The following is a 144,179-nucleotide window of genomic DNA, read 5'->3' on the forward strand; positions in this document are numbered from 1 at the left end:
TTCAGGATAAAAAAGGAATGAAGCTAAGCACAGGCAAAATCCTGGAGGAAAACCTGGCTCAGTCTGCTTTCCACCAGACATTGGGGAGATGAATTCACCTTTCAGGACAATAACCTAAAACACAAGGCCAAATCTACACTGGAGTTCCTGAGTGGCCGAGTTACAGTTTAGACATAAATTTACTTGAAAATCTATGGCAAGACCTACAAATTTGACAAAATAGTGAAAAATAATAATGGCCTAATGTTGCACAATCCATGTGTGGAAAGCTCTTAGCGACTTATCCAGAATTATTCACAGCTGTAAAAGCTGCCAAAGGTGCTTCTACAAATTATTGACACAGGGTTGTGAATACTTATGTAAATGAGATATTTCTGTATTTCATTTTCAAAAATTTCTAAAAGCATGTTTTCACTTTGACATTATGTAGTATTGGCACAGCGGTCTAAGGTACTGCATCTCAGTGCAAGAGGCAGCACAATTGGCCTAGCGTCGTCCGGGTTTGGCTGGTGTAGGCTGTCATTGTAAATAAGAATTTGTTCTTAACTAATTTGCCTAGTTAAATAAAGGTAAAATAAAAAATTTAATTACACAGGTGCACCTTGTGCTGGGGACAATAAAAAGCCACTCTAAAATGTGCAGTTGTGTCCCACAACACAATGCCACAGATGTCTCAAGTTTTGATGGAATGTGCAATTGGCATGCTGACTGCAGGAATGTCCACCAGAGCTGTTGCCAGAGAATTGAATGTTAATTTCTCCCCCATTAACATCGTTTTAGAGAATTTGGCAGTACGTCCAACCGGCCTCACAACCACAGACCACATGATACCACGCCAGCCTAGGACCTCTACGTCCAGCTTCTTCACCTGCGGGATTATCTGAGACCAGCCACCAGGACAGCTGATCAAACTGACGAGTATTTATGTCTGTAATAAAGACCTTTTTGTGGGGAAAAACTCATTCTGATTGGCTGGACTTGGCTCCCCAGTTGGTGGGCCTATGCCCTCCCAGGTCCACCCATGGCTGTGCCCCTGCCCTCCCAGGCCCACCCATGGTTGTGCCCCTGCCCAGTCATGTGAAATCCATAGATTAGGGCCTAATGAATTTATTTAAATTGTCTGACTTCCATATATGAACTGTAACTCAGTAAAATCTTTAAATTGTTGCATGTTGTGTTTATATTTTTGCTCAGTATATTTCAACTTGAAGTAAACATGCATTGATAATAACCAATGATATGTGACAACACCAACCATTTATGAGCATTTAAAAATATATATTTATTCCCTTGGCAAGTCATTTTTAACTGTTGGGCACATTTTTTACTTGTTTGTGTGTGTGTGGTCTCCCACAGTATAAATGGTAAAAAGTCTATAAAACATGACTTCAAATGTCAAACGACATTTTCCAAGTGCTAATAGAGTACCTTCAACTGTTAAAGGGCCAATGCAGTCAAAAACGTGAATTACCTGTGTTTTAAATTTCCACACTATGAGGTTGGAATAATACTGTAAAATTATGATAATGTCCTTTACGTATAAGAGCAGTTTGAAAAGACCGTCTGAAATTTCACTCTTTATGTAGGATGGAGTTTTGGCCTTCCATGGTGACGTCACCATGTGGTAAATTAGTTAATAGACCAATAAGAAAGAGTTCCGAACCTCTCTGCCAATAACAGTTCATTTTTTGTTTTTGCCTAAAGCACTCCCAGACAGTCCTAGCAAATGTCTTGATTAAGAAATTGCTCTTTGATAAAAAAGCTATTTGTTTCCTTTTCACTATTTTAATTGAAGTACCTTACTCTGATTGTTTTCATTGTTACTCATAAATGATTTGATATTTAGATAAAAATGGCTGCATTGGTCCTTTAAATATCCTTCACAAACAGTGTCACACAGAGACATATAGGCACAAACACAGAGTGCATCAAGGCATAAACACAGACCATGTAATACTCCCCTCCTGGTGTTGTGCCATTTGGACTGTGTTGTTAGTCTCTCTGATGACAGTGGTTGAACCATTTCGTTGCCCTATACCCATGATACCCAAAAAATGCCAGTGTAGGCTTACCATGCATGGCCATAATGAATGATAGGCAATATTGATCATTATCATACACGTAAAGGTCACATAAATAAACACATCGCAGTAAGTAGCTCTCTTAGCATTTCATCAACATGAATAAAATCACTAAATCCCAGATGTCAGAATATTATTTCTCAATAAGATACACATCCTCATTTCTGCCATCTATTTCAGTCCTTGTCCTCTTTTCTTACTTCACATCGGTCTACTCACTTCCTATTTTTGACCCATATCTTCCCCACCCACTTTGGGCGTGTTCGACATTGCAGCTGACTTTAAAGGCGAGTCAAGATTGACTGATCAATAAATCACCTTGCATCGTAAATAACTTCTCAATATTATTTGTAGATCTGTCAATCAGTCTCAATTCACAGTATTCATATTCTCGAACACAGCCAGACGGTCTGTGTTGTCTTCCAGTCTGTGTGTATTACGTTCTTCCGACCACCAGATAGAGCTCTCCTTTGTCTGTGCCCCACCTGGCATGATGAGGAGATCATGGTACACCTCCTCAGGCTGGGGGCTGCTCTGTATGGCCAGGATGGAGGAGCACGGGGGATCCAACAGCTACTGCATAGAATAGAATACTACTTAATTGTGTTACAGAGAACAACATTATTATGACCCATTCTCCTCTTTAGCAGCCTCCACTGCTACACACAAAGAAACACAGTCTATTATTCATTAAAACACAACGATCATGCGTCATACTACTGACCTGTGTGAAATGTTCAGGCAGCTTGGTCTTGGGTCTGAGGAAGCAGACCACCCTGTAGCAGTACCAGAAGGCCAGGGCCAGCAGGGCCACTGCCACAGCCATCACCACAAACGTCACCAGGGCTACCACCCAAGGCCTGTCATTGCCTGAGGAGTGGTTGGGGTTGGAAAAAGGACACCAGGGAAGAAGAAATTAGTTGAGCAGGGGGGACTTGTACTTGGAGAAGCACTGAAGGCAGCAATCTAATCAAATCCTCATCATTTGTGTTTAACCGATGAAAGGAAGGAAGAGAGAGAGGCGGAAAGAGAGCGAGAGACATGGGGCTCACCCTTAGCGGTGCTCTCACACGTAACATTGCTGGGCTGGCTGTGTTTGGAGAACCTCTGGGTGTACACCCAGACCTGAACACAGTACCTGGTCCATGGCTCCAGTGCCAAGACCACTTTACGCAGTGGGGTGCCATTCATACTTTTGGCCTGAGGGGGTGATAGAGAAATCTAATTTATTTGTCACATACACATGGTTAGCAGATGTTAATGTGAGTGTAGCGAAATGCTTGTGCTTCTAGTTCCGACCATGCAGTAATAACCAACAAGTAATATAACCTAACAATATCACAACTACCCTATACACACACAAGTGTAAAGGAATGAATACAAATATGTACATAAAAATATATGAATGAGTGATGCCCGAACGGCATAGGCAAGATGCAGTAGATGGTATAGAGTACAGTATATACATATGAGATGAGTAATGTAGGGTATTATATAAAGTGGCATTGTTTAAAGTGGCTAGTGATAAATTGATTACATACATTTTCCCATTATTAAAGTGGCTTGAGTTGAGTCAGTATGTTGGCAGCAGCCACTCAATGTTAGTGATGGCTGTTTAACAGTCTGATGGCCTTGAGATAGAAGCTGTTTTCCAGTCTCTCGGTCCCCGCTTTGATGCACCTGTACTGACCTCGCCTTCTGGATGATAGCGGAGTGAACAGGCAGTGGCTCGGGTGGTTGTTGTCCTTGATGATCTTTTGGGCCTTCCTGTGACATCGGGTGGTGTAGGTGTCCTGGAGGGCAAGTAGTTTGCACCCGGTGATGCGTTGTGCAGACCTCACTACCCTCCGGCCGAGCCTTACGGTTCTGGGCGGAGCAGCTGCCGTACCAGGCGGTGATACAGCCCGACAGGATGCTCTCGATTGGGCATCTGTAAAGGTTTGTGAGTGTTTTTGGTGACAAGCCGAATTTCTTCAGCCTCCTGAGGTTGAAGAGGCGCTGCTGCGCCTTCACCACGCTGTCTGTGTGGGTGGACCATTTCAGTTTGTCCGTGATGTGTACACCGAGGAACTTAAAACTCTCCACCCTCTCCACTACTGTCCCGTCAATGTAGATAGGGGGCTGCTCCCTCTGCTGTTTCCTGAAGTCCACGATCATCTCTTTTGTTTTGTTGACATTGAGTGTGAGGTTATTTTCCTGACACCACATTCCGAGGGCCTTCACCTCCTCGTCATTGTTGGTAATCATGCCTACCACTGTAGTGTCGTCTGCAAACTTGATGATTGAGTTGGAGGGGTGCATGGCCACGCAGTCGTGGGTGAACAGGGAGTACAGGAGAGGGCTGAGAACGCACCCTTGTGGGGCCCAGTGTTGAGGATCAGGGGGTGGAGATGTTGTTACCTACTGTCGTGTCTTTGGGGTACCATTAAACTGAAGACATGTTTATCAAATAACTCCCTGTAATTATTATCACGCGATTAAACTGATTAATCGTTTAATTGTAATTAACTAGGAGATCGGGGCACCAAGGAAAATATTCAGATTACAAAGTTATAATTTTCCTAATATAATTTTCCTATATTATAATATAGGCCGATTATCTTCTGGTTTAAATGGCGTATTTTACCTCTCGTCCAGTCTCGTTCCAAACGTCGTAAATTCTTGTATCTGCACGAACCCAGTCTTTACTAAAATCATCCATACATCAATTGTCTTAAAATCATTTATTTACTACACTAAGTAATTAACAGAAAACATACAAACAGTAATTATCATCACAATGGACTGGTATAGTAATGTGCCCTAATGGCTAACAGGCATGGTTGGTCTGTTAGACAATGGGTCATAAACGGTCAGCTGAGGAGGTACACAGAGTTCATTAATATTAACAATTGAACGCTCACTCATTCGGGAACAATTGCAATCAATATAGATTTACGCTCAGTGTGTCATCGGGATCCTTGTTGGAGAGTTTTGTCTCTCTCTCTCTCTCTCTCTCTCTCTCTCTCTCTCTCTCTCTCTCTCTCTCTCTCTCTCTCTCTCTCTCTCTCTCTCTCTCTCTCTCTCTCTCTCAGAGCGACATTCATTAATGTCGTCATAGAATGGATGTTTCGTTGGTCTTCGCGTTCGATGATATAATTTACTTAGCTGCAGACTAATAATTAATATCAAAGACTTGTTCTTATTCTGTCGGTCTCGATAGTCTAAATGTTAACCACGTGGTAGGGTTCACTTTCAGTAGAGGAATTGTATGGTAAAACCTATTGGCCATGGAGTGGAGGCCTGGTCTTAAGAAATGTAGCTCAGGGTATAGTTTTATAGTGACCCTAGAACAGGCTTGTCAAATGACGCCTGGTCCTGTCTGTGTCCCTGGGGGGCGTGCCGATGGCTGAGTTAAGCTTGGTACAGAAATCCAATTCTATCACATTAACATCAGTACATAGCATCTCAATGTATTACAAATAGCTTTATCCTTATTAATACATTTTATACAACCATTATGATGCAAGTCTCATCGCTGAGGCTATTATATAAACAGTTTTATGGTAATATGGCTATATTGTCTCTTCTGAGTATCACAAAATTTTACCAAGCGGACCAGTTTGTAGCTTGATTCTTCACCAATCTTCCATATCTTCTCCAGAACACACATGTCGCTCGGTTCTCCAATTCTATGAGTTGGAAGAATTTCCTTTGTCTCTCTATGAAACATGTGGTAGGAGATTCTCCTCTTAGAGTTTTTACAACCCTTTCACACAGGGCCTGGGTTGGGGGGAAGGTAGGTTGGGGGATGGTACAAAGGGGGGGGAGGTCAACTGTCCTCCCTGTACCCAAAGAGGCCAACGTCATGACACTACCCTCACCACCTGGGGGCGGCCCGTTAGGAAGTCCAGGACCCAGTTGCACAGGGCGGGGTCGAGACCCAGGGTCTATGGTGTTAAATGCTGAGCTGTAATCGATGAACAGCATTCTTACATAGGTATTCCTCTTGTCCAGATGGGTTAGGGCAGTGTGCAGTGTGATGGCGATTGCGTCGTCTATGACCTATTGGGGCGGTAAGCAAATTGGAGTGGGTCTAGGGTGTCAGGTAGGGTGGAGGTGATATGGTCCTTGACTAGTCTCTCAAAGCACTTCATGATGACGGAAGTGAGTGCTACGGGGCGATAGTTGTTTAGCTCAGTTACCTTAGCTTTCTTGGGAACAGGAACAATGGTGGCCCTCTTGAAGCATGTGGGAACAACAGACTGGGATAAGGATTGACTGAATATGTCTGTAAACACACCAGCCAGCTGGTCTGCACATCAGGATCGACAGCGGCATCAGATTATTAGACGCATCAATTAAGTCAGGCTACAAGAGCGTAGACCCAATGATAATCCCCGACTGTCATTAAACTGTTTGGTGTTTTGTAAAAGATGTCTCTTTCCATTCATCAAATGGCGCAAGCGCACAGTAACACTGTTCGGATGCTGGAACTATTTTGGAGTGGACGAGCATGAACAAGTAGTCTACTTTTTGAATTGATTTCTCTGACAATAAGATGAAAACATCATGACTGGTTGTGTTCATAAAAAGGTAATAAAACAATTTTGAATGTTAAATGACACGTCTTTACTATTACATCCATAAACATGTCATGGTATAATTCGCAATCTGCTTAAACCTGTACCTCATACTCCTTATAGGCTCCCGTTACTATGAAGTAATGCTTGTTAACCACCAGACGTGAAAGATCCGGCGACAGTCTGTTTTCCTTCGTTTTAACATTATCAGATCCCTTGATGAAAAATGGAAAGTAAAATGGTCACCATACCTTCTCCTCCTGACCCTCTTTCCAGTAGGTGATGTTAAAGGTTGCGTGGTTGTATACATCTTTGAACTCAGAGATCCTGAGCACTGGGTCGTTGATGCTCACTTCAATGTCAGCACCACTGGAGACGAGCGTCACACCGGGAGGGCCTAGAGTGGCTGTAGAGAGAGACATTTGAAAGGAAGTGACCTAGAGGAAGTGAACACCTCTCAGATGAGGGTTAAAGAAATTACACTTGCTAGCTGATAACCATAGCCTAGTCTATTAAAGAGGCAATTCTGTGAGGCTCCAGGCTTTATTCACAGTGACACACTGTGTTTTACCCAACCTCCAGTTGAACAGTGCATGTTAATACACTTTCATACACTGAACATCTGTCAAAGCTGTTACGGAGATGGGTATAAACTCACTGTGTTCATCCATGACAAACTGCTCAGTCTTCATCCAGCGAGATGTGTCCCCCTCTCGTTCTGCCCTCACTTGGAAAATGTACACTCCAAATTTGTTTAGATGACTGGTGAAGTCACAGCTTTGGGCTGTTGTGTTCCAACATACAACCTCATAGCTGCTGACCAAGCCCCTGTATCAAAACATGGCATAATAGTTATTGCAGTTGAATATTATTACCAGCACGGTCCGATGCTCATTAGGCAAGATTAGGCGGCAGATTGACGAGGGTGACATTTTCGGAGCTAAACTGACCAAGACGCACCAACAACACATAAAACCTCACATAATTCTGCCCAAAAACAATGATAATTTCTCTCAACCAGTGGCGTATGGTCTTTTTAGATGAACGCTGATGCCGCCCTGTGATAATCAGTGCCCACATTATTAAAGGCAGGGGCGCAAATTATTTTGCTTGTCCATTCCCAGTGTGCCTCCAACAGTGTGCTGTTGGAGAGACGCATCTCTACAGCGCTCCACCGACGTTCAGTTAAAACAATTACCTAACATAAATCATGTAGCAGATATAGGATGTCATAGAAAGAGTATGTGGCCTTTTCTTTTGCCTACAGGCTGGAGATAATGTATGTAATGAGACACTCTTTTTACATCATGCATGTTACTCTGATAAAATAGCCTAACCTAAATGGTGCCCAATCAAATAAAAAATGCACTGTCATTTTCACGGCCGGATGAAAAAACGTACCTGATTTAAACTGGTTACTATTCTTGCCCAGAAACGGGAATATGCATATTATTAGTAGATTTTGATAGAAAACACTCAGAAGTTTCTAAAACTGTTTGAATGGTGTCTGTGAGTATAACAGAACTCATATGGCAGGCAAAAACCTGAGAAAATTCCAAGCAGGAAGTGGAAAGTCTGAGAATTGTAGTTCTTTTGATTCTCTATCGAAACTACAGTATCTGTGGGGTTACGTTGCACTTTCTAAGGCTTCCATTGGCTGTCTAAAGCCTTCAGAAAGCGGATTGAGCCTTCTCCTGTCTCTGGGCAGAGTATAGTAGCTCAGTTTCTGAGTGGTCTGCCTGAGGACAAAGGGATTGGATATGTGCGTTCCCGCGAGCACGCTGTTTTTCTTTTTCTCCTTGAATGAATACACTATTGTCCGGTTGGAATATTATCGCAATTTTACGATAAAAATACAATAAAAACAGATTTTAAACAGCGTTTGACATGCTTCTAAGTACGGTAATGGAACATTTTGACTTTTTGGGTCTCGAAATGCGCTCGCGCGTTACCCTTTGGATAGTGACCTGAACGCACGAACAAAACGGAGGTATTTGGACATAAATATGGATTATTTGGAACAAAAACAACATTTATTGTGGAAGTAGCAGTCCTGGGAGTGCATTCTGACGAAGATCAGCAAAGGTAATACAATATTTCTAATACTAATTCTGAGTATTTGTTGCCCCAAACTTGGTGGGTGTCAAATTAGCTAGCCATGATGGCGAGCTATGTACTCAGAATATTGAAAAATGTGCTTTCGCCGAAAAGCTATTTTAAAATCTGACACAGCGATTGCATAAAGGAGTTCTGTATCTATAATTCTTAAAATAATTATGTATTTTGTCAACGTTTTATGATGAGTATTTTTCTAAATTCACCTGAAGTTTTTGGGGGGAATACATTTTCTGAACATCACGCGCCAATGTAAAAAGCTGTTTTTGGATATAAATATGAACTTGATTGAACAAAACATACATGTATTGTATAACATAATGTCCTAGGAGTGTCATCTGATGAAGATCATCAAAGGTTAGTGCTTCATTTAGCTGTGTTTTGGGTTTTATTGACATATATGCTTGCTTGGAAAATGGCTGTGTGATTATTTGTGTCTATGTACTCTCCTAACATAATCTAATGTTTTGCTTTCGCTGTAAAGCCTTTTTGAAATCGGACAATGTGGTTACATCAAGGAGAAGTGTATCTTTAAAATGGTGTAAAATAGTCGTATGTTTGAAAAATTGAAATTATTGGATTTTTGAGGTTTTTGTATTTCGCGCCACGCTGTTTGTTCCATTGGATATTGGCTAGGCGTTCCGCAAGCGGAACGTCTGTCCACAACAGGTTTTAACAAACGACATATCCTAAAAACAGGACAGGTCAAAGTAAAATGAACGATATGGAATGGACAATCACAACTGTTGTCCAGGAGTTTCAGTCCATTGTCATGATCAGTGGTTTCAAGTTTGTATCCGTCCATTTCTGACAAGCTGATCATAGCGGGGGAAAAAATAAAAATACTTCTGCATTTCCCGCTGTGTTAAACACATTGCAAATAGGCCCACAATAACTCCTCATAAAATTGTGTAGCTGATATTCAGAGCTTAAATAGCCAAATTGGTTAGTCACAGGAATCAGGACACATAAAGGCAACAGCCTGTTTTACAAATGGTGGGCCCACCACATGGATGGATATTCATAAAATTCCATTGCCCGACACCCCAGTAAGCACGAGCAGACGTCTTTTTTTGGTCTTGTCCGGACGTCTTTTTTGGTTTTTTACAAACGGAAGGCTTACCACATAAATGGCCATTCATAAAATTATATTTCAGGCAACAGGCTACACCTCAGTCAGCACGGACCGATGCAGATGCCTTTTGGACGTCTATTTTTGGTGAAGTCCAGATCGGCCTTGATTTCCACAGACATTGGTTTTTGGTCCGGTCCAAATCTGAACCAATCATAGAAGTCTATGTTTGGTTCAGATTTTGTCAGGTCTGGACCAGCCTTGATTTGGCCCAAACATTGAGGTCTATAAATGACGTCTTTTCAACGTTCATACAATATCCAATAAATACAGTACCTAACATCCAATTTGGGCCAAACTTTTTTTCTAACAATGAGTAAGACATGAGGAATACAAAGAAATGGTCAACAGCCACCGACGGACCCTCAACCAAACCCAGCACAACAAAAAGTACACAGTTGCGGCTCTGAGTATTGTTTCTTCATCCAATGCAATGTTTTCTGAGTAAATGTATTATTATTAAATGTTTTTCTTTCAGAGAAATGTCCTATCCTACATCCTGATATTACCAGGTTCTGACCACTAGATGTTGCTGTTCCTGCTACTAGATGATTAAAAATATACACACACACCCCCCCACCCCCCTCAATGTTAATGGTATAGATCACCCAAATAAATAAAATTACATATTGGGTTCCTTACCCTGTAGGCAGTTTATGGACAAGGTATGACAGAAACCCATGCTTTGGTTTTCTTTACTTGGCTACTGTTTCAAATGCTAACCTTTTAGCATTTGTGGCACAAATCCAATGCAAGTAAATGGTACCTACAATGCCTTGAGAAAGTATTCATACCCTGGACTTATTCCATATTTTGTTGTGTTACAGTGATTTGCATTTGACATCTGATTTGCCAGTGTGAGTATTCAAAATGTATTACTTTTTTTTTTTTCTTCTCACCATCTACACACAATACCTGATAATGACAAAGAAAAAAAGGCGTATTTTTTTTGGTGCAAATGTATTGATAAATTAAATATGGACAAATCTAATTTACATAAGTATTCACACCCCTAAGTCAATACATGTTAGAATAAACTTTGGCAGCGATTACAACACATTATTATTACTTGTTTATTCTTCAAGCTCTGTCAAGTTGGTCATTGCTCGACAGCCATTTTCAAGTCTTGCCATGGACTGGAAGGGGTCTCTGACTAGGCCACTCAGGAACATCTTGGTAAGCAACTACAGTGTATATTTGGACTTATGTTTTAGGTTATTGTTCTGCTGAAATGTGAATTTGTCTCCCAGTGTCTGTTGGAAAGCAGACTGAACCAGGTTTTCCTCTAGGACAGCAGTCACCAACCTTTTCTGAGTCAAGATCACTTTCACAGTCAAAAAGCAAGCTGAGATCTACTGCTCAGATTTTTTTTTTTTTTTACATTAACCTGACACAAACAATTTTGTAGGAATGAGGTTTGGGAAGTAGGCCTAATACATTATCACAGCATATTGGCTATATGATTGGCCTGCCAATATTGTTAATCAGACCATGTTATATTTCAAAACTTGAGTTTGATAACAAAATAGAGCAGTTGGTTAAGCACTTGTGAGGCACTGTGGAGCATGAATTGAAATAATTAGCTTTTTTATTTTACTGGACTGATGGTACCTGCATCTGATGTTCAACGAGGTCAAATCACGACGTCAATTCACGACGTCAGTGATCTTCAGGTCGAAAAGTCGGAGCTCTAGAAAGTAGCCCGAGTTTCTGACTTTGATGACCGTTCGAAACGATTTTTCCCAACCGCCTCTCACGGTCCCTGCTCTCTCCTTCCTTTCCTCCGGTAAGTCTGACCAGAGAGAGGGGGGGACACAGTCTTCCACCTGATGGCAAAACTCGATTCGCAGCGCATCTGCTTCATGCACAAATTCATGTTGTTCCTATGACCAGAGAAAGTTAAATATTCCTTCATATTAAAATCGACACGACGAGCAGCTAATAATAATAAAACGCATTGCTTTCAATACTTGGCCATTCATTGCAGCTGCAGCCCGAGCGGAAGTACGGAGAAGCGCGTTTTGTAATAGTGTTGAATAAAAACAGTGACGGTGCTGAATATAAACTTAAACACGAAATCACTAAACAAAACTGCAGCTCTTTGTTGTATTCGTTGACAGTCCCTCTGTGGTCATGGTTTTAAAAGTTATTACATCTTACGTAGCCTATTAAACTTGTCTGTGGCCAGGGTCATGGAAGCTCGGTAATTTGAGCTATCCGATTGGGCAGCGCAGTAGGTGCACTCCATTTAGTCAGATTTGCCGGTCCACCGGGTAGGCGTAGTTTGTCTCATGTGAACACTTTGCTTACCCGGTGCGCAGGACTTTTGAATCAAGTGCACCTACCGGCAACACTCAACACGATTTTAAAAAAGGAGCGCAAGCCTTTATCGTTCGTTGGCTTTTCTACAGAAATATTTGGTGAATGACTAGGAATGTCTTGAAGATCGACCAGTCGATCGTGATCGACCAGTCGGCGACCACTTCTCCAGGACTTTGCCTGTGCTTATAGCTGTATCATGTTTCTTTTTATCCCCAAAATCTCCCTAGTCCTTGCAGATGACAAACATACCCATTACATGATGCAACCACCACCATGCTTGAAAATATGAAGAGTGTTACTCAGTAATGTTTTTGATTTGCCCCAAACATAACACTTTATATATATTTTTATTTATTTAACCTTTATTTAACTAGGCAAGTCAGTTAAGAACAAATTATTATTTACAATGACAGCCTGGGCCAATTGTGCGCCGTCCTATCCTATGGGACTCCCAATTGCGGCCGGATGTGATACAGCCTGGATTCAAACCAGGGACTGTAGTGATGCCTCTTGCACTGAGATGCAGTCCCTTAGACCGCTGCACCACTCGGGAGCGCCCGAGGACATAAAGCTAATTTCTTTGCCACATTTTTAGCAGTTTTACTTTAGTGCCTTTTTGCAAACAGGATACATGTTTCGGGAATATTTGTATTCTCTACAGGCTAACTTCTTTTCACTCTGTCATTTAGGTTAGTATTTTAGGGTAATTACAATATTGTTGACCCATCCTCAGTTTTCTTGGTGAAATCCCTGAGCGATTTCACTCCTCTCCGGCAACTGAGTTAGGAAGGACGCCTTTATCTTTGTAGTGACTGGGTGTATTGATTCACCGTCCAAAGTGTAATGAATAACTTTACCACGATGAAAGGGATATTAAATATCTGCTTCTTTTTTCCCCATCTACCCATCCTTCTCTGTGAGGCCATGGTAAACCACCCTGGTAGACGTGGTTGAATCTGTGTTTGAACTCCAACGCTCGACTGAGGAACCTTACAGATAATTGTATGTGTGGGGTACAGAGAACAATATTATCACACACAGAGTGAATCCATGCAACTTATTCTGTGACATGTTAAGCACATTTTTACTCCTGAACATATTTAGGCTTGCCATAACAAAGGGGTTGAATACATTTCAGCTTTTCATTTAATTTGTAAAAACCTAACAACTTCAATGACAAATTTCTCTGAACAGGGGAATAAAAAACATCACCAAATTCACCGGGATTGCATTGCATGGCATGAAGAAACAATACTCTGAGCCGCACCTCCATACTACTTGCAGACATAGAGAACTGATACCATATACTCATTGTTGGTGTGGGGGGGTCCATGGGGGGCTTTAGACAATTTCTTTGGAATCCTTATTGTTAGAAAAATGTGTTCCAAATCAGATGTTAGGTCCTATATTTATTGAATATGAATCATATCAATTAAAATAGCCAATTAGCTTAATTTCTCAGAGATTATATTATATTTCAACAAAATGATGTTGCAGAAATGCTTATCTTAGCTGTTTCTAATAGATGGTGGGGTTTTTGAGGTGTGCTTTTTGAGGTGGAAGTGAAATAGGAGTGAAATAGTTGCACCCATTTCTTAGAAATATACTGACTGTGTGTGTGTCAGTGTGAGCAATACTGTATGAGAAAAGTAGGAATGTGTGTAGGTACAAAGAGTACGCCAGAGTGTGAGCGTGCCTGTGTATGACACACAGAGTCTACTGGGTAAAGTCGACTTGTAGGTGTGTCAGTTCTACCCTTTCCCAGCACCCACAGGAGGAAGTTCCTCATATTTCAATGTGTCAGCCTCACTTTGCTCCATTGTGTTGTTTTTCATACTACCACGGTCTCCACTCACCTGTACTCTGCTCTGTAGGTTACGTTTTCTGTGTGGTTCTGAGGTGCATCCCACTCCAACACTAGTCCCATGTTGACAGAGTTAATCCTGATGTTACTGGGACTTGGAAGTTCAGCTAACACTGCTGTAAAGCACCGAGATATACATTTGAACATACTGACAATATACTGTACACCAGTGGTTCTCAACCAGGGGTAGTAGGACCCCTGACGGTATTCGGCCCATCCACAGACTCATGAGACCATAGGCCTACTAGTCAAATGTAGATGAGGGGGCACATCAAGGGTACTCCGGGCAGAGCAAAATTCAGTTGGTGGTACAGTAACCGAAAAAGGTTGGGATGCTCTGCTGTACATCATGCAGCAGGTATGGGGAAATAGTATTGTTTCAGGTCTTAGACTATTTTAAGAGGTACTAGAGAAATTAAGCCTGCTTCATAGAGATAAACACTCTTGAGCAAATCTGCCATTCAGCAATGCTGCTGGATAAAACCTTTAGCCTATGTGTATTTACATCATCAGTATGTAAATGTAACCGAGACCTTTCCTGTACGTTACAGAGAAGGAAGTAAACAACTATTTACAGCAATGACGACGACAAATGTTAAGTGTTTCCATTGGTTCCCACAATCGGCAATACAATAGATTGAGGAATGTATGAGAGTGTTAAATAAATGTATAATAGACTGTGAAATTATAAAGGAATATCTACAAAAGGATGTTTAAAACCTTCACCAACAAACATAGACAATCGCCTGACAGCACGTTGGTTGGCTATGCCTTCTATGGTAAGACCAAGAGCAAAATACTGACCTGTAATTCCATGTAAAGTTAAACATACTTTGACAAACAAGATAGTAAAAACTGTAGATTGCATGTTTCCCAAGAGATTTTCAATGTAATCCAATGTTCTGTTGGCTATATTTTTCTTGTGGCTGCTCTTGAGAGTTTGTCGAGTTAACTTTCTGAATGGTCTGAGAATTGCGAGGTAAGCGTAACCACGCTGCTCATGAATACTGAAGCTTACGTAAGGTTCAAACGAAAACCATGACACGCACTGGGCATTTCCTAGCTTCGCTATATTCAGTGTCAATAATAAAGTATTGCAATAAAAAGTATTCAATTTCCTCCTTTTATTACAGGTCTATAATAAAACCTTAACTACTTGTTGAATATGACATAGTTCAATACATTTATAGAAAAATCGACATACATTTCACATTTTGTTTTTGCTTATGCCTTTTTTTACATGTTATAATCAAATCACAAAGTAGCATTATTCACAAGAAAATAATAATATAACTTTGACATGACTCAGACAGAAATATAAACCAATGGTTTGTTATAATCTTATCACTGGATAATTGTGGGTTAAATATTTATTTGATCTCGAGGAGACCACCACCAGTCCATAGCCTTCATCATCATCTTCTTCCTCGACACGTCTCCTCCCCTGTGTATGGCCTGGGAGGGACAAAGTCATAGTGATGGGGGTCTAACCACAGGCAGGACTGAGAGCAGGTTGAAGGGGTCAGGCTGGGGATCTGTAGGCATCTAACCACCACCACAGAGAGGAACAGAGGACTGCAGGCAGAGAGCGTATAGCCAAAAAGTGTTGGGTGTTAAGCCATGGAAGAGGCAATATCAAAAACATTATAATGATGTTGATGGAATTTCCTTTCCCCCTTAGTGAATAAATAACAATAATAATAATCTGTATTGAATTAAATTGGTGTCAGGCAAAGTTTCAGTAGCAAAATGATCTGTGTTCATATCCTGGTGTAAGCAGTTGTGGTGTTGATGTGGTGTTAATTTGTGTTACTATGAACAGACTGTTAAAAAATACTGTTGTTCAAGCAGGGTGTCAAATTAACCAGTGTTACATAGTGTTGATTCTTCATTGTAACATTTCAAGTGTTGATTCAGGTGTTTAATTAACTCTGTAAGTGTTACATTAACACTCATTGGTGTAAAAGAACCCTAATCTTGGTGTTAATAACCAGTGTTAAACCAAAACCACAGCCATCATTATTATATTTCCCAGCATGCCCTATTGCATGTGTTGATTAATTCATCTTATGCTTATATAAATAACATGCATTTTTCTAAGGTAATCCAATCTGTTATATGGATTTATTGCACCTGTTACTGAAATGCAAGTTCCAGTTTAGAATCTTAAGGTAGCCGCATATCTTAGTCTTCCCAACCCTGAATGCAAAATTCCAAATGTTGGATATCCCCACTCTGGTTGGATTCCAATAGGAATTACATCACTTTGCAAGCCAGCATAATGTGACTTGCAGGCCTGATTTTGCCTGTAAACCATGACTTTAAGGCAACTGTATTAGGATAAAACTAGGCTCTCAAAATCAGGCCTTATGAAGTGCATTTGGAAAGTATTGAGATCCCTTGACTTGTTCCACATTTTGTTACGTTACAGCCTTATTCAAAAATGTATTAAATAAAATAAATCCTCAATCTACACACAATACCCCATAATGAAAAAGGGAAAACAGGTTTTAAGAAATTTTTGAAAATGTATCAAAAATAAAAAAGATTAGAAAATGATTTACATACAGTACCATTCAAAAGTTTGGACACACCTACTCATTGAAGGGTTTTTCTTTATTTTTACTATTTTCTAAATGTAGAATAACAGTGAAGACATCAAAAATATGAAACAATACATGGAATCATGTAGTAACCAAAAAAGTGTTAAACAAATCAAAATATATTTTGTATTTGAGATTCTTCAAAGGAGCCACCCTTTGCCTTGATGACAGCTTTGTGCACTCTTGGCATTCTCTCAACCAGCTTCATGAGGTAGTAACCTAAAATGCATTTCAATTAACAGGTTAATTTGTGGAATTTCTTTACTTAATGCATTTGAGACAATCAGTTGTGTTGTGACAAGGTAGGGGTGGTATACAGATAATAGCCCTATTTGGTAAAAGACCAGGTCCATATTATGGCAAGAACAGCTCAAATAAGCAAAGTGAAAAGAAAGGCCATCATTACTTTAAGACATGAAGGTCAGTCAATCTGGAAAGTGCAGTCGCAAAAACCATCAAGCGCTATGATGAAACTGAAGCAAGTCTCACAAGGACCACCACAGGAAAGGAAGACTCAGAGTTACCTCTGCTGCAGAGGACAAGTTCATTAGAGTTACCAGCCTCAGAAATTGCAGCACAAATAAATGCTTCACAGTGTTCAAGTAACAGACACATGTCACCATCAACTGTTCAGAGGAGACTGCATGAATCAGGCCTTCATGGTCAGATTGCTGCAAAGAAACCACTATTAAAAAACACCAATAAGAAGAAGAGACTTGCTTGGGCCAAGAAACATGAGGAATGGACATTTGACCATGTGGAAATCCGTGCTTTGGTCTGATGAGCCCAATTTTGAGATTTTTGGTTCCAACTGCCATGTCTTTGTAAGATACAGAGGAGGTGAATGGATGATCACTGCATGTGTGGTTCCCACCGTGAAGCATGAAGGAGGAGGTGTGCTAGTGACACTGTCAGTGATTTATTTAGAATTCAAGGCACACTTAACCAGCATGGCTACCACAGCATTCTGCAGCGATATGCCATCCCATCTGGTTTGTACTTAGTCCCACTATCATTTGTTTTTCAACAGGACAATTAACCAAACACACCTCCAGGCTGTGTAAGGGCTATTTTTACCAAGAAGGAGAGTGATGGAGTGCTGCATCAGATGACCTGGCCTCCACAATCATCCGACCTCAACCAAATTGAGATGATTTAGGATGAGTTGGACCGCAGAGTGAAGGAAAAGCATCCAACACGTGCTCAGCATACGTGAGAACTCCTTCAAGACTGTTGGAAAATGATTCCAGGTGAAGCTGGTTGAGAGAATGCCAAGAGTGTGCAAAGCTGTCATCAAGGCAAAGGGTGGCTACTTTAAAGAATCTCAAATATAAAATATATTTTGATTTGTTGAACACTTTTTTGGTTACTGCATGATTCCATATGTGTTATTTCATAGTTTTGATGTCTTCACTATTATTCTACAATGTAGAAGATAGTAAAAATAAAGAAAAAACATTGAATGAGTAGGTGTGTCCATTATTTTGACTTGTACTGTAAGTATTCAGACCCTTTGCATGAAATTGACCTCCGGTGCATCCTGTTTCAATTGTTTCAACCTGTGGTCAATTAAATTGATTGGACATGATTTGGAAAGGCACACACCTGTCTATATAATGTCCCACAGTTGACAGTGTATGTCAGAGCAAAAACTAAGCCATGAGGTCGAATGAGTTGTCCATAGAGATCCGAGACAGGATTGTGTCAAGGCACAGATCTGGGGAAGGATACCAAAACATTTCTGAAGCGTTGAAGGCCCCCAAGAACATATAAGCCTCCGTCATTCTTAAAAGGAAGAAGTTTGAACCCACCAAGCCTCTTCCTGGAGCTGGCCGCCCGGTCAAACTGAGAAATCAGGGGAGATGGAAGGGCCTTGGTCTGGGAAGTGATCAAGATCCTGATGGTCACTTTGACAGAGCTCCAGAGTTCCTCTGTGGAGATGAGAGAATCTTCCAGAAGGACAAACCTCTCTGAAGCACTCCACCAATCAAGCCTTTATGGTAGAATGGCCAGATGGATGCCAGGATCTGCAAAAAATAATGGAGAAACTTCCCAAATACAGGTGTGCCAAGCTTGTAGCGTTATACCCAAGAAGACTCGAGGCTGTAATTACTGCCAAAGTTGCTTCAAAAAAGTACTGGGGAAGGGTCTGAATACTTATGTAAATGTGAGATTTCATTTTTTAATGGTTTATACGTTTGCAAACATTTCTTAAAAACTGTTTTTGTTTTGTCATTGTGGGGTATTGTGTGTAGATATATGAGGAATTTAGAAAATGGTAAAAACAAAGAAAAACCCTGGAATGAGTAGGTGTGTCACAACGTTTGACTGGTTCTGTATGTAAATAAGGTATTTCTGTTTTTTATGTTTAATACAAAAAATGTCTACAAACCTGTTTTCCCTTTGTCATTATGGGCTATTGTGTGTAGATTGCTGAGAATTTAAAAAAATAAAAATTTGGAATAAGGCTGTAACGTAACAAAATGTGGGGAAAGTTAAGGGGTCTGAATACTGTCTGAATGCAGACAGTATTCAGGATGAAAATGGATGCAACAACAATGTCTCTGTCACTAACAAATACAGTCATGGGCCGTAACTCCACAATTCACTTGAAAATCAAGGCACTCTGGGAAATATGCAAATAAGGCTTTAAACTAAACAGTGTGTTAATTTAACACTGAAAAGTGTGGACCCATATAGACACTGAACCAGTTTTAAAGTGTTGATTTAACACTTAACAATTTGCTCTAAAGGGAAAGGTGAACACCATAACAGTATACATTTATCACTGACCTAGTGTTAACATTGAATTCTGAAGTGTTAAATACAAGATATTAGTAAACACTATAACAGTGTCACTTTAACACTAAGTTAGTGCAACATTTTAATGCCACTGGTGTTGCAAAGTATCAGTGTTAAATGGCAGAATTTTGAAATATATAAATTCAACACTTTCTGGTGGTTGTCATTTACACACTTCAAAGGTGTGAAATTGAACACACGCAGTGTTCAATTTACCAATCAAATTTCGCTGTGCAGTTGAATAAAGTGGCAATAGTACCAGTGTTTTGGGGAGAGGTTTGTGCATACAGAGCAGGCGACCACTGTAGACCACTATTCCACAGAGGAGCACCACCAGGAGGCTAATGGCACACAGTACACTCAGAACCACAGGCACTGGGGGACAGACAGACACCAAGGGTTACGGACTATAATTGCTAACAGATGTAAACACTGATGTAAAATAATGGCCGTGCCTGTTGTGTATGACTGATTTACCAGTGCTGTATTGCTATGTTGTACTACACTGTGTGGTCTCTTAGCTGTGCTGTTAGGCCCTGGTACTGTACCTGTGTTGGCAGCAGTAGGGCTGGTGAAGGCACAGTGGGGCTCAGAGGGGACAGAGTGAGGGTTAAAGCTCGTAGATGCGGTGACAGTCACGCAATACTCCGCCCCTGGCTCCAGGTAGCCAATTACAGTTTTCTCAGTGGAGGTGACCCACATGCTGAACTACAAAAAGGCAGAGACATTGTCACAATGTTTATATAATGTTTATAGACCCGTTTACCATGCTGTAATGCTTTGGATAAGTAATCCACATTGATCATTGACCATAACAGTCTAATTCATAGCCATGTGTGTAGCTATAATACCAATATCTCATTAAGATATTAGTCCTATGACTAATGATTTGTTCATTCATTGTTGTCTTGTATTAGATTCACTGTATCTGTACCAAATTGACAAATAACTGTGGGTTAGAGATAGGGAGATGAGATGACTGACAAAGAGATGAGGAGAAGAGACCCCTCCTCCTGAATCTGTGTAGGCGTACTTTTTCTCAGAGCAAGAGGCAGTTTCCTCGAACACAAACCAGACTGTGTGCTCCTGAGAGGAAGGTGTGGGCAAAAACCACACGTATCTACATCTGTAGTCATGAAAGATAAACAACCCTCAGTGAGGAAAAATGTGCATGATTAAATTCTTATATTAGACAGATACTGATCTGCTTTCTCATCAATGCCCTGATGTTATTCTCAGGTTCTATTCAAATGTAACGTGTGTGGGTTTGACCACATTCTCAGAACTTGCTTTCTTTTCTTGGTATATGTCCTTTCACATATCTTTACACTGTAAAAAAACAACAACCTCAAAATGATGTTGATAGGTGAAACCCAACGTGACAGGGAAAGGTATAGGTCTTCCCTGTGGCTCAGTTGGTAGAGCATGGTGTTTGCAACGCCAGCATGGTGAGCGCAACACCAGGGTTGTGGGTTTGATTCCCATGGGGGGCCAGTACAAAAAAAAAATGCATGAAATGTTATGAAATGTATGCGCTCGCTACTGTAAGTCGCTCTGGATAAGAGTGTCTGCTAAATGACTAAAATGTAAAAGATATCAAAATGAGTGTAAGATCAAAGCTGTAAACAGATGTCAGCTAAAGAGATATGTTAAAAAGTCCCCCCCCCCAACTTACCCCATTGGGGGTCACAATTTGAACTACCAAGTCAAGTCCTACCTGAGATCCATCCCTGGTCCGGCGCACCTTGCAGGTGAACTGCCTGTAGAGGAGCTGTGTGGGGGACAGGGAGTGCTGCAGGCCCCTGGATGTGGGGGGAGTTACCTGCAGGAGCAGGCAGTTCCCACAGCCGGACACAGACACCACTGGAGGGCCCAGCAACGCTGCAACATCAGAGGTTACAGTGAAGACTGAATGATTCTATACAGGTAAATGATGTAACGAGGACCACTAGAATGGACAATATTTTTCCATTTCCTAATATAAAAAAAGAGTAGACTAACGTTTCACTCAAATACCATTCTCAACATGCATTTTGTCTAGTGAGCCGCGGTATTCCAATGAAAAGAAAAGGGGACTGAAATGGAGGGGAAAAGGTACAGTAAAAGCATCTCACTGTCAGTCAAGGGGTTGAAGGGCATAGAGAGGGACCAGTTGGACTTCTGAGTAGTGGTGATGGCTTGAACACGGGCTTTGTAATGATAGAAGGAATCCTTGAACGTGTTAGTGAGGTCACATGACTGGCTCGTCTTCAACCTAGCACAACCCTTCACGAGCTGCCATGAGTTCTTCCTGGAGGAGGGAGAGATATAAAGCAATTAGAGAGTTTCATTTCGCCAAATTTGAAATCATAATTTAAGATTTCCAAGACCTCTCTGATGAGAAGAGGCTACCCTTCCTGTAGGGGGAGGACGCAGAGAGCTGTGGGTTGGCAGCGCACCCCATTGCGTCATTTAGCCGAGCGTTTAAGAGCCTTAGGCCAGTAATCAAAAGGTTGCTAGTTTGAATCCTCAGAGCCAACTAGGTGAAAAATCTGTCAATGTGCCCTTGAGCAAGGCACTTAACCCTAGTCGCTCTGGATAAGGGTGTCTGCTAAATGACTAAAATGTAACCAAAATGAGGGACAGTGTCTGACAAACCAACCTGCACATGTCTTCAAGTTATTTATTTACTTACTGATTTCCATTTCTAATACAACTCCACCCCCCCACCCTTGATTATTGTTGTTACTGATTGTCATGTTTGTGACAATCTTGACAATTATTCATGATGTTGTTATTGATATTATTAATGAATCATTCAATTTCCAAAGTACACTTTGCCAATATGTACATTGTTATGTCATGCCAAAAAAAAAATGAATTGAGATTGATTTGAGAGAGAAAAAGAGAGAAATAGAGGGGAGAAGCTAAGGAATTGCAACACTGATGATGATATCTACACTGCTCTACATTGCACAATTGCAGTGATTCATTATTGGCCTTGACCAACTAACCAGACGAAACGAAAGCATTGGATCATCCTGGAAGACAACCTGAAAAGAAAGTGTTTATTCAGCAGCTATGTATAAGGATGGGTTAAATGAAAGCATGGGACTGAAGTGTAAGTGTGAGCTAACCTGAGGCTCTGAACTGTGAAATGTGTGTTGTCAGGAGTCCCTGGACCTGGCAGCCAGGTCAGAGTGTGCTCCAGGTTGAAGGAGACAATGGACACGTTGGTAGGGGCTGGGAGCATGGACACCACTGGAAGATACACACACACACAGATAGGCAGACAGACAGAGTGAGACAGACATAAAAAACATCCAAAATGATAGACAGACACAGAACAGGACAGCCAGAGAGAGAGACATTTTAGCAGAGCACAATATTAGTACCAGAGACAATGCAAACGAAAACACATCAAACATTCACAGACTTTCTTTTCTTCAAATAATACAAACAATGAAGATAAGATACTGTAGATAAGGGAAGCTGGGTCAATATACAGTACATTATACAGCCCTCCTTCAAGAGTTGCAACTTGCAAGAGGAACATCCTACATTAAATACTGCAGTCCTCACCAGAAAGTAAAATGCATGACACAAACAATCAACGAAAATCAATTGAGGGGTTAAATGCGGAAGCCAAATTTCGTTGAATGCATTCAGTTGTGCAACTGACCAGATATCGCCTTCCCCTTCATTTCCCCCCAGAGACCCCCTTCAAAAAAATAGAGCCTACCCAGGGGTAGGTGCAGGAGCAGCAGGGTCCAAGGCCCCATCTTTCAGATTGGGTCAGGTCAGTCCAGTGGTAGCTGTGTAGGATGGCAGGCCTGGCCCTTTGTCTCGGGGTTAGAGTGCAATGAGCTGGGGCTAGGAGCTGCTGCTGTCATTATGTAAAGGTGTAAGTTTCATTTCCCCAGAAATCCCTCCCTGAGTTGTTCCCCCTAACTCACTCACACACCTTATAATATCCCTGTGCCGTGTTCTGTCACTCCCACACTCACTGGAATGCTGCATGCTAAAATGGGATGTACACCACTGGATTGAACAGTATTTTCAATTTTTTTGCTGTCCATTTGAATGTAATATTTGTGTTTGTGAATGTTTGAAGTGTATGCTGTATTAGTTGTGTGTTTCTTTACGAGATCAGTTTGAAGGAAGCTATACAGTATACATATTTCTGTCATGAACATAAAGCTTGCTTATAACGTTTTACTGAATAGAGTGCTGTCGTCAGTTTATTAACTGTTTATAACATAAAACTACAAAACAAATGTTAAGATGGTATATACATATATTTCATTTATTAAGTAAATAGAAATAAAAAAGGATACAAAATGTCTTCAATAGATTCATTACAAAATGTTTATATTAGTAATTTGACCCTTAACAGTTTGGCATTAACAAATATTACATTTCAATTACCAATAAACAGAATATCTCCAAACAACATTCTTTTTGCATTGATAACGTACATATAAAATAATACACACTTCAAAATTACTACTTTTTCCTGAATATGTAACAGTTTGGGTGGCAGGTAGCCTAGTGGTTAGAGCATTGGGTCAGTAATCGAAAGTTTGCTGGATTGAATCCCCGAGCCGGCAAGGTAAAAATCTGTCGTTCTGCCCTGAACAAGGCAGTTAACCCACTGTTCCCCGGTAGACCGCCATTGTAAATAAGAATTTGTTCTTAACTGACTTGCCTAGATAAAACAAAAAAATGGATTGCAAGTTTTCTATAGTATGGCAAAAAGCAAGTAAAGGCTACTATACTACATTGGCATAAACACTGAAAAGTATGTTGACCATAAACGTGTGAATATGTACAGAATACTGTATTGTATAGCTTGACCTATGATACCCTTGACGTTTGCCCATGAGGTTCCCACAAACACATATGGTACACACACTGATCCCCACTTTACAAATGTTAGGCACCAAACAGAATTTCAGGAGTTCGAGAAAGAGATATATATTTGGAAATATAGTTTAGCACATCTCATGACAACTTGGATGGTAAATTACTCAGGATGATAGCAAACGATATTGCCACTCCTATTTGCCATCTCTTCAATCTAGGCCTACAGGAAAGTGTGTACCCTCAGGCCTGGAGGAAAGCAAAAGTAATTTTGCTACCTAAGAATAGCAAAGCACCTTTTACTGGCTCAAACAGCAGACCAATCAGCCTGTTACCAACCCTCAGTAAACTTTGGGGAAAAATTGTGTTTGACCAGATACAATGCTATTTCACAGTAAACAAATTAACAACAGATTTTCAGCATGCTTATTCAACATGTCCGGCACTTACACAAATGACTCATGATTGGCTGAGAGAAATTGATATCAAAATTGTGGGAGCTATTTTGTTAGACTTCAGTGCAGCTTTTGCCATTATCAATCATAATCTGCTGCTGAAAAAAATGTATTATAGCTTTACATCCCCTGCTATATTGTGGATCGGGAGTTACCTGTCTAACAGAACACAGAGGGTGCTCTTTCATGGAAGGCTTTCCAAAATAATCCACGTAGAGTCAGGCATTCCCCAGGGCAGCTATCTAGGCACCTTACTTTTTTCAGTCGTTACTAATGACCTGCCACTGGCTCTGAATAGAGCCTGTTTGTCTATGTATGCTGATGACTCTACACTATACACGTCAGCTACCATAGCAAGTGAAATCACTGCAACACTTCACAAAGAGCTGCAGTCAGTTTCAGAATGGGTGGCAAGAAATAACTAAAAGCACTGTATTTGGGACAAATCATTCACTAAACCCTAAACCTCAACTAAATCTTCTAACGAATCATGTGGAAATGGTCATGGTCAAAACATATTGATGCAACAGGCACTAAGATGGGGAGAGGTCTGTCCATAATAAAGCACTGCTCTACTTTCTTAACATCGCTATCAACAAGGGAGGTCCTAGTTTTGTCGCACATGGACCACTGTCCAGTCGTGTGGTCAGGTGCCACAAAGAGGGACTTAGAAAAATTACGAATGGCCCAGAACAGGGCAGAAGGCTGGTCCTTAAATGTACACGGAGAGCTAACATTAATAATATGCATGTCAATCTTCCTGGCTCAAAGTAGAGGATAGATTGACTTCATCACCACTACCGATCTGTCTGTTTAAACTACTAGCACACAGCTCAGACACCCATGCATACCCCACTAACACATGCCAACATAGGTCTCTTCAAAGTCCCCAAGTCCAGGACAGACTATCGGAGGCGTACAGTACTGCATAGAGCCATGACTACTCTATTCCACACCAAGTAACTCATGCAAGCAGTAAAATAAAATTTAGAAAACAGATTTAAAAAATACACCTTAAACCGGGTGTACACTACACGACTTTCAAAATCCTAACATCGCTGAGCCTCTCACATTAAACAAACTTCTTTCCTGTAGTTATTTTGTGTTGCCAACATAGTGGTGCGCACACTAAACGATGTGGCACAGACGGGGGTCACACACTGCAAGATTCTTCACTTGGTTGTTATGATTCTCAATACCATGTGGTCTCATGAAAACAATGATGTGATTAGATTTAACATACAGTATCTACAATTAGCTGTGGCTCAAAGCAGCCTCAAATGTTTTCAGTAAGACATTCACGCTTGCCATACAGAGTTGAAATATCTTGCCAACATTTAGAATTGAATAACATTGCTTGTGAACTTCAGAGCTGTAACAATGACACTTTTGCTTTGGTTAAAGACAAGTACAAAAGCATACTAGTAGTAGCTCCTGCTTGAGTCTACACATGCTGGGAGATGCAAAACTACGTCATCATCTCACTGGCTTCTTCTCTGGCAAACTCTCATTGGCTATTGCTGATCACTGTTCTCAAAACGTGTCATTGCACATCTCACACTACAAGAGCAATGCAGATTTTGTGCTGATAAAATCAAACATGTTTGAAAATGTTAGGATGTCTGGGACTACTCAAACACAAGATCGGTAGCCCTCAGATTGCGTCTCTGACCCGCTCACATCAAACGAGCGTCAGTGATGGCAGCGCGCCCTAGTAGGCAGCGACATGGGGATTTTGTCTCCAGTCTCAAAAACTTGACTAGGATAGCTAAACAATGGCCAAAATTGTGTAGTGTACACACAACTTTATGGAACAGCAGGGACTGTGAAGAGAGAAACACACACACACACACACAACACACAAACACATGGATTGTGTGTAGATATGTGGTAGTAGGGTAGTGGCCTGAGGGCACACAATTAATGTGTTGTGAAATCTGTTGTGAAATGCAATGTAATGTTTTTAATTGTATAGAACTGCCTTAATTTTTCTGGACCTGTAGGACCTGCCTTGATATGGATCCCCATGCCAAGGCAGCAAATAATGGGATCCATAATAAACACAAATGAGTAGTGAAGCAGACCCCTTTCCTTTACCAATCAAATTTCCCTAGACATAGATGCAAGTTAGCAGGTTGTTAGCTAGGTAAAATGACTGAAAAATGTTGTTTATGAAACCAATAATTAGCGACCCGGAATTAGTTTAAAACGGTCTGCAACATGGTTTGTGAAATGATATAAAATATGCGTGAAATCACGCAGGAAGAAAAAAAGGTAGCTCCGTTAATATGGGTCATATTTTTTTAACCGTTTGAGCTAAGACAAGACATTTCCTTTGCTGTAAAACTGCAAGCATGCCTGTCACATAGCTGTGCTATATTTGTCCTCCCTGGCACTCAGAGGCTGCGTGACAACAAACTTGCAGAGCCTACTCAGACTGGCCGTTGCCTTTGGTTATACCAGGGATTAAATGATACAATGTATTTTATTATCTTTACTTGCTCTGCTCCAATGTATCAAATGCATAAATGCAAACACAGAAGACTCATCAGGGTCACTATCCCTGCTCATTACAACTAAATTATATTTAAAAAACTGATTGAGGAATAGAAACGGACTTTATAAAGAAATATATAATTGGTAGGGCTGAAAAATGTGGTAGTATCATATGAAACGGTACTACAGTATTATAAAATGTTGGTATCATAAGTATTATGACGTTTTGGTACTGTGATATTACCGTCGTACCGGTATACGGTGCAACACTACAAGAATGCATTTGTGCATTTTGCTAAAAGCTGCCCAGAATCAAGTAAAAAAAATTCAAACTATCATCCACCACTGTAACATCAACTTAAAACTAGCAATGCTCAAGGACACTTGACATAGAGTATACATTCATTCTTTGGAGATTTGAACTAGGGTGGTCTACTAAGCTAACAGAGGGACATTTTTTAGATGGTCATACTATGGATAATTTTGCTACTTCATTTAGAAATGTAGGACCCCTTTAGGTATCAAATTATTATATATATATATTTTTTAAATATAGCCACCGAAAAGTTCAAATCCTGAGAGAATTTATGCACTCTTAGATTCTAGATTCTATCAGATCCGCGATAGAAAACATCCGCATGACGGTGTCGGAGGTGGAACTGCGTTAGATCTGTTAAATCCACAAGCATCTATCGGAATAAAAAATACATCATGTTTTATTGTCATATACACCAGATGGGTCCAGTGAAATGTGTTGTATTACAGCAGGTGTCAAATTCATTCCATGGAGGGAAGAGTGTCTGCGGCTTTTCATTTCTCACTTGTACTCGATTGATGAATTAAGGTCACTAATAAGTAAGGAACTACACCTCTGACACCGCCAAAACACCAGCTATGCGGGTGTCGGCTATTGCGTGTTTACACTTGATCTGATTGAATCTAGGCCATAATCTCAAGTGTCCCTGAGCACTGCAAATTTTTCTTAAAACCACTTAAGGATACGCACCTTTTTTTCAATTTCCGCCTAAAATGACATATCCAAATCTAACTGCCTGTAGCTCAGGACCTGAAGCAAGGATATGCATATTATTGATACCATTTCAAAGGAAACACTTTGAAGTTTGTGGAAGTTTGGGAGGCAACGTCTGAAACCTATCGTCTTAACTCCTTTGAGTACCGGACTCCGGTTGCTTGTTTGGATAGTCATGATTTAGCATGTGACTGTTCTGGAATTCCACCAGGTTGTACCTAAGGGTGGTATTCTGCTGCATTACAGACTCCACTAGAGCTCTTAAAGTACTGATCTTGGACACATGAGTGTCGTACTTGCTCCTTTCGGTCTTAGACTTATCTGTCATCATTTGCAGATAGAGGTTTGGAGTACGGAGCTGGAGATTCAGTGATGAGATTTCCTCCTCTTGCTTAAAAATCAATATTTCCATCTTCATCGCCTGAGTTCTCTCATCATTCATTTGGTCAGCGACTTCAATGAGTTATGCTGATTTGTCATCCAACTTAGTCATTGTGTTCATTAACTGATTGTCTTGGTCTGCAGAATTTGGAGTAGAGCATTGTTACTTTAAGTAACGTTCAACAAAACTGCCTGCATGTTATCAAATTGTGTGCTTCTGTTTGTAGATAACTCGACAGATTTATCTAGTTTGGAGTGGACTACATCGTATTTAGTTTTGGCTAAATCGAGTTGTTCCCGGAGACAAGAGTTTGTGCTCATTCATTGTCATAAGTATTTGCAATTACTTTTAATTGCTCAAACGCAGTTCCTCGGCTAGCAGAATATTTTAATTCCCTGCTTTTGTCAATAGTTGCTCGGTTCTCTCCACCTGTCTCCTCATGTTAGCCATGTCTTGCACGTGCTTCAGCTGTGCGCTGTGGTATTGGACCGATGCCAATCGTTGATGGCGATACATAAGGGCTAAAGTGGAGAGAACCGTCACAAAGCCTATGTATGATGGTTGATTTTGGAGAGGTTTCGGCTGTTTTTTCACTAATGGCATAATTAGGGTTGGTATCGCTGCTGAGGTCAGAGATCAATCCTTTTATGGGTGGAGGTTCACTAATTAGTGGAGGAGTGGTGACTACCCCCTCTGATAGCTTGCACATTATTTGAAAAATGTAGAGGAAAAATGCAATTTTTTTTTTTTAAAGTTTGGGTTTGGAATTTGTTCGAAGCTGCAAAGACAAGTTTTATATTTTTACAGATGTTAACGAACCATCAGTACTGTACCAGTAATGTGGTAGTTGGACGTGAATGAATTTGCAAAAGCAAATTGAATTAATTAATCAATGATAATGATTAATCATACCTTGATAGGCTATCTGGGAATTAAACTTTAATTAACCTGAGAAGTTGGTTCATCTAGGTTAATATGGGAAGTTTAGAAGTGTCTCATTTGATTGGAAGAACTTTAAGGTATGTTCAACAATTTAACTTATTAAATTGAATTAGACGATGATATCCAGTCAATGGAGATTGTATAGATTATCATGTGTAAACAGCAGTTCAGATGTTAGGGTACATTCACCACTAGGTTCACTTCTCAGTAAGGCCGAAGCCACATGGGATTCCTGCTGGAGGCGGGACTTCCTTCAGTACTGGGTAGTTTGGACTGAGCTTTGCACAAGCAAATTTTACTGATGAATCAATATTAAAGATAAATCAAACCTGTATAGGCTGTTTGGGAATTAAACTTTAAATTAACCTGAAAACCTTGTTGATCTAGGTTAATGTGGAAAAAGTTTACATTGTCTCATTGTAGAAAAGTAATCAATTTGGATATTTTTTAAAAGATCCACTTGAGAAGGTAAATCTGGCAATTTTACTTCTTAGTTAAATTGAATGAGACATTGATATCTGTCTGGATATCATAAGTAACCACTTGGGTATCACCTGAATAATTATTCTTGAAGGAATGTACTCGCGATTCTTCAGAGGTCACTGATAGCACACACTGAAATCAAGCGGAAGTACAAAGGGAGGGACTTCCGTCGCGCAATTCGGAGGAATTTCAACGTGACACAGGAAAAACAAAATGTCTGTTTTCCCTTTGTTAGCTTAGCATCTCGTGCAAGCTAATCCTACTTTGTACACTTTCAGGCATAACATGGATCCCCTTCAGCAAGGGAAAGGTTTTACTTATAACTTATTATGTTCAAACCCTTTTCGGCGTTATTTTGACGATGTTTTATGTGTATAATAAACTGGGTGTGTTGTGTAATCTGCTTTTCAATTTAATATAGGCTGAATCAAAATGAAAGCGTCATCCTGTTCACACGGGGCACCATTATGTCGTGTCTTTACTATGGATTAAACTAATGCAGGAGAATATAACACATTAGATCTGGTAAAAGATAATACAAAGAAAAAAAACATTTTTGTACCGTCATCTTTGAAATGCAAGAGAAAGGCCATAATGTACCATGCCAGCCCAGGCACAATTTAGATTTTGGCCACTGGATGGCAGCAGTGTTTGTGCAATTTTTTTATAGACTGATCCAATGAACCATTGCATTTCTGTAAAAATGTCTGTATCAAGACTGCCCAAATGTGCCTAATTGGTTTATTAATACATTTTCAAGCTCATAATGGTGCTTTCTCCTCAAACAATAGCATGGTATTATTTCACTGTAATAGATACTCTAAATTCGACAGTACAGTTAGATTAACAAGAATTTAAGCTTTCTGCCAATATCAGATATGTCTATGTCCTGGGAAATGTTATTGTTACTTACAACCTCATGCTAATCACATTAGCCTACATTAGCTCAACCATCCGGTCGGGGACCCACCGATTCGGTTTGTGCCATAGGCGCATCAAAAGAAGGCTATCCTATAAGTTTAAATGCAATTGCAAGTGAGGCATGCCAAGTTAATTTGCAGGACAGGCCAAAAAGTACCCAAGCGCATTGCATTTGACAGTAAATATATAACAGAACACTAATACATACACTACCGGTCAAAAGTTTTAGAACACCTACTCATTCATTCAGTTTTTCTTTATTTTTTCATTTTTTCCCCTACATTGTAGAATAATAGTGAAGACATCAAAACTATAAAATAACACATATGGAATCATGTAGTACGCAAAAAAGTGTTAAATCAAAATATATTTTATATTTGAGATTCATCAAAAAGCCACCCTTTGCCTTGATGACAGTTTTGCACACTCTTGGCATTCTCTCAACCAGCTTCACCTGGAATGCTTTTCCATCAGTCTTGGAGGAGTTCCCACATATGCTGAGCACTTGTTGGCTGCTTTTCCTTCACTCTGCGGTCAGACTCATCCCAAAATCTCAATTTGGTTAAGGTCGGATGATTGTGGAGGCGGGTTGGATCATTATCAATTGTTTTTCAACAGGACAGTCTCACTAAGCACAAACCAGATGGATGGCGTATCGCTGCAGAATGCTGTGGTAGCCATGCTGGTTAAGTGTGCCTGTAAAATCACAGACTGTGCTTTGCTGGTGACACTACCACACCATAACACTTCCTCCTCCATGCTTTACGGTGGGAAATATACATGCGGAGATCATCCGTTCACCAAAAATCCAAAATTTGGACTCAGACCAAAGGACAAATTTCCAATGGTCTAAAGTACATTGCTCGTGTTTCTTGGTCCAAGAAAGTCTCTTCTTCTTATTGGTGTCCTTTAGTAGTGGTTTCTTTGCAGCAATTTGACCATGAAGGCCTGATTCACACAGTCTCCTCTGAACAGTTGATGGTGAGATGTGTCTGTTACTTGAACACTGTGAAGCATTTAATTGGGCTGCAATTCCTGAGGCTGGTAACTCTAATGAACTTATCCTCTGCAGCAGAGGTAACTCTGAGTCTTCCTTTCCTGTGGTGGTCCTTGTGAGACTTGCTTCAGTTTCATCATAGCGCTTGATGGTTTTTGCGACTGCACTTTCCAGATTGACTGACCTTCATGTCTTAAAGTAATGATGGCCTTTCTTTTCACTTTTCTTATTTGAGCTGTTCTTGCCATAATATGGACTTGGTCTTTTACCAAATAGGGCTATTATCTGTATACCACCCCTACCTTGTCACAACACAACTGATTGGCTCAAACGCATTAAGAAGGTAAGAAATTCCACAAATTAACTTTTAAGAAGGCACTGTTAATTAAAATGTATTCCAGGTGACTACCATGATGCTGGTTGAAACAGTGTGCAAAGCTGTCATCAAGGCAAAGGGTGGCTACTTTGAAGAATCTCCAATATAAAATATATTTTGATTTGTTTAACACTTTTTTGGTTACTACATGATTCCATGTGTTATTTCATAGTTTTGATGTCTTCACTATTACTCTACAATGTAGAAAATAGTCAACAACAAACAAAAACAAAACACTTGAATGTTGTTCTAAAGGTGTTCTAAAACTTTTGACCGGTAGTGTATATTACTGTAAAAATCTACCATATAATGACTATAAAATGTACCACTAAATTAACAGCAATGGCTAACAGTGTAGTTTCATGTTATCACATGTTGAAGCATATGTGAAATATGTGACATTTCACATCTGAAATCATGTGAAAACGTGTTTTTGGAACATATGAAGTGTTTTGAAATGTCACATGAAGTGTTCCAAAAACATGTTTTCACATTTGAAAAGCCACATCATCACGTGACTGCTCCCATCCTCCTCTTTCATCTGCTGTAATCCCTCTACGGTCCGTGTGTCTCTCTCTCTCTGAGAAAAGACTGAAGCTCAAGTCCTGTCCCAATGAACCACACTTGGCTGGCTCTGTTTTAGAGGAAGAGGAGGAGTAAGAGGAGAGGGGGTTGTTAGAGGACAGATCGGCAGCGGCCCCTCGTGTCTCGTACCCTCCTCCTCCCCCACTATTTATCTTCCCCTCCGTCTCGATCACTGCCTCACTGTCGTCCTTAATCTCTCCATCCTTTCCACTGCTTCCCGAAGGTGAAACTAAATGCACTGAGGGAAACCGTTCCTCATCGTAGGACACTGGAGGCAGGTTCTCTTGGTGTTGTATTTATCTCTGCAAAGAGTCAGACAGTGTTAATGTGTTTTAAATGAAATATGTTGATAAAAAAACCCAGTCTTAAATCAAGAGACCGTTGAGCCTCTTCTGACACCATGTGTGAGCCTGTGACTAAGGTCACCTCATACAATCCCCCATAAGGGAAAACCCCTCAACACTAAACCATTGCTGTGGTCAACGCTTCACAATGGAACAAATCAAATAGCGAGCGGATTGGAAACAACCTAGCTTTTATTAGCAGCGTGTTAGCCTAGACTCTCCCTCCTCTACTTGACACATTTATGTTAATTCAGCTATGTGGTTTAAGTCATGCCCACGCTATTAACGGTTCCTTGTACCTCGTCTTTGTGACAATGTATGTACAGTAATAACTATCATGTTTCCATGGCACATGGTTTATGAACTGACACACAAAACAACACCGTATTCAAAACTTAAGAGTTTTTCAATTGAAATGATTATATAAAATTCTTGCAACCAATAGAATGTTATGTATATGGGGGATACAAAACATCTGTTTTTCATGCATGATGGCTCACTGTTTGTTGTTGGCATATCCTGCCTAGGTTTACCCACTTTGCCAATGAAGTAATCATTAAAATAATTGGCAACATCAAATGGTTGTGATGAATAAGCCATCTGATTCGATGAAAGGTGGAGTTGAATTTATCTTTCTGTCCATAATTTAATTTAAAGTACTCCAAAGTGTTTTCCCACTCCATCAATATTTATACAGTATCATTGATCTTGGCTTCATAATAGTTTATTCTTCGTTGAGTTGAGTCACATCATTTCTCAATTTGCAGTAAATCAGATGTGCAACCAAACTTATTAGCCACTCCTTTTGGCCCATCTCTTTCAGCCACACAGCTTTTCAATTCCTCATCAATCCATGGAGCCTTAACAGTTCTAACAGTCAGTTTCTCAACAGGTGCATGTTTATCAATAATTGGAAGAAGCAATTTCATAAATGTATTAAGTGCAGTGGCTGGATGCTCCTTATTAATAACATCAGACCAACAAATAATTGTAACATCATCTACATAAGAGTCACAGCAAAATCTTTTGTATGATCTCTTCTACACTATTTTAGGCCAACTTTTGAAACTTTGCCTTTCCTGGGTATAGCCACTATATTGTGACCACTGCATCCAATGGATACAGACAAAGCTTTCAAACAAAGTGCTACAGACTTAGTAAAAATGTTATCAAAACATGTGGATTATCTTGATCCTGTAGTGCTTGTAAACACCCATGTAGGTTGATTAATAACCTGAACCAGATTACAGGCACTGGTTACAGTGAGAAGCTTCCTCTTGAGCAGACAGTTTGATGAAAGCCAGTCAATATTCAGGACCCCAAAGAAAGAAGACCTCTCGGTTTACATCACATACAGTATCAAGCATTTCAGACACATTATTTAGCTACTGACTGTTAGCACTTGGTGGCCTATAGCAACACCCCAAGATAATATGCTTTAGATGAGGCAGGTGACCCTGCAACCACAGCACTTCAATAACACTTGACATGAGATCTTCTCGAAGCATTACAGGGATATGGCCCGGAATATATACACCATAAACATTTCTGTCTCTTCTATAGATGTTATATCCTTGTACTGCTACTGCTGTATCATCCAAGGAATCATCTAAATGAGTCTCAGGAATGGCTAATATATGAATGTTATCTGATGTTAGCAAGTTATTGATTTCATGAATCTTATTTCTAAGGTTGCAAATATTAATATGGGCTATTTTCATCCCTTTCCTAGGTAGCTTCTCAGAGATAAACATAATATGGAAAATACCAAACAAAGCAAGAGAGAAAAAAAACATTAACCAGTTGGTATGTGCAACTGTGTGTGTCTGCTGCAGGATTGAAGCTACGAACCCATCCCTTCCAGGCTCAAGCGCTCTGGTAGCTTTCATGGCCGGGATGTTATTTTCTCTTGTGGCACACAGCTTCTGGATAGTCCTTGTTGAGGAAGATGTATGTTCCTTTCAAGTTCTTGGCTCTTTCGAGAACAGCTACCTTGTCCTTTAACCTCATGAACTTGACCACGATCGGCCTGGGCCTGTCACCTGGGCCGGTTTTTCAACCCTGTGGGCGCGCTCCCCCTCAATCTTCCTGTGGTCCAGCTTCAGTTTCTCAGAGATAATTTACATCACTTTGTCTTCAGACTTCATCCAGATCTCATGCGGAGATTCTGCAATTTCATCCACAACAATGTTGTTCCGCCTTGATTGTCCCTCGAGATAATCTGATTTCTCCGTCATTGTTATCATGGATTCACATACAGAACTGATGTCCTCTCTCAATGACTTACAGATTGCTGTCATCTTACGGTTTTCCTGTTTAAACTCATTGAGCTGCCCTGGGAGAACTACAAACTCTTCTTCAGGTCCTGGACCTCTTTGGTCAGGTTGTCCATTCTTTTATTAGTTGACTCCACCAGTATTTGGACACAACACTTGAAGCTATTTTCTTGTTGTTGTAACAACTGCTTGTAGAACTATTTTTGTTGGTTTAAAAGTTCCTTCACCTGTGATAGAGAGACACCCCTGTCATCAATGGTGCCCCCACCGGCGTTTGTCTTTGTCATGTAGCAATGTAGGCTTATGCTGTTATTCCTCGCAGTTCCAGACAGGGCAGGTCACAGGGAAGATGGAAACAGCAACAAACAACAAGGATCTATAAAGTCACAAGCCCGGAACCCTGCCAGCTTGATAGGTACCTAACAGTGGCAGCTAGGCTAGCTGCTACACCAAGCAGCTCAGACCCTTGATCGGCAGGATGCCTGGACAGATACTATAGCAGTGGTCCCAGCAACTGTTGCCAACTGCGTCGCAGGATCCGATCTCAAAAGGTAGCTCAGGGTTAAAGTTTGGGAAAGATAATTTTCACTGTAAAAATACACCTTTAATAATAAAAGCATTATGTGCATAGTAGCATTTGCTGTCACTTTTGATAATGGTGTTTTCCCGCTAATGGAGCATTCACGCTTAAAGCCTACTGCTGTGTGCACTTTGCTGCACTTATAATGTGAAGAAATAGCCTAATAGTTTATCAACATTTTAAGCTAAACGTTCAGATTTGTTGCATCAGGCTCAATGCAAACACAACGTTTTTTTGATGCTAGTGGTTGTATTAATTTGGGATCTATCGCATCCCACAACTGTCCCAGACTGTGTTTGGAATATTTATTTCTCGCACAGAGGTCATGCCTGTTAAGCAACTTTTTCAAATTATCATTAGAGTTGCATCGTGCAGCCTTACAATGTATTAAAAATCAAACATAGCCCAACGTTTGTAAAACAACCATAGTTACATTAATAACTCTAAATTAAGCATATTGGAGGACCTATTTCTTTGTTAACCGCTCAATACAGAATAGCCGCATGTGCACACTCCCTCAAATGGTTTGGAGAAAATATCCTTTCTATTTCATTCAGCTTTTTTAAATTGTTTTTTCATACTATAAAATAATGCCACAGAATTCTAAGCAAATCTTGTCTGCTAAATGAACTAGTGTAGCCCACAACCATAGTCAGATCAGAACCTAACATAAGGACAACTCAGAGTATGCTATTCTGTTCTTCTGAAATAGACAACATTTTCTCCATATCGTGTTTCTTTAGACCTGTCTAAAATAAACAATGGATTTATTGTGATGGTGTCGGCTATATTACATGGATTTATTAGACTTTTTAAAATGTAGATGTTACAAAGGTCTGCATCAGTGGCTTAGATGGAAGCCAGGAGATGCTAAATGTGCTTATGTTAATTAACGGTCAATTACTGTGAGACCGACAGATATTTGCTTGACAATCACCGTTTGACATAATTTTGTGACTGCAACAGCCCTTGTCATGAACAGTGCTTGTGCCCATAGAAATGCTGGAAGGGGGGCCCTGAGTGAAAAAGTTTGGGAACCCCTGCATTAGAGAGACAAAGAAGAGGGGTTTGTTTTAAAGGTGCAATATGCAGAAATCACTTTGCCATTTCTGGTTGCCAAAATTCTAATAGATCACCTAATTTCAGTTAATGTGACTGTCACGTCCTGACCAGTAATAGGGGTTATTTGTTATTGTAGTTTGGTCAGGACGTGGCAGAGGGTATTTGTTTTATGTGGTTCGGGGTGGTGGTTTGTTTAGTAGGGTATTTGATTTATGTATTCCGGGAGGTTTTTGGGCACTGTTCTATGTTAGTTGATTTCTATGTTCTGTCTAGTCTTTTGTATTTCTATGTTTTGTTAATTGGGGTTGGACTCTCAATTGGAGGCAGGTGTTTTCTAGTTGCCTCTGATTGAGAGTCCTATATATAGGTATGTGTTTGAGTACTTTGTGGGAGATTGTTCTGTGTATAGCCTTGTGCCTTACAAGCCTGCGATTAGTCGTTGTGTTTGTTTTGGTTCTCCTTCTTGTCCGTTTATAATAAAGAAGATGAGTGCACATTTCCCCGCTGCATTTTGGTCTAAATCCGACGTCAACCGTTACAGTGACAAAACAAACAGTCATTGTGTAAACCGCTGTGAAATATATTTTCCATAACATAAAAAGTTGTATTTTCAGCTGTTTGAAACTGGTGTACAAAACCAAACGTTTTTAATAATAAATAAAAAGACGCAAAAACAAAACTTAAGAACGGGAACCATAGACATATTGCACATTGAACCGATCTACTGCTTCTTAGACTTGCTTTCAATGAGAATGACAGATCTGTAACTCACATTTCTATATGAATGTTTTCAGGTCAGCCCAAAAAATTAACTATCTTTGTAGTTACAGCTTTAACCAAACAAGAGAGAGAAGCAGATGCCGGGGGCTGCAGCTGTCTGTTAAACACTCTGCCCTTTGTCTTTGTGACCACAGCACAACCACAGGTACATGTATCACAGTGGTGGCGTGTGTGTGTGACAACAGAGGGGAGGCATATGCGACACCTGCAGCTCTTTCCTGTGTTGTGTCTCCACTGTGTGAGCCTCATGTTGACATTTTACCAAGGCCTAAGCTAAGGTTTGTGATGTGACTTAATGCTATGAGTTACCCAACACTTTTCAGACTGTGTTACCTTGTCCCAAATCCCTGCTGATTGAGTAACCTGCTATCTAGGGAGTTTTGCCTAGCCACTGCGCTTCTGCATCAGCATGTCTTGCTCTTAGTGGTTTTAGGCGAGGTATCTGTAAAAGCACTTTGTGACAACTGCAGATGTAAAAAGTGCTTTATAAAATACATTTGATTGATTGATTGAAGCCAGGGCTGGAATATCTGTATCAGTCTATAGCTTACCAGTATTTCTGGAAGAGGTCGTTTCAGACAGATGAATCCAGTGTGAACCAGTAGGGCTGTACAGAGCCCAGACAGCATCACAAGAAGACACAAAACCACTGAGACCTCTGTGTCTGTGAAGAGAGAGAGAGAGAGTAAGGGCACAAAGACCACTAACATGGATTCATGTGTGTACACCCATGTGTGCGCGCACACACACGTGCCTGCGGTGTACTTAGAAGTAGTGAAGGTACAGTGTGGTTCGCTGTAGGAAGAGTTCCCGCTGCGTCTCTCTGGGCCGCCTAAGATGCTGACGGAGACACAGTACTCTCTGCTGGGGGCCAGGTCCTTCAGAGTCTTACCCTTCAGAGACACCTTGTCCACAAAGTACTGGACACAACAGATACCATCAAAACCATGCCAGGGATTTTTCTGCATAGAAAAGTATTGGGCGGGCAAAAACGTAAAATAAATACAAAAAATATATTTTGTAAATATTTTTCAGGATGGAATATATGTATATATTATATATTTGTTTTAATAACAATTACAAAAATAACAGGGACAATCTAAAATGTAAAAATTATGCATTCAGGAATATTTTTGTTATTGCATGAGGCCCCCCATTGATTTTATTATAATGTTCGATACATTCAGATACAGTAGCATAAGCCATGGCCCAATGTGTAGAATTGCAGGAAATGTGCTTTAAAAACTGCTAAATGTTCTCTTAGCCTCGTGGCAAAATATGTAGAATTGCAGAAAATTAGCTTTAAAACAGCTAAATTGTATCACTGCAACCAACAGCTATGCCCTCTAAATTTTTTAAATTAGCAATCACATTATTGGCCACGCCAACCACCTAAGTCCCATTTTGATCCAGAAAAATCCCTGCATGCATCATGCTTGAATGCACTGAAGAGACATTTAGCACTGAAAAAAATAACATTTAATGCATTAATAAGCACTTCTGATGATTTAGTGAGTGCTTTATAATGAGTTTGAATCTGTCACTCAATTTGAAATTGACCCATATGTCACAGGTTTTGGGTCTTCAAAGGTTTGGACCATCATAAAGAAGTTTAAGGAAGTGTACGTATCATGCTCTTCCTGTCCTTACTGTTGCGCCATCCCTGTTGCTTCTGATGTGGAGTTTGTAGCTGAACCTGTCGTAGACATCTCGTTGGCCATCCACGGGTGGCCTCAAGTCCACACAGAGTGCTGCCACAGGCTCAGGCCCACTATGAGGTTGGAATATTACTGTGAAATTGCCAAAATTATGATAATGCCATTTTAGTATTAAACCTGTTTGAAAAGACCACCTGAAATTTAGCCTGTTTTGGTGGGATGGAGTTTTGGCCTGACTGGTGACATCCCCAGGCTGTAAATTAGTTAATAGACCAGTAAGAAAGCGTTCCAAACCTCTCTGCCAATAACAGCTAGTTTTCCGTTTCCCCTCTCCACTCAGAACACTCCCAGACAGTCTAAAAAATTATTTTGAGAAATTGCTCTTTGCTTAGAAGCTATTTTTGTTTCTTGTTGATAATTTTAATTGAAAACAATCACTGTAAGGTACTTAATTGTTACCCAGAAATGATTTGATATCAAGATAAAAACAGCTGTATTGGACTTTTAAAGGTTGAGTAAGTAAGAATTTTGTCCACAAACGTACCGACATTTATATGATATGTAAATAGTTTATGACTAATAAACGCCATAGTGTAGTTATTTTGTTGGATACTTCTCCCTATTAGCTGAAATCATATATTTTTTAAAGCCATTTTTGCTATCACGCTAGCTGTTGGGTCCGAACAGACCCAACAGCTAGCCGGACAGACCCCCAAATCGGACAGACCCCCAAACAGACCCCCAAATCATGGTAATTTGTTGTGCTAGGCAACACTCCTGCACTTGCTGGGGCAGGCCTGCTTCCCCCGTGGATAAAGCCAGTGTGAGAAACTTGCTAACAAACATTTGTGCTATGAAACTAACTGCACACTGACCCAAAACATATTTTCTAGATTCATCATAGTGTTGTTAGACAAAGCAAGGAAAGTGAACTTCAATACGCGATGTAGCCTAGTTTTATTGGAATTTGCAACTGTTGTTTGTAAGTAATGAATATGCTAGGTTCTGACATGACTCACTGCATCTTTAAAGTCTCTCCAAGGGGACCAGATGTTTTTAAAATGGAGAACGTACCGAACACAACTCCAAAGTATTTTAACTTTAACCCAGAGGAAATGCTGATACTCATTGTCGTTGATGAGTTTAAAGCCATCTTAGTGGGTCGGGCGTGAGATTTGGTTCCCCAACACAGCGAACACCTGGCTGTAGTAGGTGGGGTTTCGGTCAGAGGAACTCTTTGGTCAGGCTACACACCAGAGGGGACTGCACATGCTCACAACCAGCCACCTCTTCCCAAGTCTGTCCGACCCTTCCCCTTCTGTACAGGAGGGACAAAACATAGGGAATAAGAGAGAGATAGAGAGGGAAATAGCAGTTGAAGACTAGCTGAGGTGTTTTGAACTTGTTACCTTTAACTAATCTGCTTACTTGTTGGCTAAATATTACAGTAGTAACTATGAGTATGTATCATTGCCCTTAAATGCAGGAAAACACTCCCAGTCCTGTTCTGACAAGTCTATCGTCACCTACATGGTGTAATTGTAGTATTGAATCTCCCAAAGAGCAAACGCCTCAAGGGAAGGCTGTTTTGATTAAGATATTTAGGGAGTGAGAGAGATACTCAAACAGATCACAGAATGACACACTCACACCCACAAGCAAACACATACCTGTCAGAGCGAAACTTCATAGTATACACCCCTGGATACCATGTCAGGATATGGACAAAATGGCTGGAGGAGAGAGCCACATTGACTGGAGCAGGCAGATCACAGTGCTGAGAGAGACATATACAATTATATTAGGATATTTCAACTCAGAAATACAGTAAGGGATACAATGAAGCAGTAGGCCTTGTGGAAAAAGTCAAGGCCTACTGAGGTGAAATATCCTAATATAATTCTGTCTCTCTCAGCACTGTGTGATCTGCCTGCTCCAGTCAATGTGACTTTTAGTCTTTTTCTAAAAGTGATAAAATGGTTTTTTCCTCAATCTACACACAATATCCAAAAATAAAAAAGCAAAAAGAGGTTTTTGGATTTTATTGCAAGGTATTAAAATAAAACAGAAATATTATATTCGCAGAAGTATTCAGACCCTTTACTCAGTACTTTGTTGAAGCACCTTTGGCAGCAATTACATCCTCAAGTCTTCTTGGGTATGACGCCACAAGCTTGGCAAGCCTGTATTTGTGGAGTTTCTCCCATTCTTCTCTGCTGATCCTCTCAAGCTCTGTCAGGTTGGATGGGGAGCGCTGCTGCACAGCTGTGTTCAGAGACTTGTCCCAAAGTCACATTTAAGAAGGAAGGATGGAGGCCACTGTGTTCTTGGGGACCTTGCAGAAATATTTTAGTACCCTTGCCCAGATCTGTGCCTCGACACAATCCTGTCTCGGAACTCTACGGACAATTCCTTTGACCTCATTGCTTGGTTTTTGCTCTGACGTGCACTGTCAGACTGTTGGACCTTATATAGACAGGTGCGTGCCTTTCCAAATCATGTCCAATCAAATTAATTTACCACAGGTGGATTCCAATCAAGGATGATCAATGGAAACAGGATGCACCTGGCCTCAATTTCGAGTCTCATAGCAAAGGGTCTAAGTAAGGTATTTCTGTTTTTAAAAATTCATACATTTGCTAAAAATACAAAAAACCTGTTCTTGCTTTGTCATTATGGGGTATGGTGTGTAGATTGATGATAATTTGTATTTATTTAATACATTTTAGAATAAGGCTGTAATTCACAACATATCATACGTTTTCCAAATTCGTAACATATTGTACGAATTGCAATTCGTAACATATCATACAAATTGTAATTCGTAACATATCATACGAAATGGATGATGGCCATCCACAAATTAATACATACCACACTGTCACGTCCTGACCCGTATAAGGGGTTATTTGTTATTGCAGTTTGGTCAGGATGTGGCAGGGGGTGTTTGTTTTATGTGGTTCGGGGTTTGTTGGGCTATGTTCCTATGTAAGAGGGGTGTTTGTTTAGAGTGTTTTGGGGTTTGTTGGGCTGTGTTCCTATGTAAGAGGGGTGTTTGTTTAGAGTGTTTCGGGGTTTGTTGGGCTATGTTCTTGTTAGTTTATTTCCATGTTAGTTCTAGTCTTTCTATTTCTATGTTTAGTTAATGGGGTTGACCTTCAATTGGAAGCAGCTGCTCCTAGTTGCTTCTAATTGAAGGTCTTATTTAAGAGGGGTGTTTTTTCTATGGGATTTGTGGGTAGTTGTTCCTTGTTTAGTGTTTGTTGCACCTGACAGGACTGTTTTGGGTTGTTCTTTTTTTTTTTTTTGTGTATACGTATTTAGTTGTTTCTCCTTCAAATAAGAAGATGAGTATACATATTCCCGCTGCATTTTGGTCCAATCCTTATGACAACCTTGACACATACGAAATGTAACATATCATACTAATAGGAGTGTCCAGGATTAACATTTATTATGTTACGTCTACCCCTGAGTCCAGGCTGACAGTGTCGTACCCTTTACTTTTTTTTTTGGTTCACCCCTGAGATTTTTGTACCTATTCAACGTTTGGAACCACAATAACCAGCATGTTGTTGAAATGTGGCCCGTCGGGCCCCTATATATGAATGGACAAAGCCATTGATCACGTGACACCATTAATTAATTCGATGTGTTTGTCCATTCATACACACTATATATACACATATGTGTGTGGACACCCCTTCAAATTAGTGGATTTGGCTATTTTAGCGAAACCCATTGCTGACAGGCGTATAAAATCGAGCACACAGCCATGCAATCTCCATAGACAAACATTGTCAGTAGAATGGCCTTACTGAAGAGCTCAGTGACTTTCAACGTGGCACCATCATAGGATGCCACCTTTCCAACAAGTCAGTTCAACAAATTTCTGCCCTGCTAGAGCTGCCCCGGTCAACTGTAAGTGCTGTTATTGTGAAGTGGAAATGTCTAAGAACAACAACGGCTCAGCCGCAAAGTGGTAGACCACACAGGTTCACTGAATGGGAACGCTAAGTGCTGAAGTGTGTAAAAATTGCCTGTCCTCGGTTGCAACACTCACTACAGAGTTCCAAACTGCCTCTGGAAGCAACAATGAAGTGGGTTTCCATGGCCGAGCAGCCGCACACAAGCCTAAGATCACCATGTACAATGCCAAGTGTTGGCTGGAGTGGTGTAAAGCTCGCTGCCATTGGACTCTGGAGTAGTGGAAGCGCCTTCTCTGGAGTAATGACTCACACTTCACCATCTGGAATTCCGACGAGTGAATCTGGGTTTGAAGGATGCCAGGAGAACCTTACCTGCCCAATACATAGTGCAAACTGTAAAGTTTAGTGGAGGATGAATAATGGTCTGTGGCTGTTTTTCATGTTTCGGGATAGGCCCCTTTGTTCCAGTGAAGGGATATCTTAACGCTATAGCATACAACGCTACGCTATAGCATACAATGACCTTCTAGACAATTTTGTGGCAACAGTTTGGTGAAGGCCCTTTCCTTTTCAGCATGACAATGCCCCCATGCACAAAACGAGGTCCATTCAGAAATCGTTTGTCGAGATCGGTGTGGATGAATTTGACTGGCCTGCACAGAGCCCCTGACCTCAACCCCATCGAACACCTTTGTTAGGAATTGGAATGCCGACTGCGAGCCAGGCCCAATCGCCCAACATCAGTGTCTGACCTCACTAAGTCCTCGCAGCAATGTTTGAATATCTAGTGGAAAGCCTTCCCAGAAGAGTGGAGGCTGTTATAGCAGCAAAGGGGGGGACCAACTCCATATTAATGCACATGATTTTGGAATGAGATGTTCGACGAGCAGGTGTCCACATACTTTTGGTCTTGTAGTGTATACAATCATTGGGGAAGAGTCAATAGCACATTGATGCCAAATTAAGTCGGCCAAATTAAGTCGGTTAAGATGGCGTCATGATTTGATCTGCGCTCTTATTCTTCTCTCATGAAATTGCACTTACATTACAATGAATAAAACCGACATACAAAAACAAGTGCATTTTATGGAAATTTTTATTTTACATACACATTCCCATTCTCAACAGAAGGCAATACTTGTGAAGGAATGTAGACCTATGTGAGACGGCATATCCAACCAAGTGGAATATCTGTGCAGTTATAGGCTAAGGAACACTATCACACACACACACACACACACACACACACACACACACACACACACACACACACACACACACACACACACACACACACACACACACACACAATAATCAATGTCCCATGTACCCTGAGAAGTCTTCCTCTTCCTCCTCCTCTTCTTCTGTCTCATTGTCAGCCTGCACAGTGCCTGTGTGCGTTACAAGGTAGCCAGAGTGTGTCTCTGTGCTGCTGTCAGCATGTCTATTTGAATATTCAGAGTATATCCATGTGCAGACTGTCTGTGGCAGTGTCAGTACTAGCCCTGCATCCTCCTGTATCTCACTCGGAGATCTCATGCTGCCCGGTCGTAAGTTCCTCTGTAAAGAGTCTATGGGAAGTTGAGGCTTCTGCTCCTGTTTTGAAAATTCTAATAGAAAGTCTGTCTCCTCTTCATACTCGCCCTCCTCATCCCTCTTTAATGCCCCCAGAGTCACAGAGAACAGATTGACATTACCAGAGGTCTCCTTCTCCTCCACCTCTCTTTCTTTCTCCTCCTCTCCACCCAACCCTCCAAGTCCCAGAGGTCTGGGTCGGTCTCCGTCAAAGCTGGAAATGACCCTCGCCTGTTCACCTTTGACCTCTCCCTGAGTCTGACATCCTAGCACCATCACACCCACAGGAGCTTCCCTTTCCTCCTCAGCAGCAGCTAACTCAGAACTCAATCCCCCAGAATACCCTGCTGTGTTAAGGAGGGCTACGTTGGCCCCTGATGCATCCTGGGACTGTGTGGTGCTGGAGCTGCTGTCAGATGAGAGCCCCGCAGCGCGGTCCATGTAGTCGTTGTTTTCCCCCTCTTCCTCTTCATCCTCCTCCTCCCCCGCTTGGTTAGAGTTCTCTCTGTTATGGTGTGTTTTTGATCTGAGGGCCTTCCCTTGTTCCTCTGTCTCAGAAGATATAGAGACCAAGTCAGGGATCGTCCTCTCTGGGATGAGGAAGTAGCCCTCCACCAGGGCAGTCTGCATGGGGGGGAGGAGAGATAGGCTGTGCTAAACACAGAGAAAGGTACAGTGACGTACCATAAGATTCCTGAATCTGTGTGTGTACACCCCTTTACGTAGACTACATGGGTGACAGAGTTTCTCTTACAGTATTTTCCTACAGGAATTGGCTTTGCATTTCTTAAGCTCCACAAATTCACATCCTTGATCCACAGATCAACATTGAAACGATGACAAAGAGTGAGATTGTGAGGTGTAGTTAGTTACAGACGTAGCCATTTCTCACCAGTCCTCTGGGTTGGTGGGTCTTCAGCTTGCACAGGAACCCCGTGTAGAACAGGCCAAACGTGAGAACCATCAGACCTACCCCACTCACAATGAGGACAACAGACACCCCAGCTACAACAGCAGGGACTGAGAGAGAGAGAATCATGATCAAATATGAGCTCTGTGCAATTGGGATGAAACATTGACTTAAACTACAGACAATATTCACCTCTGTTGGGCTCCAGAATGCTGGTGTAAGCACACTTCCACCCAGAGGACCGTGTGTTGAGGTTGGTGATGATCTTGGTGTACACCCTCACACAGTACTCCATACCCACCTCCAAGTTCTCCAGCATGTAAGCTAAATGAGTTGTTTGGGTCATTTGGGGCTGGAAATGAACATGAACGAAGAGTAATAATTCACATGAAACAGTCCCCTATATTTCAAATCATTAAAAAAAGAAGAAAAAAAAGAGTACAATTTGATATGGCAATGAAGACAAGGAAAGAATAGGCCTAGTTGTTTTTACCTTTGTCTCTCCTGCCCTCTTCCAGTAAATGTCAAAAGATAAGGATTTCCCATAGACCTTTTTAATAGTTTCTATCTCAAGCAGTGTGATGTTGATTTCCAGGCAGTTGCCACATCCATCCAAAGACAATATTGGAGCGCCAATAACAGCTATGTAAGATATAATGGTACGGTAGCATCATTTCACACACAGAGTAAACAATTTACAAAAATATTACATCAGACACGTTCACACACAAATACATGCCTAGATTGTGTAATTTAATGTCAACTTGGATAATGTAAATAATTGCCCTCATACAAACACCTGTTCAAAATCTCTAGCAAAGAAATACCTTAACATTCTTATTAGCAAGTCAAAATGGAAAGCAGACATACTCTGTGTGAAGGGGGTGAAGGTGGTCTCGACCACGGGCGACTCTGAGAGGTTGCGGGAGGCCCAAACACAGACTTTATACTCTTCTTTGGGGAACTTTAGATCCAGCCTATGACTTGTCATGTTGGTTTGATGTGGAAATTGCGGCCTGTGGTTTCTTCTGTTGAGACAGAAACAAGGAGGGTAATTTTTGTGTGGTGCCGAATATTAGCAAATAATACAAGGAGCAGGCCGAGTTGAATAACTTTATTAACAAAAGTACGTTTGGTTCAATTCCAAATTATTCAAATGTTTAATTAGTGTGGTCTTCAAATCTCAACAATATCTCATTCACAGTGTTGTGAGACAGGATTTTATACCCATATCACTCAGTTGGCTTTCCTGTTCCATAATGAGTATTTATCTGTAGTTCAAACAAAACAAAGCTGTGCTTTCAGTAAGCTCATCTGTCTGACTTGTTGCATCCTCACCAGACCCCCAGCAGAAGAGGAAGTGGTTGATTATATTGAATTTACTTGAAATTCACAGCCTTTTTAAAGTGGTAACACCTGCATAACAGAGTACTGTCTCTAGAGTCTAGAGCAGATACTATGAGGGTGGAAACAACGACCACGATGACACAAAGCTGTATCTACGGTCAAGTGAAAGCAATACTTGAGAAAAACACTTCACACTGCAGTCAAATCTTCCAGCCGCAACACACTTGGTAAGACAGGCAAATTATGCTGAATAGGCTAATGTTGGTTAAAGGTAAAGGTTATAGCTTATGTCCAAAACCAACACATTTCTCCACAAGTGAAACCCAAAATGCTCTGACTGAAGTTTGAACTTTCCAATGACTGTCACTATGAAAAGCAATGATTTACTACTGTAATTATAGTGTTATTACATCTAACCTCTGAGACAATCCACAACCCAGTCATATCAAGTGTGTCATGGGAATCCGATCAACATCATTTGTCTAAAGTCCAAAAACCTAACCACAATGCAGTAGTAGAATTATCCAACAAGATTAACACAAACAAAATCATGATGATAGGTGACACTATACTCAGTTTTAATTCAAAGTAACTGTCCAGTGTTTCCAGATTTCCACCACTGCTAAATGCATATAGGCAAAGCACTGGAAAGCATATAGGAGTACCTCAACAACAGAATGGTGTGGGAATAAACCGGTCATTAAAAATATTGTGACAACCTGCGGGTGATCTTGTACACGGTCCCAGGAGGTGTGCCTGGACCGGCGCTCCAGCGTAGAACATGGTGGAAGTTGAGGGACTCTATGGAAACATTGACTGGAGCAGGGAGGGAGCACAGGGCTAAAAGGAAGAAGATAATACAGTGAGGGCCATTACCATCAAACTCATAAAGATAACATACAGTATATGGTACCACTATACTGCCCACAGACACAGACTGTTTGTGGGTGGGTATATATGTGAGAGAAAATGTTGATCACAGTATCTTATCCGAGGCCAGGTAGGCAGCTCCAGTAAATACATAACTTGCTGCTAGTATCTGGCAGTAAAACTGGAATGCTATATTGAACCAGTTTTTTAATGATTATTTTTTACCTCTTTCTCCCCAATTTCGTGATATCTAATTGGTAGTTACAATCTTGTCCCAATGCCGCAACTCCCGTACGGACTCGGGAGATCGAAGGTCGAGAGCCATGCGTCCTCCGAAACACGACCCTGCCAAGCCGCACTGCTTCTTGACACATCGCTCGCGTAACCCGGAAGCCAGCTGCACCAATGTGTCAGAGGAAACACCGTACAACTGGCGACCGTGTCAGTGTGCATGCGCCCGGCGCACCACAGGAATCGCTGGGACAAGGACATGCCGGCCAAACCCTCCTCTAACCCGGGCGACGCTGGGCCAATTGTGCGCCACCTCATGGGTCTCCCGGTCGCGGCCAGCTGCGACACAGCCCGGGATCGAACCCGGATCTGTAGTGACGCCTCAAACACTGCAGTGCCTTACATGGAACCCAAACCGGCTGCACGCGTGCGCCATCGTGCATACATTTATTTTGTCCCCCTACACAAAACGCGATCAAGACACGCAGGTTAAAATATCAAAACAAACTCTGAACCAATGACATTAATTTGGGGACAGGTCGAAAAGCATTAGCTTGCTGTTGCGAGCTAATTTGTCCTGGGATATAAACATTGAGTTGTTATTTTACCTGAAATGCACAAGGTCCTCTACTCCGACAATTAATCCACACATAAAAATGGTCAACCGAATCATTTCTAGTCATCACTCCTCCTTCCAGGCTTTTTCATGTTTAACTTATATGGTGATTGGCATCTAAACTTTCATAGTATTACCACGACACCTGGCAACAGTTCGCCTCACAATCAGCCATGTGGGTATAACCAATGAGGAGATGGCACGTGGGTACCTGCTTCTATAAACCAATGAGGAGATGGGAGAGGCAGGACTTGCAGCGCGATCTGCGGCAGAAATAGGAATGACTTCTATTTTAGCCCTTGGCAACGCAGACGCTCGTTGACGCACACAAGCAGTGTGGGTGCACTAATTGAATAACATAGATTCCTACATTTATTTTGCAACGCTCGTGGTGTAGTCAGGGTATTAGACCACTGCGCCACAAAAATATTTTATTTTCCAGTTCAGTACAAAATCACAAAAACACCTGCCAGAAATATAAGGTAGAATATTTAAGCTATAAGGCCCGAGGGGGTGTGGTATATGGCCAATATTCCCTGGCAATATTCCCGTGGTATATTGTCCATATATCACAAACCCCTGAGGTGCCTTATTGCTATTATTACTATTACACTATTACACCAACGAGCAGTAAACATTTAAATGTTAAAATGTTTTGTCATACCCGTGGTATATGGTCTGATATGCCATGGCTGTCAGCCAATCAGCATTCAGGGCTCGAACCACCCAGATCATAATGCTTATTATAAACTGGGTGGTTTGAGTCCTGAATGTTGATTGGCTGAAAGCCGTGGTATATCAGACCATATACCATGCGTATGACAAAACATTTATTTTTACTGCTCTAATTATGTTGGCAAGCAGTTCATAATAGCAATAAGGCACCTCGGGGGTTTGTGATATATGAACAATATACCACGCCTAAGGGCTGTATCTAGGCACTCTGAGTTGCGTCGCGCTTAAGAACAGCCCTTAGCCATGGTATTTTGGCCTCCCTCATGCCTTATTGTGTAAATAACGCATACTACAACAACATATATGATAGTGACAAAAACAGTACAGTGAGATGTTGAACCTGTCCTTTAACAATGATTGGTGTTGGTAACTTACCATAGCAACACTGCAACATCAAATAAATAGTCCGAAGGAAATGTTTCATATCTTCTTATTTATTAAACATCACATAGCCTAAGTCTTCTAACTCATGGTCGGTTATTGACCTGAAGAAGAAAAAAAAGATTGAATACAGAAAATAAACTTGTCCTGCTCACACAATAGGAAAGGTTGACACTACGATTCGATCCTGTACATAACTATTGTGAGGTTTGTATCCCATCAAACATGAAGATCAGGTTGCATGTTGCAATATTGAGGCAGGAGGACAACACTTTACATCTAGGCTACTATTATTTATGTGTTTATAGAAATCTGGTGTCTATAACCCTTCTACAAGTCTTGAAATTATTAAACACAACAAACTATTTTTAGGATATAAAAAAAACATCTGTAGTAATGAAGAGCCACGGTGTTTCTATAATAAAATGATACAAAAATGATCAAGAAACACTGTTTCTTGATCTGAACTAAATGCTGACATTAATAAATAATTGTACCTGAAGACCGTGCGTTCCTAGAGGAATTCCATTCGGATGAAAGTGATGTTCACCTGTTCGTAAAAGCAGAAGCGAAAATATACATGTGAAAACATAGATATAGATAGACGGTCTGAAGGAGCCAACACTCGCAAAAAAAGAGTCAAGCAATCCGCGCTTCAGGAGCCTCCTGGCTTAAGGTCCAAAGATTTAAAAGACACACCCTGTCCCCTCAAATTAAGCGGACACTTGACAACTTACGAGTATACACCTGCAGGGCAAGGTGCGAGGGAGGAAGGAATGATTTTTAAATGGACCATCCTTAACCGGAAATTCGTCACTCGCTCATCCCGCGATGATTGTGTTTTCAGCCACCGGTAACTTGCGGGTACTTTTTATACGCTATGTCAATTATTAGTGCATGTTTGGAACGTACACTCCGGATTTATGCGTTAATACACAACACTTTACAGTATCACGTGTTTTCTGGTAGGGAAACTTAACTCTTATCCACAGAAAGAGGCGAAAGCACAGCATTTCTAAACCAAGATGCGCGCCCAGATATACTTTTGAGCTGATGAGAAACTCCATTGGCATCGTATTAACGACCATTGTGTACTTCGCCCATGTTTCGATAATGGGCAGCGCAATGCGTCCTGGCCGATTCTGGGACAAGGAGAGATGAGCTCTCCTTCAAGGAGTCAATTGAGTACCACAATATGAGTCATAATACACAAGAAACTAGCGGTAAAACCCGGACATGGTTCCAATCGTTTTTCCACCATTCATTTTTCAATGGGGGATCTTAAAACTACTTCATATAAGGTCTGTATTTTGTGTAGGTTTACCCCGGAAAGTCTCTCGGACAAGGTAACTTTGATCAATATATTTGTCTGTAATTACCCCCCCCTAAATTAAATTCTAACTAGCTGCTAATGTGGCTATCAAACAGAACTGCAGTGTTGGAAAAAGTACTCAATTGTCATACTAGAGTAAAAGTAAAGATACCTTAATGGAAAAATGACAAAAGTAAAAGTCAACCAGTAAAATACTAACGTTACTTGAGTAAAAGTCTAAAAGTATTTGGTTTTAAATATACTTAAGTATCAAAAGTATCAAAAGTATATGTAATTGCAAAAATATACTTAAGTATTAAAAGTAAAAGTATAATCATTTCAAATTCCTTATATTAAGCAAAGCAAATGGCCACATTTTCAAGTTTTTTATTTATTTACGGATAGTCAGTGGCACACCAATAAATACTCAGACATCATTACAAATTAAGCATGTGTTTAGTGAGTCTGCCAGATCAGAGACAGTAGGGATGACATCTGATGTTTTCTTGACAAGTGTGTGAATTACACCATTTTCCTGTCCTGCTAAGCATTCAAAATGTAACAAGTACTTTTGGTTTTCAGGGAAAATGTAAGGAGTAAAAAGTACATTATTTTCTTTAGGAATGTAGAATGAAGTAAAAGTTGCCAAAAATATAAATAGTAAAGTACAGATACCCCCAAAAAACTACTTTAGTACTTTTTTAGTATTTTTACTTACAGTTGAAGTCAGAATTTTACATACACCTTAGCCAAATACATTCAAACTCAGTTTCACAATTCCTGACTTTTAATCCAAGTAAAAATTCCCTGTTTTAGGTCAGTTAGGATCACCACTTTATTTTAAGAATGTGAAATGTCAGAATAATAGTAGAGAGAATTATTTATTTCAGCTTTTATATATTTCATCACATTCCCAGTGGGTCAGAAGTTTACATACACTCAATTCGTATTTGGTAGCATTGCCTTTAAATTGTTTAACTTGGGTCAAACGTTTCAGGGAGCCTTCCACAAGCTTCCCACAATAAGTTGGGTGAATTTTGTCCCATTCCTCCCAACAGAGCTGGTGTAACTGAGTCAGGTTTGTAGGCCTCCTTGCTCGCACACGCTTTTTCAGTTCTGCCCACACATTTTCTATGGGATTGAGGTCAGGGCTTTGTGATGGCCAATCCAATACCTTGACTTTGTTGTCCTTAAGCCATTTTGCCACAACTTTGGAAGTATGCTTGGGGTCATTGTCCATTTGGAAGACCCATTTGCGAGCAAGCTTTAACTTCCTGACTGATGTCTTGAAATGTTGCTTCAATATATCCACATAATTTTCCTCCCTCGTGACGCCATCTATTTTGTGAAGTGCACCAGTCCCTCCTGCAGCAAAGCACCCCCACAACATGATACTGCCACACCCGTGCTTCACGGTTGGGATGGTGTTCTTCGGCTTGCAAGCGTCCCCCTTTTCCCTCCGAACATAACAATGGTCATTATGGCCAAACAGTTCTATTTTTATTTCATCAGACCAGAGGACTTTTCTCCAAAAAGTACAATCTTTGTCCTCATGTGCAGTTGCAAACCGTAGTTTGGCTTTTTTATGGCGGTTTTGGAGCAGTGGCTTCTTCCTTGCTAAGCGGCCTTTCGGGTTATGTCGATATAGGACTCGTTTTACTGTGGATATAGATATTTTTGTTCCTGTTTCCTCCAGCATGTTCACAAGGTCCTTTGCTGTTTTTCTGGGATTAATTTGCACTTTTCACACCAAAGTACATTCATCTCTAGGACACAGAACATGTCTCCTTCCTGAGCGGTATGACGTCTGCGTGGTCCCATGGTGTTTATACTTGCGCACTATTGTTTGTACAGACGAACGTTTGTACCTTCAGGCGTTTGAAAATTGCTCCCAAGGTTGACCCAGACATGTAGAGGTCTACAAAAAAAAATTCTGAGGTCTTGGCTGATTTCTTTTGATTTTCCCATGATGTCAAGCGAAGAGGCACTGAGTTTGAAGGTAGGCCTTGAAATACATCCACAGGTACACCTCCAATTGACTCAAATGATGTCAATTAGCCTATCAGAAGCTTCTAAAGCCATGACATCATTTTCTGGAATTTTCCAAGCTGTTTAAAAGCACTGTCAACTTAGTGTATGTAAACTTCTGACCCACTGGAATTGTGATACAGTGGATTCTAAATGAAATAATCTGTCTGTAAACAATTGTTGGAATAATTACTTGTGTCATGCACAAAGTAGATGTCCTAACTGACTTGCCAAAATTATAGTTTGTTAACAAAACATTTGTAGAGTGGTTGAAAAACGAGTTTTAATGACTCCAACCTAAGTGTATGTGAACTTCCAACTTCAACTGTAAGTATACTGCTGAAAAAAATTAAGGGAACACTTAAACAACACATCCTAGATCTATATGAAAGAAATAATCTTATTAAATACTTTTTTCTTTACATATTTGAATGTGGTGACAACAAAATCACACAAAAATAATCAATGGAAATCCAATTTATCAACCCATGGAGGTCTGGATTTGGAGTCACACTCAAAATTAAAGTGGAAAACCACAGTACAGGCTGATCCAACTTTGATGTAATGTCCTTAAAACAAGTCAAAATGAGGCTCAGTAGTGTGTGTGGCCTCCACGTGTCTGTATGACCTCCCTACAACGCCTGGGCATGCTCCTGATGAGGTGGCGGATGGTCTCCTGAGGGATCTCCTCCCAGACCTGGACTAAAGCATCCGCCAACTCCTGGACAGTCTGTGGTGCAACGTGGCATTGGTGGATGGAGCGAGACATGATGTCCCAGATGTGCTCAATTGGATTCAGGTCTGGGGAACGGGCGGGCCAGTCCATAGCATCAATGCCTTCCTCTTGCAGGAACTGCTGACACACTCCAGCAACATGAGGTCTAGCATTGTCTTGCATTAGGAGGAACCCAGGGCCAACCGCACCAGCATATGGTCTCACAAGGGGTCTGAGGATCTCATCTCGGTACCTAATGGCAGTCAGGCTACCTCTGGCGAGCACATGGAGGGCTGTGCGGCCCCCCAAAGAAATGCCACCCCACACCATGACTGACCCACCGCCAAACCAGTCATGCTGGAGGATGTTGCAGGCAGCAGAACGTTCTCCACGGCGTCTCCAGACTCCGTCACGTCTGTCACGTGCTCAGTGTGAACCTGCTTTCATCTGTGAAGAGCACAGGGCGCCAGTGGCGAATTTGCCAATCTTGGTGTTCTCTGGCAAATGCCAAACGTCCTGCACGGTGTTGGGCTGTAAGCACAACCCCCACCTGTGAACGTCGGGCCCTCATACCACCCTCATGGAGTCTGTTTCTGACCGTTTGAGCAGACGCATGCACATTTGTGGCCTGCTGGAGGTCATTTTGCAGGGCTCTGGCAGTGCTTCTCCTGCTCCTCCTTGCACAAAGGCGGAGGTAGCGGTCCTGCTGCTGGGTTGTTGCCCTCCTACGGCCTCCTCCACGTCTCCTGATGTACTGGCCTGTCTCCTGGTAGCGCCTCCATGCTCTGGACACTACGCTGACAGACACAGCAAACCTTCTTGCCACAGCTCACATTGATCTGCTATCCTGGATGAGCTGCACTACCTGAGCCACTTCTGTGGTTTGTAGACTCTGTCTCATGCTACCACTAGAGTGAAAGCACCGCCAGCATTCAAAAGTGACCAAAACATCAGCCAGGAAGCATAGGAACTGAGAAGTGGTCTGTGGTCCCCACCTGCAGAACCACTCCTTTATTGGGGGTGTCTTGCTAATTGCCTATAATTTCCACCTGTTGTCTATTCCATTTGCACAACAGCATGTGAAATTTATTGTCAATCAGTGTTGCTTCCTAAGTGGACAGTTTGATTTCACAGAAGTGTGATTGACTTGGAGTTACATTGTGTTGTTTAAGTGTTCCCTTTATTTTTTTGAGCAGTGTACTTTACACCACTGCTGAATTGCACATCCTGTCACATGCTTTGACGTGATCACTGAAGGCAGTGTTGCAGGGTGGGAAAAAACTCCGTTTCTCCACACAAACGCTCAGTAACAAGGAACCTAGCAGGTGAAGTCAAATAGAATAAATACTAGATATTATTTTATGTAATATATAAATAAACATACTTTTTGTAGTTTCTCATTTAAATAACTGATATTGTGTATTTATCATGTGTATTGTGGTATAGCATCTTTCCAATTACCTACCGTAGCTTTTTTTTCTATAATTATTTGAATATCCCTGGCTTTTGTAGCTAACTAGCTAGCTAAGCTTAGGCCTCTCTGTTGATCAGAAGCAAGGATGGGTCAGTGCTATGTACTGGATTGTAACCACTACTCCAATAAGCATACGTGAATTTTATCGTTTTCCGACCTCCGTAATCGAGAGGCTAGCTGCTGACAAGCTATTTTGGTTAGGTCAAAGATCTGTGCTTAGCTAGGTGCTTATGAAAATTAGCTAGATAACCACCGACTGTAGTTATGTGTACAATGCACATTACCTTCCTTACAAGTAAAAAGAAAACCAGCATAGGCTAGCATAATGGCTGTTGTGACCTTTTTATTGACGAGTCTTTAGTGAGCTAGCCAGCTAGTTAATGTTAACTCACAGGTTGTGTAGTCATACAGTATACACACAATAGCATGTGGACACCTGTTAAAATTACCGACTTCTTTGCGCTATTGAGTCTTTGCATAGGAAAGAATGGGGTTATGTGATCGATGGAAACAGCGGCAGCCTATAAGAAGCGACACTAAAGTACCATACAATATTTAATTTATAGCTAGTAATTTTAATACTTTAAACCAGACCATCAGGTCAGTGGGTGTGAAGAATTAGCTGTATTAAGTTACAGTACATTTTCAATAACCCACTTGTAACTAGTTGACAGTAAGATTTGAAAATTAAACATGAACTTCCTGTGAACCAGCTGCCATTAAGGTCCTGGAAACTGCACAATAACTTTTTAACAGTGCAGGTCTTGATTGACACAAGTTCTTACAAAGATTGCAAAACTGACAATAGCAAAAGAGATGCTCCCGAATACATTTGCCCCACCTACACTTTAAAGTCCAAGTAATGAGTGTTCTTAATGCTGCATTCATAACCACATGGGAAGTAGGATTTCACCACATTCAACTGGGAAAAATTCCACATGAATGGCCTTCCAACTGGTAATTACTAGTGGGAAACGCGTCTATCATCCATGAGCTCCAACTTCTCCCACATGCTGACCTATGATGTCACCTTGCCAGCAGCATACCACCCTGCATCCCATTGATGGCTTGCTTCTGAAGCTAAGCAGGGTTGGTCCTGGTCAGTCCCTGGATGGGAGACCAGATTCTGCTGGAAATGGTGTTGGAGGGCCAGTAGGAGGCACTCTTTCCTTTGGTCTAAAAACTATCTTAATGCCCTGTGTAGGGTGCCGTCTTTCGGATGGGACATTAAACGGGTGTCCTGACTCTCTGAGGTCATTAAAGATCCCATGGCACTTATCGTAAAAGTAGAGGTGTTAACCCTGGTGTCCTGGCTAAATTCCCAAGCTCTCTCTCATACCACCACGGTCACCTAATCATCCCCAGCTTACAATTGGCTCATTCATCCCCCTCCTCTTCCCTGTAACTATTCCCCAGGTCATTGCTGTAAATGAGAATGTGTTCTCAGTCAACTTACCTGGTAAAATAAAAATAAAAACCTACTATTATTTATGCACTTTGAGATTATTTTTGAAAAGCGCTTTACACGTAAAAAATTATTATTATCATCACTACTACTAAGGAAATGACCTTGATAACAGCATTTTCGGCAGTCAAATGTAACAAAACATTATTTAGAAAAACCAACCTGTTAATATGGTTTTTGAACTCTATAATTTGTTTACCAACCTGATAGCCGTATTTGTCATTTATGGGTGACGCAGCTTGTTGGCCACAAGCCAATTAGTGTTTCCCAACAATTTGGATGTACAAGAATGCATCCAACTGGTATTACGACTTCACAACTAGTAAATTCCCACCTCTCACATGGTTACGAACGCAGCTTTAAATGTAATATTTTGGGTAGAAAAATGTACCATTATAATAGATTGCCCGCACATGAACCCTAAATAGATTGTCCGCACATGAACCCTCACCCTACCATGTGAGTTCCTATGTGTACCTTTGAAGGTATCTTATGTTTTCCTTTGGTCTTTTTGTACACCAGGGAACAACACTACCATAAACATACTCTTATTTTTGAGAGTGTGTGCATATACTGTATGTTCTTGGTAACAAATAACCAGCTGGTGGCACTGCTGAGACATTAATACACTCAGACCAAAAGGTTGCAAGTTCAAATCCTCAGAGTATTTATGCACACTTAGTGCTAGATTATATCAGACCCGTGCTAGTGGACACCTGTGTAACTGGTGTGAAATGGCTAGCTAGTTAGCGGCGCGCGCTAGTAGTGGTTCAATTGGTGTCGTCACTTGCTCTGAGAACTTGAAGTTATTGTTTCCCATTGCTCTAAAGGGCCATGGCTTTTGTGGAGTGATAGGTAACAATGCTTCGGGGGTGAATGTTGTCAATGTGTTCACAGGGTCTTTGGTTTGAGCCCAGGTTGGGGCGAGGAGAGGGACAGAAGCAACAGTGTTATACCCACGTAGCAGTTGTTTTTGCGGTGTCGGAAGCGGAACTGTGTTAGAGCTGTCAAATCCACAAATTATCCCAAAAATATTTATTGTCACATACACCGGATAGGTGCAGTGAAATGTGATGTTTTACAGGGTCAACCCTAGTAGTACGGCACCCCTGGAGCAAATTAGGGTGAAGTGCCTTGTTCAAGGGCACAGAGAACCTTTTGGTTACTGGCCGAATGCTCTAATTGCTATGCTACCTGTCGTCCTATACCTAGGGAACTAAACTCCACTCCATGGTAAAGGAAGTTTATGATGAACTTCACCAACAGAGTGAAGCAGAGACCAGGCTTTGTGGAATCTAGCTCTCACTACATTGATTCGCCCAAGGTCAATACTTTAAAAAAACGTAATCATTAAACGCCTACCTTATACTTATGTTTGTCCTCGGTAGTTGCGTGCCTTTCTTTGTTTGCTGATATCCATACCTTTTCCATAAAATGTTAATCAAATACAACCACCAACGTTTTATTTGTTTCTTTTTCTTGAAGTAGCCAATAACATATATGTATTTTTTTTACAGTTCTTGCCATAAGTGCTTCAAAAGAAGGCTATCCTATGAATTTAAATGAAATTGCAAGTGAGGCATGCCAAGTTGATTTGCAGGATGGGCCAAAAAGCCCCCAAGTGCATTGCGATTGACAGTAATAATATAGTGAAACTAATTTCTCAACATTGAGTGCATTGTGTGGTTTGAATGAAGTAACAGCACTGCATAAAACAATTAATACATGTCCCATGATGGTAGTGACTACCCATTACTGCTTATCACTTATTAACCATCGTTTATTCATATTACTTCACTTTAATAAAATATTTGTTGTTGTGTATATTACATTTGCTTTATTTGGTGACTTTATTTCATTCCTAGTCATCATCTCATCTCTATAGAGTAGCTGTCTATGCTGTCTGACAAAACCACAATTTTAATAGTTCTTCAATGTAAGTAAAGCATACTTTTATGACTCCAAAAAAACATTCCTTACCCCAGGATACTTCAACTGGTGACGATCTGGGAGAATGAAGAAAAAGGAGCACTTTGTTGCGACATAAATCAGATTTATTGACGGGACAAGTATGACTCGCCTTCATCAGATACTTTTATGACTGCTGAATACCAACTATCAATTTCTTATATTTTCAGGTAGAGATAACTCTCTCTCGATTGTGCATTCTTCTGTCTCTTATACATAGCAGGCATAAAAGAAACACAGACCAGACAAGTAGGTGCGCAATGGATTATGGTCATTTTAGTAAATTACCACATTTTCTGTGGTAGACTATGTAGAGTATTAGCCTGTTGGAAACTACAACTCCCTACTCCATCGCACAGTTCGGGCTTTGTCCGATTTATGAGAAACTGAGCAATATGCGCATTTAGCTCACAGAATTATAAACTAAATGGAATTCAAATAATTGAACCAACATTATCAATTAGTGGTTTAAAAAACAAAAAATAACCAAAATGTCAGCACTAGACATTTCACATGTGAAAACATGTTTTTGAAACACTTCCCATGTGATCACATTTTCAAATGTGCAATTCCATGTGTTATCGCTGTTCAGCTTAATTATGATACCATCTGGGATTTGAACTCACAACCTCTGGAATTGGAATACGCATATACTGTATTTCTGCTGCACCACAAAGTCAATAGCTTTCCCCTAAACATTCATTACCTATAATACATCTCAGTGCTTAGCAAAAGAGTGCCGAGTGCCAAGTGCAGTGCTATTTTAGTTATTCTGACTATTCTCTCATCATGGATTTCAATTACTTATTTCAGCAATTTGAGGGTTTTCTGTATAGTTGTCTAATGTTGGTGGGGCATATTATTCTGATTTAATGTTACTTATTAGTTTTTCTTGAGTGTCTTTTTAACAAAGCTGAGATTTACTTTGAAGTCCAAAGTGTAGAAATGGAGGTGAAATCAGTTACTGACACAGACATGGTGGTGTAGCAGGAAGATCATAATGCCGTGAACCAAGAGGCTGTGAGTTCAAATCCCAGGTAAGAACATGTTGAATAATAAAGACCGTATAAATAAATGTACCCTCTTAACCAGGTTTACATCCAACCTTTTTATGTGTGTAAAGTTCATGTCGGATAAAAAATGTCATGACAGACCTGCTGGTAAACTTTCCAAATATCGACAAAACAAAATACACTAGACAAGGTGGGATCTGTTTGTGTCTGTAAAATTAATTATACAAGGAATGTTGACTTGTCGGATGCAGTTTATTAGGCTACAGATGAAATAAGTTATGATGAACTTCACACGGTGGTGAAAGTGCAAGGTGATGAGCTTGATGCTCCTTTCCAATAAATATTGAGGGTATTATTCTGGTGACATGAATTTCGATGGTTGATGGACGTTATTGTCCATAATATTCTCATCATGTAGGTCAGTGGTTCCCAACCAGGGGTACTAGGATCCCTGTGGGCTCTTGGCCTATCCACAGCAGGTACATGAGAAGACTCATGAGGCCTACTGGTAAAATGCACGAGGAGGTACTTCAGGGGTACTCTGGGCAGAGCAAAATTCAGTTGGTGGTACAGCAACCGAAAAAGGTTGGGAACCACTTATGTAGGCAATAACTGCACTGTATCTGTGAGCTGTTGGCTCGAGCCCATGTGCCAATACCAGAGTGGGCACACGCTATATAATGCAAACATTTTCATGAGTTGAAAAAATGTCCTGGAAACACATTTAACTTGTATTTATTATTCGGTATATGGGAATTTAACTGCAAAATGTATTTTTATGTGCCCTGCATCATCACTTTTATCTGCAACAAGTCAATTTGATTGAAACACATCTTGTTTTCATGCGGATTTTAGAATATTCACATTAAAATGTGTTGCCAATTGGATGGAAACCTAGCTAGTGTAGTCATGTTTGTCAAATATGTACGTTGAAAACACAATGTGTATCATAACAACTTATTTTTGTTTGTAGGGCATCATCTGTGAAATCTCATTTGAAAATGTTAATCCACATTGTGGATCATGTGAAAATCCACATGTGAAATATCATCACATGTAAAACACATGGTTTCACATGTGAAAATCCACATAACGTGAAGTGTTCCAAACACACATGGCTTCACATGATTTCACATGTGCCGAACATATGGAAATGTCACATGTGAAATCATGTGATTTTCCACATGTGAAATCATGTGATTTTCCACATGTGAAATCATGTGGTTTTTCCGTAAGAGGCAGATGGTTAGAGCAAGGAGCAACACATTTTTGATGACCTAGCCTGAATGTTTAATCCACAGTTAATGGTTTTCAGAGGTGTCTACTCATACATTACCCAGATGGGAAGGACTAATGCCAGATTTCTGGCTGTACAGAGTGAGTCTGTGCTTGAGAGATTATATCGGCGATACAGATTCCAACATCAACAGTCATTAGTGAGTGCCCACGTCCCAAATGGCACCCTATTCCCTATATAGTGCACTACTTTTGACCAGGGCCCATAGGGTTACAAGATGTAGATGAGAAAAGAATATGCACGCACCTATGCATGTACAGAGCATTCGGAAAGTATTCAGACCCCTTGACTTTTTCCACATTTTGTTATGTTACAGCCTTGTTCTAAAATGGATTAAATAGTTTTTTCCCTCATCAATCTGCACACTATACCCCATAATGACATAGCAAAAAAAATATTATATAAGTATTCAGACCCTTTACCCAGTACTTTGTTGAAGCACCTTTGGCAGCGATTACAGCCTCAAGTCTTCTTGGGTATGATGCTACAAGCTTGGCACACCTGTATTTGGGGAGTTTCTTCCATTCTTCTCTGCAGTTCCTCTCAAGCTCTGTCAGGGTGGATTGGGAGCATTGCTGCACAGCTATTTCCAGGTCTCTCCAGAGATGTTAGATCGGGTTCAAGTCAGGGCTCTGGCTGGGCCACTCAAATACATTCAGAGACGTCCCGAAGCCACTCCTGCGTTGTCTTGGCTGTGTGCTTAGGGCCGGTATCCTGTTAGAAGGTGAACCTTCACCCCAGTCTGAGGTCTTAAACACTCTGGAGCAGGTTTTCATCAAGGATCTCTCTGTACTTTGCTCCGTTCGTCTTTCTCTCGATCCTGACTAGTCTCCCAGTCCCTGCCGTTGAAAAACATCCCCACAGTATGATGCTGCCACGACCATCCTTCACCGTAGGGATGGTGCCAGGTTTCCTACAGACATAACGCTTGGCATTCAGGCCAAAGAGTTCAATCTTGGTATCATCAGACCAGAAAATATTGTTTCTCATGGTCTGAGAGTCTTTGAGTGCCTTTAGGCAAACTCCCAAGTGGGCTGTCATGTACCTTTTACTGAGGAGTGGCTTCCGTCTGGCCACTCTACCATAAAGGCCTGATTGGTGTAGTGCTGCAGATATGATTGTCCTTCTGGAAGGTTCTCCCATCTCCACAGAGGAACTCTGGAGCTCTGTCAGAGTGACCATCGGGTTCTTGGTCACCTCCCTGACTGTTCAGTTTGGCCGGCGGCCAGCTCTAGGAAGAGTCTTGGTGGTTCCAAACTTCTTCCATTTAAGAATGATGGAGGCCACTGTGTTCTTGGGGACTTTCAATGCGGCAGACATTTATTGGTCCCCGTCCCCAGATCTGTGCCTCGATACAATCCTGTCTCGGTGCTCTACGGACAATTCCTTCGACCTCATGGCTTTGTTTTTGCTCTGACATGCACTGTCAACTGTGGGACCTTATATAGACAGATATTTGCCTTTCCAAATCATGTCTAATCAATTGAATTTACCACAGGTGGACTCCAATCAAGTTGTAGAAACTTCTCAAGAATGATCAATGGAAACAGTATGCACCTGTGCTCGATTTCAAGTCTCATAGCATAGGGTCTGAATACTTATGTAAATAAGGTATTTCTGTTTTTTATTGTAAAATACATTTGCAAAAAAAATGTTTTTGCTTTGTCATTATGGTTGTGTAGATTGATGAGTGAAAAAATGATTTAATACATTTTCGAATAAGGCTGTAACAATACAAAATGTTGAAAAAGTGAAAGGGTCTGAATTCTTTCCGAATGCACTGTACACATGCACACAACGCCTAGACACACACATTCATATGCACACACACACACGCTCAGATACTCTGGATGATCTATTGGCTGCAGTCTTTGTTTGTGAGAGTGGTTTTAGATTAATTTAATGTTTACGTCTCTCTCAGGATGTGAGATGGAAATAAAGACCAGATTGGTGCCATTTGTTTTCTGAGTGGAGAACTTCTTTTTGAGTTCCTAACACCTCTTTGCATGCTCCTTTTTTTTACACCATGAGTACAATTTATTAACCCTTACTAGGCTGGTCTATAGTAGGTCCCTGGTCAAGTTACTACTGTAAATATACATGGTCGTTCTAGAACAGAAGTGGGCAAACTACGGCATGCAGGAGTGGGCAAACTACATTCAATCCGGCCCGCGGGAGGTTTGAGTATTTTTTTTTTTTACAAACTTTTAGTGGAATTATTATTTCGTGAGAAACAAAAAATGTGCGGCCCTCCGTTGAATTTCGAAATCACAATGTGGCCCTCGAGCCAAAAAGTTTGCCCATCCCTGTTCTAGAACATGAGCAGAAGAACACATTGTGGAACATAGAGATGAGAACACTCCACTCCAAGGTTGTTCCAGGACAACCCTGAATTCTAGAACACCAGAAACAGAGAGACGTAACCAATCCAGCATGGGCCGGACCAATCTCCAGATCAAACCAGTCCAGAATGCTTTTAGCTTCATCTTGAATAAAACCCCAACCAAGTCCAGCTTAAGTAGGTGGATTTAGAACTTTACAGTCACGAAGCGTGAAGTCCATCGCCTGATGATCCAACAGGGTTCTAACCAGGCTGGCCCATTTATAAGGCAGCCATCGTAACCGGTTTCAAAACAACATGTTTTAATAGGCCATCTGCACGCAATAACCGAGAGAAAAGAGCATCTGGAAAATTTTACTGTCAGATAGCAGCAGGTCTACAAGCTCTGTCAGTTTATAGAGCAGTAGACGGATGCCGTCCTTGTCTTACTCTCACCTAACTGGACCTCTCCCTTTCTCTTGCAATGATATTGAAATATGACTCCATCTTCTTCTCAGAGATGGTTGTGTTTTCTTGTCCAGAGTCCTCATGAGGACAGATACGTGTTTTTTTCCCCTGCACTGTAGAAATGCACCATATAGACACACATTGAAAAGCAGCACAGCTCTCTGCACCCCAAGCCCATTCAGTAACATCTGGGTGGATGGAGCTCTTGTAGGCACCTCAGTGTCATCCACCCAGCCCAGTCTAGTTTCCACAGATCTAGCTCTGAGCCTACAGGTCTAGTATATGAAGGTGAGGAGGCAGCCCTGTTGGGGCTCCGGGGGCTGATCCAGGGAGGTGGAGGGGTGTAGGGGTAGGGGCAGGTGGGGGAAGTGTTGGAAGAGGGTGGACATGGGAGGGGCGCTCACACTGTAGGCCTTCAGGGACGACAACCCATTTAGCACTGACACATCCAGGAAGGATACATGGAGAACGGAGGAGGGGGAGGCGGGGTCAGTGGAGGAGAGGCACCCCATCCTCTCAATATCCCTACTCCTAGAGGAGATGGTAAGGACCTGCTCCAGGTGTGGAGCGCCCTGGGCAGCACTGTGGACCCTCAGCCTACGGAGGCCAAACAGGGTCAGGTACTGGGTGGGGATGGCCAGGGTGCCAGTGCCACAGAACGACAGGCGGAGGTCGAGCACCACGCTGCCGTTCAGCAGCTCTGTGAGGACCCAGGGCTCTCTGAGCCAAACAGTCAGTCCGCCCTGCTCCCTCAGGCCACCTGGGGTCAGCTTGGAGCGCTGCACAGTGTGGCAGCTGCACAGCAGGTTGGCCAGCGCCTCGTCACAGTCCTGGATGTGGGCGGAGCAGCTGCAGTTCCGCAGGCTGTTGCTGTTGTCGGTGCTGTCAAAGAGCAGGGTGCTGTTGCCGGGGCCTGTGGTCAGGGTGACAGTTGAGGGGAAGAGTAGAACCCACAGAGTCCACAGCAACAGGGCAGGGGGACGGCGCCAAGAGGAGGCCCTATTTAGAGACATCTCCAAGGCAACCAATTGGACTACATCTTCACCGAGGGGATATCCTGAAGGCTGTATGCAAATCTGTACGATAGGAGGGAAAGTTATGTAAGTACATGTTTTTAAGAAGCTTTGGGTGTATACAAGGTTGAAATCACAACGTAGACACCAATACCAATTCATAAACAAAGCTAAATCGAAAGCAAGACAAATCATACCAGTGGGGGAAAATGAGTCAGATTGCTCTCTGCCTCTTTGTCACAAAGAACACACAATTATACAGACACTCACTTGCTCATAATAGCATATGATCCATAGCTGTTCTGTCCTACAGTAACCTAGCTGCTACTGATTAACATCTCCAGTTTATTGGTTTAAGGGCTGTGAGAGACAGCCAGCTGAATTCAGCTTTTCATTTCCAGGACAGCCCAGGCTACCGCAGACGCACTTGAGACACTTATTTTTTGCTCCACTACTTTATTAGGGCGAGGTTCTTCCAGGCCCTGGGCTACTGCGGATGGCATTTGGCTGTCTATAAAAGTGCCTGCGCCGTGCTGCGCTGCGGTATAGGCCGCGGCCAGCCACATTAAAACTGTCAGGAAAAATAAAACACTGCCTCTTTCTTTCCCCATTGAGGAGCGAAGGAAAAGTGGGATGAATAAGTCATCTTGACTTCAAGAAGCAAGGACTTTCCGATGCTGTGATTGGCATCACGGTTGGACATAATGTACATAGATAGAAAAAAAGAAGGATTGATCTGGTCACAAAGAACCCTTTTTAGTTTTCTCTTATATAAACTGTATAGCGCTTCTCAGGGTTTCAGTTGCTAAAACAGTGCCATATTCAGACTATTTTCTCTCTAACTTAGGAGGATATATTTGGTTGAAAACCCAGCCTTGCAGAGGATTGGCTATGACGATCCCAATCCTCATCTTAGCATCAACAGGTTATATCCATCACACAGCACAAAATAATTCTCAGTCTTTAAACAGAATATGCCACTGGCCTTAAATCTAAACTAAAACCTCAGCAGCTGTGGCTTCATACAACACTGTGTTAACTTACTCCCATTCTGTCCTAAGTGTCTGGCTGCTTCTAACTCCCTCTGCCTGCAGCCACTGTATCCTTCAGTCACCTGACCCCTGCTAAGTACACAGAACCACAGCCCAGTCTGCATTACCGGAGCCCAAGCTCTAATCGACTACTGTTCCCTTCCTCCTCCAGACCACAGCCCTGACTCACAGGTCTGCAATACTAGAAGCCTATGCAGCGCTCCTGTTTAGTTATCTCCCTCCTTATTTCCACTCCGTTACTGTCCAAGTCCCACTCATCTCTCTCTCCCGAGTTATGTCACACCAAACTTCTTCTTCTCCCTCTGCCCTACTGTCTTCCTCTCTCTCTCCCTCTTTTCCTCCTTTCCCTCCCTTGCTGCAGGCTCCAGCTGCAGGGCCAGATGCTGAGGGAGGGAGGGAGGGAGGGGGGGGGGGCTGCTGTTCCAGACAGTTATGAGGAGAGGCACAGAGCATTCCTCTGACATCATGTTCCACATGCGGCCGCAAGCAGGCTCCCAATTCCCCCCTCTCCCCCTCTTTCCCCCCCTCTCTGCCTCTCCAAATCCTCTCTCCTTTTCCCTCGAAATCCAATCTCCTTCTCTCTCCTTTTCTATGTCTGTTACGTATACACACATGCACACACAGACATAAGGCAGGCACTTTAACAGATTCCTGTATGATAAATGACTCAAGATGTGGCTTGACTATTAAATGTATGGCTACTTACAGGGATGGCGCTGGAGGTGGTCAGGGAGGCATGTTGTCGTCTTCTCTGCTTCTCAGATGTTAGCCTTTTAGCTCTGCTCCTGACGCAGCAACTTAGCCTTCCACATCTGTTGGGAGACACGCTGGAACTCCGCACCCCTGTCTAGCAGACGCAAGGGTGAGAAACGGTCAACCCAGAGAGAGAAGCAGGGGGGGGGAGACAGAGAGCAGGGGGAGAAAGAGGAGAGGAGAAAGAAAGATAGAGAGGACTTAGGCTTACTCTCTGAACACGGGATACCACAGACAGTCTTCAGTGATGACATGACAGACACAAATTCTCTGCCCATTTTCTCCTCATGTCACTCGCTTTCACTCCCTCCCTCCCCTATTTCCTCCCTCTCTCTCTCCTCCTCTTCTACTAACTGCACGTTCCTCTCCATGTCAGTGGTGTATCTCAAGCTTCCACCTGCTGTTAGAATATGGTACTACTAAAAACATTGTTATCACGCCATTCAGACCAATCGAGACCACTTAAATTATTAAAATAGCATATCTATCCAATCATGTTATCTGACTCCCATACATTTAATCTGAAATGTTTTCAACTAATACAAGCAGCAAAAAAGGAGTCAATATAGCCAGTGTGCATTATGTTCTTGTCCTTTGAAAAGCTATGTAGACTTGGATTTTAAATAGGAGTCTGTTGGCCTGTGACAGGGTAATGGGAGTACACAGTGGTCTCTTCACGTCATACACTAGAGGGAGAAGACCCATGGACACATGGCCTGATGGTCCTCATTAATATTACTGCCTTATAAAACACATTCTTTCCCAGAGAAACACACACGCATATGTAAAAGAAAAACACCAACAACAATAAACAGGCCCACAATAAATATAATTATACTCATGTATACTGTCTCTCTATGAATCAACAGCTGATACACAGCAAAAATACCCAGTGTTAAATTAACACTGAAAGTGTGGACCTCAATAGACAGTGAATAGTGTAGATTTTTTTTTACTAGGCAAGTTATTTAAGAGCAAATTCTTATTTACAGGGGCAGAATGGCAGATTTTTACCTTGTCAGCTCGGAGTATTGATACAGCTACCTTTCGGTTACTAGCCCAACACTCTAACCACTAGGCTACCTGCCGCCCCGAATTAACACACTGCTAAGTGTAAAGCTTGATTTCCATATTTCCCAGAGTGCTTTTCCATTCAAATGAGTTGTAGAGTTACCACCCATGATTTAATTTGTTAGTGACAGAGACATGGTTGTTTCATTCATCTATTTTCAGGCCTATGGGCATCACCGAGTGAGATCCTAAGTGGATATGTCATCGTTAATATTTTATTATTTAAAGGTCCTGGACAGTCATTCTGAAAATGTGTTTTTCTCTCATGGCTAACTACCAGCAGTGTTGTAGTAAAATCAGCTCAAGCAAATTTGGTGATCCAAAAAACAACTCAAACCGCATTGAAATTGCATGTCTCTTGTGATGTGGTTCACAGCAGCACTGAAAGATATGTTGACTTGACAACTGCTTCTATGATGTTGGTTCCAAGGCAGTACTTATTTAAATTAGGTAAAATAATATCATGTTACCATTGGTGTATTAAAATGAGAGTTAAGGTGTCCCCTTAATAATGAATCCAGGTTTGACATGGGGGAGGGGACCAGTAACTTTATGATCAAACTTTATCAATGGAGAAGCAACAGTCAATTTTCCTACTTTTGTCATCATACTTTGCTCTGGTGTCATCCAAATATGATTTGGACTGTTCATCCTGACCTTTTAACAATGTTTCAGTGTCTATACAGGTCACACTTTGTGTTAATTTAACACTGGCGAATTTGCTGAGATGGAAGCAGGAAACTACTAACATTGTGAAACTGAGGTGTGAAAAGAATGCAGACATGAAAAAAAGATTTATGTCGATAACAGCAAAGGTCAAACAAACTACAATATAACTACCCACCCCTCCCGTTTGTCTTCCTAGGAATGTTGTGACAGAGGGGCTCATGGGTAAATCTCAACGTCTCACAGGCTTGTTCCACTGAACAGATACATCATTATGCAGCACCATGCATGATTTGTACTATTCAAACCCTCTCAGTCATGACTCACTCACCAAAGCACACTAATACACTGTTTACTGACTAATATATTAGCATGTTTACCTCATTGAGAGTAGGGGCACATTCATTCATGTTTGTGTTTGTGTCGCGGCATTGTTGCTAGCAACCAAGAAAACTGTCCACTGCAGGGATGACAAACAGATGGAAAGTTTGGCTTTTCCACCGAGGGCCAGGGCTTGAGTGAGATCACTTCCTGCCTGCGTGGTTCCAGTAAGTGTCTGGACGAGAGAGGAGACGAGATGCCAACGTGGTTGCCAGGACAGTGGAACACACTGCGACCCTGCCATGTAAAAAAGCCCATGGGCGGGTTGCTGGGCCTCCAAAACATACACACTCAATCCCAAGGCCTAGTGGGTGATGTGGCTGGATGCTCCAAAAAAATGGAAAATGATATTATTTTATATCCTATTTATATCCTAATCCTTGATATCCTTTGTCTGCGCTTATGGACTGTCCTCTTCAATTCAAACGATTGGTTTTAAATGGGGTTCAAGTCCGGAGACTGATATGGGCATGGCAAAATGTTGATTTTGTGGTCAATTAGGACCCAAAAGGAACCCTAGACCCCTAGATGACCCCTGGGACCCCTAGGTGTCTTCTCCAGTGTTAAATTAACACAAAGTGTGGACCTGTATAGACACTGGAACATTGTTAAAGGTCATGACGAACAGTCAAAATCATGCAACATAAAATCCTTGAAGATAACACAATTCTGGTAATTTACTGGAAAACTTAAGTTTCCAGTAATATATCCCCCTTTTGAAACCCTAGTTATGCTGAGTCATGTCAAGTCATGTATGCAGTGAGTAGAAATACTTTAAAGTACTACTTAAGTCGTTTTTTGGGGTATCTGTACTTTACTTTACTAATTATATTTTTTGGCAACTTTTACTTCACTACATTCCTAAAGAAAATAATGTACTTTTTACTCCCCACATTTTCCTTGACACCCTAAAGTACTCATTACATTTTGAATGCTTAGCAGGACAGGAAAATGGTCCAATTCACGCACTTATCAAGAGAATATGTGATAATCTCTACTGCCTCTGATCTGGCGGACTCACTAAACACAAATGCATCGTTTGTAAATTATGTCTGATTGTTGGAGTGTGCCCCTGGCTATCCATACATTTTAAAAACAAAGCACACACATCCCTCTTTTCAGTTCGCTGCAGCTAGCGACTGGAATGAGCTGCAAAAAACAATCAAACTGGACAATTTTATCTCCATCGGTTCATTAAAAAACTCAATCATGGACACTTACTAACAGTTGTGGCTACTTCGTGTGATGCATTGTTGTCTCCATCTTCTTGCCCTTTGTGCTGTTGTCTGTGCCCAGTAATGGTTGTACCATGTTTTGTGCTGCTACCATGTTGTGTAGCTACCATGTAGTTGTCATGTTGTGATGCTACCATGCTGTGTTGTCATGTGTTGCTGCCATGCTATGTTGTTGTCTTAGGTCTCTCTGTATGTAGTGTTGTGGTGTGTCTCTTCTTGTGATGTTTGTTTATTTTATTTGGAATCCTAGCCCCAGTCCAGGAGGCCTTTTGCCTTTTGGTAGGCCGTCTTTGTAAATAAGAATTAGTTCTTAACTGACTTGCCTAGTTAAATAAAGGTAAAAAAAAATACTATAAAAATTGTGCCATCTGCTTTGCTTAATATAAGGAATTTGAAATGATTTATACTTTAACTTTGTAGCTCCCTCCAGTAACCACGGTAACCATGATTTTAACTGCCGGCTTTATTCTGTAGTTTAGTCAGAATTATCACCTTCCGTGAGAACTATAAAGTAAATTAAAATACAGTTAAGCACACTCTTACAACCTTCTTATCTTACGAGTGACTTATTAGCTGGATATAACTCTGAAGTGCTTACATACATAAACAGTTTAGCTGGAGCAAAAACAGTATCAGATTAAACACATGAATAAAGGAAAAATACCTCATTGGCTGCTTATTACAGAAGGGAGGAAATCAAACTTCACACTTATTATTCCTGGCATGAATTCACACTTCATCCTTAATTATTATAACGTTACCATCCTAACATACACACTTCAACCTTTACGAACTACACCCGATGACATGAAATCTTAGCTAACACAGCGCGGGATTGCCTTCCCTCCAAAGGTGTGTTGCTACAATAATGATCCCCGCTATAACAGTTATTAGCTACGTAGTTCCGCTTGTCTTATCATTTCCCCTGCATAGCTGTCACGTCCTGACCAGCAGAGGGCGTATTGCTTAGTCTAGGTCAGGATGTGGCAGGTGGTTTGTGCTTGTTTAATGTTGGTGATTGGGACTTCCAATTGAAGGCAGGTGTGTATAGTTGCCTTTGATTGGAAGTCCTATATAGGTGTGTGTGTTTGTCCTTGGGGTTGTGGGGAATTGTTTTTGCACTTGCTTTGTGAGCCTGCAAAACGGTTTGCTGTCGTGAGTACTGTTTTTGGTTTTCCAGTGGATACTTTACTTGTTTTGTTAATTAAAAAACATGAGTGTCCACACTCCCGCTGCGCCTTGGTCCTTCTCTCTCATGTATGACCTTTTCAACGACGAGTACGACTTATTTTGTGACAGAATTCCCCACCACCAAACCAGGACCAAGCAGCGGAAGAAGGCTGGCGAGGACTGGGAGACACGACGGGTAAGGGAGACCGAGAGGCACCCCCAAGATTTTTTTAGGGGGGGCACAAGGGCTGGTTGACGGCGCCAGAGCCGACCCGCCAGTCAACAGTCGCCAGAGCCGCCCGCCAGTCAACAGTCGCCAGAGCCGCCCGCCAGTCAGGAGCCGCCAGAGCCGCCCGCCAGTCAGGAGCCGCCAGAGCCGCCCGCCAGTCAGGAGCCGCCAGAGCCGCCCGCCAGTCAGGAGCCGCCAGAGCCGCCCGCCAGTCAGGAGCCGCCCGCCAGTCAGGAGCCGCCCGCCAGTCAGGAGCCGCCCGCCAGTCAGGAGCCGCCCGCCAGTCAGGAGCCGCCCGCCAGTCAGGAGCCGCCCGCCAGTCAGGAGCCGCCCGCCAGTCAGGAGCCGCCCGCCAGTCAGGAGCCGCCCGCCAGTCAGGAGCCGCCAGAGCCGCCCGCCAGTCAGATGCCCAGAGCGGCCCGACTGCCAGGAACTGCCGGAACTGCCCCGAGCTGCCAGAGTGGCCGGAACTGCCCCGAGCTGCCAGAGTGGCCGGAACTGCCCCGAGCTGCCAGAGTGGCCGGAACTGCCCCGAGCTGCCAGAGTGGCCGGAACTGCCCCGAGCTGCCAGAGTGGCCGGAACTGCCCCGAGCTGCCAGAGTGGCCGGAACTGCCCCGAGCTGCCAGAGTGGCCGGAACTGCCCCGAGCTGCCAGAGTGGCCGGAACTGCCCCGAGCTGCCAGAGTGGCCGGAACTGCCCCGAGCTGCCAGAGTGGCCGGAACTGCCCCGAGCTGCCAGAGTGGCCGGAACTGCCCCGAGCTGCCAGAGTGGCCGGAACTGCCCCGAGCTGCCAGAGTGGCCGGAACTGCCCCGAGCTGCCAGAGTGGCCCGACTGCCCCGAGCTGCCAGAACCGGAGCCACCTCCAGATATAGGTGGGTTGGGGAGGGGGGGGGGTGTAGCACAGTGCCGTCGGTGACGGCAGCCACCCTCCCTTCCCTCCCTTTTTGTTTAGGGGTTATTGTTTGTTGGTTTTTGTTGGGGTATTGGGGATTTTCTTGTGTTTTTTTCTTTTTTAGGTGCATCCTGGAGTCTGCACCTTGAGGGGGGGGGTACTGTCACGTCCTGACCAGCAGAGGGCGTATTGCTTAGTCTAGGTCAGGATGTGGCAGGGGGTTTGTGCTTGTTTAATGTTGGTGATTGGGACTTCCAATTGAAGGCAGGTGTGTATAGTTGCCTTTGATTGGAAGTCCTATATAGGTGTGTGTGTTTGTCCTTGGGGTTGTGGGGAATTGTTTTTGCACTTGCTTTGTGAGCCTGCAAAACTGTTTGCTGTCGTGAGTACTGTTTTTGGTTTTCCAGTGGATACTTTACTTGTTTTGTTAATTAAAAAACATGAGTGTCCACACTCCCGCTGCGCCTTGGTCCTTCTCTCTCATGTATGACATTTTCAACGACGAGTACGACTTATTTTGTGACAATAGCGAACACGTAAACAATTCAAACAAAAAACAACGACATAGACTTACAGGTTAATTGTCAGTTACAAACTTTTACCTTTCATACTTAAATATATTTGATCAATTACATTTACTTTGATACTTAAGTATATTTAGAACCAACTTTTAGACTTTTACTCAAGTAGTATTTTACTGGGTAACTTTTACTTGATTTGATTTTCCTTGAGTAACTTTCTATTAACGTATCTATACTTTTACTCAGGTATGAAAATTGGGTACTTTTACTACCACTGCATGTAGGTCACCATCTTATCCAGCACTTACTGTAAAGGTCATATTCTGACTTTATGGTCACATTCATAGTGGGCACCATTCCATCTTCATACATATAAGGGTACTGCTGGGGTGGCAGGTAACCTAGTGGTTAGAGTTTTGGGACAGTACCCGAAAGGTTGCTGGATCGAATCCCCAAGCTGACGAGTTAATGTTTTTCTGCCCCTGAACAAGGTAGTTAACCCACAGTTCCCTGGTAGGCTGTCATTGTAAATAAGAATTTGTTCTTAACTGACTTGCCTCGTTAAATAAAAAAAATATCAATATAATTTAAAAAGGTCAAAATGTGTCACGCCCTGACCTGAGAGAGACGTTTTTCTCTGTTTGGTTAGGTCAGGGTGTGACATGGGGTGGGCATTCTATGTGTTGTATATCTATGTTGTCTTTTTCTTTGATTGGCCGAGTATGGTTTCCAATCAGAGGCAGCTGTCATTCGTTGTCTCTGATTGGGAATCATACTTAGGCAGCCCTTTTTCCCACAGTCAGTTGTGGGATCTTGTCTTTGTGTTGCATGTGTTTGCGCGCCTAGCTTTTCGTTCGTTGTATTGTTTTTACTGGTTCACATTGAAAAGAAAATATGATGAACCCAACCCACGCTGCGCCTTGGTCTACCATTAATGACGAACGTCACAAAATGAGTCATCATCAGAATTTTTTTTGTCAAGGGCGTGTATGTAGGGAGCTGGAACTGTAAGACTTGTTACGGATAATCAGGGGCGTAGGAGCGACTCTGACATTGTGGTACTCTGGTACAGTCCAATCAGTCTTAGGACCATGGCCATTTATACTGTACTGAATAGCAGTTTTACTGTGGATATATTCAAGTAAACAACCATTGTGTACTCTCTGCTACTGTATGATTCATTTCCTTGTATTTTTCTCACTTCCCCTATGTCAGGTTGTTACTACTGCTGCTCTACCTACTGTTTGGTTTGAAATGTGACAGAATATTTTCTACTTATAATACAGTTATTATTGTAATAATAACCAGCAACATGTCAAACTGAAATTAATCAATCTCCACAATTATCCTAAATAAAATATCATGGCTGCCTCTCTCCTGCATGAAGTTAAGGCATGCAATACACCTTCTAGATCAAGGGTGAGAGACAACCCTCCCACTCTGTCTGCCGAATTCTTTCTCTTTGCTCTTGTTTTCCTTAATAGGATGTTGGTGGGCAGAGGGTCGTCAGCGAAATGGGACACACCCGGGCCCGGGTGTAAATAGACCGTTTCCCCATAAATTTACCTTTTCCCCATTCATTAAGGAGACTCTCTCCATGCAGACACACTGTTGAATTTTAGTTGTGGCGGTTTTGGTTGTTTGCTTTGGCACCTTTCAACACCCCATGCTTCAAGAGGGCCACCATTGTTTCTGTTCCCAAGAAAGCTAAGGTAACTGAGCTAAACAACTATTGCCCCGTAGCACTCACTTCTGTCATCATGAAGTGCTTTGAGAGACTAGTCAAGGACCATATCACCTCCACCCTACCTGACACCCTAGACCCACTCCAATTTGCTTACCGACCCAATAGGTCCACAGACGACACAATCACCATCACACTGCACACTGCCCTAACCCATCTGGACAAGAGGAATACCTATGTAAGAATGCTGTTCATCGACTACAGCTCAGCATTTAACACCATAGTACCCTCCAAACTCGTCATTAAGCTTGAGACCCTGGGTCTCGACCCCGCCCTGTGCAACTGGGTCCTGGACTTCCTGACGGGCTGCTCCCAGGTGGTGAGGGTAGGTAATAACATCTCCACTTCGCTGATCCTCAACACTGGGTCCCCACAAGGTTGCGTTCTCAGCCTCTTCCTGTACTCCCTGTTCACCCACGACTGCGTGGCCATGCACGCCTCCAACTCAATCATCAAGTTTGCAGACGACACTACAGTGGTAGACTTGATTACCAACAACGATGAGACGGCCTACAGGGAGGAGGTGAGGGCCCTCGGAGTGTGGTGTCAGGAAAATAACCTTGCACTCAATGTCAACAAAACAAAAGAGATGATCGTGGACTTCAGGAAAGAGCAGAGGGAGCAGCCCCCTATCTACATTGACGGGACAGTAGTGGAGAGGGTGGAAAGTTAAGTTCCTTGGCGTACACATCACGGACAAACTGAAATGGTTCACCCACACAGACAGCGTGGTGAAGAAGGCGCAGCAGCGCCTCTTCAACCTCAGGAGGCTGAAGAAATTCAGCTTGTCACCAAAAACACTCACAAACCTTTACAGATGCACAATCGAGAGCATCCTGTCGGGCTGTATCACCGTCTGGTACGGCAGCTGCTCCGCCCAGAACTGTAAGGCTCTCCAGAGGGTAGTGAGGTCTGCAAAACGCAACACCGGGGGCAAACTACCTGCCCTCCAGGACACCTACAGCACCCGATGTCACAGGAAGTCCAAAAAGATCATCAAGGACAGCAACCACCCGAACCACTGCCTGTTCACCCCGCTATCATCCAGAAGGCGAGGTCAGTACAGGTGCATCAAAGCTGGAACCGAGAGACTGAAAAACAGCTTCCATCTCAAGGCCATCAGACTGTTAAACAGCCATCACTAACATTGAGTGGCTGCTGCCATCATATTGACCCAACTCGAGCCACTTTAATAATGGGAAAATTGATGTAATCAATTTATTACTAGCCACTTTATATTATATATTGTTTACATAACCTACATTATTCATCTCATATGTATATACTGTACTCCATACCATCTACTGCATCTTGCCATCCTGATGTAATGTATCACTAGCCACTTTAAACAGTGCCGCTTTATGTTTTCATACCCTACATTACTCATCTCATATGTATATACTGTATTCTATACCATCTACTGCATCTTGCCTATGCCGTTCAGCCATCACTCATTTATATATTTTTATGTACATATTCGTATTCATTCCTTTACACTTGTGTGTACAAGGTAGTTGTTGTGGAATTGTTAGGTTATATTACTGCATGGTCGGAACTAGAAGCACAAGCATTTCGCTACACTTGCATTAACACCTACTAACCATGTGTATATGACATATACATTTGATTTGATTATTACATCTATGCAAGCAACCAATCACTTACACTGCTGACTACTGACTACATACACCATTGTTAATTGTATATTGTTTACTTTAGTTAATAAATATATTTTAGTTATTCCTTATCTCTACGTTGTCTCCCTTTTTGTTACGGGCATCTCGCTGGTTCGTGACAGGTGTCAAACTCATTCCATGGAGGGCCTAGTGTCTGCTGGTTTTTGTTTATCCTTTCAATTAAGACCTAGACAACCAGGTGAGAGTTCCTTACTAATTAGTGACCTTAATTTATCAAGTACAAGGGAGGAACGGAAATCCGCAGACACGACCCTACGTAGAATGAGTTTGACATGTGCTCTAGACCAGTTTTTTGGGGGATATCTGTAATTTACTAATTATATTTTTGACAACTTTTACTCCACTACATTCTTAAAGAAAATGATGGACTTTTTACTCCATACATTTTCCCTGTCACCCAGAAGCACTTGTTACATTTTGAATGCTTAGCAGGACAGAAAAATGGTCCAATTCACGCACTTATGAAGAGAACATCTCTGGTCATCCTTACTGCCTTATCTGGCAGACTCACTAAACACAAATGCTTTGTTTGTAAATGATGTCTGAGTGTTAGTGTCCCGCTGGCTATACGTAATTAATATAGGGAATTTGAAATTATTTATACTTTTGATACTTAAGTGTATTTGAGGATTTACATTTACTTTTGATACTGAAGTATATTTAAAACCAAATACTTTGACTTTTATTCAAGTAATATTTTACTGGGTTACTTTCACTTTTACTTGAGTCATTTTCTATTATCTTTACTTTTACTCAAGTATGAAAATCGGGTACTTTTTCTACCACTGCTCTAGATTTAAGACGCTGTCGTTTAATCGAGGGGGGGCAGGACCGAGTTGAGGAAACCTTGATATACAGTGCCTTTAGAAAGTGTTCATAGCCCTTGACTTTTCCACATTTTGTTGTGTTACAGCCTGAACTTTAAATTGATTAAATTGAGATTGTCATTACCCTACTGATTAATAAAAAATAAATCTGAAATGTCTTGAGACAAAGTATTCAAACGCTTTATGGCAAGCCTAAATAAGTTCAGGAGTAACAATTAACTTAAGAAGTCACATAACTTGCATGGACTCCGTCTGTGTGCAATAGTGATTTTGAATGTACCCCACACATACAATTATCTGTAAGGTCCCTCAGTCTAGCAAACACAGATTCAACCACGAAGACCAGGGAGGTTTTAAATCCATCACAAAGAAGGGTGCCTATTGGTAAATATTTTTTCCCACAAAAATGATTTTACCAGTACCGTTTACCTTCAGACAAGTCCCGTGACACTTGCGGGGGTCACATTCGTTTGTAGCCCAAACGGTATGGACGCTACAAACAAAAGTTGGCACATCAACGGTACCGACTTCAGACGAGTTCCCTGGCACTGGTGGGGGTTGTAGAGCAAAACGGAGACCATGTCCGTGAGAGGCTCCCCTATCCACCGAGTGGTAATAGTTTATAGATCAAACCATTCGATGCTACAGACGTTTTCGTGAGAAGACCAATTTTTGGGATGTCATGGTCAAACACCGCTGTAGCTCTGCGGAAGTGCGACATAGGCGAATGCGGTGGATATCTCTAGTTTAAACTGACGGATATTAATGGGGATGTTTTGATTATGTTACTGAGATTTACACACTGGTTCGTCAATCCACTCTCTGGGGATAAAAACAATGTGCATTTGTGCATTTTCCCACCAGATATGTTTAAAGATGTTTACAGATGTTTAAATTGACTTGTTGCAGCTAATGCTGTGTGTGATGACATAGTGCAAATAACAATACCTTTCCCATGTACTGAATAAAAAATACAAGTTACATGTTTTTCCATCGCATTTTCAAAATTACTGATGGTTTTCTCACAAAATGTTTTGTTATATTGCGAGTTTGTCCACTCTGGTATTGGCACGTGCGTTCTAGCCAACAGATGTATCTGCACGCTGTTGGTTGGAGCGCACGTATAGCCTACACGGATGAGATTATTATTATGGACAAAAGAGCAAGATGATCATGTCACCAGAATAAAACCCTCCGAAAGGAGCGTCAAGCACATCACCGTGCACTTTCACCACCCTGTGAAGTTAATCATCATTTATTTAATCTGTAGCCTAATAAACGGCATGCTTTCACGACGAGTCGTAGTGGGAGGACCACACAACATGCCATCGAGTGACTCCAAGTTTACTTCGATATGAAGGTTATTATATTAATATTTGCTCATAAAAGCGTTTCCTCCATCATTTCTTGCAAAATACATTTTACAGACTCGAAAAGATCCCACCTTTTCTAGCATATTTTGTTTTGTCAACGTTTGGAAAGTTTACCAAAAAAGGTTCTGTGTCCATCAGACCTGTCATGTCATTTTTTTATCCGACATGTACTTTACTCACATAAAAAGGTTGGATGGAAACCTGGTTAGTGACTGCTGATGCACAACCACATTTCACAATTGCGCCTTGTGTATTCTACTTTTCTAACTCTCAACAGTAAATTGAGACCTGACTGAGTTCCTAAAAAAGGAGAAGCATTTGTTTCCACTCTGGTGGTACCTTAGAACACAGGCTTCCTTATTCTATATAGTTTCTATTTTACTTTAACATTTAGCATTTTTTCTCTCTTTTCTTGCACGTCAATGTTGGTAAATGATTGTTTTCAAGACTGCCACCTACCACACCGTTGCTCTCACATACTGACCATGACCAGAGCATTACAGAGAGCCAACAGCCCACACCCATACTCAGTCTGTTGTAGAGACACTCGTAAACCTCTGCTTAATTATTTCCTAAAGTCTACCACATTCCAGACAGTGTGTGAGGGGCTGGCAGCTCTAGCTGACACTCATCCACTTACCAGCTGCTAATTCTAAAATGGAACATTTTCCTGTTTTAATCGGGAATGTTTGGTGTATTCTATATGTTATTATTAGGGCCCTTTGTTTTGGATAATCTTGTCACATGACCTAGATTTTAACCTTTATTTAAAGCTTTTTCATCAAACTGTCCCATTTTCATTTTATGTTAGATGGTCCAGCACCATCCTCAGACAATTGCTTTCATTTAATTTTTCATGGGTGGTAACTCTACAATTCACTAGAAAGGCAAGGCACTCTGGAAATATTTGAATACAGTTTTACACTAAGCAGTGTATTCATTTAACACTGGTTCCAGTGTGTATATGGTCCTACTGTTTCGATGTTGATTTAACATTGGAGAATATGCTGTGCTTTCTTCTCTCTTCTTTATCTCTAGAAATCAATCTGTACTCTGCCTCTCTCTTTCTCCACCTCCCCTCTATCACCGACTCTCTCCCTCCTCTCTGGGTTATTTTTAGGCAGGTGGTGCGTCCCATCAGTTGTAGAAAATGAAGAGGTAGTTGTCAGGAACAAAATGTGACAGTGTGTCCTACTATGGTGGTAGGTTTTTTTTGTCCCCCCCCCCCCCCCATGATTCATTTCTAGAAATGAATCATGCCTAACTGACACACACCCACCAGACAAAAACACAAATAACACACACATCCCCACCCACTGGGCACAGACGTAAATTCAATGTCTATTCCACGTTGGTTCAACAAAATTGAATTGAAATTCTCTCTCTGCATTGTTGGGAAGGGCCCGTAACGAAGCATTTATTTCAATGTTAGTCTTAACCTGTTGTTTACAAAGCATGTGATGAATAACATTTTATTTAACTTACCTATTTGATAATGAGAAGTCTTTCAGCTTTCCATTATTTTTCTCTTTCCCTGCTGCCTTATTCTTCCTCTTTCTTTTCAACCTTTCTCTCTCTTCTTCTCTTTGTCTTTAAGTTGTCTGTATGATCTCCCTTTCACTGAGTCCACTTCTTCTATCCCTTGGGAATTCTGCTTCAAATGTGCAACGATCAGGGTTGGAATGTTCGAGTCTCTCTCACTGAGTCCAGTCCTCTCACCCACCCCTCTCCCCTCTCCCCGTTTCCAGTGTACCCATAGCAACCCCTACCAAAGCCACTGGCCAGCCTGTTTCATTATTAAACCAGCGGGACAAGGGCTCCCTTTCTGCAGACTCCCACTGAACTATTAATTAGTGTGTATGTGTGTCAAAAGTAGAAAAAGTATGGAAATGTGAAACTGGACGATCAAAACTAAGTGTATGTGTGTCTCATTCAGTACTCTTTCTAAGGACACAGGAGTGTGTGTGTGTGCTGTTGGGTTCTAAAGCAAACAGAAGACCGAGTGGGTCCGGGCCAGCCACTGGGCCTGAGTGTGGCAGAGCGGGCTATAGGCTTCAAACAGTGGAGAGAAACACAAAGACCTCCCTCTATTTGTCCCCTTCTCTCTCTCTGTTAGTCTTCCTCTCCTTCCCTTGGAATCTATGTGCTCTGGGTTCACGCTATCTGCATATCTATGTCCTCTCCCTCACAAGCCTATTGGTCCCTGTCAGAAATTGTCACGAGCGTCTAGGACCAGTGGATATATGAAATCAGGAGCAGGAGACAGAGGGCCGGAGCAACTGAGTTTTAATAGGCAATACCAGTCGCAATAGCCGTTGGGCACAGGGCGAGTGGCGAAGTCCGCCAGGAGAAAACACTTCTCTCAAAAAAAAGGAAATCAAAGAAGCGCACAAAAAAACAAACAGCGCGCGGGGCGCAGCCCGGCAATATAATGACTTCCTAAATCGGAGGTAACACAACTGTCCTTCATGAACAAACGAACAATCCCGCACGAGAACCCCAACTGAAAATACACATTAAATAACCCCCCACTAATGAAAAACACAAAACAGGTGCGGGATCGACAGACAAAACCAACAGACACAGAAACAACGATCGGTGGCAGCTAATAGGCCGGCGACGACGACCGGCGAGCGCCGCCCGACCGAGGAGGGGCGCCACCTTCGTTAGATACTGTGACAGTACCCCTCCCCTGACGCGCGGCACCAGCCGCGCGCCGACGCCGGCCTCGGGGACGGCCCGGAGGGCGAGGCGCCGGCCGATCCGGACGGCGACGGTGGAATTCTTGTAGCATCGGTGGATCTAGAATGTCCGCCGCCGGAACCCAGCACCTCTCCTCCGGACCGTACCCCTCCCAGTCCACGAGGTACTGCAGGCCCCCTACCCGACGTCGGGAGTCCAGGATGGTTCGGACTGTGTACGCCGGGGCCCCCCCGATGTCCAGGGGGGGCGGGGGGACCTCCAGCACCTCATCGTCCTGTAGTGGACCAGCTACCACCGGCCTGAGGAGAGACACATGAAACGAGGGGTTAATGCGGTAATATGTAGGGAGTTGTAACCTGTAACACACCTCGTTTATCCTCCTCAGGACTTTGAACGGCCCCACAAACCGCGGACCCAACTTCCGGCAGGGCAGGCGGAGGGGCAGATTCCGCGTCGAGAGCCAGACTCTGTCCCCCGGATTATACACGGGGGCGTCACTGCGGTGGCGGTCAGCGCTCTCCTTGTGGCGTTCAACAGCTCTCCTTAGGCACTCCTGGACACCATTCCAGGTCGCCTGAGAGTGCTCCACCCATGCCTCCACCGCAGGAGCCTCCGTCTGGCTCTGTTGCCATGGCACCAGGACCGGCTGATATCCCAAGACCACCTGGAAGGGTGACAGGTTGGTAGAGGAGTGGCGCTGAGAGTTCTGGGCCATCTCGGCCCATGGCACGAACTGCGCCCACTCCCCTGGCCGGTCCTGGCAATATGACCGCAGAAACCTGCCCACCTCCTGGTTGAGGCGTTCTACCTGCCCATTACTCTCGGGGTGGAAACCCGAGGTCAGGCTGACCGAGACCCCCAGCCTCTCCATAAACGATCTCCACACCCTGGACGTGAACTGGGGACCACGATCAGATACGATGTCCTCGGGCACCCCATAGTGCCGGAAGACATGGGTGAACAGGGCCTCCGCGGTCTGCAGGGCCGTAGGAAGACCGGGCAAAGGGAGCAGACGGCAGGACTTAGAGAACCTGTCCACAACGACCAGGATCGCCGTATTCCCCTGGGACGGCGGGAGATCCGTGAGGAAATCCACCGAGAGGTGAGACCAAGGTCGCTGCGGAACAGGGAGGGGCTGTAATTTCCCTCGAGGCAGGTGCCTAGGAGCCTTGCACTGAGCGCACACCGAACAGGAAGAGACATAACGCCGAAAATCCTCAGTCAAGGTGGGCCACCAGTACCTTCCCTTCAGGCCCCGCACTGTCCGTTCCACCCCAGGATGACCCGAGGAGGGTAGAGTGTGGGACCATCGGATCAGTCGATCGCGAACACCAAGCGGAACATATTTCAGACCCACGGGACACTGCGGTGGAGTGGGTTCTGACCGACCTGCCCGCTCGATGTCCGCATCCACCTCCCATACCACCGGCGCCACCAGACAGGAGGCGGGAAGTATGGGAGTAGGATCGATGGTCCGCTCCTCGGTGTCGTAGAGACGCGACAGTGCGTCAGCCTTCCGGTTCCGGGAACCTGGAATGTACGAGAGAGTGAAGTTAAACCTCGTAAAAAACATGGCCCACCTTGCCTGACGGGGGTTAAGCCTCCTCGCTGCCCGGATATACTCCAGGTTACGGTGGTCGGTCCAGATGAGAAAAGGGTGACGTGCCCCCTCAAGCCAATGTCTCCACACCGTCAAAGCCCTGACCACAGCTAACAGCTCCCGGTCCCCCACATCATAGTTGCGCTCCGCCGGGCTCAGCTTCTTAGAAAAGAAGGCACATGGGCGGAGCTTCGGAGGAACGCCCGAGCGCTGCGATAGCACAGCTCCTACCCCAGCCTCGGACGCGTCCACCTCCACTATGAATGGCAAAGAGGGGTCCGGGTGCGCCAGGACAGGTGCGTTGGTAAACAGAGCCTTCAGACGAAGGAAGGCTCTGTCCGCCTCTGCTGACCATCGTAGCCGCACCGGCTCCCCCTTCAACAGTGAGGTAATGGGAGCCACCACCTGACCAAAACCCCGGATAAACCTCCGATAATAATTAGCGAACCCCAAGAACCGCTGTACCTCCTTCACAGTGGCTGGGGTTGGCCAATTACGCACAGCCGTCACGCGGTCACACTCCACCTCCACCCCCGAGGTGGAAATGCGATATCCTAGAAATGAGACGGCTCTTTTGAAGAACTCACATTTCTCCGCCTTGACGTATAGGTTATGCTCCAGCAGCCGCCCAAGCACTTTACGCACCAGGGACACATGCTCGGCGCGTGTGGCGGAGCAAATCAGGATGTCATCGATGTACACCACCACACCCTGCCCGAGCATGTCCCGAAGGACCTCGTCCACAAAGGATTGGAAGACAGCGGGAGCGTTCTTTAACCCATACGGCATGACGAGGTACTCATAATGGCCCGATGTGGTACTAAATGCGGTTTTCCACTCGTCTCCATCTCGGATACGCACCAGGTTATATGCGCTCCTGAGATCTAACTTCGTGAAGAAGCGCGCCCCGTGAAATGACTCCACTGCCGTAGCAATGAGAGGTAGTGGGTAACTGAAACCCACTGTGATAGCATTTAGACCTCTATAGTCAATGCACGGGCGCAGACCTCCCTCCTTCTTCTTCACGAAAAAGAAGCTCGAGGAGACGGGGGATTTAGAGGGCCGAATGTATCCCTGTCTCAAGGACTCAGTGACGTATGTATCCATAGCCACTGTCTCCTCCTGAGACAGAGGATACACGTGACTCCTAGGAAGAACCGCGTCGGCCTGGAGGTTTATCGCACAATCCCCTCGTCGATGGGGTGGTAATAGAGTCGCCTTCGTCTTACTGAAGGCGATAGCCAAATCGGCATACTCTGAGGGAATGTGCACGGTGGAGACTTGGTCTGGACTCTCCACCGTAGTCGCACCGATGGAAACTCCTATGCACCTACCTGAGCACTCCCTCGACCACCCCGTCAGAGCCCTCTGTCTCCACAAAATCTGAGGGTTGTGCGTAGCCAGCCAGGGGATTCCCAGTACCACCGGAAACGCTGGGGAGTCAATGAGGAACAGGCTGATACGCTCCTCATGACCCCCCCACGTCTGCATCACCAGTGGCACTGTGACCTCCCCTACCTGGCCTGACCCTAGCGGTCGACTATCTAAGGCGTGCACGGGGAAGGGGTGGTCCAGCTGAACCAGGGGAATCCCTAACCTCTTAGCTAACCCAAGGTCCATAAAACTCCCAGCTGCACCTGAATCGACTAGTGCCTTATACTGGAAGTGAGGGGAAAAATCTGGAAAACAAACCGAGGTGTACATGTGGTCGACAGGGGGCTCTGGGTGTGGCTGGTGCGGACTCACCTGGGGTTTCGAAGTAGTGCTCTGCCTGCCCTCCGAACTCCCGGGGGGATCACTCCAGCACCGGTCCACAGTGTGTCCTCTGCGTCCACATCGGGTGCAGGAGAGACCCCCCCCTCCGGTCCTCCTCGACGCAGCCCCCCCTATCTCCATGGGCTGTGGAGCGGGGGAACTGGGAGGCGGAACGAACAGGCCCCGACTGGAACGTCCCCGGGAAGCCAGCAGGTTGTCCAATCTAATGGACAAGTCCACCAGTTGGTCGAGGGTGGAGGCGTTGTCCCTACAGGCCAGCTCCCGGCGGACGTCCTCGCGAAGGCTACACCTATAGTGGTCTATCAAGGCCCGCTCGTTCCACCCCGATCCAGCGGCGAGAGTCCGGAATTCTAGGGCGAAATCCTGAGCGCTCCTCGTCTCCTGTCTCAAATGGAATAACCGCTCACCCGCCGCCCTGCCCTCCGGGGGATGATCGAAAACCGCCCGGAAGCGGCGGGTGAACTCTGGGTAGTCGCCCCGAGCCGAGTCTGGGCCATCCCAGACCGCATTGGCCCATTCTAGGGCTCGACCCGTGAGACAGGAGACGAGGACGCTCACCCTCTCTTCGTCGGAGGGGGGGGGGCGGACGGTCGCCAGGTAGAGTTCCAATTGGAGCAAGAACCCCTTGCACCCAGCGGCCGTCCCATCGAACTCCCGGGGAGGAGTAATCCGGATACCACCGGCGCCCGCTTCAGGGGGTGTGTGTAGGGGCGCAGGGTGAGGGACCGGAGCTGGTCCAGCTGGGGAAGCACCTCTCTCCCAATTCTCCAACCTGGCCAACACCTGGTCCATGGCCGAGCCTAGGCGGTGGAGGAGGCTGGCGTGTTGAGACACCTGCTCAGCCATGGACGGCGCTTCTGCTCCTGCTGATTCCATTTTGGTGGTGCGGGATTCTGTCACGAGCGTCTAGGACCAGTGGATATATGAAATCAGGAGCAGGAGACAGAGGGCCGGAGCAACTGAGTTTTAATAGGCAATACCAGTCGCAATAGCCGTTGGGCACAGGGCGAGTGGCGAAGTCCGCCAGGAGAAAACACTTCTCTCAAAAAAAAGGAAATCAAAGAAGCGCACAAAAAAACAAACAGCGCGCGGGGCGCAGCCCGGCAATATAATGACTTCCTAAATCGGAGGTAACACAACTGTCCTTCATGAACAAACGAACAATCCCGCACGAGAACCCCAACTGAAAATACACATTAAATAACCCCCCACTAATGAAAAACACAAAACAGGTGCGGGATCGACAGACAAAACCAACAGACACAGAAACAACGATCGGTGGCAGCTAATAGGCCGGCGACGACGACCGGCGAGCGCTGCCCCACCGAGGAGGGGCGCCACCTTCGTTAGATACTGTGACAGAAATCCAATGGCTGAAACAGGGACCGCTGAGAATTTCTTCTACCCTTGATCGACCCCAGTTAAAATCTGACTCTCCTTTGGAGCGCCTGACTTCAGGAATTTCAACCCATCGGGGGTTTTCTTCCAATGCACATGCTTTGATAAATGTTATTTGTTTAACTTTATCTGAGAAATATGTGAACATAAAATATTAAGCAGATAGATCTGTGGACCTGGTACATTTCAAGCCCGGGCTTTTAACTTTAGTCACTGTAAACACTTTGATATGGCTGCATGCTAAGCAACTGGGCCAAACCAAGCTCTTGCAGTAAATTAGCAGCACTGGAAAGATAAGGGGTGATTAGAAGGGTTGAATACTGTACACACAGCGTCTTGAACAAAAAGCCTTTCCTCATGATTCTCTCGCTGAACAATTAGAATGTGCACTGAAGTCTGTTTCTTTAATAAGGTCTGCAAACAAACTACAATGACGGCACAATGGTGGATGGAGCTTTGGGCTAGAGATGAGTAGGCTGTAGAATAGTGACAGGCTGTACAGTAGGCTATTACAGTAGTATAGTGACAGAGGCCGTTGAAGGTGCCAGAAAGTAGAATGACAACTGAATCCAGCCTTTAACAGAGACAAAATGGCAAATAGGGACCAGTAGCATTAGTACAAATACACAACATTACTGAATAAAGACACCTAGAAAGGAGAGGGCATCCTGTGAGGAGGCTCCTAGCGGTTCCCTGGTGTCTGCCTGGAGGGGTGTGGCCATCAGCGTTCTGACTGGCTCTGTACTACAGGACCCAGGGGTCAAAGGTCAACCGGCTGTGTCACTCAGCACAGTCTGAGGCCCACTTTACCCAAAACCTGGAGCCAGAGGAGGAGGAAGAAGAGGGTAGTGTGTGTGTGGCAGCTCACACTAGGCACCTCAATACATTTACTCTTTGTAGCCAGGTTTCTTCTGACAGTTTTCTCTTGGGTTTTGGCCATGCATGACTTAAAATTATAGCCCATGCTATGTTAGATATCAGCCCTCATAAATATAAAATTGAATGTGATACATGTATTTCAGTGGATATCAGTACAAATAATTCTTCATACATTGAAGTGACAGTATCTCAGTGTATCAGAATGCCTGTTTACCTGCCTATGGCAGGTTTTGACACAAACACTTATGAACAAAATACAAATAAAACAGGCCAAAACAACAGGTTGAGGCGCAGGAGGTATCCGAGTGTGTGACATGAGTTTGTGACAGGAACTGACGTATGCTCTGGCTTATCAGATCTCACATGCCTATTTTCCGGTATAGTGGGAACAGTTTCTCAATTTCTGTATACAGCTTCAATCAGTGAAGCAGTGAATGCAACAGGCAGGTAAACAGGCATTCTGATACATTATAGTGACAGTATCTCATAAGTGTTTGAATAATTATTTTTATCGATAACCACTGAAATACATGTATCAACTTTATATTTTTGTTGTCGTCAAGGTTACAATGGAGCCCGCTTCGCCTGGAATAGCTAACAAAGGTTTCCAGCGCTGTAGAAGCTGTGTTAATTACAATCTCGTCCGGGACAATATTGACAATCGAGAGTTCTAATGTGGCAATTGCTTTCTGGCAGAGGATTACAGGAATGAGGAGGCTATCCTAAGCAAGCTAATTTCAATTCTGAGCGAACTTATGGGGAAAACGCACATTGGAACTTTCTTGTTCTTAACACCTGTGGCTGGATGCCGCTTGGGCCTGATGGATGTATCCCCGCCTTGCCATCTGTCCCTATCCGATTGGCCTGTGCTCCTGGAACTTGCCTGCCAAGGAAGTTGTCTCCATCTGCTTTTCCTACTCCATCTTGTAGAGGAGTAGACGGCGAACAGCAAGAGGATTGTTCCAATCAGTGCTGGTCCCATGTCACAAGTCGTGGAAACCGAAGGCAGCGGCATGCTGCTAAGTGGACTGGGGTGTCTGCTAGGGGTCCGGGACAGATTGACATGAGGAATAGCTTTGCTGCCTTGGTGCCTGATCTACCGCCGCCTTCATCGCTGGGACTGCCTGTGCCTGCAACGGCTGTGCTGACACCAACCATGCTGACTCCAGCAGCGGCTTCGTAGTCGAGTTCAGCTTCTTTCCCTCTCTCTGGATCTGATGGGGCACTGCCTGCTGTGGGAGGTCTGGACCTAACGCCGGGAGCTATCCTGCTTCTCGTGGGCCTGTGAAAGGTTCAACGAATTGTGTGACGGTTAGGAATTGTGTCACTGAGATCTCAGTGCCGCTTTTGATACCATCGATCACCACATTCTTTTGGAGAGATTGGAAACCCAAATTGGTCTACATGGACAAGTTCTGGCCTGGTTTAGATCTTATCTGTCGGAAAGATATCAGTTTGTCTCTGTGAATGGTTTGTCCTCTGACAAATCAATTGTACATTTCGGTGTTCCTCAAGGTTCCGTTTTAGGACCACTATTGTTTTCACTATATATTTTACCTCTTGGGGATGTCATTCGAAAACATAATGTTAAATTTCACTGCTATGCGGACGACACACAGCTGTACATTTCAATGAAACATGGTGAAGCCCCAAAATTGCCCTCGCTAGAAGCCTGTGTTTCAGACATAAGGAAGTGGATGGCTGCAAACTTTCTACTTTTAAACTCGGACAAAACAGAGATGCTTGTTCTAGGTCCCAAGAAACAAAGAGATCTTCTGTTGAATCTGACAATTAATCTTGATGGTTGTACAGTCGTCTCAAATAAAACTGTGAAGGACCTCGGCGTTACTCTGGACCCTGATCTCTCTTTTGAAGAACATATCAAGACTGTTTCAAGGACAGCTTTTTTCCATCTACGTAACATTGCAAAAATCAGAAACTTTCTGTCCAAAAATGACGCAGAAAAATTAATCCATGCTTTTGTTACTTCTAGGCTGGACTACTGCAATGCTCTACTTTCCGGCTACCCGGATAAAGCACTAAACAAACTTCAGTTAGTGCTAAATACGGCTGCTAGAATCCTGACTAGAACCAAAAAATGTGATCATATTACTCCAGTGCTAGCCTCCCTACACTGGCTTCCTGTTAAGGCAAGGGCTGATTTCAAGGTTTTACTGCTAACCTACAAAGCCTTACATGGGCTTGCTCCTACCTATCTTTCCGATTTGGTCCTGCCGTACATACCTACACGTACGCTACGGTCACAAGACGCAGGCCTCCTAATTGTCCCTAGAATTTCTAAGCAAACGGCTGGAGGTAGGGCTTTCTCCTATAGAGCTCCATTTTTATGGAATGGTCTGCCTACCCATGTGAGAGACGCAGACTCAGTCTCAACCTTTAAGTCTTTACTGAAGACTTATCTCTTCAGTAGGTCCTATGATTAAGTATAGTCTGGCCCAGGAGTGTGAAGGTGAACGGAAAGGCTGGAGCAACGAACCGCCCTTGCTGTCTCTGCCTTGCCGGTTCCCCTCTTTCCACTGGGATTCTCTGCCTCTAACCCTATTACAGGGGCTGAGTCACTGACTTACTGGTGTTCTTCCATGCCATCCATGGGAGGGGTGCGTCACTTGAGTGGGTTGAGTCACTGACGTGGTCTTCCTGTCTGGTTTGGCGCCCCCCCCCCCCCCTTGGGTTGTGCCATGGCGGAGATCTTTGTGGGCTATACTCGGCCTTGTCTTCGGACGGTAAGTTGGTGGTTGTAGTCATCCCTCTAGTGGTGTGGGGGCTGTGCTTTGGCAAAGTGGGTGGGGTTATATCCTGCCTGTTTGGCCCTGTCCGGGGGTATCATCGGATGGGGCCACAGTGTCTTCTGATCCCTCCTGTCTCAGCCTCCAGTATTTATGCTGCAGTAGTTTATGTGTTGGGGGGCTAGGGTCAGTCTGTTACATCTGGAGTATTCTCTTGTCTTATCCGGTGTCCTGTGTGAATTTAAATATGTTCTCTCTAATTCTCTCTTTCTCTCTTTCTTTCTCTCGGAGGACCTGAGCCCTAGGACCATGCCTCGGGACTACCTGGCATGATGACTCCTTGCTGTCCCCAGTCCACCTGGCCATGCTGCTGCTCCAGTTTCAACTGTTCTGCCTGCGGCTACGGAACCCTGACCTGTTCACCGGACGTGCTTGTTGCACCCTCAACAACTACTCTGATTATTATTATTTCACCATGCTGGTCATTTATGAACATTTTAACATCTTGACCATGTTCTGTTATAATATCCACCCGGCACAGCCAGAAGAGGACTGGCCACCCCTCATAGCCTGGTTCCTCTCTAGGTTTCTTCCTAGGTTTTTGGCCTTTCTAGGGAGTTTTTCCTAGGGAGTTTTTCCTAGCCACCGTGCTTCTTTCACATGCATTGCTTGCTGTTTGGGGTTTTAGGCTGGGTTTCTGTACAGCACTTTGAGATTTCAGCTGATATACGAAGGGCTATATAAATACATTTGATTTGATTTGATTTTGATTTGATTTGTCACAATCCTTCAGAAAATGTACATTATCTCAGGGGCGTTGGAAGACACAATGTAAGTAATCTAGTTTATGCCTATGAACCAGAGTTTTCCTGTTAGCAATGAGGCAGTGTGCCCTAGTAGGATGTCCACTGTGTGCAACTCATCCTAAACTAACATAAATAACATTACCATGTCTACTTCTGCTAAGCTTCCCAGTAAAGCAATGAAAACAATCAAGCATCTCAGAAAAGTGCTAAAAATAGCCCATGTTAACATACAGTGCATTCGGAAAGTATTTAGACTCCCCTTGACTTTTTCCACACTTTTTTACAATACAGCCTTGTTCTAAAATGGAGTTTGAGATGATTATAACATATGCAGATAAGACAGAAATGCCAATGGTGATGGTGTCACCGTTTACATTCAGAACCACATTCCTGTGAAGCTTGGAGAGGATCTCATGTTAAATACTGTTGAAGTAATATGGCCATAGGTTCATCTGCCTCACCTAAAGCCCATTGTTGTGGGAAGCTGCTATAGACCACCAAGTGCTAACAATAAGTATTTGGATTACACGTGTGAAATGCTTGAAAGTGTATGTGATATCAACAGAGAGGTATATTTTCTGGGTGATTAAAATCTTGACTGGCTTTCATCAAGCTGCCCCCCCAAAAAAGCTTCAAACTGTAACTAGTGCCTTCAACCTGGTACAGGTTAGCAGTCAACCTACCAGGTTAGTTACAAACAGCACAGGAATTAAACAATGTATTGTATTGATCACATTTTTATTAATGCTGCAGAAACATGTACTTTAAAGCAGTATCCAAATCCATCAGATGTAGTGATCACAATGTAGTAGCCATATCTAGGAAAACCAAAGCTCCAAAGGCTGGGCCTAAAATAAGTTTTGTAGTGATTCCTATGTTGTTAATGTAAATAATATTTGCTGGTCTGTGGTGTGAGGAGCAACCAGATGCTGCACTTGACACATTTATGAAATTGCGTATTCCAGTTACTAATAAGCACGCACCCATTAAGAAAATGACTGCAAAAATGGTTAAATCCCTGTGGATTGATGAGGAATTGAGTAAATGTATGGTTGTGAGGGATGAGGCAAAAGGAATGGCAAATAAGTCTGGCTGCACAACCGATTGGCAAACGTACAGCAAATTGAGAAATCATGTGACTAAACTGAATAAAAAGAAGAATAAACTATACTATCAAACAAAGATAAATAATATAAAGAATGAAAGTAAAAAGCTTTGGAGCACCTTAAATGACATTGTGGGCAAAAAGGCAAACTCAGCTCCATCTTTCATTGAATCAGATGGCCCATTCATCCCAAAACCCACTGATAATGCCAATTACTTTAATGATTTGTTCATTGGCAACTTTAGCAAATTTAGGCATGACATGCAAGCAGCAAATGCTGACACTACACATCCAAGTATAACTGCTAAAATTATGAAAGACAAACACTGTAATTCTGAATTCCGTAACGTGAGTGTGGAAGGTTATTGTTGTCAACAATCACAAGCCAACATGGTCTGACAACTTGGATGGAAAATTACTGAGGATAATAGCGGACAATATTGCCACTCCTATTTGCCATATCTTGAATTTAAACGTACTAGAAAGTGTGTGCCCTCAGGCCTGGGGGGAAGCAAAAGTCATTCCTCTACCCTAGATTAGTAAAGCCCCCTTTACTGGCTAAAATAGCCAACCAATCAGCCTGTTACCCAATCAGCCTGTTACCGACGCTCGTGTTTGACCAGATACAATGCTATTTTACTGTATTTTTTTTTTACAACAGACTAATACATTTACATTTACATTAGGACATTCAACATGAGCAGCACTTACACAAATGACTGATGATTGGCTGAGAGAAATGAATGATAAAAAGATTGTGTCTAGGCCTCTTACTTTTTTTCAATCTTTACTGACATGCCACTGGTCTTGAGTAAAGCCAGTGTGACTATGTATGTGGATGACTCAACACTTTACATGTCAGCTACTACAGAGAGTGAAATCACTGCAACACTTAACAAAGAGCTGCAGTTAGTTTCAGAATGGGTGGCAAGGAATAAGTTAGTCCTAAATATTTCAAAAACAAAAAGCATTGTATTTGGGACAAATCATTCACTAAACCCTAAACCTCAACTAAATCTAGTAATGAATGATGTGGAAATTGAGCAAGTGGAGTAACCCTGGATTGTAAACTGTCATGTTCATACATCGGTAACTAAAATGGGGAAAAGTCTGTCCATTAAAAAGCGCTGCTCTGCCTTTTTAACAACAACACTATTAACAAGGCAGGCCCTAGTTTGGTCGTAACTGGACTACTGTTCGGTCTGGTGCCACAAAGAGGGACCTCTAAAAAATTACAATTTGGCTCAGAACAAGGCAGCATGGCTGGCCCTTAAATGACTTGTAAATGTACAAGTCAAGAACAGACTATGGGAGGCGCACAGTACTACATAGAGCCATGGCTACATGGAACTCTATTCCACGGCAGGTAACTGATGCAAACAGTAGAAGCAGATAAAAAAACAGATAAAAATACACGTTATGGAACCGCGGGGACTGTAAAGAGACATACACACAGGCACAGACACACATACACATGATATGACATGCATTCTACGAACACGTGCATATGGATTTTGAAATGTAGATATGTGACAGTTGAGTGGTGGCCTGAGGGAACACACAATGTGTTGTGAAAGTGTTATGAAACGCAATATTGTATAACTGCCTTACTGTTACTGGATCTCTGGCAGAGAGAGACGGACAGAGAGACAGATACAGAGAGGGGGAGAGAGAGAGAGAACACACACACACACACACACACACACAATGACACACGATGACCTTCACATGGCACAAATGTTAAATACATTCAAGGCAGTTTCATAACCTGTCTGTAAATGACTGTAAACTGGTCCAACTAATCCAGATGATTGGTAACAATAGCTATTCTGCACAAGTCAGACCTAATTTAGTTTAGTTCTGAGTCACATGATGTCATTTAGGTAGCTGTCTTATTAAGCTCTTACCGTAAAGTTCATATTCTGCCTTCATGGTTACATTCATCATGGGAACAATTGACTATTTGTGATCGTCAAGGTATTAATGGTTATTGTATGGTCAAAAGGGGTCATCAGACAAATGTTTGTCAATGTTTGTGCAGGAAGATGGAGATGTAAGATCATTATGGATAATTGACTTAGACAAATACTGGAGTATTTCTGGGTTATTTCCGAATTTCTAGGAAACAAACATCTGTTATTTTTTCACACTGTTGGTACTGTACAGAAGACTTCCTTACTCGAGTTTCTAACCTACTTCTGCAATTTGATTTGATGTTTTCCTGCACGTCAATGTTGGTATGTTATTGTCTTAGAAAACGGCCATCTTCCCGTCTACCACACTGTAGCTCCAACCCACTCAAAACAACAACATTCAAAACAATTATTGGCTAAAAACGGCCTAATTTGGTCAGTTAGGATCACCACTTTATTTTAAGAATGTGAAATGTCAGAATAATAGTAGAGAGAAGGATTTATTTCAGCTTTTATTTCTTTCATCATATTCCCAGTGGATCAGAAGTTTACATACACTCAATTAGTATTTGGTAGCATTGCCTTTAAATTGTTTAACTTGGGTCAAACATTTCGGGTAGCCTTCCACAAGCTTCCCACAATAAGTTGGGTGAATTTTGTCCCATCCCTCCTGACAGAGCTGGTGTAAGTGAGTCAGGTTTGTAGGCCTCCTTGCTCGCACACACCTTTTCAGTTCTGCCCACAAATTTTCTATGGGATTGAGGTCAGGGCTTTGTGATGGCCTCTCCAATACCTTGACTTTGTTGTCCTTAAGCCACTTTGGAAGTAAGCTTGGGGTCATTGTCTATTTGGAAGACCCATTTGCAACCAAGCTTTAACTTCCTGACTGATGTCTTGAGATGTTGCTTCAATATATCCACATAATTTTCCTTCCTCATGAGGCCATCTATTTTGTGAAGTGCACCAGTCCTTCCTGCAGCAAAGCACCCCCACAACACCCCTGCTGCCACCCCCGTGCTTCACATTTGGGATGGGGTTCTTCGGCTTGCAAGCCTCCCCCTTTTTTCTCCAAACGTAACGATGGTCGTTATAGCAAAATAATAATATTTTTGTTTCATCAGACCAGAGGACATTTCTCCAAAAGGTACGATCTTTGTCCCCACGTGCAGTTGCAAACCGCAGTCTGACTTTTTTATGGTGGTTTTGGAGCAGTGGCTTTTTCCTTGCTGAGCGGCCTTTCAGGTTATGTTGATATATGACTCATTTTACTGTGGATATAGATACTTTTGTTTCCTCCAAAATCTTCACAAGGTCATTTGCTGTTGTTATGGGATTGATTTGCACTTTTCGCACCAAAGAACGTGTCTCCTTCCTGAGCGGTATGACGGCTGCATGGTCCCATGGTGTTTATACTTGCGTACTATTGTTTGTACAGACGAACGTGGTACCTTCAGGCATTTGGAAATTGCTCCCAAGGATGAACCATACTTGTGGATGTCTACAATCTTTTTTCTGAGGTCTTGACTGATTTCTTTTGATTTTCCCATGATGTCAAGTAAAGAAGCACTGAGTTTGAAGGCAGGCCTTGAAATACATCCACAGGTAGACCTCCAATTGACTCAAATTATGTCAATTAACCTATTAGAAGCTTCTAAAGCCATGACATAATTTTCTGGAATTTTCCAAGCTGTTTAAAGGCACAGTCAACTTAGTGTATGTGAACTTCTGACTCACTGGAATTGTGATACAGTGAAATATAAGTGAAATAATCCGTCTGTAAACAATTGTTGGAAAAATTACTTGTGTCATGCACAAAGTACATGTCCTAACTGACTTGCCAAAACTATAGTTTGTCAACAAGAAATTTGTGGAGTGGTTGAAAACAAGTTTTAATGACTCCAACCTAAGTGTATGTAAACTTCTCTATATCACTCTATATCATTTATATGTCTAAATGGACGTAGCAACTACATACTGCCCCTTTTAAGTCTATCAAAAGTGTGCAAGTTTGAGCATTTGTCCTTTAGGCCAATAGATTAAAAAAAATATCAGCATGAATTAGATTGAGCAATAAAAGCCCCACTTCTATTTCATAGGCTTGGATCCTCACTATGCAGCTGTTGCATGAGTGCATTTTCCACTGGCTGTCCACTGGTTTCAAAATAAATGATAGGCAGCTTAAACTTCTTGAATTCAACCATTATTGGGCTCAAATACACATTTAGATTTGTGAACAGCCATCCACAACAACCACAATCCGTAAGGCGCAAATAGCTAAATGAGAGAGCAGCTATGTGATTCACATCAATCCGCTATGTAGATATCAATAATAAATTATATCCGCACCGCCGGTAGACTAAACCACTGCTGTCATCCTTACCTCCAAGCATTTATTCAAGTTAAATAATCTTTGGATGCCGACAGCAGTTGCACTATTGGAAGACATAGCTTTGACTGTAGCCTACAAAAGCCTATTCCTGCTCTTTTCTCACGATCCATCAAACACATTTGGTGTGTCATCATAGTGCTTTCTGACTTGTAATGGTTTCTGACATCATAGTGCTTTCTGACTTGTAATGGTTTCTGACATCATAGTGCTTTCTGACTTGTAATGGTTTCTGACATCCTAGTGGTTTCAAACTTAAACTTGCAACTTTTTGAAATGCTGATTTGAATGTCATTGAGAAAACAGAGAAGTGTCAAAGATTTTTTTCAAAAACATCATTACTGAATTTAAAAGTAATCCTTGAAGTAATCATCTAGTTTTTCAAAAGTTTCTGTAATCTGATTACAGTATTTTTTCTGGTAACGTAACGGATTACAGTTACCTTTTTTGTAATCCCTTACATGTAGATTACACGTAATCTGTTACTCCCCAACCCTGTCTGTAAGGTCTCTAAATGAATCAGTGAATTTCATACACAGATTCAACCACAAAGATCAGGGAGGTTTTCCATCTCCTCACAAAGAAGGGCACCTATTGGTAGATGGGTAAAACAAAAAGCAGCCATTAAATAACCCTTTGAGCATAGTGAAGTAATTAATTACACTTTGGATGGTGTATCAATACACCCAGTCACTACAAAGATACAGGCACCATTCCTAGCAGTTACTGGACAGGGAGGGAACTGCTCAGGGATTTCACCATGAGGCCAATGGTGACTTTAAAACAGTTACAGAGTTGAATGGCTGTGATGGGAGAACATTGAGGATGGACCAACAACACTGTAGTTACTCCACAATACTAACCTAATTGACAGTGCGAAAAGAAGGAAGCTTTTACAAAATAAAAATATTCCAAAACATGCATCCTGATTGCAACAAGGCACTAAAGTAATACTGCAAAAACTGTGGCAAAGCAATTCACTTTTTGTCCTGAATAGTTCCACTCTCTATGTTTTCAAGCATCATTTAGGACTAGGGAGTTTTTCAGGACACAAAATGTATGGAATGGAGCTACAGTACACACTAAAGCCTTATGAAAAATATAGTTTACTTCTTAAAGTTACTTTAAGAAAAGTAGATCACTACATCCAAAATACTTTGTGATAAATGATCATATCTAAATCTGAAATGCCAGACTACACATTTCAAGAACAGATCACACTGGAGTCAGATGTTAAGAGAGGTCAAGGAACACATCACACTTGTCTTTAGATCTAATGAACAGTGAGCTATTGAAAATTAGACCTATTACAAGAGATATTCATGTAAAATCAGTTACATGAACAATTGCATTTCTAATGGGTGTACTATGGAGGAGGGAGGTCAGTGACCAAACATGAAGTGGTTTTAGATTTACAGATTTGAAGAATCTCAAAAATAAAGTAATTTAATGTAAAACTACAGGACTTTTTTGTTTACAGTGTAGTGAGCAGGGAACCCAGTAAAAACCTTCATCTATTGGCAACCAGATGTAACAAACAACGTGTTGCATGTTCTTACTTATGGAAAAGTGTATGACCACCCAGACCCTTCTTATAAAAACAGCCCACCCCCCGTTCAAAACTGTTCAACTATTGTCTTTCTCTCTCTTTGAGTCAACTACTCACCAGATTTTATACACTGCAGTGCTAGCTAGCTGTAGCCTATGCTTTCAGTACTAGATTAATTCTCGGATCCTTTGATTGGGTGGACAACACGTCAGTTCATGCTGCAAGAGCTCTGAAAGGCTGGAGGACGTCCTCGAGAAGTTGTCATAATTACTGTGTAATTCTATGGAAGGGGGTGAGAACCATGAGCCTCCAAGGTTTTGTATTGAAGTCAATGTACCAAGAGGAGGACAGAAGCTAGCTGTCCTCTGGCTACACCACTGTGCTACCTTACAGAGTGCTGCTGAGTAGTGTGTTTTAATGTGTGTTTTAGTGTGTTTTAGTGTGTTTTAATCTGTGGCGGAAAAAGTAGCCAATTGTCATACTTGAGTAAAAGTTAAAAGATAGCTTAATAGAAAATGACTCATGGAAAGTGAGTCACGCAGTAAAACCTTACTTGAGTAAAAGTCTAAAGGTATTTGGTTTTAAATATACTTAAGTATCAAAAGTAAATGCAATTGCTAAAATATACTTAAGTATCAAAAGTAAAAGTTGAAATAATTTCAAATGTCTTACAGTTGAAGTCGGAAGTTTACATACACTTAGGTTAAAGTGGGGTAATTTCCAGATAAGGGGGGTTTCTTAAGAGAAGCCAGCAGCCATTTAAGGGCTCGGTCTTAAAATGTGTTGTGTGGTTACTTCAATGAATGAGGTATCTACAATCAACCAAAATCACATTCTTAAATACATCTACATCCAAGTGCATTGACATTAGGGTACAATGTATTGGAAACCACAGGTAAATTAAACATAATCATATATATTTTATTCTCAATACAGCAAAATACAAATTATGTTCAGGACAGACTCAGAAATCCCATTAGTAACAAGTAATACTTCACAAGTTATTATAAATTACATGTTATTACATGTTATTCCAAGTTTGAACTCATAAGAATACCTTTACTTAATATTGCATCCATAATACATCTGTTATCAATAGTTTAAAAACGAACCCAATTAACACTACTGTACTTTGTATGCTGACGAGACCGTTAAAAATAAGTACAACATACTGTATAAACTTCTACAACTGCTTAACATACAGAAATATCTCAAAAGACATCTCGAATCAATTTCAAAAGGGCTTTCTCACGTGAAATAGAAACTGAGATGGTTTTCTTATGATCAACTGTACATCTCACACCAACATCCATCCATTCAATCTGATCAACAATATACATTGCATGGATTTAAATGTCTCCATTTCAAATACAGAAAATACAATATTAGTACTTGATCTAAAGACATCAATGATGGTAATGCTTATGACAATGATAATGACAGACAGTGGTGAAGCAGGAGACAAGGAATACAATACAGTAACAAAAATGATTAATAAACATAGTGATATACAGTGTTCAGAGACTCAAGTGTCATCGCTAACATTTTTTGAAGAAAACAGCTCAGAAAATGTGTATATAATCTCAAATTGTATTCAAAACTTAATTTCAATACAAGTGTTAAACTGTAGTAGAAATGTACCCTAAAATAAATATTTTATTTACAATTTGTACATTTTTGTATTTAAATAGAAACATGCAAGTGTTAAGTCTTTCTATTGAAGGTCAGAACATTTCATTTTACCCTGGATTTATTCAAGTTATAACTAACTATACTTACATTGAAATATGGTATCGAACAACCCATACAACATCTTCCAAACACTTCAAATAATATTCAGTAAAAGTCAAAGAGAGAAAAATGGTTGACAAGCTAAAGTGTCAGAAAAACAAATACATATGAGTGAAAGGCTTGTGAGAACTGTTAAAATTATTCATGTCATCTTTTGTACATCTGAATAGGATGGAACACAAGCCTTGCAGCTGTACTTAAAAGTTTACCAGTGTATGAAGACATGGCTACATGAGCACACACACCCAGAGAACAATCTGAGAAAAGTGGCCTCCAGCTTAAGGTATAAAATGGCTTAGGCCATCCATGTTTGGTTACAAAAACAGATATACCAGTAAATCAGTGGACAATCATGAAGCATAAGCTAAAAGCATTGGACATTTGTGTCAAACAAAATAGGATTTGGCCAACAATTAAAAAATGGAAATTCCTGATTTCAAACTAAAAGCCCAAAAATTATTTACAAAAATGTTACTTAAAAAATCATGCATAGATAAAACATCTTCCTTTACTCTGAGTGCAAGAAGAAATAACAGTTTTCATTAAAACTGTTTTTTCAACCACTCCACACATTTCTTGTTAACAAACTATAGTTTTGGCAAGTCGGTTAGGACATCTACTTCGTGCATGACACAAGTAATTTTTCCAACACTTGCTTACAGACAGATTATTTCACTTATAATTCACTGTATCACAATTTCAGTGGGTCAGAAGTTTACATACACTAAATTGACTGTGCCTTTAAACAGCTTGGAAAATTCCAGAAAATTATGTCATGGCTTTAGAAGCTTCTAATAGGCTAATTGACATCATTTGAGTCAATTGGAGGCCTACCTTCAAACTCAGTTCCTCTTTGCTTGACATCATGGGAAAATCAAAAGAAATCAGCCAAGACCTCAGAAAAATTATTGTTGACCTCCACAAGTCTGGTTAATCCTTGGGAGCAATTTCTCAAGACATCAGTCAGGAAGTTAAAGCTTGGTCGCAAATGGGTCTTCCAAATGGACAATGACCCCAAGCATACTTTCAAAGTTGTGGCAAAATGGCTTAAGGACAACAAAGTCAAGGTATTGGAGAGGCCATCCCAAAGCCCTGACCTCAATCCTATAGAAAATGTGTGGGCAAAACTGAAAAAGGTGTGTGCGAGCAAGGAGGCCTACAAACCTGACTCAGTTACACCAGCTCTGTCAGGAGGAATGGGACAAAATTCACCCAACTTATTGTGGGAAGCTTGTGGAAGGCTACCCGAAACGTTTGACCCAAGTTCAACAATTTAAAGGCAATGCTACCAAATACTAATTGAGTGTATGTAAACTTCTGACCCACTGGGAATGTGATGAAATAAATAAAAGCTGAAATAAATAATTCTCTCTGCTATTATTCTGACATTTCACATTCTTAAAATAAAGTGGTGATCCCAACTGACCTAAGACAGGGACTTTTTACTAGGATTAAATGTCAGGAATTGTGAAAAACTGAGTATAAATGTATTTGGCTAAGGTGTATGTAAACTTCCGACTTCAACTGTATATTAAGCAAAGCAGACTTCGCCATTTTCTTGGTTTTTTAATTCATGGATAGCCAGGGGCGTGCTCCAACACTCACACTGTTTAGTGAATCCGCCAGGTCAGAGGCAGTAGCGATGACATCTTGATATGTGTGTGAATTAGACCATTTTCCTCTCCTGCTAAGCATTCAAAATGTAAAAAATACTTTTGGGTGTCAGGGAAAATGTATGGAGTAAAAAGTACACTATTTTCTTTAGGAATGTAGTGAAGTAAAAGTAAAAGTTGTCAAAAATATAAATAGTAAAGTACAGATACCCCAAAAAACGACTAGTTTAATTTATTTGCTCCAAGTGATAAACAACAATACAGATAGAAACAAATAAAAAGGTTTGTTAAAGAAGATAAATGGCATATACTATGTTTCATATGTATCATACAGCCCCAGGTGGATTTGGGAGCTATGCAATGAGTCATTGTATAAAGAGAAGTTAATCTGTCAAGTATTAAGTGAGAGAGAGTGAGAGAAACACAGAGTGAGAGATGGGAGGAGATGAGGGGGTGGGGGGGGGTGGAGAGAGAGATGTTATTATTTGTCATTTCTCAGTTGTTTATTGTAATTAACTGTGTCATTTATTTTGTGCGTGGATAGTTTCCACAAGGGAGGTACAAGCTTCAGGTGAGTAAGATAAAGAAATGAGTTTGAAATAAGGAGGGCAGAGAGGAGCACGATTTGCTTTAGAGAAGCAACGATATGACTAACAAGCATTCTGACAAAAGATCACAGAGAAGGCAGGGCGCGAAAACATGTCTATCATCAAGAGGAGGGAGAGATAGCTCAGTGAAAGACATTTTGGCAAGGTGAACCTTGATGATCCCAGTGATCTGCGTACTGTTGATTGTGATAGTGATCTTCCTGATAGGAATGTGTGCCCTGCATGCAAGCAAAAGGAAAATATATACTGAGCAAAAATCTGCTGTGTACCGCTTCCTCATAACAACCACCTCGCGGAAATAGCCTGTGATAGAAACAGAACGTTTTGACTCAGCACACAGCGTGGTGCATGAAAGAGTGACAGGACAACGATAATGAGATATTGTGTGGTGAAATGCTACTACTAGTGTGTGTTGAAGTTGTTTGTACAGGAGGATTTTGTAAACATGGATTTGATGAAACGATTGATACCGGAAATGGATAATTATATCACAGTTAAGGAGGAGCCACACTGGACGGACATCACTATCTCATTCAACTTTCCTTTCTGCTTAGGAGCAGGTGGGGCACAGTAGACAGTAAGCTCCAAACTAAAAGGACTGTTTATTTGATTGTTTATTCATCCATATATCCTGAGTGCAATGGCCAGACTAATATCTATTTGTATTTGGCTGTTATCAGGTAAGTTCATTTTCTGTTGTGGCATTGTAGATTTGCACATGATTGTGTCCCTCGTGGCTGTCCCGTTGCATTTTATCCACATGCCTTTACATTCAAATCCAACATATAACCAAATGCTCAATTTATGATTTATTTATTTACAACACAATGTCCAAAAATGTATTGCTGTTTGGATAGGGCGTGGTTGTCTAAATGCAAGGTGCTTTTACGTTAGTGTACCAAGTATTTGTAAGTAGGCTCTGCTGGCAGGCTACTGACAATACTGTAATTATAATTGATTGGATTATTAGAGTGCATTTCCAGACACACTTTTCTAATTTGAGGGAGGAAACCCACCTTGGTCACCCACCTTGGTGATGCCATGGCACACATTTTGTACCAGATAGCTCACCACATGCTATACCCTGGTATAGGGGGTGTGGGTTAATTGGAATAGCTTGAATCTTTAGAGCCAGACTGGTTATGATGTGATAAAACGATCTACTCTTGATGCATAACATTTGAGGTGCACTGTTAGGAAAATAGAAAGCAGATATTTCTAACCACAAGCTTGGCAAGGCTTGTTACTCAGTGTTTGTGATTATCTCTGTGTTAGCCCTCAAGAATTTCTGATCATATGACAGGAAGAGTTTTGGAGGGGAGCAGTTATGCTCAGATTGGTCGTGGCCTGCCTTTCCAAATTGATTTTCTTTTGTAGTCCTGCTACAAATGGGGTATGGAAACAACTAGCTCCTATGAGCCTAGTTCACGAAACAACTTTCAAGCTCAACTGTTATTTCATGATGTTCATCCTATTTCTATAAGATTTCCCAAAATAACATACTTTTTATTTTTTTATTTTATTTTTTATTTCACCTTTATTTAACCAGGTAGGCAAGTTGAGAACAAGTTCTCATTTACAATTGCGACCTGGCCAAGATAAAGCAAAGCAGTTCGACAGCATACAAAAACACAGAGTTACACATGGAGTAAAACAACATACAATCAATGATGCAGTAGAAAAAAATAAGACTATATACAATGTGAGCAAATGATGTGAGATAAGGGAGGTAAAGGCAAAAAATGCCATGGTGGCAAAGTAAATAAAGTATAGCAAGAAAAAAAACACTGGAATGGTAGATTTGTAGTTTGAAGAAAGTTCAAAGTTAAAATATAAATAATATGGTGCAAAGGAGCAAAATAAATAAAATAAATAAATACAGTAGGGGAAGAGGTAGTAGTTTGGGCTAAATTCATTTGTAAAGGTAGTAGTTTGGGCTAAATACATTTGTAAAGGTCAGGATCTTTTGCTAGGGTTTCTCTTTATTGTTTTGAATGAGTGTGCAGAGCAAAGACTTGGTTACGGTCTGCTAATGAAACAAAACGTCAGACAGTACATGAAGTAGTGGGGGGGATTTTCAAACTTCAAACAGAGATAGTATGAGCTGCACAGAAGTGACTTGAATATACTCTTCTTTCCCAATGCATTGTGTAAATTGAAGGTTACTGTTGCAGTATAAAAGCCACAGCCTGTAAAATGTTCAACTAATGATACACTACATGACCAAAAGTATGTGGACACCTGCTCGTTGAACATCTCATTCCAAAATCATGGGCATTAATATGGAGTTGCTCCCGCCTTTGCTGCTATAACAGACTCCACTCATCTGGGAAGGCTTTCCACTAGATGTTAGAACAGCTGCAGGGACTTCAAATCAAATCAAATGTTATTGGTCATATACACATGGTTAGAAGATGTTAATGCGAGTGTAAATGCTTGTGCTTCCAGTTCCGACTGTGCAGTAATATCTAACAAATATACTAACAAATTCACAACAACTACCTGATGCACACAAATGTAAAGGGATGAATAAGAATATGTACATATAAATATATGGATGAGCGATGGCCTTGCGGCATAGGCAAGATGCAGTAGGTGGTATAAAATACAGTATATGCATATGAGATGAGTAATGTAGGATATGTAAACATTATTAAAGTGGCGTTATTTAAAGTGACTAGTGATACCTTTATTAAGTAAATTTATTTAAGTGGCCAGAGATTTGAGTCTGTATGTTGGCAGCAGCCTCTCTATGTTAGTGATGGCTGTTTAACAGTCTGATGGCCTTGAGATAGAAGCTGTCTCTCGGTCCCAGCTTTGATGCACTTGCTTCCATTCAGCCACCAGAGCATTAGTGAGGTCGGACACTGATGTTGGGCGATTAGGCCTGGCCCGCAGTAGGCGTTCCAATTCATTCCAAAGGTGTTTGATGGGGTTGTGGTCAGGGCTCTGTGCAGGCCAGTCAAGTTCTTCCACACCGATCTAAACAAACAATTTCTGTATGGACCTCATTTTGTGCATGGGGGCATTGTCATGCTGAAACTGGAAAGGGCCTTCCCCAAACTGTTGCCACAAAGTTGGAAGCACAGAATCATCTAGAATGTCATTGTATGCTGTAGCATTAAGATTTCCCTTCACTGGAACTAAGGGCCCGAACCATGAAAAACAGCCCCAGATCACTATTCATCCTTCACCAAACTTTACAGTTGGCACTATGCATTGGGGCATGTAGCATTCTCCTGGCATCCACCAAACCCAGATTCGTCTGTCGGACTGCCAGATGGTGAAGTGTGATTCATCACTCCAGAGAATGTGTTTCCAATGCTCCAGAGTCCAATGATGGCGAGCTTTACACCCCTCCAGCCAACGCTTGGCATTGCACATGGTGATCTTAGACTTGTGTAAAGCTGCTGGGCCATGGAAACCCATTTCATGAAGCTCCCGACGAACAGTTATTGTGCTAAGTTTGCTTCCAGAGGCAGTTTGGAACTCGGTAGTGAGTGTTGCAACCGAGGACAGATGATTCACACTTGACGGTCCTGTTCAGTGAGCTTGTGTGGCCTACCACTTCGCGGCTCAGACGTTGTTGCTCCAAGACGTTTCCACTTTACAATAACAACACTTACAGTTGACCGGGGCAGCTCTAGCAGGGCAGAAATTTGACGAGCTGACTTCAGTACAGGCCATTCTACTGCCAATGTTTGTCTATGGAGATTGAATGGCTGTGTGCTCAATTTTATACACCTGTCAGAAACGGGTGTGGCTGAAATAGCCGAATTCACTAATTTGAAGGCGTGTCCATATACTTTGGCCATTTAGTGTATTTAGGCCCTACTAAGGTAACATACCCCTCTATTTGAAGAATATGATTAACATACAGCATCTTAAAGAGATTGGTACAACTGTCTTATGTTGTCATATAAAGTGCATGCTTTCCTGCAACAAACAGTTTTTTTTTCTTAAACAGTTGTAGACTCATCTCAGATATCGAGCCATCTCATCATTGGGATTCTTGGAAAGTCCATCATGTTGCCTTGCAGCCTGAATTCCTCTGCACCCGTTGTCCCAGCAAGACTCACATTCTACTGGACAGCAAGACTCAAGCACCAGAAAGAGGACCAAGTGGTCCATGCCTTATACAACGGGAAAGAGAACAACGACCACCAATTTCCATTCTACAGAAACAGGACGCAAATCTTCAAGGACCAGCTTTCTTCTGGGAATTTCTCCCTCTTGCTCAAAGATTTAAGGGTTGAAGATGACCTCACAACTTTTTTCCTCTTTTATCATCAAGAGGATGGAAATTACAACACACTTAACCAAAACAAAGAGATGTGCTTGACCACTGTAAAAGTAGCAAGTAAGACAGTTTTACGTACAAAGAATGCCAGTAGTCAAAGACACGTTTATCAATATTAAATTGTGTGTACAAGACAACGCACAATGCCATTACGCACCAAATACCTATAAAACATGAATAACTGTACTTATCATGTATGATTTCCACTATTGTGACTTTGTCTAAGTGCTTTATCTTTGTCATGGCATGCTCTGCAGAAAGCTACCATAAACCCATTGTGACAGTGAACTATGAAGAATGGAAGGCAGAATGCACTTCTCAGGGAGGCTACCCTAAACCTAGACTGACCTGGACCAATCAGAATGGCTTACTAGACCCCGAAGTTCCTCAGATTGTTCAGGATCCAGGAAGTGGAACAATGAACATTTCCAGCACGGTGAACATCACAGAGAATCAGACTGTGACGTGCGCCATCTTCAACCCGACTCTGAAAGAGACCTTGAACACCACAAGATCAACAGGTGAGTAGCCTAAAGTATTATGACCAGAAAACATGTCAACGGATGGTCAATTACAAATAGATTACTGGAGATTAGCTCTGGTTATAGTAAAGCACTAAACAGCTGACACTTAAAGCTATCTGGCTGTGATCTTACCCTTAATGGCTGTGTATGTGCTAGTGACCCTAGTTGGTTGGAAGTATAGGAAATATTAGGGAAACCAAAATGTGCATTACATGACAGGAAACTCTGTTGATGTCCACACCTCTCTTTATCCTCTCCCTACAGGCGAGGAGCAGGTGGGCCTCTCGAGCGGCATAAAAGCAGGGATTGGTGTTGTTGCTGTTGCTGTGATTGGGTCAGCACTGGTGTTTGTCTGCTGGAAAAGTGAGTCATGCAATTGTTATCTTTCATCACAGTTGAGTTTCATGTCACAGCGGAATCTCCTGAATGAATATCATGACATTAAGCAACTCTCTCTTTGTCACTCCAGAGAGCATGCAACAGAATGGTGCCGATACACAGGAGATGGGCCCACTACGACATAGTGTGTGCTCCAATGTGTGCTTTACTACAAAGTGTTAAACTGGTAATGTAGATCAAATATTGATCTATAGAATGTTTTTTTTTTATCAATGTTACCATTTGACCCTTAAACCTTTAATACATTTTCATCCCAGGATGTGACTGAACACAGTGTCACAGTGCTGTTAGGAACAAGGTCACTCAAGAATAGGGTTCTCTAGCTACTAAAATACATATCCTCAATTTTGATTGATTATTTGTTAGTACAGTTGAAGTCGGAAGTTTACATACACTTAGGTTGGAGTCATTAAAACTTGATTTTCAACCGCTCCACAAATGTCTTGTTAACAAACTATAGTTTTGGCAAGTCGGTTAGGACATCTACTTTCTGCATGACACAAGTAATTTTTCCAACAATTGTTTACAGACAGATTATTTCACTTATAATTCACTGTATCACAATTCCAGTGGGTCAGAAGTTTACATATACTAAGCTGACTGTGCCTTTAAACAGCTTGGAAAATTCCAGATAATTATGTTATGGCTTTAGAAGCTTTAGAGGCTAATTGACATCATTTGAGTCAATTGGAGGTGTACCTGTGGATGTATTTCAAGGCCAACCTTCAAACTCAGTGCCTCTTTGATTGACATCATGGGAAAATCAAAAGAAATCAACCAAGACCTCAGAAAAAATGGTAGACCTCCACAAGTCTGGTTCATCCTTGAGAGCAATTTCCAAACGCCTGAAGGTACAAACGTTCGTCTGTACAAACAATAGTAAGCAAGTATAAACACCATGGGAGCACACAGCCGTCATACCGCTTAGGAAGGAGACGTGTTCTGTCTCCTAGAGATGAACGTACTTTGGTGTGAAAAGTGCAAATCAATCCCAGAACAACAGCAAATGACCTTGTGAAGATGCTGGAGGAAACAGGTACAAAAGTATCTATATCCACAGTAAAACGAGTCCTATATCGACATAACCTGAAAGGCCGCTCAGCAAGGAAGAAGCCACTGCTCCAAAACCGCCATAAAGAGCCAGACTACAGTTTGCAACTGCACATGGGGACATAGATCGTACTTTTTGGAGAAATGTCCTCTGGTCTGATGAAACAAAAATACAGCTGTTTGGCCATAATGACCATCATTATGTTTGGAGGAAAAGGGGGGAGGCTTGCGAGCCGAAGAACACCATCCCAACCATGAAGCATGGGGGTGGCAGCATAATGTTGTGGGGGTGCTTTGCTGCAAGAGGGACTGGTGCACTTCACAAAATAGATGGCATCATGAGGTAGGAAAATTATGTGGCTATATTGAAGAAACGTCTCAAGACATCAGTCAGGAAGTTAAAGCTTGGTCGCAAATGGGTCTTCCAAATAGACAATGACCCAAGCATACTTCCAAAGTTTTGGCAAAATGGCTTAAGTACAACAAAGTCAAGGTATTGGAGTGGCCATCATAAAACCCTGACCTCAATCCTATAGAAAATTTGTGGGCAGAACTGAAAAAGTGTGTGCGAGCAAGGAGGCCTACAAACCTGACTCAGTTACACCAGCTCTGTCAGGAGGAATGGGCCAAAATTCTTATTGTGGGAAGCTTGTGGAAGGCTACCCAAAATGTTTGACCCAAGTTCAACAATTTAAAGGCAATGCTACCAAATGCTAATTGAGTGTATGTAAACTTCTGACCCACTGGGAATGTGACGTAGAAATAAAAGCTGAAATACATCATTAATTTCACATTCTTAAAATAACGTGGTGATCCTAACTGACCTAAGACAGGGAATTTTTACTAGGATTAAACGTCAGGAATTGTGAAAAACTGAGTTTAAATGTATTTGGCTAAGGTGTATGTAAACGTCCGACTTCAACTGTATATACCTCATTTTCTGTTTAAAATAAACAAATAAAAACACTTGATCTCAGTTGAAGTTGACGTTTATCTCAACTAATACAATGGAAATAGAATCACCAAATCACCTAGTAATTTCCGATCAAAAACATATAAACAAAATAGACTGTCAAATCGATGATACGAATCATGGCTTCTATACTAGACAATTAGTGATGAACACAACACAACACTTCAATATTCACCAACACCCAAATAGGCCTGTCAACATTTATTGCAGTGTTCTATTAATTATGCTGTCATTTTCATTTGTTAGTTTCCTGTCAGTTTTTTTCTGGGACCCCTTGAAAGCTCAGTGCAGCTCCAATGCCTCTGGTTAAGAATCACTGTGCCAATGTGCCATGCTGATGCTGTAGGGAGGAACACAGGCAGGGTTGGTCTTAAACACATCTGCTTTGGGTCGGCAAACTATTAAGCCTGGTTGACCAAAAAAATGTGCAATGATGTCAGTTGGTTTACCTCGGATGATAAAAATAATAAAGAAAAAACGATAAAACGATTAAACCTCCGTTACATTCCTATTCATATGCTTCAAATATTATTGTATTGTATTAATGGGCTATTCTTGTGTTTTTTACTTAGCTTTCTGTACAGTGGTAATGGGTCAATTTTAGTTATGCCAGCAATTTTCATTGATTGGCAGCTACACAGAATCTGATATGACTTGAAACTTGTACTTGCTGTACAATATTACTGTCAAGAGTTTCTTTGTGTTTCAACAGTAAGACTGCATGTTATGTTCTTTTATTTTTTACCTCATTGAGCTTTTAACTAATAAAAGATTCCTTGAATGTAACGGATTCCATTGAGCTTTTAACTAATAAAAGATTCCTCTTGATATATTTGTTGTTGGTTGGATATTTTATTTGTTATTGGTTTTTCTGTAAAACACTAAAGAGCAATATCCCCATCATCAAAGACAGTTACGGCAGCAATATTGTGTCATTGGTCGTCTTGTATCTGCAGTGATATAACAAGGTGTATTTACTCTACAGTTCAGTAGCCTATTACTGAACATTGCCTGGTAAACAACATTATAGTATCCCCTCCTCATGGAAAAGAGCAAATTAGCTAATTATAATACACAAAGTAAGCACAATGAGTGGATAAGAGGCAAGCCGCAATTTCAATTAAGATAATGAGCAAGCTAAAACGGACAATATCACTATTTGTTCAGTATTTTTTAAATGGACAGCAACCGAATTCAGAACATGGGCCGTTCTTACAGTATTCTCCCTACACACCAAGTCAGAACCGTAGGATAATTAACGGGTGCAAATAAACAGACAATGAAAGCTTTTAAAATATTTGATGACATTTCTCTAAAGCTGGCTATAGGCCACATGTGCACCACCAAGTCAGAATGGTAGGCTAAGTTCTGAGAGGGAGAGGGACCAAATTCATAGGGTGAGACACGTGCTATTAACAGCTTACTACACAACATACACTTAGTATTACTTTCTTAGCTACAGTATACATATCTCCCTGGCCTATTTTTGGACTCACCATTTTGCTAAGCTCACTTGAACAGGAAGGTGGCGTGGCGTTCATTCTTGTTGGCAAACTTTGTCATCAAAGTCTGGCATTCTCTGGGTTTATGGTGCTTTCTTGACAACTGGGAACTAAAAAAAACAAGGTCGAATCATGAGGTCAGTGATCTTCAGGTCGGTAAGTTGGAGCTCTAGAAAGAGACCTGAGTTCCCAAATTAGAATTCCGAGTTGGATGTCCGTTCAAAATAAGTTTATTTTCCCTGAGTTCCCAGTTGTCTTGAAAGCATTGAAGTCGGAGAATGCCCAGTTCCGAGTTCCCAGTTGTTTTGAACGCGGCAGAAGTCATCCTGGATTGACATTGTGGCCAATGTAATCAAACTTTTTTGGCTCATGGTTTTACGTGTGAATATTTATCCTAAGAATGGAAAAGAGACCCTTTCAGACAGATGTTTTAAATCCTTAAACCAAGTCTTGAACCACACACCTCCACTGAATAGCAGGAAAAAGTAAGAGTTTGTGAGGGTTTTAGGTGACAAGACAAATTTCAAATTTCTTTAGCCTCCTGAGGTTGAAGAGGCTGTATTGCGCCTTCTTCACCACACTGTGTGGGTGGTCCATTTCAGTTTGTCAGTGATGTGTACGCCAAGGAATTTGAAGCTTTCCACCTTCTCCACTGCGGTCCCGTCGATGTAGATAGGGGGGTGCACCCTGCTGTTTCCTGAAGTCCACGATCATCCATGACACCATTCTGTATACTTCTGGCCCTTCTTTGGACACTGTGTTAACAACCCTCCAGGCGAGCTTCAGTGCCATACAACTCTCCTTCCGTGGCCTCCAACTGCTCTTAAATACAAGTAAAACTAAATGCATGCTCTTCAACCGATCGCTGCCTGCACCTGCCCGCCTATCCAGCATCACTACTCTGGGCGGTTCTGACTTAGAATATGTGGACAACTACAAAATACCTAGGTGTCTGGTTAGACTGTAAACTCTCCTTCCAGACTCACATCAAACATCTCCAATCCAAAGTTAAATCTATAATCAGCTTCCTATTTCGCAACAAAGCATCCTTCACTCATGCTGCCAAACATACCCTTGTAAAACTGACCATCCTACCGATCCTCGACTTCGGCGATGTCATTTACAAAATAGCCTCCAATACCCTACTCAATAAATTGGATGCAGTCTATCACAGTGCCATCCGTTTTGTCACCAAAGCCCCACATACCACCACTGCGACCTGTATGCTCTCATTGGCTGGCCCTCGCTTCATACTCATCGCCAAACCCACTGGCTCCAGGTCATCTACAAGACCCTGCTAGGTAAAGTCCCCCGTTATCTCACCTCGCTGGTCACCATAGCAGCACCCACCTGCAGCACGTGCTCCAGCAGGTATATCTCTCTGGTCACCCCCAAAGCCAATTCCTCTTTCGGCCGCCTCTCCTTCCAGTTCTCTGCTGCCAATGACTGGAATGAACTGCAAAAATATCTGAAACTGGAAACACGTATCTCCTTCACTAGCTTTAAGCACCAGCTGTCAGAGCAGCTCACAGATCACTGCACCTGTACATAGCCCATCTATAATTTAGCCCAAACAACTACCACGTCCCCTACTGTATTTATTTATTTATTTTGCTCCTTTGCACCCCATTATTTCTATTTCTACTTTGCACTTTCTTCCACTGCAAATCTACCATTCCAGTGTTTACTTGCTATATTGTATTTACTTCGCCACCATGGCCTTTGTTTGTCTTTAGCTCCCTTATTTCAACTCATTTCTCACATTGTATATAGACTTATATTTCTACTGTATTATTGACTGTATGTTTGTTTTACTCCATGTGTAACTCTGTGTTGTTGTATGTGTCGAACTGCTTTGCTTTATCTTGGCCAGGTCGCAATTGTAAATGAGAACTTGTTCTCAACTTGCCTACCTGGTTAAATAAAGGTGGAATTAAAAATTAAATAAATAACAAATCTCCTTTGTTTTGTTGATGTTGAGTGAGAGGTTGTTTTCCAGGCACCACACTCCCAAGCCCTCACCTCCTCCCTGTAGGCTGTCTCGTCATCATTGGTAATCAAGCCTACTACTGTTGTGTCGTCTGCAAACTTGATGATTGAGTTGGAGGCGTGCTTGGCCACGCAGTCATTGGTGAACAGGGAGTACAGGAGGGGGCTGAGCACACACCCTTGTGGGGCCGCCAGTTGAGGATCAGCGGAGTGGAGGTGATGTTTCCTACCTTCACCACCTGGAGGGGGCCCGTCAGGAAGTCCAGGACCCAGTTGCACAGGGTGGGGTTCAGACCCAGGGCCTCGAGCTTAATGATGAGTTTGGAGGGTACTATGGTGTTGAATGCTGAGCTATAGTCAATAAACAACATTCTTACATAGGTATTCCTCTTGTCCAGATGGGATAGGGCAGTGTGCAGAGTGATGGCAATTGCATCGTCTGTGGATCTATTGGGGCGGTAAGCAAATTGAAGTGGGTCTAGGGTGGCAGGTAAGGTAGAGGTGATATGATCTCTCAAAGCACTTCATGATGACAGAGGTGAGTGCTACGGGGCGATAGTCATTTAGTTCAATTACCTTTGCTTTCTTGACTACAGGAACAATGGTGCCCATCTGGAAGCACGTGGGGACAGCAGACTGGGATAGGGAGAGATTGAACATGTCCGTAAACACACCAGCCAGCTGGTCTGCGCATGATCTGAGGACGCGGCTAGGGATGCCGTCTGGGCCGGCAGCCTTGCGAGGGTCAACAAGCTTAAATGTTTTACTCACGTCGGCCACGGAGAAGGAGAGCCCACAGTCCTTGGTAGCGGGCCGCGTCAGTGGCACTGTGTTATCCTCAAAGCGTGCGAAGAATGTGTTTAGCCTGTCCGAAAGCAAGATGTCGGTCTAGGCAACGTGGCTGGTTTTCCTTTTGTAGTCCGTGATTGTCTCTAGTCCCTGCCACATACGTCTCGTGTCTGAGCCGTTGAATTGCGACTCCACTTTATCTCTATATTGACGTTTAGGTTGTTTGATTGCCTTGCGGAGTGAATAACTACACTGTTTATATTCTGCCATATTACCAGTCACCTTGCCATGGTTAGATGCAATGGTTCATGCTTTCAGTTTCGTGCGAATGCTACCATCTATCCACGGTTTTTGGTTAGGGTAGGTTTTAATAGTCACAGTGGGTGATACATCTCCTATACACATCCTTATAAACTCAGTCAATGGACATTAGACGTGTGGAAATCTGTCCTTTGTTCTGATGAGTCTAAATTTGAGATTTTTGGTTCCAACTGCCGTGTCCTTGTGAGACGCAGAGCAGTTAAACGGGTGATCTCCGCATGTGTGGCTCCCACCGTGAAGCATCGAGGAGGAGGTATGATGGTGTGGGGATGCTTTGCTGGTGACACCGTCTGTGATTTATTTAGAATTCAAGGCACACTTAACCAGAATGGCTACCACAGCATTCTGCAGTGATACACCATACCATCTGGTTTGAGCTTAATGGGACTATCATCTGTTTTTCAGCAGGACAATGACCCAACACACCTTCAGGCTGTGTAAGGGCTATTTGACCAAGGAGGAGAGTGATGGAGTGCTGCATCAGATGATCTAACCTCCACAATCACCTGACCTCAACCCAATTGAGATGGTTTGGCATGAGTTGGACCTCAGAGTGAAGGAAAAATAGCCAACAAGGGCTCAGCATATGTAGGAACTCCTTCAAGACTGTTGGAAAAGCATTCCTCATGAAGCTGGTTGAGAGAATGCCAAGAGTATGCAAAGCTGTCATCAAGGCAAAGGGTGGCTACTTTAAATTATCTCAAATTGTAATGGCCGTCGTCTAAATGAGACCAAGGTGCAGCGGAGGGTGTGTTCATCATGAAAGGATTTAATGATCGAATGAACACTATACAAAAGAAACCAAAAAAACGACTAGCAACAGTTCTGTCAGGAACACACTAAACAGAAAATATTCACCCACAAACCCCAAAGGAAAAACAGGCTGCCTATGTATGACTCTCAATCAGCAACAACGATCTACAGCTGTTCCTGATTGAGAGCCATACACGGCCGAAACAAATTAAACCACCAACATAGAAAATGAACATAGAACGCCCACCCATGTCACACCCTGGCCTAACCAAAAACAGAGGAAAAAACCCTCTCTTTGGCCAGGGCGTTACACAAATATAAAATATATTTTGATTCCATGAGCGTTATTTCATAGTTTTGATGTCTTCACCATTATTCTACTATGTAGAAAATAGTAAAAAAAAAAAAAAACCTTGAATGAGTCGGTGTGTCTGAACTTTTGACTGGTACTGTATTTCACCTTTCAAGAAAGATGGCCTCTTTGATGCAATCTCACTCCTGGATGACAAAGAAGAGAAGTACTCCTATTCATCACAGCTGAGTTCCTGACCAGAGCTTACATTTGCATGCCTATAAAAACATCCTGAGGTATCTGCACAGCCCCTTTACTGTGACATGTACCCAGGCTATCTGTATTCCCCTTGCCTGTCTTGTGTTCTGTATTTGTTAAGTGTATGTTTGAGTAAAGATGGAACAAATGGGCTGTGGGCCTGTCTTTAGAACTGCTACCAGTAAATAGATTTGATTTGTTTTTGGAGAATGGATTTGCCTGACCTGTGCATTAACACCTCTTCACTAGATGGAGTGATGAACTCGTTGTTGGTTATATGCAGTATGACAGGGAAAGAGCAGGTGTTCTTAATGTTTTGTACACTCAGTGTAGGTTGATGTGTTCAAGGGGTCACAAAGTGCTAAGCCTCCTCACTGCTGATTGGTCAGTCGAGTGAATCGAGATCCTAATCTCTGCTTTTGGGCTAATGGCTGTTGCAGAGGGGGAGTTGAGTGAGCTGGGGCCTTTTATGTTGGGGAATCACTCGAGGGGAATACTGACCAACTGAGCATCTCTGAATATTCAATGTTGTTATATTTCAGTTTTCTGTGATGTATTTTAGTGTCATATTTAAGTGTCATATTGGGATTCAAACTCAAAATTGAAAACATTTCAACTCTATATCTGCCATGTTAAAGGTGTCTTCTTGTAAAAGGTTCAATGGCACTGACCGCCACCGGTATGCATGCATGACTGTCTGCTTAATGGCCTATGTTGTAGAATTATAAATCAATACAGATTAAATTACTAATTTATACTCAGTGTAATTAGCATTTTACCTCCATTTAAAAGGCATCCTTACTGGGATTTGCACGATTCATTATTTTCCAATTCCAATTCAGAAAGTCTAAATTCCAATTCAATTCCATTCCATTCCCGTGATGATATTATTTTACAATTCCAATTCAATTCCAATTCAGACAGTGTAAATTCCAATTAAATTCTAATTCATATTTTTTTAAGATTGCTGCAATTTCAAATTAATACCAAATAAATTATCCACTTCCTGCTTGAGTTCCATAATTGAATTTGGAATTACATTTTTAATTGACCGTATACTACAGTAAAGGCCACAAAAACACTACAGTGAATACTATAGTATAATACAGTCATGTCCACAAAAACACTACAGTGAACACTATAGTATGCTACAGTCATGTCCACAAAAACACTACAGTGAATACTATAGTATAATACAGTCATGTCCGAAAAAAACACCAATAAATACTATAGTATATAAATATAGTAATACTACAGTATTTAGACGATAGTATACTATAGTATTTTTGATATGGGTAGTTAATTGTTAATAAGATTATTTTGTAATAACGTGGTTCAGCAATGGCATTTACAGTAAGAGTACTGTTCAACCCTGTTAAATCCACAGGAAAAAGTCCCTTATCTGGGAATGCTTTGGCAATAGATCCTACAAAGACACGTTATTCGCTAAAGAAATTAGAAAAATGTAAGTGTCTAGTGCTAATTCAGAATCTGTAAACAAAATGTATATATGTATATGTCTAAAACGTAAACAAATATGCATATTTACTGTATTCAGCGTCCCTTAACTTTGTGTGAGAGTTGACCTATGGGTGTTGTCAAATGGCGGTCACTTTTTGGATCATAAACCCAATTTTTCTTTCTGAATTTCTAAACGTGTTAGGATACCCTTTGATGCAGATATGGCTGGTGAAAAGGTGTGGGTATTTCTAGATCTGACCCAAGTCAAAGCGTTGTATCAGTGTAACCAGTACAGACCAGACCTCAAGTCTCTGACGAAACCATGGAGGACGATGGTGAGGGGCACACAAAGCTTCAGCAGCGGGCGCTACTTCTGGATCGTCAGACAAGAAGAAGCACATGATGCATATAAGATAGGAAGGATGTACCAATAAACTAGAGACCAGACTGCTAAAATGCTAAAGGTATTCAAAGTAATAGAGTGCCAAAATGTGGTGTGTGGGTTAATGATTATCAGATTGGGTTAGATACAATTGACAGCAATAAAGTGGTCAAAAACAGTATTAGTAGGAAAGACTTCATTGGTGACATTGGTGTTAATTTCGACTGTGAACCTGGGATTCTTTCTTTCTTTCTATCTCATTCAAGATGATAAGGCAAAGCTTGTGTTCTCATACACCATTGAGTTCAGTATGTTACGTGTAAAGGCTTGGCCGCCACCTGCTGGTATGGGGCTAAACTGTTAGGTTATAGACCGGATGCCACGGTTCTACTCGAGGGATATGGAAGTTGTTACACGTTGGCAAAGGCACTGTTGGCTTCTTAAAAAAACCCGACTTGAAACACAGTAAGCCTCTGTTTCCTGTGTTGGAGATCCCTGATGAGTATCAAACTCTACAAGGTGTCAAAAGCGTTCCACAGGGATGCTGGCCCATTTTGACTCCAACGTTTCCCACAGTTATGTCAAGTTGGCTACTTAGATAGCTGATGCTTAAAGTTAGTGAGGGAAATATAAGTCTCCAACTTCAGCGATTTTTGCAATTCGTTCCAATCATTGGCAGCAGAGAACTGGAAGGAAAGGCGGCCAAAGTGGGTGTTAGCTTTCGGGATGACCAGTGAGATATACCTGATGGAGCGCGTGCTACGGGTGGGTGTTGTTATGGTGACCAGTGAGCTGAGATAAGGCGGAGCTTTACCTAGCAAAGACTTATAGACGACCTGGAGCCAGTGGGTCTGGCGATGAATATGTAGCGAGGGCCAGCCGACAAGAGCATACAGGTCGCAGTGGTGGGTGGTATATGGGGCTTTGGTGACAGATAAACAAAACAAACAAAATGGAGTACCGTAATTAATGAACAGCCCAGCAGGCATCAGCTATGTAGCCAGGTGATCATAGGGTCCAGTGAACAGCAATAGATGAAACAAGGAAGTTGTTACACGCTAGCAAGCGGGAGACAAAGGCGTTCATAAAGTTAGCAGGCCGGGGCTAGCAGAAGCGTCTTCATAGACATCCGACAAAGGCCGGTTGAGGGCACATCAGATGGAATTACGTCGGCAGACCAGTCGTGATGGTTCTGCAGGGCTCCGTGTCGACAAAGGGTCCAGGCTAAATTGGCAAAAGAGGTCATGTAGCTGGAGTAATATCATTTGCTTGCGATGCGCCAGGCTCAAGGCTAACTGGTGTTAGCTTTGGGACAAGGGCATTAGCCACTATGGCTACTCGGTAGCAGCTAGCTTGTTGTGATGATCCGATGCAAAGGTCCAGAGTTTACGGCAGGAATCCGGCGATGTCGTGTTAGTGAAGAGTCTGGGAGGCATCAGCTGTGTAGCCAAGTGATCATAGGGTCCGCTGAGCAGACCAGGAGATGGGCCTGGTTCAAAGACTAGCTTCGGGGCTGGGCCACTCGGTTGCAGCTAGCTGCGAGGATCTGGAATAATGGTCCAGTAATGGAGGAATCTGGAGTAATGGTGGAGAAAAGCAGTCTGATATGCTCAGGGTTGATATCGCGCTGTGCAGACTGGCGTTGTGCAGACTGGCGAGTATTATTCAGGGTAAAATCGGCTGGTGTCTGAGCTAGAGGTAAAAGCCACTAGCAGTGGCTAACAATGACTAATTGGCTAATTAGCTGGTTAGCATTGGATGGCTAGCTTCTGATGGGGGTTCTAACTAAATAGTCTAAAAATAGCGGATCAAGACGGGTTGCCGGAAGGTATATTTAATTTAAAAATGGAAAAAGAGATTGAAATATATTGAAATATATACAAAAAAAAAAAATGTACATGGGACAACGACAAACACGTCTGCACTGCTACGCCATCTTAAAAATCCAAATGGAATTTACAAGTTAATAATAAATATTAGAAAGAAGAGGTAGGGAAGCACTGCTAAGGTACACAATAGTACATTTTGGTAGACAGAAGGTGCTCTTTGGTAAAAGTGGTGAATTGGTCATCAGAAAGAAAGGAGGACCAAGGCACTCTTCATATAATTAATTAAAATGCCTTTATTTGTATGGCATGTTCAATAGAAACAAATCCGACACGTTTCGGCTGCATGGCCTTCGTCAGGGAGTACAAAGAAATAATACAATGTCCTCTTTTGAACAGCTTTTCCAATTAGCCCTAATTTGAAGAGGGAGTGGTTACAATTGGACACACCTCATAAGCAATACCATACACATTAAAAAGTGAAATACTGTAGCTATGTTATCAAAAAATTTAACTCCAAGCTAGAAGTATCAGAACGCCTAGAAAGGTAGTTCTAACCTTAAATATGACTGGGAGCAGTGTCAAGAATAAGAAAGCAATATATTCCATAGTACACTAGAACACAGCAAACATGAACAACAGTCCAAACATAGCTGAGGGCAATTGAGCAAAATGTCCACTAGATGACAGCAAATGGACCTATCACAACCCTACAGGAAGGGTGAGAAATCCATATCTTCATTTAAACCAGGGTACTTAGTGGCCTGTAGTTTGTAAATACCAAAACTTTCCCTTTGGTTTAACTGTTTAAGACGGTCCCCTTTTCTAATTGAGGCCAGAACATGATCAATACCCATAGCTTGTAGGGAGGCAGGGTTACCATGGTGTAAGGACTTGTAGTGCCTTGCCATGAGGTAGTCTTCATTGCCTACCCGTATGGCGTACTTTTGTTCCGCTAAGCGGTCTTGAAGGCGTCTCTTTGTCCGTCCAATGTAGGACACCTTGCACTATGGACATTCCAATCTATAGATGACAGGAGTGGTTTTGCAGTTAATGAAATGCTTGATGTAATACTCCATTTTAGAAGTTGTGTCAACAAAATACTTTTTCTGTGCAATATTTCTGCAATGGTTGCACTGGTTACATTTAAATTATTCTCAATGAGTGTTCTTTTGACCTAATGTTACTTCTAATAGAAGAATCTAAAAAGGACAGACAAGTAGTCCAAACAGAAATTGAAGAAGTAAAAAGTAAAATCACAGAACACAGTGACAATTCTAACAAAGCACACTGTGATGAGATCTTGAAAGAGAAAGTAGACACATTCACTCCGACATTGAAGCAAGACAAGCTAAGAACATTTTGAAGAGATGAAGTAGACTATAGAGATAACAAGGTCTTTGCCTGGAGAAAACCAACACGGAAGACTTCAGAATCACATCCGCAGAGGAGGAAGCCTAGATCTGTTTCTTTCAACTTTACGAGCAGTGACGATGAGGATCACCCCAGACACTCAGAGGCCAGCTCCTCCCAAGATTTTTTAGACCGGGAAGAGGAGTCACGCAGGTTCCTCATCAAGAGAGGGAGAGGATGCGGAAGAGGCCAACACGGAGGGGGAGGGAGAAATCAAGACTATCCAACCGCACGGAGCAGGACCAGAACAAGGCTGTGATCAACATTTCTGGAGAACCCCTTTCTGATGATTGTGTAAGGGTCTTGTCTAAAGGACTGTCCATTGCCCCCACATAATCAACTAATGAATTCAATACAAAGATTGACCTATTTCGTTTCTACAGGAGTCTACATCTGAAGGCCTGGTACAAGCAAAACATCTCTCCAACTACAGACACCAGTGTCTAAGGTCAGGCAGTTTCTTTGCCCTCAAAAACACATTTTAAGCCCAAGTCCACCTTTTGCCCAATCGTCCAGACTGCCACACTAAATACATTTGCCAAGAAGGTGAATTTTGATGTGGAGAATCTGTTTAAGGGTAAAATTGACTCCAACCGAAAACAACGTAATCTTTCTAAGACAGAGAGGGATGCAGTTCAATCATTGTCCAATTTCTTTTATTATTATTTATTTCACCTTTATTTAAGCAGGTAGGCTAGTTGAGAACAAGTTCTCATTTACAACTGCGACCTGGCCAAGATAAAGCAAAGCAGTGCGACACAAACAACAACACAGCGTTACACATGGAATAAACAAACATGCAGTCAATAATACAATAGAAAAGGTCTATATATAGTGTGTGCAAATGAGGTAGGATAAGGGAGGTAAGGCAATAAATAGGCCATAGTGGTGAAATAATTACAATATAGCAATTAAACACTGGAGTGATAGATGTGCAGAAGATGAGTGTGCAAGTAGACATACCGGGGTGCAAAGGAGCAAAATAAATCAAATAAATAACAGTATGGGGGATGAGGTAGTTGGATGGTGTAATGGCTGTCTGAGGAAGAAGTGGACCAAAATGCGGCGGAGTTAGGGTTCGTCATATTTAATTACACGAACACTATGCAATTTACAAAAAAACAACAAAACTGACAGCCAACACAGTCCTGTCAGGTGCAACCACAATGACAAGAACAATTACCCACGACACACAAAGGAAACGTAGGCAACTTATGTGTGACTCCCAATCAACCACAACCCTCTACAGCTGTGCCTGATTGGAAGTCACACGGCCAAAATCAATGAAACAATAAAAAACACACACTCCCTTCTGCCACGTCCTGACCCAACTACCCCCTCTACTGGTCATGACGTGACAGTACCCCCCCTCAAGGTGCAGACCCCGGGATGCACCTAAAAAAAGAAAACACAAGAAAATCCCCAATACCCCAACAAAAAATAACCCCTAAACAATAAGGGAGGGAAGGGAGGGTGGCTGCCGTCACCGACGGCCCTGTGCTACACACTCCCTCCCCAACCCACCTATCCTGGAGGTGGCTCAGGTGCAGGACGTGGACCTCGCTCCACCTTCGGCGTTGCCCACTTTGGTGGCGCCGCTAGCTGCGCCGGGCAGACGGGCCACTTGGGCTGACCCTGGCAGACGGACCACTTGGGCTGGGCCGGAGGACAGGAGGACCACTCGGGCTGGGCCGGACGGCAGGAGGGCCACTCGGGCTGGGCCGGAGGGCAGGAGGGCCACTCGGGCTGGGCCGGAGGGCAGGAGGGCCACTCGGTCTGGGCCGGAGGGCAGGAGGGCCACTCGGTCTGGGCCGGAGGGCAGGAGGGCCACTCGGGCTGGGCAGGAGGGCAGTCGGGCCACTCGGGCTGGGCCGGAGGGCAGTCGGGCCACTCGGGCTGGGCCGGAGGGCAGTCGGGCCACTCTGGCAGACCCGGGCAGTCGGGCCACTCTGGCAGACCCGGGCAGTCGGGCCACTCTGGCAGACCCGGGCAGTCGGGCCACTCTGGCAGACCCGGGCAGCTCTGGCGACTTATGACTGGCGGGCAGCTCTGGCGACTGTTGATTGGCGAGGCTGGGCTGACGCACTAGACGCCTGATGCGTGGGGCTGGTACTAGATGTGCCAACCTGGAGACACGCACCTCAGGGCTAGTGCGGGGAGCTGGCCTGGGGCTCCATCCTTGCCCCGTCAAACAGCCCTTGTGCCCCCCCAAAGAAAATTATTGGGGCTGCCTCTCGGGTTCCTTTAGCTCCCTTAACTTGTCCTCCCAGGTCCATCCTTCCTCCTCGTTCGTCCGCTGCTCGGTCCTTTGGTGGTGGGTAGTTCTGTCACAGAAAATGTTGTACTCGTCACGGAAAATGTCATACTGGAGAGAAGAGGACCAAGGCGCAGCGAGAATGTGAATACTCATATTTAATTACCAAAAAAGGAGTAAAGTATCCACTGACAAAACAATAAAGATGACAACAGCAACAGTTTTACAGGCTACAAAACGCAGTGCAAAAACAATTACCCACGACACACAAAGGAAACGTAGGCAACTTGTGTGACTCCCAATCAACCACAACCCTCTACAGCTGTGCCTGATTGGAAGTCACACGGCCAAAATCAATGAAACAATAAAAAACACACACTCCCTTCTGCTACGTCCTGACCCAACTACCCCCTCTACCGATGACAGATGGGCTATTTACAGATGGGCTATGTACAGGTGCCATGATCTGTGAGCTTCTCTGACAGCTGGTGCTTAAAGTTAGTGAGGGAGATATGAGTCCCCAGCTTCAGCAATTTTTGCAATTCGTTCCAGTCATTGGCAGCAGAGAACTGGAAGGAAAGGTGGCCAAAGGAGGAATTGGCTTTGGGGGATGACCAGTGAGATATACCCGCTGGAGCGCGTGCTACGGGTGGGTCCTGCTATGGTGACCAGTGAGCTGCGATACCTAGCAAAGACTTATAGATGACCTTGAGCCAGTGGGTTTGGCGACGAATATGAAGCGAGGGCCAGCCAACGAGAGCATACAGGTCGCAGTGGTGGGTAGTATATGGGGCTTTGGTGACAAAACGGATGGCACTGTGATAGACTGCATCCAATTTGCTGACTAGAGTGTTGGAGGCTATTTTGTAAATTACATCGCCGAAGTCAAGAATCGGTAGGATAGTCAGTTTTACGAGGGTATGTGTGGCAGCATGAGTGAAGGATGCTTTGTTGTGAAATAGGAAGCCGATTCTAGATTTAATTTTGGATTGGAGATGCTTAATGTGAGTCTGGAAGGAGCGTTTACAGTCTAACCAGACACCTAGGTATTTGTAGATGTCCACATATTCTAAGTCAGAACCGTCCAGAGTAGTGATGCTGGATGGGCGGGCAGGTGTGGGCAGCGATCGGTTGAAGAGCATGCATTTACTTTTACTTGCATTTAAGAGCAGTTGGAGGCCACGGAAGGAGAGCTGTATGGCATTGAAGCTCGTCTGGAGGTTAATTAACACAGTGTCCAAAGAAGGGCCAGAAGTATACAAAATGGTGTCGTCTGCGTAGAGGTGGATCAGAGAATCACCAGCAGCAAGAGCGACATCATTGATGTATACAGAGAAAAGAATCTGCCCCAGAATTGAACCCTGTGGCACCCCCATAGAGACTACCAGAGGTCCGGAAAACAGACCCTCCGATTTGACACACTGAGCTCTGTCTGAGAAGTAGATGGTGAACCAGGCGAGGCAGTCATTTGAGAAACCAAGGCTGTTGAGTCTGCCGATAAGAAGGTGGTGATTGACAGAGTCTAAAGCCTTGGCCAGGTCGATGAATACAGCTGCACAGTATTGTCTCATAATGATGGCGGTTATGAGATCGTTTAGGACCTTGAGCGTGGCTGAGGTGCACCCATGATCAGCTCGGAACCAGATTGCATAGCGGAGAAGGTACGGTGGGATTCGAAATGGTCAGTGATCTGTTAGTTAACTTGGCTTTCAAAGACTTTAGAAGGGCATGGTAGGATAGATACAGTGGGGGAAAAAAGTATTTGATCTCCTGCTGATTTTGTTTGTTTGCCCACTTACAAAGAACTTATCAGTCTATAATTTTAATAGTAGGTTTATTTGAACAGTGAGAGACAGAATAACAACAAAAAATAAAAAAAAATGGATGTGAAAAATGTTATAAAATGATTTGCATTTTAATGAGGGAAATAATTATTTGACCCCTCTGCAAAACATGACTTAGTACTTGGTGGCAAAACCCTTGTTGGCAATCACAGAGGTCAGACGTTTCTTGTTGTTGGCCACCAGGTTTGCACACATCTCAGGAGGGATTTTGTCCCACTCAATTTTGCAGATCTTCTCTAAGTCATTAAGGTTTCGAGGCTGACGTTTGGCAACTCGAACCTTCAGCTCCCTCCACAGATCTTCTATGGGATTAAGGTCTGGAGACTGCCTAGGCCACTCCAGGACCTTAATGTTCTTCTTCTTGAACAACTCCTTTGTTGCCTTGGCCATGTGTTTTGGGTCATTGTCATGCTGGAATACTCATCCACGACCCATTTTCAATGCCCTGGCTGAGGGAAGGAGGTTCTCACCCAAGATTTGACGGTACATGGCCCGGTCCATCGTCCCTTTGATGCGGTGAAGTTGTCCTGTCCCCTTAGCAGAAAAACACCCCCAAAGCATAATGTTTCCACCTCCATGTTTGACAGTGGAGATGGTGTTCTTGGGGTCATAGACAGCATTCCTCCTCCTCCAAACACGGCGAGTTGAGTTGATGTCAAAGAGCTCCATTTTGGTCTCATCTGACCACAACACTTTCACCAGTTGTCCTCTGAGTCATTCAGATGTTCATTGGCAGACTTCAGACGGGCCTGTATATGTATTCTTGAGCAGGGGGACCTTGCGTGCGCTGCAGGATTTCAGTCCTTCACGGCGTAGTGTGTTGCCAATTGTTTTCTTGGTGACAATGGTCCCAGCTGCCTTGAGAACATTGCCAAGATCCTCCCGGGTAGTTCTGGGCTGATTCCTCACCGTTCTCATGATCATTGCAACTCCACGAGGTGAGATCTTGCATGGAGCCCCAGGCCGAGGGATATTGACAGTTCTTTTGTGTTTCTTCCATTTGTGTATAATCGCACCAAATGTTGTCACCTTCTCACCAAGCTGCTTGGCGATGGTCTTGTAGCCCATCCCAGCCTTGTGTAGGTCTACAATCTTGTCCCTGACATCCTTGGAGAGCTCTTTGTTCTTGGCCATGGTGGAGAGTTTGGAATCTGATTGATTGATTGTTTCTGTGGACAGGTGTCTTTTTTACAGGTAACAAGCTACGGTTAGGAGCACTCCCTTTAAGAGTGTGCTCCTAATCTCAGCTCGTTACCTGTATAAAAGACACCTGGGAGCCAGAAATCTTTCTGATTGAGAGGGGGTCAAATACTTATTTCCCTCATTAAAATGCAAATCATTTTATAACATTTTTGACATGCGTTTTTCTGGATATTTTTGTTGTTATTCTGTCTCTCACTGTTCAAATAAACCTACCATTAAAATTATAGACTGATTCTTCCTTTGTCAGTGGGCAAACGTACAAAACCAGCAGGGGATCAAATACTTTTTTCCCCCACTGTGTAGGTCTGTAGCAGTTTGGGTCTAGAGTGTCCCCCCCTTTGAAGAGGGAGATGACCGCGGCAGCTTTCCAATCTTTGGGGATCTCAGACGATATGAAAGAGACGTTGACCAGGCAAGTGATAGGGGTTACAACAATTTCGGCGGATCATTTTAGAAAGAGAGGGTCCAGATTGTCTAGCCTGGCTTATTTGTAGGGGTCCAGATTTTGCAGCTCTTTCAGAACATCAGCTATCTGGATTTGGGTGAAAGAGAAATGGGGGAGGCTTGGGCAAGTTGCTGTGGGGGTTGCAGAGCTGTTGACCGGGGTAGGGGTAGCCAGGTGGAAAGCATGGCCAGCCGTAGAAAAATGCTTATTGAAATTCTCAATTATCATGGATTTATTGGTGGTGACAGTGCCAGTTCAGTGGGCAGCTGGGAGGAGGTGCTCTTATTCTCCATGGACTTTACCGTGTCCCAGAACTTTTTTGAGTATGTGCTACAGGATGCAAATTTCTAAAGAACGGATTGTGGTTAAAAAAGCAGACAAAGGTGGCTCTACAGTTGTGTGGAGTAAAGACAAATATATGTGACAGAAGCCTACCGTCAATTAGACAATGATGAATTCTACCAATCTCTTACCTTCAACCCTACAGAGGACCTAAAAACCCTACAGAGGACCTAAAAACTGAATTGAAAGGGATCCTCACTCTCCTCGCTAAGGAGAATGGCTACATTTCAGACAATGAGTTCAAATTTCTTTTCAATGGCAGTCCACATATGGCTTCTTTTTATCTTCTTCCAAAAGTCCACAAGAATCTTGAACCCCCCCCAGGCAGACCAGTCATTAGTGGTAATGAAAGTCTGACAGATCCCATCTCTAAGTACATTGATTACTTTATTAAGGCTTTTCTGATGTCACTCCCAGCCTATCTTCAAGATACCACAGATGTGTTGAACAAAATTAAGGAATTGAACAATATAGGTACAGCTTCCCTTTTAGTCACCATGGATGTGGAGTCTCTTTACACCACCATTGAACATGAACAAGGATTGGCAGCTATGCACCATTTCTTGAGTACCCGACCTGAAACTGAGATGCCTCCTACAGAATTCATTGTCTCACTGACTGAATGGACTCTTAATCATAACATCTTTATCTTTCAGGACCGTATTTTTAAACAGGTCAAAGGATGTGCCATGGGAGCTTGCTATAGCCCTTCCTATGCAGGTTTGTACTTAGGTAAATGGGAAAATGACTTCATTTTGGATCCTTCTAATAACCATTTCTTTGACCGGATTATATGGTGGGGACGCTATATTGATGATGTTTGCCTGTTTTGGTCCGGCTCAGAAGATTAACTTATTTCCTTCCACCAATACCTTAACAGCATTAACCCTAACATCAAACTAACTATGGAGTACAGCAAGGATAACATTCATTTTTTTGGACCTCGACATCAGTAAAAATGACAAAGGTTGTTTGCACATATCAATCTTCAGGAAGCCTACAGATGGGAATACCATTCTGAGGGCAGACAGCTTTCACCCCAAAAGGCTAAAAGAGAACATTCCATATGGCCAATTCCAAAGAGTCTACAGAATTTGCAGTCAGGAAACAGACTACAGTGTCAAATCTGCTGAATTGGAGAATCGCTTCTTGAATCGGGGCTACAGAGTTCAGGTCCTGAAAGATGCAGGTATAAGGTGTCACGTCTGCTCCCGCTCTTCCCTTCCCCTGGCGCTTGAGGGCGCCAGATTACCCTGCATCACACGCTCCTGCAATCCATCACTCACACCTGCCCTCCCTCGTCACTCGCATCAGCGTTATTGGACTCACCTGGACTCACTTATCACATGTTCTTTTCCTCCCCTATATTTGTCTGTTCCCTTGCTCTGTTCCCGGCTGCTGCATTGTAATTGTTTTTTGTCATTAGTTTCTGTTTGCTGACGTTGTTCTTGTCTCGTTCTATGTCTGTATTTATTAAATGTTACTCCCCGTACCTGCTTCGTCTCTCCAGCGCCAATACATGTGACATAAGGGCTGGACTACTTGACAAAGAGAACTTGTTGCGAAGGGGAGTGCCTCGTGATACATCAGAGAGAGTGTATTTTGTTACAAAATACAGCACTGAAGCAGAGAACATTAAAAGAGTCATTCAAAATAATTGGGGAATCATCCAAAGTGATATGCTACTTAGCCATGTCTTCCCTGAGCCACCAGTCATAAGCTTTAAGAGATGTCCTACTCTAAATGAAAAATTAGTCCACAGCTATCTTCCTGGTTACTCTCAAAAAACATGGCTTGACCACAAACCCAAGGGCTCTTTTAAATGTAACCAGTGCATCTATTGCAGAAATATTGCACAGAAAAAGTATTTTGTAGACACAGCTTCTAAAATGGAGTATTACGTCAAGCATTTCATTAACTGCAAAACCACTCCTGTCATCTATAGATTGGAATGTCCATAGTGCAAGGTGTCCTACATTGGACGGACAAAGAGACACCTTCAAAACCGCTTAGCGGAACACAAGTACGCCATACGGGTAGGCAATGAAGACTACCTCATGGCAAGGCACTACAAGTCCTTATACCATGGCAACCCTGCCTCCCTAAAAGCTATGGGTATTGATCATGTTCTGGCCTCAATTAGAAAAGGGGACCGTCTTAAACAGTTAAACGAAAGGGAAAGTTTTGGTATTTACAAACAACAGGCCACTAAGTACCCTGGTTTAAATGAAGATATGGATTTCTCACCCTTCCTGTAGGGTTGTGATAGGTCCATTTGCTGTCATCTAGTGGACATTTTGCTCAATTGCCCTCAGCTATGTTTAGACTGTTGTTCATGTTTGCTGTGTTCTAGTGTACTATGGAATATATTGCTTTCTTATTCTTGACACTGCTCCCAGTCATATTTAAGGTTAGAACTACCTTTCTAGGCGTTCTGATACTTCTAGCTTGGAGTTTAATTTTTTGATAACATAGATACAGTATTTCACTTTTTAATGTGTATGGTATTGCTTACGAGGTGTGTCCAATCAATTTTGTAACCACTCCCTCTTCAAATTAGGGATAATTGGAAAAGCTGTTCAAAAGAGGACATTGTATTATTTCCTTGTACTCCCTGATGAAGACCATGTAGCTGAAACGCGTCGGATTTTTAAAACGTTGTTTCTATTGAACATGCCATACAAATAAAGGAATTGTAATAATTATATGAAGAGTGCCTTGGTTCTCCTGTCTTTTTGATTAATAATAAATATGTTGGAGTCACATCTCCATCTCAACCAAAATAAAAGTTAAACAAAAGGAGTAAATCAAATTCAAATTTAAAGTGCATTTAATGTTTTATTTGATTTAGTCCTATTCTTTAACATAGATTTTTGGATGAAATGGAGACATGACTCTAACATATGAATTATTAATTTGTAGACAAACTGGAATTAAAGCCATACTCAGTGTAACAGCTTTACCTATCCAAGCAGAAGATACATATTCTTCAAATGTATATGTGGTGGGTTGAAAACCAAACACAATTCAATATCACAATTCAATACGGTAAATAGCCTATTAACATGTAAACAAGTTAACAAATTGTATATCGGATTCACGTCTCCAACTCAATCCAAAAATACAAGTTATACACTGCTGAATAAAATAAAGGGAACACTTAAACAACACAATGTAACTCCAAGTCAATCACACTTCTGTGAAATCAAACTGTCCACTTAGGAAGCAACACTGATTGACAATACATTTCACATGCTGTTGTGCAAATGGATTAGACAACAGGTGGAAATTATAGGCAATTAGCAAGACACCCCCAATAAAGGAGTGGTTCTGCAGGTGGTGACCACAGACCACTTCTCAGTTCCTATGCTTCCTGGCTGATGTTTTGGTCACTTTTGAATGCTGGCGGTGCTTTCACACTAGTGGTAGCATGAGACGGAGTCTACAACCCACACAAGTGGCTCAGGTAGTGCAGCTCATCCAGGATGGCACATCAATGCGAGCTGTGGCAAGAAGGTTTGCTGTGTCTGTCAGCGTAGTGTCCAGAGCATGGAGGCGCTACCAGGAGACAGGCCAGTACATCAGGAGACGTGGAGGAGGCCGTAGGAGGGCAACAACCCAGCAGCAGGACCGCTACCTCCGCCTGTGTGCAAGGAGGAGCAGGAGGAGCACTGCCAGAGCCCTGCAAAATGACCTCCAGCAGGCCACAAATGTGCATGTATCTGCTCAAACGGTCAGAAACAGACTCCATGAGGGTGGTATGAGGGCCCGATGTCCACAGGTGGGGGTTGTGCTTACAGCCCAACACCGTGCAGGACGTTTGGCATTTGCCAGAGCACACCAAGATTGGCAAATTCGCCACTGGCGCCCTGTGCTCTTCACAGATGAAAGCAGGTTCACACTGAGCACATGTGACAGACGTGACAGAGTCTGGAGACACCGTGGAGAACGTTCTGCTGCCTGCAACATCCTCCAGCATGACCGGTTTGGCGGTGGGTCAGTCATGGTGTGGGGTGGCATTTCTTTGGGGGGCCGCACAGCCCTCCATGTGCTTGCCAGAGGTAGCCTGACTGCCATTAGGTACCGAGATGAGATCCTCAGACCCCTTGTGAGACCATATGCTGGTGCGGTTGGCCCTGGGTTCCTCCTAATGCAAGACAATGCTAGACCTCATGTGGCTGGAGTGTGTCAGCAGTTCCTGCAACAGGAAGGCATTGATGCTATGGACTGGCCCGCCCGTTCCCCAGACCTGAATACAGCAAAATTTTGAAATAGTGTTTTTTACATTTTACAGAGCTCGAAAATTGTATATCAAATCAAATTTTATTTGTCACATGCGCCGAATACAAAATGTGTAAACCTTACAGTGAAATACTTACTTACAAGCCCTTAACCAACAATGCAGTTCAAGAAATAGAGTTAAAAAAATATTTACTAAATAAACTAAAGTAAAAAGATCAAATCATAAAGTAACACAAGAAAAGTACATTAAAATTATGGGGTTATATAAAGAGAGCACCGGTAACGAATCAGTGTGTGGGGGTACAGGTTAGTCAAGGTAATATGTAAAGTGGCTATGCATAGATAATAAACAGCGAGTAGCAGCAGTGTAAAAACAAAGGGGGGGGGGGGGGGTAAATGTAAATAGTCCGGGTGGCCATTTGATTAATTGTTCAGCAGTCTTATGGCTTGGAGATAGAAGCTGTTAAGGAGAGAGAATTATTTATTTCAGCTTTTATTTATTTCATCACATTCCGTCCTGCTAGCTAACGTTCAATCGCTGGAAAATAAATGGGACGAACTGAAAGCACGTTTATCATACCAATTGGATATTAAAAACTGTAATATTTCATGTTTCACCGAGTCGTGGCTGAAGGACGACATTAACAACATACAGCTAGCGGGTTATACACTCTATCGGCAGGACAGAACAGCAGCCTCTGGTAAAACACGGGGCGGGGGCCTATGCATTTATGTAAACAACAACTGGTGCACAATATCTAAGGAAGTCTCAAGGTTTTGCTCACCTGAGGTAGAGAATCTCATGATAAGCTGTAGACCACACTATCTACAGTGGGGGGAAAAAGTATTTGATCCCCTGCTGATTTTGTTCGTTTGCCCACTTACAAAGAAATGATCAGTCTATAATTGTTGTTAAGGTACAACAAGAAACCTGGTCTCAGAGAAAGATGTGTAATACTATACATCATCCAAGACGTGTGATAAGGTAAGTCATTTAATTAATATGCTATGAACGATCCGGGTAAGATGTATGATACTATACATCCTATAAATCATATGATATTGTTCGACCGCTATTCCATTCATAATGTAACCTAACGTAACATAATCTATCATACTCCCGAGTGGCGCAGCAGTCTAAGGCACTGCATCGCAGTGCTAGAGGCGTCACTACAGACCCCAGGTTTGATCCCAGGCTGTATCATGATCGGGAGTACCGTAAGCCGGCGCACAATTGTCCCAGCGTTGTCCGGGTTAGGGGAGGGTTTGGCTGGGGGGACTTTGCAAGTAGGCCGTCATTGGAAATAAGATTTTTTTGTTAACTGACTTGCCTAGTTATATAAAGGTTAAATAAACATTTTACAAAAATGCTAAATGGAGTGTCACTGATTTACGTACTGAATAATAACAATTGCCTTGAGACCATGTTGCTTATACTGGTGTACTATCTTAATTTGACCAGTTTCTCACAGCAGGAAAAATAATCCTATAGCAACAGGAAATGTGAAGTATAGGCCTAATTAATGGACATTTTTGTACGGGTTGATACATTTTTTCAAGTTTGACCTTGAATACAATAGAATTTGCATTTCCTGCTGACCAGGAACATTCGGCACAAAAACAGCGTGACCAAATTAAGATAGCACACCTGTAAGTTGTAGGTCTTACAGCCAGCGCCTTACCTGGCTAGGTATACAAGTGTTTGATTAATGAATAATGTAAACAACAAAATAGTAAGGGGGTAACTGTTAGTAGTCTATGAATCACACAGCCACAGCTTGAGTTGGCAAATGTCATTGTACAGAAAAGTCAAGTACTGAAATGAAAGCTATTTACAGTGGTAATATACTCAGTGTCTTAAAACTGAAGCAATGGGGAGCATAATGAACTTTCAATGTTTGCCTAAACGTATTGCTCTTTCCATGTGTTGTGTCATATTCGGTCAAACAAACTTGATGCTAATGAATGAAGCAACACGTGAGGAAAATCACATACCACACGTACATTCTTGCTAACAGGAAGTGTGTGTGTGTGTGTGTGAGAGAGGGAGACAGAAAGAGAGCAAGAATGTATTTTAGCACCTTTATTATTGTAATTGTGATCTCTACTGTATATTATGTAATCAATTATTATATCCAGGAATAGGCAGACTTAAATTAGTCAGTGACATTGCGATCATGTGAGAGGGTGGAGCTGTTAGGATGAAAGTAGATTAGCTATTCTTGACGACAATCTAGATGTGAAAGGGTATGAACACCAACATGCTTGTCATAGAAAGGAGAAGGATCATCTCTGAGTCGGTCTTCCGTCTGGTAAGATTTGGGTTAACCCCTAATTTATGGCTTAATAATCAGGTTGCATTCTGTACATTATCATTTGTTTCTCATGAAGCTACATACTATATATACACAACTGTTATTTCGCTATGAGGAGATACGGCTACTATGAGAAAGTGCTGTCTGCATTCATATGCACGGACAAAATGAAACAACTTCTGCACAATTCAAAAGTTAACTTCTAGGGTCTGTATCCACAAATTGTCTCAGAGTAGGAAAGAGTTACCAGATTGAAAATTTAAAAAATGCAGTCTGTTAATGCTTCCTGCGCCACATGCAATTGCTTTGGAGTTGTTAAACTAATGTTTTGATATTTCTGTATAAATATCCATAAATAATCGAGACCTACATGCAACAGTATCTCTTGCGCTTTTGACAATGATTTCAAGAGGCCTTTTTCACATCATATGCCTAAATACATATAACCACTAACAAATAAACACATTTTTCTTTTGATTATTTAATTACCTTACAATATGTTACTTCAAGTTATCCATTTGGGACGCAACATCGCATTGTTATAATAAGTCTTAATTGGCCTATATGAATGATTTGAATCTTTTATTTTTGTGTCATTCACCAGTTCGCGACCCACCCCTTACAGGGATCAATTGACACACAACGGCTTTACTGCGCAGTGCGCATCGCATACAAAGAATGAAACAATATAAACATGATAACAAAGAAAGTTATCCTAGCATTAACAATAACCTATACGGCTATTGAAGGCAACTAGGGCTTATGCTAACTTTGATTGTGTTCGATGAAAATGATAGACCTTTCAAACGTTGTATGCATCATGACGTTGGTAAGCACTAAACCCAACGCCGCTAATAGATGAGTAAGGGAGGGCACATACACTGAGTATACCAAGCATTAGGAACACCTTCCTAATATAGAGTTGAACCCCAACCTTTTGCCCTGGGAACTCTAAAAGGTGCCAAAGTGTTCCACAACGATGCTGGCCCATGTTGACTCCAATGCTTCCCACAGTTGTGTCAAGTTGGCTGGATGTCGTTTGGGTTGTGGACCATGCTTGATTCACACAGGAAACTGTTGAGTTTGATAAACCCAGCAGCATTGCAATTCTTGACACAAACCGGTGAGCCGACTACCATGCCTCGTTCAAAAGGCACTTAAATATGTTGTCTTGCCAATTCACCCTCTGAATGGCACATACCCAATCAATGTCTCGATTGTCTTAATTCCTTCTTTAACGTGACTCCTCTACTTCATCTACACTGATTGAAGTGGATTGAACAAGTGACATCAATAAGGGATCATAGCTTTCACCTGGATTCACGTGGTCAGTCTATGTCATGGAAAGAGCAGGTGACATTAATGTTTTGTATACTCAGTGTATGTCATGAAAGGAAGATGTGTATTTCACAAATAAAGCAGATGTCATACAAAATGAAACCAACCCCCCCCATTAATTTCTTCTCTAATTATTTTCTTGCAGCGTGGAATATCTACTCTGGTACTCATATTTTTGCTCTTTGGTAAGTCTCCTTTATCTCAATGCGCATTTATTTTATTTCATTCAATGCTTTACAGAAAGAAAGGGTTTTGGCTTGTCTAAAGAGAAAATCTCTGGGCTTGCCCACACATCTGCCACACAGACCTTCCCATGGAAATACTTCTTCTTTCCCTTTTGGGGTCTAGGTCAAATGTTGTTACCGAGCTGACTGTTTATGACAAAGATAAATAACTCAACCAAACGTTTCATCAGAGTAGTCATGAAACAGGTGATGTCATACATCTTCCCATCATCTTCGTAAGCAAGTGCTGGAATTCATTACAAAAGTACACAAATAAAGGAACAACCCAGTTTCAAATGTTATTGTATGGCTTTTGGAAGAGAAAAGGTTTCTTACATTTTCAGGAACATGTTTGTTTAGGGGACTTTTCTCTCTGCATGTGTGCACTGTGCTTAAGCTCTTTCTACCACATCCTTATAACTACTGTAATTTCCTTTGAGTGAGTACATGAGCATGTCATGCCATTCTTCCAGTGAAGCCTGCTGTCACAATAGCAGTGTGAGTTTTAGTGTTTGGGCCCCTCTGTCCTGGTTTGAAGGACTGTGTCAGTTCTAGCATAAGTTCCTACAATTCTCTCAAGGAGTCAGGATATAGGCATGGAGGGGCAGGAAACTTGCAGGCTTCATATGGGCCTGTGCTTGAGCACCATTGATTACATTAAGGCACAGTGACAATTCTTCACTGTTTCACACCTCAAGCCAATTGAGACATGCATAGATTCTCCCATATTCAAACACAATCATGCAGTTATACAGTGGTGGACGTTTATGATCTGTGTGTTGAATTCTGAGCTTAGTTTGGTGTAACTTTGGCATATTTGTCTTTAATTTTTCAGCACAAGTTGCATCTGAACATCTAGTCACTGGCATTATAGGAGAATCTGTTCTGTTACCCTGTGACCTGAATTCATCCATCAACCCAGCAAGACTCCGGTTCCATTGGCAAGATCATTCAGACGTTGTGTTGTACTCGTTCAACGGAAGAGTTGAGCAAGAATATCAGAATGAACTTTACACAAACAGGACTAATGCCTTTCAGGTTGAGATGAGTTCTGGAAATATCTCTATCAAACTCAGGCAAGTAACACCTCAAGACAACCAGAAAACCTACTGGGCTTTCGCTTCGCTGTTCGACAGAAATGATCAACCTATCCATTTCACCAAAGTGTGTCAGACTACTCTGCTTGTAGCAGGTATGGCTGAGTTATTCATAGCTCTTGTGGGAAATCATAAAGGACATTATTATAGCATTTATACATGGCACTTTATGGAACCTTTCTCTCACTTCTTGTCTTTGCCTTGTACACTTTCAGCACGGTTCCTGACACCAAAATTGACTGTGAAATACAAAGTGATGAATGCAATGTGCTTGACCCAGGGAGGCTACCCCAAACCAAAAGTCACATGGACTATCCAGGACCTCTCACAGCCTCAGAACAGCACTCTGGAACCCAGGGAAGTACAGACCAACATTACACTTGATCCTGAAAGTGGACTGTACACCGTCTGGAGCCAAGTGAATTTCACAGAGATTTACAGAGATAATCATTCTGTGACCTGCCAGGTGTTCAACCCCGTTCTGAACGAGACTGTGAGCAACACAACCGTCATCCGCACAAGTAAGAGAATTCACACAGACCCTGCAAGAACATGATACAGTGTGTTTCACCCCCTCTCATTACATAATATGTATTAACTGAAAACTTAAACTGGTCTTGTCTTTTCCCCACAGGTGAAGGCCTTTCTCTCAGTGTTATTGTAGGCATCACACCATTGATGCTGGTTTGCCTCTGGGGAATCATTTTTGTGTACAAACAATGTAAGTTGCAATTTCAGGATTTTTATTACTATAATGAAAATAGATCCAGTACTGTATAAAGACACCCCATCTGTAATTACTCTGTTAGTGACAAATCTAAGGATATTATATCCATTTACATTCAATGAAGTGCTACCAACTCCCAATCACACGATTACTGCAAACCAGGGATAACTATAGACATAACTATGCTTTGTGGAAAATAACTATTTTTCCTGGGGCACAAATAGTTACTTTGAAAGTGACTACAACTACTTGAATAAAGATTCCCAAAAAATGATGACTTTTTTAAACTATTTAAATACAGATCTCAGAAAGAAACTTATTTTTAAAAAGATTTGAATAAAGATCTGAGAAAGCATTTACTTAAAGAAAATATTTGAACACAGATCTGAGGAAGTGACTAGTTTTCTTAAACTAGGATTGGCCGCCTTCAACTAATGGCAGGGCTGCATCTGGAACTGCATGTTGAAGATAGAAATAGAATCAATAGAGCACACACAATCTCCTATACTATTCCAATCTATCTGACAGTCATACTGTATTTGATCTACACAATACATTTATATCTGAACATTCTGTTAATGTCCATTCTCCTAAATATCCATTGCTCCAGGTGTACATAATAAAGGCCACTGAAAAGGTTGAAAGCTGCAATTAATACTGCAGAGTAATTCGAAGCCAATTGCAAACATTGCAAGTTGGATATTTACACAGCTAATTCTCCAGTGTAAGAAAACAAACAAAATTAACACAGAATGTTAAATCAACACTGAAAGTGTTGAGTCTGGACCCATATCAAATAACATTTTATTTGTCACATGTGCCGAATACAACAAGTGTAGACCTTCCCGTGAAATGTTTACTTACAAGCCCTTAACCAACAATGAAGTTAAGAAAATAGAGTTAAGAAAATATTTACTAAATAAACTATAAAAAAAGAAGTAACACAGTAAAATACCGATAGGGTGCCGGTACTGAGTCAATGTGCGGGGTTACAGGTTAGTCGAGGTAATTTGTACATATAGATGCCGGTTCTGTTAAATTAACACTGCTTAATGTAAAGTTGTGCCTTTAGAGTTAATTGTAGAGTTACCATCCATGACCTATTTGTTAGTGACAGAGACATGGTTGCTGCATTCAGCCATTTTCAGTCTTATGGACTTCACCAATCCTAAGCAAATATGTATTTTTTTTAATGTATTTTTTTACACAATACCATACGTATTACACAAGGCCTTATTTTGAGGGCCTAGTGACACCCCAATGCAGGGGCCTGAAACTGATACACATCACTTTGAACCAAAAACTGTGCACATCATTGTCATATTTCCCAGCATGCTCTATTGCAGGTACATTTTTTGAATTGTTTCAATATATGTATGCGCAGGTACTGTACATTAATTCCTCAATCAATCTTATGCTACTTAAATATATATTACAAACATTTTCGAAATGAATCCAATATCTTACTTGGACTTATTGTACCCGTTGCTTAAATGTTTGTTCCAGTTTAGATGCTTTAGGTAGTCTTATAGACTAGCCTTCCAACCCTGGCAGTCATTTTGAATATAGGTTGCAGGCTATCAAAAATTCTTAATGTTGGATGCCCCCACACTGGCTGGATTCAAATAGGAATCACACATCACCTTGCAAGCCAACATAATGTGACTTGCAGGCCTGATGTGGCCTGTAAACCATGAGTTTAATGTTGTATTACACTCAGAAAAAAAGGCTTGCATTTGTTTCTAAAGGAGTACAAACACATGTCACTGTAGTAGTGCAGTGTGGTTGTACTTTATATGTATATTTTATTTCCCTTACATGGGACTCGTAATAAGACTAAGCGATTAGCCCCTTAAAGGAATTATCTGACTCCATAAGATAAATAGCAATATGCAAGAACACAATAGTTGAGTTACAGTAATAGGCAATTAATAAATGTCTGAGAATAGAATTCTAAACAATGGATTCATATACAAGGCATAAAGCTTAAGTTGCAAGGCATTAACAATCATGGGCCATGGCCCATAGAAGAACAATGTATCTAAGACCTTTTTATAAGCGTCTAAGTTGTTTGGATTCAAAATAGGAGTTGTTGACCAATAGTTTTACCGTAAAGTTAAAATAATGTCTTCCTAAGACAACACAAATTAATCCTTGTGTTGAGTCACATGATAACATATTCACTTTGGATCTCACTTGGTGAAGTCCACAGGACCAAATGTGGATGAATGCAACAAGCATGTCTATGTCACTAACAAATGCAGTCATGGGTGCTACTCAAAAGTCAAGGTACTCTGGGAAATATTTGAATAAGGCGTTAAACGAAACAGTGTGTTAATTTAACACTGTTCCAGTGTCTACATGGATCCACAGACTCATCACATTGTGTTGATTTAACACTCCCAGTGTTAATTATTTTTTTAAATCACAGTGGAGAATTTGCTGTACACCAGAACAGTGTTAAAGGTCCTGAACAGTCATTCTGAAAAGTATTGTTTCTTTCATGGCTAACTACAAAGAAGTTTGAAAAGACTGAGGCTGTGGGTGGGGAGCTTACAGTATAATCATGAAACGCTTATGTCAAGCAACTTGGATGCAGCGCTGCAGTAAAATCTTCTCAAGCAAATGTGGTGATACACAAAGCAACTCAAACATTGAAATTGCATTAATGCTAGATTTTTTGTTGTTGATATACAGTGCCTTCGGAAAGTATTCAGGCCCCTTGACTTTTTTCCACATTTTGTTATGTTACAGCCTTATTCTAAAATTGATGTGATTTTTTTTCTCAGCAATCTACACACAATACCCCATAATGACAAATCGAAAACAGGTTTTTAGAAATGTTTATTAATTTATACAAAATAAAAAACTGAAAAACCTTATTTACATAAGAATTCAGACCCTATGCTATGAGACTCGAAATTGAGATCAGGTGCATCCTGTTTCCATTGGTGGTCCTTGAGATGTTTCAACAACTTGATTGGAGTCCACCTGTGATAAATTCAATTGATTGGACATTATTTGGAAAGGCACACACCTGTCTATATAAGGTCCCACAGTTGACAGTGCATGTCAGAGCAAAAACCAAGCCATGAGGTCAAAGAAATTGTCTTCAGAGCTCTGAGACAGGATTGTGTTGAGGCACGGCCAAACTGAGCAATCGTGGCAGGAGGGCCTTGGTCAAGAAGGTGACCAAGAACCCGATGGTCACTCTGACAGAGCTCTAGAGTTCCTCTGTCAAGATGGGAGAACCTTCCAGAAGGAAAACCATCTCTGCAGCACCACCAATCAGGCCTTTATGGTAGAGTGAGCAGACGGAAGCCACTCTTCAGTAAGAGGCACATGACAGCCCGCTTGGAGTTTGCCAAAAGGCACCTAAAGACTCTCAGACCATGAGAAACAAAATTCTCTGGTCTGATGATCTCTTTGGCCTCAATGCCAAGCGTCACATCTGGAAGAAACCTGGCACCATCCCTAGGGTGAAGCATGGTGGTGGCAGCATCGTGCTTTGGGGATGTTTTTCAGGGACCGGGAGACTAGTTAGGATCGAGGCAAAGATGAACGGAGCAAAGTACAGAGAGATCCTTGATGAAAACCTGCTCCAGAGTGCTCAGGAACTGACTGGGGTGAAGGTTCACCTTCCAACAGGACAACGACCCTAAGCACACAGCCAAGATAACGCAGGAGTGGCTTCAGGACAAGTCTCAATATCCTTGAGTTGCCCAGTGTGAGGGAAAAATTGTGTATTCACCTTATTTGTTGGATATGTGACAATGATTTACTTAACGAACAGTAAGATATTTCTGTCCTGCTAATGCTGTGTTTTATGGTCCCCACTCTAGCACCCTGTAGCTAGTCTGGGTGTTGAGGACATGGGTTCTACTAGAGATAGCTTGAAGCTGACAATTTACTTGTGTTGGTGATGAAAACCTAAAAGCTAGCATTCTATAGGCAAGATGTGGTGTGTGTGACTCGAGATAGAGAGAGCCTGGAAGAGTTAAGAACAATGCCTCATTGTCTCATCTTACTGGCATCTGGGAAACTAAGTAAAAGAACATCCTGTGTAGATTACCAAGGTGGCTTATGGGAAGGTTAGAAGTGACTGGCTAAGCAATCTTGGTATCAGCTATATAAAAACTGTGCATCGTCTGTAAAGGCTTGACTCTCAGCCTAACAGTCAGTCAAGACTGGTGGGCTGACGGTCTCATTATTGCAATAATGAATTGATATGACATATTATAGCATAATGCAGCGACAGTTTCATCAAATGTAAGTAGTTGTCATGGAATTCTAGGACCAGTGGAGATGCGGAATCAGGCGCAGGAGACAGAGGCCCGGAGCAACAGTGTTTTAATGCCACGGTAAACAAAACACAATAGCCGAAAGGCACAGGGCGCTTAAAGAGGTCCACCCGGGAAACACATTCCCAAAAGAAAACACGAAGAAAAGCGCACGGGGCGCAGCCCGGCAATAAATCGTACACAGGCCAGCGAAACAGGCCAAACACACAACTGTCCTGAGTGGACAATAAACAATCCCGCACGAGAACCCAAACTGAAAATACACACTAAATAACCCCCCCACTAATGACAGACACGAAACGGGTGCGGGAAAGACAGACAAAACCAAAAGACACAGAAACATAGATCGGTGGCAGCTAATAGGCCGGCGACGACGACCGCCGAGCGCCGCCACCTTCGTTGGATACTGTGACAGTAGAACGTAAGTAGCATACTTGTGCCATAAGTGGGCTGCTTGGACATGATGTGAACCCGGGAGCCTGGCTAGCAGGCAGGCTAGCTGGCAGACTAGCAGGCTGGTTAGCTGGCTGGCTGGCTAGCAACTGATGTTACAAAGTCAACTAACAAAACAGATACAATTTCAGTAATGTAGGCAATCTGGCTTGAATTCAATTTTGAATATATTGAGCATCAATGTTGTCGGGATATAACATTAGCTAGCTAGCTACAAACCTTTGTAGCTAGGTACTGTTGCTATGAGAGGAGAGTGGCTAGGTTTCAGTTTTGTATCGCAGTTCGGTACATAGAACATATAGATTTTCAATGAGGGCATGCTGCATTTCCCACTTTGAATGTATAATCCTAATCTTTTTTTGTTTCTCCTTCAACAAAAATTAAATATTAGCCTTTTAGACCCAATGTAATTTAGTTTATTTCGTTTGCTTACCTTCATTCTTTGCTATAAAATTTTAGATTGTCACTGTTGGATTTTCTTAAATGTTTTCTCAGAGAATCCCTATGGGAGAATGTTACATTTCTATACATCCTTCCAGAAAGAAAACTAGCAAGTGGATCGCGGAATCATCTGTTGACCATTTAGGGAATTGAGTTCTCCACTGGTGTGCCAAATATTATATTATATTGTATTGACTGAAAAATGACTAGGGGAAAAATGTACTTTAACATGCGTTGCTGGCTCAAAACCTAATATAAACACAACTATCATCGTGTCTATAATAAGTATCTTTACCGTAGATGAATAGGCTAAACTTTTAATTACATTTGCTGTCACCCTACAGTCAGATTTTGTCACCAGTAGAGTAGCTACCTAGCTATATAAACCATGCCCCTCTGCAAACTCATCTTCTCCCATGTTGGTTAGAAGGTGGTACTTATTTAATTAGGTAAGAGAATACCATTGGTGTATTAAAATGAGAGTTAAGGTGATGTCACCTTGTCCCGTTAATAATGTATCCAAGTGTTTGACATGGGGGAGGGGACCAGTAGCTTTATGATCAAACTTTATCAATGTAGAAGCAACTGTCATTTTTCATACTTTGGTCAACATACTTCTGGTTTACTCCAAATATCATACCATTTCATGAAAAACATGATTTTGACTGTTCATGACCTTTAACACAATACCATATGTATTCATGAGGCCTTATTTTGAGCGCCTAGTTTGACCGTAATACAGGGGCCTGAAACTCAGACACATTTTATCCAAAGCCACGTCTATCATTATCATATTTCCCAGCATGCTCTATTGTAGGTTGATTTAAAAAGAAAGGTTTCAATATCTATGTTTGTGCATGTACAGTAAATTGATTGATTGATTAATATATATAATAAATAACATACACTACTGTTCAAAAGTTTGGGGTCACTTAGAAATGTCCTTGTTTTTGAAAGAAAAGCATATTTGTTGTCCATTAAAATAACATCAAATTGATCATAAATACAGTGTAGACATTGTTAATGTTGTAAATGACTATTGTAACTGGAAACGGCAAATTTTTAATGGAATATCTACATAGGTGTTCCAATGGCACGTTGTGTTAGATAATCCAAGTTTATCATTTTAAAAGGCTAATTGATCATTAGAAAACCCTTTTGCAATTATGTTAGCACAGCTGAAAACTGTTATTCTGATTAAAGAAGCAATAAACTGGCCTTCTTTAGACTAGTTGAGTATCTAGAGCATCAGCATTTGTGTGTTCGATTACAGGCTCAAAATGGCCAGAAACAAATAACTTTCTTCTGAAACTCGTCAGTCCATTCTTGTTCTGAGAAATTAAGACTATTCTCGTACAATGCTGTGTACTACTCCCTTCACAGAACAGTGCAAACTGTCTCTAACCAGAATAGAAACAGGATTGGTAATTATAATTTTAAATGATAAAATACAACTATTTTCTGCCCAGGACTGGATGAATGTACTACTGTATATCTTGGCCTCTCATTTGAGGAGTGTCAAGTATGTGAAAACTAATCTGCCTTTTAATAGTTAGATATTGTTCATTATGACTAAAACAGTGATCCATGTTGATCTAGGTTGTGGAACCAGTGGAGGTAAAGCTACAGCAAACAGTGTTGCTGCAGGATCCAGCGGGGGTGCCACAGGAGGTGATGAGGAGCACAGCAATCTGATGGCTTCCACAACAAGCCAGGCTTTGGGCAATAGTAGTGCTGTTCAAGGTGATGGAGCTACAGCAATCAATGGTGGTGAAGCCACAGATAACAACACTAATGGTGCTGCCACAGAAGCAAACAGTGCTGCGAACAGTGCTGCCACAGAAGGTGTTACAGAACCAGTGGATGACATGGTAACTGTCACCACGGTAACCTGTTTGGGTCAGGTTACCATGGACCACAGTCCTGCAGGGACATCTCTCACACCCACCAGAGGGAGAGAGATCGAGAGGTATGGAGGTGGGGGGTTTTATGACACCTCACGCATTGTAAATCTTAAGCAGCAGACAAAATTCCTTTGTCATTCAGTGTGGAGGGATGGAATGTATGATGGGCCTATGGAGAACCTACCTCAGAACAGTAACATGCAATGAATGGACTTTGGGACAATATGTTTCGTCAGCCAAAAAGGTGGTACAGTGGTTGCTCCACTAAAAGTTTAGCGATTAGGCTGCGGGACTTATAGGTAATTTGTGGTTTACTACGGTACCCTGCGTCACCACTTCATTGCTCCAGACCAGCGCAAGGGGGAGTTAGAGCACTGATTATGATTTTGGGTCCCAATGCTGGTTCAATACCCTCAACTGGGAGATGCATGAGATGACTGTAAGTTTTTGGTTTCTCTCCCTCTAAAAACATTAATAAATAATTCTAAATAATAATTATTATTCTAATAAGTATTATTATTATAATGTATCACATCCGACCGTGATTGGGAGTCCCATAGGACTCCGAAATAAATGTTTTGGCCTTTATTCAGATTACAATCGCTCATTTTAGTTTTTTTGAAAACGAAATAACCTCCAAAATATCGTTATATTATCAAGTTGATGGCACAGTCATATAGCGGCACCTACATAAAGCTGAGTGACTCACTCATTCATGGCTTTGGATCAAAATAAGTCAGTACCAACATTCTTTCTGAAAGTCTTTAATAAAGAAATGTTTTGGTTATCCTGACCTGGACACCATGTACAGTATTATAATAGCCCTCCTGATTAGCGCAGCGGTCTAAGACGCTGCATCGCAGTGCAAAATGCGTTGCTACAAATGTATGTTTGATACCCGTGCCGGGAGACCCATATGTAATTATTGACAGTCAAGTCATTGATATAAATATTTTTCGATATACTGTAGGCC

The 144,179-nt window shown here is 42.2% G+C and overlaps 5 protein-coding genes across 12 annotated transcripts; 2 read left to right on the forward strand and 3 right to left on the reverse strand.

Moving 5' to 3' along the window:
- Positions 1-1,257: 1,257 nt before the first annotated feature.
- On the reverse strand, positions 1,258-15,088 carry LOC115155985 (interleukin-10 receptor subunit beta). 2 transcript variants are annotated; one of them, XM_029703134.1, is made up of 7 exons: positions 14,881-15,088; positions 14,069-14,192; positions 7,302-7,471; positions 6,895-7,049; positions 3,134-3,281; positions 2,806-2,951; positions 1,258-2,654 (listed from the first exon to the last, which is right to left on the reverse strand). In XM_029703134.1, the coding sequence occupies exons 1-7, from the start codon at positions 14,942-14,944 to the stop codon at positions 2,451-2,453; spliced, it is 1,011 nt and encodes a 336-aa protein (XP_029558994.1). In that variant the 5' UTR covers positions 14,945-15,088; the 3' UTR covers positions 1,258-2,450. The 2 variants fall into 2 exon arrangements, with proteins under 2 accessions (XP_029558994.1, XP_029558995.1); XM_029703135.1 differs by having other exon boundaries at positions 2,551-2,657.
- Positions 15,089-15,185: 97 nt separating this feature from the next.
- Positions 15,186-60,835, reverse strand: LOC115156368 (uncharacterized). The gene is made up of 20 exons (XM_029703843.1): positions 59,259-60,835; positions 50,782-50,834; positions 50,279-50,388; positions 48,171-48,291; positions 46,975-47,132; positions 46,598-46,746; positions 46,297-46,456; positions 46,087-46,214; positions 44,937-45,848; positions 41,361-41,467; positions 39,683-39,803; positions 38,787-38,952; positions 38,584-38,639; positions 23,203-23,242; positions 22,598-22,721; positions 21,596-21,771; positions 21,199-21,362; positions 20,030-20,189; positions 19,741-19,856; positions 15,186-15,651 (listed from the first exon to the last, which is right to left on the reverse strand). The coding sequence occupies exons 3-20, from the start codon at positions 50,325-50,327 to the stop codon at positions 15,622-15,624; spliced, it is 2,937 nt and encodes a 978-aa protein (XP_029559703.1). The 5' UTR covers positions 50,328-50,388; positions 50,782-50,834; positions 59,259-60,835; the 3' UTR covers positions 15,186-15,621.
- A 2,908-nt stretch (positions 60,836-63,743) lies between these two features.
- Positions 63,744-80,902, reverse strand: LOC115155986 (uncharacterized protein C21orf62). 3 transcript variants are annotated; one of them, XM_029703136.1, is made up of 3 exons: positions 80,456-80,902; positions 67,116-67,256; positions 63,744-65,420 (listed from the first exon to the last, which is right to left on the reverse strand). In XM_029703136.1, the coding sequence occupies exon 3, from the start codon at positions 65,355-65,357 to the stop codon at positions 64,620-64,622; it is 738 nt and encodes a 245-aa protein (XP_029558996.1). In that variant the 5' UTR covers positions 65,358-65,420; positions 67,116-67,256; positions 80,456-80,902; the 3' UTR covers positions 63,744-64,619. The 3 variants fall into 3 exon arrangements, with proteins under 3 accessions (XP_029558996.1, XP_029558998.1, XP_029558997.1); XM_029703138.1 differs by lacking the exon at positions 80,456-80,902 and adding an exon at positions 78,027-78,476; XM_029703137.1 differs by lacking the exon at positions 80,456-80,902 and adding an exon at positions 67,374-67,472.
- A 20,789-nt stretch (positions 80,903-101,691) lies between these two features.
- Positions 101,692-107,439, forward strand: LOC115155987 (CD276 antigen homolog). Of its 4 annotated transcripts, XM_029703141.1 has the most exons (5): positions 101,692-102,524; positions 105,812-106,204; positions 106,402-106,665; positions 106,933-107,031; positions 107,138-107,439. In XM_029703141.1, exons 1-5 carry the CDS (start codon positions 102,485-102,487, stop codon positions 107,227-107,229), a joined length of 888 nt encoding a protein of 295 aa, XP_029559001.1. In that variant the 5' UTR covers positions 101,692-102,484; the 3' UTR covers positions 107,230-107,439. The 4 variants fall into 4 exon arrangements, with proteins under 4 accessions (XP_029559001.1, XP_029558999.1, XP_029559002.1 ...); XM_029703139.1 differs by having other exon boundaries at positions 106,933-107,439; XM_029703142.1 differs by having other exon boundaries at positions 101,692-101,989; positions 106,933-107,439.
- A 24,929-nt stretch (positions 107,440-132,368) lies between these two features.
- On the forward strand, positions 132,369-143,701 carry LOC115155988 (ICOS ligand-like). 2 transcript variants are annotated; one of them, XM_029703145.1, is made up of 7 exons: positions 132,369-132,718; positions 134,205-134,244; positions 135,119-135,475; positions 135,596-135,901; positions 136,015-136,101; positions 142,902-143,159; positions 143,408-143,701. In XM_029703145.1, the coding sequence occupies exons 1-7, from the start codon at positions 132,656-132,658 to the stop codon at positions 143,503-143,505; spliced, it is 1,209 nt and encodes a 402-aa protein (XP_029559005.1). In that variant the 5' UTR covers positions 132,369-132,655; the 3' UTR covers positions 143,506-143,701. The 2 variants fall into 2 exon arrangements, with proteins under 2 accessions (XP_029559005.1, XP_029559004.1); XM_029703144.1 differs by having other exon boundaries at positions 142,902-143,701.
- Positions 143,702-144,179: the final 478 nt, after the last annotated feature.

This window comes from Salmo trutta, chromosome 20 (genome assembly GCF_901001165.1).
Source record: "Salmo trutta chromosome 20, fSalTru1.1, whole genome shotgun sequence".
Classification (NCBI taxonomy): Eukaryota; Metazoa; Chordata; class Actinopteri; order Salmoniformes; family Salmonidae; genus Salmo; species Salmo trutta.

Coding starts and splice junctions, on each gene's coding strand:
- LOC115155987 (XM_029703139.1), top strand. CDS start 102,485: ATGGCCAGACTAATATCTATTTGTATTTGGCTGTTATCAG. Junction 102,525..105,811: donor TTGTATTTGGCTGTTATCAG/GTAAGTTCATTT, acceptor TTTCTTAAACAG/TTGTAGACTCATCTCAGATA. Junction 106,205..106,401: donor GACCACTGTAAAAGTAGCAA/GTAAGACAGTTT, acceptor CATGCTCTGCAG/AAAGCTACCATAAACCCATT.
- LOC115155988 (XM_029703144.1), top strand. CDS start 132,656: ATGAACACCAACATGCTTGTCATAGAAAGGAGAAGGATCATCTCTGAG. Junction 132,719..134,204: donor CTGAGTCGGTCTTCCGTCTG/GTAAGATTTGGG, acceptor ATTTTCTTGCAG/CGTGGAATATCTACTCTGGT. Junction 134,245..135,118: donor ACTCATATTTTTGCTCTTTG/GTAAGTCTCCTT, acceptor TTAATTTTTCAG/CACAAGTTGCATCTGAACAT.
- LOC115155985 (XM_029703134.1), bottom strand. CDS start 14,944: ATGCAATCTACAGTTTTTACTATCTTGTTTGTCAAAGTATGTTTAACT. Junction 7,050..7,301: donor GTTTGTCATGGATGAACACA/GTGAGTTTATAC, acceptor CTCTCTCTACAG/CCACTCTAGGCCCTCCCGGT. Junction 3,282..6,894: donor AAGAGGGTCAGGAGGAGAAG/GTATGGTGACCA, acceptor TCACCCCCTCAG/GCCAAAAGTATGAATGGCAC.
- LOC115156368 (XM_029703843.1), bottom strand. CDS start 50,327: ATGAAACATTTCCTTCGGACTATTTATTTGATGTTGCAGTGTTGCTAT. Junction 46,747..46,974: donor CTTCACCCCCTTCACACAGA/GTATGTCTGCTT, acceptor TATCTTACATAG/CTGTTATTGGCGCTCCAATA. Junction 23,243..38,583: donor GACCTCTTCCAGAAATACTG/GTAAGCTATAGA, acceptor CCAATCTGAAAG/ATGGGGCCTTGGACCCTGCT.
- LOC115155986 (XM_029703136.1), bottom strand. CDS start 65,357: ATGTCTCTAAATAGGGCCTCCTCTTGGCGCCGTCCCCCTGCCCTGTTG.